Source organism: Cottoperca gobio, chromosome 19 (genome assembly GCF_900634415.1).
Source record: "Cottoperca gobio chromosome 19, fCotGob3.1, whole genome shotgun sequence".
Taxonomy (NCBI): Eukaryota; Metazoa; Chordata; class Actinopteri; order Perciformes; family Bovichtidae; genus Cottoperca; species Cottoperca gobio.
Genome location: NC_041373.1, coordinates 4,176,781 through 4,294,645, shown reverse-complemented (window position 1 = coordinate 4,294,645; position 117,865 = coordinate 4,176,781). Strand labels below are relative to the sequence as shown.

The window sequence follows — 117,865 nt, the reverse complement described above, 5'->3', positions numbered from 1 at the left end:
TGGCATCCTTCATGCGGTGGAGCCACTGGAGCGGGGCATGGTCTGACCAGAGAGTGAAAGAGCGCCCCAGGAGGTAATAACGCAGGGCGTCGACCGGCCACCGTATGGCGAGGCATTCTTTCTCCACTGTACTGTAGTTCACCTCCCGCTGAGCCAGCTTCCGGCTAATGTACAGTACGGGGCGGTCGACCCCCTCCACCTCCTGGGACAGAACGGCTCCCACCCCGCTGTTCGAGGCGTCGGTCTGCAAAACAAAAGGGAGAGCAAAGTTAGGAGAGTACAGTAACAGTAGTGGCTCCCCACAGAGGGCTTTCTTTACCCTCTCAAACGCCCGCTGGCACGGCTCCGTCCACTGGACCGGATCTGAAGCACCCTTTCGGGTCAGGTCGGTCAAGGAGCAGGTCAGCTCCGCGAACCCCGGAATGAACCGACGATAGTAGCCGGCCAGCCCCATAAACCTCCTGACCTCTTTTTTCGTCTTAGGCGCCGAGCAGGCGGAAATGGCGGCAGTCTTTTCCAGCTGAGGCCGCACCTGCCCGCCACCCAAGTGGTACCCCAGATACCGTACCTCCCTCCCGCGCTCCCGCGCTCCTCAGGGACTCGAGCACTGCCCCCAACTGCTGCATATGCTGCTCCCACGTCTCGCTGTGTATAATCACGTCATCTAAGTAGGCAGCAGCATACGCCGAGTGAGGACGCAGAACCCGGTCCATGAGCCGCTGAAAGGTGGCGGGGGCCCCAAACAACCCGAAAGGAAGAGTCACAAATTGGTATAAGCCATACAGAGTGGAGAAGGCCGTTTTTTCCCTGGACTCTGGAGACAGGGGAACCTGCCAGTAACCCTTGGTCAAATCCAGTGTCGTATAAAAGCGAGCCGTGCCCAACCGGTCCAGGAGTTCGTCGACCCGGGGCATTGGGTACGCGTCGAATTTGGACACCTCATTAACCCTGCGATAGTCCACACAGAACCGAATTGACCCGTCGGACTTGTGGACCAGCACAACGGGACAACACCAAGCACTGCTGGACTCTTCTCCAGCATGGCCTGAAGCTCCGCCTGAACAATTTTCCTCTTGTGTTCAGGCAGCCGATAGGGCCGTGACCGTACCGTCACGCCCGGGGGAGTCTCTATGTGGTGGTGTGCGAGGGTGGTGAGCCCGGGCAGGGGGGAGAACACATCGGCAAAAAGCCCTTGCAATGTGGCAACGTCCGCTCTCTGACCCGGTGAAAGCTGGCTGTCACAAAAAACCGGGGCTGATTTTACCGTTTTTAATACCTCCGGCCCCAGCTCATCTTTCTCCATCACCGTAGTAGCCAGAGAGACAGAGGCCACCTCTCTCCACTCTTTTAAGAGATTGAGGTGGTAAATTTGTGTCGCTCCCCCCCTGTCCGACCGCACCACCTCGTAATCGACGTCCCCCACCTGCCGGGTGACCACAAAGGGCCCTTGCCACTTGGCGAGTAATTTGGAGCTAGAGGTAGGGAGCAATACAAGTACTTTATCTCCCGGTGAAAATTGCTTGAGTCTCGACCCTCTGTTATACAGCCGCTGCTGACGTGCCTGGGCCTGGAGTAAATTCTCACGTGATAACTGTCCCAGTGAATGGAGTTTCGCTCTCAGGTCCAGGACGTACTGAACTTCATTCTTACTTGTGCTAGGACCCTCCTCCCAGTTTTCTTTAACCAGGTCCAAAACACCCCGTGGCTTCCTGCCAAACAACAGCTCAAAGGGAGAAAATCCCGTGGAGACCTGGGGAACCTCCCGCACTGCGAACAACAGAGGGTCTAACCACTTATCCCAATTGCGACTATCTTCGTGAACGAACTTACGAACCATATTCTTCAGCGTTTTGTTAAACCGCTCCACCAGCCCGTCTGTCTGCGGGTGGTACACACTAGTCCTAATGGAGCGGACGCCGAGTAGCCCGTACAGCTCGCGTAAAGTGCGTGACATAAAGGAAGTGCCCTGGTCAGTCAAGATGTCTTTCGGGATCCCAACTCAAACCTGGAACAGTGCCTGCGCCACACTATTTGCCGAGATGTTACGCAGCGGCACTGCATATCGCGTTGCGTAATCCATTAGGACTAACACAAAGCGATATCCCCGTGCGCTCCGGTCTAATGGCCCGATGAGGTCCATACCAATTCTGTCGAACGGCACCTCAATCAATGGCAGTGGGCGCAACGGCGCTCTTGAAGTGGCCGGCGGGTTAACCAGCTGACATTCACGGCAGGACTCACACCACCGCTTCACGTCCGCGTGAATGCCAGGCCAATAGAATCGGGCCATGATCCGGTTGAGTGACTTGTCGTACCCTAGATGACCGGACATGGGGTTATGATGAGCCGCCTGGAAAACAGTTTCCCGGCGGCTTTTCGGAACCAACAACTGGGTATTTAACTCTCTTGTCTGTGTGTCACGGCTCACACGGTACAGTCTGTCCCTAATCACCGAGAAGTGGGGGTGTGTCAGTGCGACGTTCGGGTGTAGTGGGGAACCATCCACACACACTACTTGCTCGAACGCGTGACGGAGGGTCTCATCTCGAGACTGCTCGAGGGGAAAGTCCTCCACCGGACGTAACGGTGGAAGCTCATCACAAGCCTCCTCCGGCCCTGCACTCCCCTCCCCGGCGTTTGCCACCTCCGTCTCCCCATTGAACACCGCACACAACTCACATTTCCCTACCGCTCGTGAACGCACGCCCCCAGTCTTCCCCGCTATCTTGTCAAACCCCGGCCAATTCGTTCCCAGTATCAGGGGGTGCGTGAGGCGAGTACTAACTCCAGCCTTAACTCTATGCTTTTTCCCCTTAAATGAAATTACCAGGGTCACCACCGGGTACTCGTGAATATCCCCATGCACACACCTCACCTTCACCCACGACGCCTCCAGCAACGCCCCGGGCCGAACCAAGCGCTGGTGGACCATGGTCTGCGTACATCCCGAGTCCCACACAGCCTGGTGAATACCCCCCTGTATACATACCGGTACACGGTACATCCCTTCCGGACCGGGGGAGGAGTCTGGCGTTGCCACAATCCGGACCAGCTGCGAGTTGAGGAGCTGCTGGGCGAAGGCGAAGGGTCGGCCAGCGTCCTCGAAGGGCAGGCTCCGGAGCCGGCGGCGATGTCCCTCTGGTGTGCTGCCCAACCGGTCCAGGATCGCCCTCCGGAGCTGGTTGTAGTCGTATCTGGAGGTCGCAGGCAGGGTATGGGCGGCCCGCTGGGCTTCCCCGAACAGCAGGGGGACCAGACGTATCCCCCAAGGTCGCATTGACTAACAGCAAAGAATAATGATAGCAGAAGCGGCACGAAATGATAAAAAACGCAAAAAAAGACGCAAAGATATGGGCAGAAATAAACAAACGTGATGGTACACTCCAAAGAACGGGCTATGACAGCCAGGAGAGACCGGAGGAAGAAATAACAAACAAGCAAAGACCAGAGAGCGGAGAGGCGACAAAACACAATACTGATGATGAAGAAGAACAGTCAATAACATTCTTATCCCAAAAAGAGGAAGAACAGGCACAAGCTAGACGAAACTCAAGGACTTCTGAGAGCAATTACAGTATCACATCCCAAGAAGAAATAAGAGACTTCAAGACATACTTTGTGGAGGGAAAACTGAAAATGAAAGAACAGCCAATTGGGATGAGAACCAGACATAAGATAAAAGAACAAAAAGCAGTACAACAGATACCACTGATGGCAACCGCAGGAGGGAACACAGTATACCACGCATGGAGTCATCGTGATTTGGAGAGTTTGGCGTCCAAACTGCCTCCCCTCACATCGGGAGGACAGAAATAGATTGATGAATTTGAAAAACACACAGCAGGAGACCGAGTGTGTGTGGGAGACTTGAGGACTCTCATCGGCAGACTGAAAGGAAAAAAGAGGATACTAGACATGGATATCACCGCTGGATGCATTGTGGAGGATGATGAGAAATCCTTCAATCAGTACATGAATAGTTACTGGAATGCCCTGAGAGAGGCTTTTCCCACCACCCGCAACATAAGAGCAGTGACAGGCCTAAAGAAAGGAAATGACGAAGAAATGCATGCTTTCCTGAAAAGAAGTGAAGCCGTCTGGATAGACAGCACTGGACATGACTCCTCTGCATCAGCTGCCATGTTGTGGAGAATTGCAGTGATAAAGGCTCTGTCTCCTCATGTTCAAAACTGTCTGAGGAGTGTGGTGGGACTAGACACAATGCCTGATGCACTTTGAAGAGAGCACCTTGTGCATCATGAAGAGCAGCACAAGCAAACAGAAGTGCAGAAGGAAGAAGAACACTTGACAATAACCAGAAGATTGGCAAATTCACTAATGGCTAAGAAAGACACAGAGGCTACAAGAAATAAGAGAGATAAGAAACAGATGTTAATGGGACAGTATGATGATGAAGAATCCCCAGAAGCAACAAGACAGACACAAAGACAGCAACAAATTCCTCAGAATGGACCTCCATGGCAAGTGTCAAACAGAGGAGCATGGAGAGGGGGAAATAACTGCTACAGAAATGATGAAAGAGCCCCACAACAGGGATGCTTTAATTGTGGAAGTACATCTCACTGGGTCAAATATTGCTACCAGTACGAGCAACAAGGAGAGGGAAACTCCAACCAAGGAAGAGGAGGATACTCTAACAATAGAAGAGGAGGATATTCCAACTATTGAAGAGGAAGAAGAGGACAGCAAGGTTTTGCAGGAAGAAGAGGACAGCAAGGTTTTGGAAGAGGAAGAGGAAGAAACCTTCCCAACACTCACCAAATGCCTCTCTCTGCATAGGAACCTTCCCAGAACTCAGAGGGCTCCTCCCAATGAGGGTGCCCAGAGGATCCAACTGCAGGTGAGGCTATTCCAGCTCAGAATGAACCAATACGTAAATGTACGATAGAAGGAGAAAAAATGGAATTGATGGTGGATACAGGAGCAACAGCGTCCTGTATAACTTCCTTGAAAGGAAAAGCACCACCTCTCTCCACAAAGACCCCTCGGACAGTTGGATACTTGGAAAGAACAGAAGAACAAAAGTATACCATGCCATTGGTCACTGAAGTTGGTAAACAATCCCTGCTACACACCTTCCTCTTCTCCCCTAAATGTCCTGTAAACCTGATGGGTAGAGACCTGCTGATCAAAACTGGAGCATGAATTCTATGTTCCAGTGATGGACTGACTATACAGTTTCCAGGACAAATACCCTTACATGGACAGTATCAAACAGATCAAAGAATCTTGGTCATGGCTGCCAGACCTACCCAAGATATTGAAGAAACCACTACAACAGTGTATTGGAGCCGCCTGTTGACTGAAGATCAAGACACTCCAGGAGTTCAAAAGACCTACATGGAATGGAAACCTTGGATCAACACATTAGCTCCATATGGACCTCCACTTGATCCACTTCACTGCACCTACCTACGTCAATCAGACGAGGAGTATCAACAAGCCTGGGAGGAAGAAAATAACAGGAAAACGGAGCAGATAGAAGTCAAAGACATCTACGTAGGACCTCAAGGTGTGGCTGCATTCTGTGCTCTCACCAAAGAACAACAGCAATGGTATGCATTATCAGCTGAAGCAGTGCCACATGTCATACTGGCATTGGCAGTAGGATCTGAAGCAAGATCCCTAGGTCCCATGATCAAGAGAGCTCTGTCAATCAACTGGCTCCCAACCAATATTGCCTGTGTATGGAGAGCAGAAGATGAGAAAATGTGGAAAATCACTCACCGCAGTATGGATTTTGGCATCTTGGAAGAACAAGAACTGGAAAGAGACCATGGAAGAGAACACACCAACCATCCTGACACAGAAGAAACACTCAAAGCAATCCCTTCATATCTGTGGAGAACTGGAGACTATGATGTAGGGTTTGTGCCTCATCATGAGGTCTCAGTCTTCCTGAAAACAGAACAAACATCATGTTGGTTATCGCAATATAACCTTAAGAGAGAGCAGGTTGAAGGAATAGGAGCAACAATCACTGGACTCCTAGAAGCTGGAGTAATCAGACACTCAGACTCCACCTGGAAGACACCCATTTTGCCAGTCCCAAAAGCTGGCAACAAAGGATGGAGAATGGTTCATGATCTAAGAAAAATTAACCCATACAGTATATCTCAAAAGTGAGTACACCCTTTAGATTTTTGCAAATATTCTGTTATATCCTTTCAGGGGATAACATTATCCTACTGAAACTTTGATATAACTTAAAGTAGTCAGTGTGCTGCTTGAATAACAGTATAGATTTATTGTCCTTTGAAAATTACTCAGTACACAGCTGTTAATGTCTAAACAGCTGGCAACAAAAGTGAGTACACCCCATAGTGAACATGTCTAAATTGTGCCCAAAGTGTCAATATTTTGTGTGACCACCATTGTTATCTAGCACTGCTTTAACCCTCCTGGGCATGGAATTCATCAGAGCTGCACAGGTTGCTTCTGGAATCTTCTTCCACTCCTCCACGACGACATCACGGAGCGCACGGATGTTGGACACCTTGCACTCCTCCACCTTCCTCTTGAGGATGCCCCACATGTGCTCAATTGGGTTTAGGTCTGGAGACATACTTGGCCAGTCCATCACCTTAACCTTCAGCTTCTTCAGCAAGGCCGTTGTCATCTTGGAGGTGTGTTTAGGGTCATTATCATGTTGGAAAACTGCCCTACGGCCCAGTTTCCGAAGAGAGGGGATCATGCTCTGCTGCAGGATGTCACAGTATATATTGGAATTCATGTGTCCCTCAATGAAATGCAGCTCCCCAGTGCCGGCAGCACTCATGCAGCCCCAGACCATGATGCTGCCACCACCATGCTTGACTGTAGGCAAAACACATTTGTCTTGGTACTCCTCACCAGGGTGCCGCCACACACGCCGGACACCATCTGACCCAAACAGGTTTATTTTGGTCTCATCAGACCACAGGACATGGTTCCAGTAACTCATGTTCTTGGATTCATTGTCTTCAGCAAACTGTTTGCGGGCTTTCTTATGCATCGGTTTCAGAAGGGGCTTCTGTCTGGGGCGACCGCCATACAAACCGATTTGATGCAGTGTGCGGCGTATGGTCTGGGCACTGACAGGCTGACATCTCACTTCTGCAACCTCTGCAGCAATGCTGGAAGCACTCGCACGTCTATTTTTGGAAACCAACCTCTGGATATGACGCTGAGCACGTGGACTCAACTTCTTTGGTCGACCCTGGCGAGGCCTGTTCCGAGTGGAACCTGTCCTGGAAAACCGCTGTATGATCTTAGCCACTGTGCTGCAACTCATTTTCATGGTGTTGGCAATCTTCTTATAGCCAAGGCCATCTTTGTGAAGCGCAATAATCCTTTTTTTCAGCCGCTCAGAGAGTTCCTTGCCATGAGGTGCCATGTTGTCCAGCATTCAGAGAGAATTGTGCCCAAAACACCAAATTTAACAGCCCTGCTTATCATTTACACCTGAATCCTTGTAACACTAACGAGTCACATGACACCAGGGCGGGAAAACAACATCATTGGGCACAATTAGGACATGTTCACTATGGGGTGTACTCACTTTTGTTGCCAGCTGTTTAGACATTAACAGCTGTGTACTGAGTAATTTTCAAAGGACAATAAATCTATACTGTTATTCAAGCAGCACACTGACTACTTTAAGTTATATCAAAGTTTCAGTAGGATAATGTTATCCCCTGAAAGGATATAACAGAATATTTGCAAAAATCTAAAGGGTGTACTCACTTTTGAGATATACTGTATATGGCGCTTCAAAACTTGAATCCTGAACACAAATACTTCACAGTCATAGACTTGGCTAACGCGTTCTTCTGTCTACCATTGGATCCGGAAGTACAAGACATATTCTCATTCACATATAAAGGACAGAAATACACCTACAACAGAATGCCACAAGGATACAAAGACAGCCCAGGACTGTTCTATCAAGCTCTGAAAAAGGACTTAAGCAGCTTACGACTACCACCAGGAGTAACTCTGATCCAGTACGTTGACGACTTGCTGCTCGCTGGTCCTTCTGCTGAGTCATGCCTGGAAGCCACAGCAAATCTCCTCACATTACTTGCAAGAGCAGGATACAAAGTTCAGAAAGAAAAAACTCAAGTAGCAAGAAGATCAGTCACTTTCTTGGGAAGACTCATTTCTGCAAACAGCCTGACTTTAAGAAATGCACAAAGGACCTCAATCCTATCACATGGAAAGCCTAAGGCAGTACAACACATGCTGGCATTCCTTGGACTGACAGGTTACAGTAGGACTCATTATTATGGAAATCTGACTCAACCACTAAGAGACATGCTTTCAGAAGCAGGAAACAGAAACCTCACTGCTAAACTCATCTGGACTACAGAAGGCGAGGAAGCTTTCACCAAGACTAAACAAGCCTTGGGACAAGCTGCACATCTATGCTCCCCAGACTACAATGCTGATTTTCATTTGTATGTTTCTGAAACAGGAGGGATGGTAAATGGAGTCCTGTTTCAGAAAAAAAGGAGAGAAAGACATGTACTAATATACCACAGCTCAAAATTGGACAATGTTTAACAAGGACAAACAGGTTGTGCAAGACACCTAGCTGCTCTAGCAAAGACAATTAAAAAGACTGCACATGTGGTGATGTGCCACCCTCTCAAAGTAAACACTACACATGGTGTAGTGGCTTTTCTAAACTTACAAGCTTTCACTTTTTCACCAGTTAGAGAAGTAAAGATAGAAGAAACACTAACTAAACCACACATCACATATGTGGCAGGGACAATCAACATGGCAACAGGACTGAATTCAGAAAGCCATGACCCACATGACTGTGCATTTGTCTCACAACAAGATCTTAAAATTAGATCAGATTTGGAAACAGAACCATTGAATAATCCAGATAATATTATATAGTGATGGCTGCTGCTACAAAGGAGATGAAGGAAATGTATCTTCCTATGCTGTGGTGCAACAAAGTGGAAAAAACACACTAACTTTGGAAGCACACATTATTCCACAGCCAGCCTCTGCACAGCTTGCATAAATAGTTGCGTTAACACAAGCATTGAAACATGGAGAAGGCCAGAGAGTAAATGTACACACAGACTCTGCTTATGCACTTGGCGCTGTCCACATTGACGGTCCCCAGTGGACAGTGGCGGGCCGTGCATTTCACACCTAGGCCTTCAGTGATGTCATACACAGTCCTATCTGAATTATTCCACCTCTTAATACCATCATTATGACGCTATGGCTCTAGAAACTATACATTTAGACAGAAACGCAGTATAACCGGGCGTTGCATCACCTTAACATAGTCAAGTACAACAGAGTTAAATTAATATTTCCATTCCCAGCAGTACAATTTGCAGTGCCTCTCAGAGGCTGTGAGCCAGGGGTACCGCTCGTAGGTAGTGATTTGAAAGTGACGGACAAACCCTTTTCTCGGCTGTGATAGGCTCGCTAGCGTCGGGGTTGGCCGTTCTCTTTTCACGATGTCTAGCTTTCCTTCCAAGTTTGTCTTGAAAATGGCGTTGTAATTATATCTGTGACCAAATCGATCTCTTCTCCTCCTTCAGCCATTGTGGGTTGAAAAAACAGCTTGTAGAAATATACACAAACTAGCTTGTTCAAGTTCAGTTTGCTAGCTCTGCATAGCTCTGCCTCTCAATAGTGCGTATCCAATCAAAAGACGTGCACGTGATGACGTTATCTATTGATACGCCTGCTAGTTGGCCCCGGTGTCGCCAACTAGAAATCTGATTGGTTAACGCCACAGTTTTGTTTCCATTCACTTTAAGCGACAGGCGCCCGCACTGTTGATTCTGATGGCCTAAGGGCAGATTTCTTGGACCCTGGCAACACATTATGGCTGAAATATGATTGGATAAAAGCTCTAAAATAAAGGCCAGCCCTCCAAATCTCGATCTGAGGCTGGAAGCAGTGCAACCAAGAGGAAAGCTATGAAATGAAGAGAATAGACTATGGGGAATAATTGAATACATATTTGTAGAAAAAATATATCAAAATTAAATTTATATTCTGATGATGTTTAGGCCACCAGAGAAGGCCTTGCTAGCCCTGACGGCCCACCACTGCCAGTGGATGAGAAGAGGTTTCCTGACTTCATCCAAAAATCCTGTCAAACATGCTGAAGCATTAAAAGCCCTACTGAAAGCGGCACTGCTGCCATCACACGTTGCTGTAATGAAATGCAAAGGCCATCAAAAAACTGATACAGCAGTGACAAAAGGAAATGATGCAGCAGACAAGGCAGCTAAGGTAGCAGGTGGCTACACACAGAAAATTATTTGTTTGAACAGTGAAAATCAAGAGCAACTCACATTGGAGAGCATCAAAGAAATGCAAGCACAAGCAGGAGTCTATGAGCATAATCAATGGGCTCATAAGGGAGCCACCAAGACTGAAGGAATCTGGAGAGCTCATGATGGCATGATGACTTGTGGCACCAGCTAAACTATGCCAGATTGTTGATAAAACAAGTCCATGGCCCCACACATGTTGGAAAATTAAGAACAACAAGAGACATAAAGGTAGAATGGTGGCACCCATTTATGAAGGAGATGGTTGAAAACTTTGTAACAGAATGTGATAATTGTTGTAAGTTTAACAATAAAAGAACATACAGGTGGCCAATGGGTCGTTTTCCAGTTCCAGACGCACCATTCAAAGAGATATGTATTGACTATACAGACATGGGAGCCGAGAATGTTGTAAGAGGGTACAGATATGTCTTGGTAATGGTCGATTGTTTCACTAAGTGGATTGAAGCCATTCCCTGCAAAAAAGAAGATGCCAATTCTGTAATCAAATGGTTAAAGAATGAACTCATACCAAGGTATGGAGTTCCACGTTGCATACGATCAGATAATTGGACACACTTCACTAGCCATAAGCTTGAAGAAGTAGAAAAACACTTTGGCATAACACACAAATTTGTGTCAGTATATCATCCGGCATCACAGGGTTTGGTAGAATGTGCACATCAAACACTCAAAAGAAAAATTGCTAAAGCATGTTATGGTAACAAGTTAAAGTGGGTAGATACCCTACCTTTGGCACTCATGTCAATGAGATCCTCACAAAGCAGTCAAACACATTTGTCTCCACATGAATTGTTAACCGGTAGACCAATGCCTGGCCCTCCAAGAGAAGGAGGGCATGGTCCTGTATTAGATCTATGGCATATTGAGGCAGATGAATATGTCAAGACTTTGGCTAAAATCATTCGAGTTTTGTCTACACAGGTGGAAGCAGCAGCAGAGATACCTGACGAACCACCAGAGACTCCTGTTGGACCAGGTGATTGGGAAAGGGTCAAGGTCCACAAAAGTGGTCTGAACCTAGGTGGACTGGACCGTGGGAGGTGACAGAACGCACTTCATACGCGCTCCGGGTAAAAGGTAAAACGGGAGCTAATTGGCACCACCTCACACATTGTGTACCCACACCGATGCCTTCTCGCTCATTAGCAGAAGTTAGACAAGATTTGAACCTGCTGGAACAAAATGGTAATGACTAATTAGACTTATCAGAGGATAAATTGTCCTTAGATTACACACATTTTACACCTGTCATAATTACTTGCATGTTCGTCTAAGTAAGCAGATAAAACCAGTTAGAACCAAAAGTAGACAAGAAAATGAAAAAGAATATTTCTCTGTGGGGAAACACTTCGGTTTTAAGCTGGGTTAGCACTGCTTGCTATTCTTGTAGTACTCCCCTTGACATGGTGGGAGTTTGGGCTGCATGAATTAAGCAATTTGATTTGATTCATCTTTTGGTTAAAGGTAATAGAGCCAGGAACAAACACTCCTGAGAAAAAATCCCATAAAGTGCATGCTGACTTAGCCAAAATAAGTATGCAAGCGACTTATCTGAATATCACCAGTCTTAAAGAAACAATGGCAGTGGAGACAGGATATCAAGAGAGAAATGTGTGGTTGGATTGGGTGAGATACTCGGTTGAACAAACTCATCAGTCAAACTGTGTTGCATGCGCCACTGCTAGACCTAAATGAGCAACTATGCCATTCCCATTAAATCTGAATAATGACCTAACAGGTCTCCAGTGTATGATCGCATTGTACACTAATCCCAAAGGCTGCACATCATTAGCTTTGTTGTATCCCGTGACCAGAAACAACGTTAATACACCTCCATTCAGGGCCTATGAGGGCGCTTATGAGTGTATCAGTAAAACCAGTGGTACAGGCACTGAGGTAGGACATTTGAAATGGTGTAACTCTACCATAGAGGTTACCTCAGGAGGGATGGTTTTTGTAACAAGTGTAGCACTCATGATATTTGCCAGAGCTGACGTATGGTGGTACTGTGGTACAGAAACCCTGTATCCATCCCTACCGTTAGACTGGGTAGGTACCTGTGCATTGGTACAGTTGGTAATGCCTTTCTACATAATGCCATTTACTCCTGAAGAACTCACCAGTCTGTCTAATGGGGAAAGTCCCCAGAGTCGAGTCAAACGTTCTATTCCCGGTGGAAGTTTCAGCTCCACAATTTACATAGACTCCATAGGAGTACCATGAGGTGTGCCCAATAAATTCAAAGCTAGAAATCAAATAGCAGCAGGTTTTGAATCCATTTTCGTTCGAGTCACTGTTAACAAACATGTAGATTGGATTAATTACATTTATTACAACCAGCAGAGATTTGTAAACTACACTAGAGATGTAGTCACTGGACTGCATGAGCAATTAGAGAAAACTAGCCTGATGACACAACAGAACATTAGACATGCTGTTAGCTGAAAAAGGGGGTGTCTGTAAATTGTTTGGATCCATGTATTGTACATGCCTGTCAACCCTCCCGCTTTTCCCGGGATTATCCTGTATTTTTACTTCTATCCTGCTGTCCTCCCGTTTAAATATTTCCCGTAATTATCCTGTATTTTTAACCTTTCAAAGAAAAAGGCCTAATTTAAAAACGTGTACAGTGGCCTCCGATAGAGCAGATGGCAGTATTGTGTTTAACATGAGCTGAAAAACGTTATCTGCCAGTAAACACACAGAAGAAGAAAACAGGAAGAATAACACAGAAGAAGAAGAAGACGAAAGCATATGATGGAGACGCAGTTGTACCTGCCAAACAAGTTAAAACTTTATGCAAGTACCTGGCCAAATGGGAGGAGACCTTCCATTATTTAATAAAAAGCAGAGTCGGGCAAACTCATGCTTTTTGTAAAGTGTGCCATTCAGATGTTAGCATCGCACACGGTGGAATAGGCGATGTTCGCCAGAATGAAAAATTGTCCAAGCACAAGCACAAGCACGCCCAAGAGGCACATAACATACACTGTCAATGACTTCATGTGTGACAAGAACTGTTTCGGAGGCAGACCAAGTGAGCAAAGCTGAGGGAAAGATGTCAATGCTTTGCGCCAAAAATAATGTAGCCTTCAGCTTCTGCGATGATTTCAGTCGCAGTGTCGCGGACATGTTTCCCGACTCTGACATCGCAAGGAAGCCCTCGTCCGGGAAAACAAAAGCCACACAACTCATCAATCATCAAATAAATTGATGATATAAATAAAATACATACATTTTATAAACATGTCTGTACAAGTAATACATACATTAAATAAACATGTATTTCCTGAATGTATATACCCGTCCCTTATGTGTTTACATTTACATTACATGGGTAGGGTGGCTGAACGCTGTTAAAATATGGGCGGAGTCCGCCAAAATCTTTTCCCTTATTTTGAAATTCCAATGTTAACAGGTATGCAGTTGTATATCACTTAAAAAGTCCGGTGCAATCGTTCGGATTGATTATGCATATTTTATTATTTATAATATGTGTACTTATTTTGCAACTTAATCTGCTTTTGTTTAGTAGTGTATAGCTAAACTTGTTCTAACATTTTGTTTTGTTTTAGGGAGAAGGAGACGGAGGCAGAAGAGAGGAGAGGATGGAGAGCAAGGAGAGGATGGACATACTCTTCTCTCTGCTGGAGAAACTTGTTGACAAATGAAATGTAAATTAATTGAAATAAATAATATATATAATTATGAATATATTGTGCATTTAATTTACATGAACTATAAATTAAAAGTAATGAAAACTTAATTGATTTCAAGGTTCAAGAAGGATTTATTTTGTACATATGATTTATTAATTTAGAAAAGGGATTATTTAATTTAGAAAACTACCTATCAATGAATGGAAATTAATGATTGAACAAAGAAAATGATTGAATGATTATTAGAAACAAAAGTATTATAAACAAAAGTATTATAAAACAATATAACATTTATAGTATATAAAGATAAAGTTTGCTGCTGGACTTGGATGGGCTGCCAGGAGAAACCACGGGCTTTATTGTGTCTCCAGAGTGTGTATGAGATGCCCCTCCACCGTCTAAAATACATTATCGCCGGTGATAAAGCATATCTTCAATAATGATTGAAAATAAAATAATTATCTCTGGTTCCGTTCTCTGGGAAAACGTTAAAGTAAGCCGTCAACTGTGCTTGATAACTTCAGAGTTGCTAGGCGACGGGAGCGGCAAAATGTAGGGGTGTGAACAGCTGGTGATGTACCAGGAAGTCCCCCGTAGACCGGACTGTCTCATTTCGTAGACGGCTCGGTTAAGCCTTCGCGGCCTACGAAGATCCTGGCCTCTAAAGACCTCGAAGGCTACGTCCTGCGAAGGCTGCAGGCCCTGAATTGAGACACAGCCAGAGATTGCTCGAACTATCACCTCTAGACTGGACGGTCTGGCGCTAGTCAGTTAGCATGCTAATTTCAGTAGATATCTCTGCAACACAATATATATATATATATATATATATATATATATATATATATATATATATATATATATATATATATATATATATATGTATATATAATAGGTGAGGGGCCAGACTAAGAATGGTTCAAAAACGACTTCATGAAAGAAAGGGAAAGGAAAGGAGAGACCCTGCCCGGAGGAAGCCCGGGGCCCCCGTCTGGAGCCAGGCCCAGAGGGAGGACCCGACAGCGAGCGCCTAGTGGCCGGGTTTGCCACGGAGCCCGCCCGAAGAAGCTACGTGGTGCCTACCATCCATCCATCCTGTGGGCCCACCACTCATGGGAAAAACCGTTGGGGTCGGGTGCGCTGTCACACGGGTGGCAGTGATGGTCAGGGACCTCGACGGACCAGACCCGGGCAGCAGAGGCTGGCTCTGGGGACGTGGAACGTCACCTCTCTGTGGGGGAAGGAGCCGGAACTAGTGCGGGAGGTGGATCACTACCAGTTGGATCTGGTCGGGCTTACCTCCACGCACAGTCTTGGCTCTGGAACCGTACTCGTGGATAGGGGTTGGACTCTATTCTTCTCCGGAGTTGCCCAAGGTGTGAGGCGTCGGGCCGGGGTGGGGATACTCACTAGCCCCCGGCTGAGCGCCGCTACGTTGGAGTTTATCCGGGTGGACGAGAGGGTCGCCTCCCTACGCCTTCGGGTTATGGGGGGGAAAACTCTGACTGTTGTTTGTGCCTATGCCCCAAACCGCAGTTCTGAGTATTCGGCCTTCTTGGAGACCCTGAATGGAGCCTTGCAGGGGGCTCCAGTAGGGGACTCCGTAGTCTTGCTGGGAGACTTCAACGCACACATGGGAAACGATGGAGACACCTGGAGAGGCGTGATTGGGAGGAAGGGCCTCCCTGATCTAAACCCGAACGGTCGTTTGTTGTTGGACTTCTGTGCTAGTCATGGAATGGCCATAACACACACCATGTTCGAACATAAGGATGCTCATAAGTGCACGTGGTACCAGAGCACCCTAGGCCAAAGGTCAATGATCGATTTCGTAATCGTATCATCTGATCTGAGGCCGCATGTTTTGGACACTCGGGTGAAGAGAGGGGCGGAGCTGTCGACTGATCACCATCTGGTGGTGAGTTGGATCAAGGGGTGGGGGAAGACTCTGGACAGACCTGGTAAACCCAAACGGGTAGTGCGGGTGAACTGGGAACGTCTGGAGGAAGCCCCTGTCCTGGGGATCTTTAACTCACACCTCCGGCGGAGCTTTTCAGCCATCCCTGTGGAGGTTGGGGGCATTGAACCTGAGTGGGCGATGTTCAAAACCTCTATTGCTGAAGCTGCGGTGATGAGCTGTGGTCTCAAGGTCTTAGGTGCCTCAAGGGGCGGTAACCCTCGAACACCATGGTGGACCCCGGTGGTCAGGGAAGCCGTCCGACTGAAGAAGGAGTCCTTCCGGGTTATGTTATCCGGGAGGACTCTGGAAACAGTTGCAGGGTATTGAAGGACTAGAAGGGCAGCAGCTTCTGCCGTGTCAGAGGCAAAGCAGCGGGTGTGGGAGAAGTTTGGAGAAGCTATGGAAAAGGACTTTCGGTCGGCACCAAGGTGCTTCTGGAAAACCATCCGGCACCTCAGAAGGGGGAAGCGAGGAACCATCCAAGCTGTGTACAGCAAGGGTGGGACCCTGCTGACTTCAACTGAGAAGGTTATCGGCCGCTGGAAGGAGCACTTTGAGGAACTCCTGAATCCGACTAACCTCTATGGTTGAGGCAGAGCTGGAAGCTGATGGGGGATCATTGTCAATTTCCCTGATGGAAGTCAATGAGGTAGTCAAACAACTCCACAGTGGCAAAGCCGCAGGGGTTGATGAGATCCATCCAGAAATGCTGAAGGCTTTGGGTGTTGAGGGGCTGTCTTGGTTGACACGCCTCGTCAACATTGCGTGGAAGTCTGGGACAGTGCCTAGGGGTTGGCGGACCGGGGTGGTGGTTCCCCTATTTAAAAAGGGGGACCAGAGAGTGTGTGCCAACTACAGGGGTATCACACTTCTCAGCCTCCCTGGTGAAGTCTACTCCAAGGTACTGGAAAGGAGGGTTCGGCCGGTAGTCGAACCTCTGATTGAAGAGGAACAATGCAGATTCCGTCCTTGTCGTGGAACAACAGACCAACTCTTTACTCTTGCAAGGATCCTGGAGGGGGCCTGGGAGTACGCCCATCCGGTCTACATGTGTTTTGTAGATCTGGAGAAGGCGTATGACCGGGTCCCCCGGGTGATACTGTGGGAGGTGCTGCGGGAGTATGGGGTGAGGGGGTCACTTTTGAGGGCCATCCAATCCCTGTACGCCCAAAGCGAGAGTTGTGTCCGGATACTCGGCAGTAAGTCAGACTCGTTTCCCGTGAATGTTGGCCTCCGCCAGGGCTGCGCTTTATCACCAATCCTGTTCGTGATTTTCATGGATAGGATATCGAGGCGTAGTCGTGGAGGAGAGGGGTTGCAGTTCGGTGACCTGAGGATCTCATCGCTGCTCTTTGCAGATGATGTGGTCCTTATGGCATCATCGGTCTGTGACCTTCAACAGTCACTGGATCGGTTCGCAGCCGAGTGTGCAGCGGTTGGGATGAGGATCAGCACCTCCAAATCTGAGGCCATGTCTCTCAGCAGGAAACCGGTGGATTGCCTACTCCGGGTAGGGAATGAGCCCTTACCCCAAGTGAAGGAGTTCAAGTACCTCGGGGTCTTGTTCGCGAGTGAGGGGACAATGGAGCGAGAGATTGGCCGGAGAATCGGAGCAGCGGGGGCGGTATTACAGTCACTTTACCGCACCGTTGTGACGAAAAGAGAGCTGAGCTCTCAATATACCGGTCGATCTTCGTTCCTACCCTCACCTATGGTCATGAAGGCTGGGTCATGACCGAAAGAACGAGATCACGGGTACAAGCGGCCGAAATGGGATTTCTCAGACGGGTGGCTGGCGTCTCCCTTAGAGATAGGGTGAGAAGCTCAGCCATCCGTGAGAGACTCGGAGTAGAGCCGCTGCTCCTTTACGTTGAAAGGAGCCAGTTGAGGTGGTTCGGGCATCTAGTAAGGATGCCACCTGGGCAACTCACTAGGGAGGTGTTCCAGGCACGTCCAGCTGGGAGGAGACCCCGGGGAAGACCCAGGACTCGGTGGAGAGATTATATCTCCTCACTGGCCTTGGAACGCCTCAGGATCCCCCAGTCGGAGCTGGAGGATGTGGCCCGGAGAAGGGAAGATTGGGGTTCCTTACTGGAGCTGCTGCCCCCGCGACCCGATCCCGGATTAGCGGTAGACGATGGATGGATGGATGGATGGACAATATATCGACGTCTTTGACATAACGTCAACAATGTTACCTCTTCATATTCTGTTGATAATGTTATTTAATTGTTTTAAATTTAAATTATAGCATTCTTTACACATGAACCTTTGAATCAGACGTTAAACTAATTTTAGTTCATGGGCCACATTCAGCCTAATTTGATCTCAGGTGGACTGGACTGGCAAATAACAACACCTTCTAATGTTTCTGTCGGGAAAATATTCTTAAATAAACCCACAAAGTCAGGATCAAAATCAAATAAGAGTTTAATTCAATATTCTTGCGAGACAGAACAGAGTTATCTTACAAAGATATTCAAACTCACACGCAGGTTGTAAGGCTGCTATGCTTGCTCAGAGGAGTGATATTTATACAGTTAAAAGCAAGGAACTAGTTTAGGTCAGTGCCTCTTGTTTATACAGATGGTTGTTTACAGGAGAGACAGATGGTTATCACACTAGAGCGAAGTGCAGTTCGCACCCGTGTCTGGTACTTGTCCTCTGCTGTGGTTGAACACTCAGTATCTTTCCATCATAACCCTCCTGTTTATACTAAGTATATCAATTAATGGTAAAGTTAAAAATACACCAATACATCACATCTAGTAAATGAAAATAATATAAAATAAAAGTTCTTTATCCAGCTTGCATTGCTCAGCTCCTTCATCACGATGTCACTTCTTTAGGATTTTCAATATCAGAATCATTATGCTTTTACAGTTCAGTGTCCTTGGTTTCCTCTCTAAATAGGCACCTGTGTCTGGTACTTGTTCTCTGATGTGGTTGAGCACTCAGTATTTTTCCATCAGTTTCCCTTTCTTTTAGTGTAAAGAATTACAAATGCATTCTGAAAACATTCACAATTAATGAACAATCCATTTACAAATGTTCCTGACTTGTGCAGCGTTCCTCCTGTTACTCTTTAATCTTTGGAACCTCTGTGCTGCAGTGATGCAGCTTTCGCCGTGTGCGTTTTCATGTGGCTTTTCAAGGTACTACCAGATCCGAAAGCTCATGTTTTGCATGTAAACAGCTTCTCACCTGTGTGGATTCTCATGTGGGCTGTCAAGTAACTATTATATTGGAATTTTTTTTCACATGTTTTACAAGAATATGGCTTTTCACCTGTGTGGGTTCTCATGTGGCATACTAAGGGACTATGTTGTCTGAAAGCTTTCCCACATGTTTTGCATGTAAACGGCTTCTCACCTGTGTGGATTGTCATGTGGTCTTTCAAGACACTACGCCTTCTAAAAGCTCTCCCACATGTTTTGCATATAAACGGCTTCTCATCTGTGTGGATTTTTATATGAGTCTTCCATGATGATTTCTGAGTGAATCCTTTCCCACATGTTTTGCAAGAATATGGCTTCTCCCCTGTGTGGGTTCTCATGTGGCTTACCAAGTGAGCATTGGTGCTGTAAACTTTCCCACATGTTTTGCATATAAACGGCTTCTCCCCTGTGTGGGTTCTTATGTGGACTGTCAAGTCACCATTATATCGGAAACATTTCCCACATGTTTTACAAGAATATGGCTTCTCACCTGTGTGGGTTCTCATGTGGCATACCAAGTAACTATATTTTCTGAAAGCTCTCCCACATGTTTTGCATGCAAACGGCTTCTCACCTGTGTGGATTGTCATGTGGGATGTCAACATACCACGCCTTTTAAAAGCTTTCCCACATGTTTTGCATGAAATTGGCTTCTCACCTGTGTGGATTACCAAGTGGTTTTTCAAGATACTATGAATCCTGAAAGCTTTCCCACATGTTTTGCATGCAAACGGCTTCTCCCCTGTGTGGATTCTCAGATGTATCTTCAGTAATGAATTATACTTAAAGTATTTTCCACACGTGTCACATTTTAAAGGCTGTTTACCTGTGTGAGTATCACAGTGCATCTCTGACAGGTTAGGGTTGTCGACATTGTTACTGTGACTTATGCTTTCAGGATGTAGATTCTGTAGATTTGGCTCTGCATTAGTTGAGCCTGAGTCTCCATGCTTGCCTCCTTTCTGATCTTGGCTCTCAGCTACATGAGAGTTTTGAGAGAGGAGCTGGTGGTCACTTTCCTCAGCAGTAGGAGTCAACATAAAGGTATCAGTCTCCTGCTTCAGTACAAGCTGCTCTCCCTCCTGACTGGTGCAGAGTTCCTCCTGCTCCTCTTTAATCTGTGGAGGCTTTGGGTCCTCTTGGTCCAGACTGGAGTTCCTCTCCTGAATACAGAGCTGCTGGTCAGAGAGAACCTCCTCCTCCTTACAGACATGTTGCTGTGGGAGCTCTGGAGGGACAGAGAACAAAAGGAATAGGATAATACTGCAGACATGCGAACAAATTAGTACCAGTAACGTGATATATTAAAACACATGAATATACATACAATTCCTCTGGTTTGTGTTATTACGTTTTACGCACCTATCCTGTGTAACTTTATTTCGGGCTTCCAAACGATATCCAGCAGCCTGCGCTGACGGTCGATCTCTGCCTCGTACTCGATGACAGCTTTCTGAAAAACTCTGAATATTTCTTCAGCAGCAGCAGTTAGTCGCTCGTTCACAAACTCTCTCAAACACTCAACTGAAGACATTGTTGCAAAACTATAAGTCAAATATTCATCCACTCAACGACTATAATATCTTCTCAGGCTAGTTTCATACATCCAGAGAGTTGAGCTAACGACAACAGTGCCTGTACTGTTTACTTCCGCTGCATGGCTTCTTCTTCTTCTTTGGTTTTTCGGCGGGTGGCAACCAGCGTTAAAATGAATTACCGCCACCTACTGTGTTGGAAGGTGGTCTAGAATCATCTATCCACTTTTTTTTTAAAAAAGGAAGAAGAATACACTTCACTGAAAATTAAATTCTATTAATCAGGTCCGTTTCTTTCAAATATTAGTCACCCTAACCCAATGTCCAATACATTTTTAAAACTCAGTTCTTTCCCTCCAAGCTGCCTGATTGATCTTTTTAGTGTTTCTCGTTCTCAACAGTATTTCTGGCAGTGAAAAATGACATGCTCCACTGATTTCTCAATTTGACAGTGGTCAGATTATTCCTTTGTCTTCAGATACTGAGTGCAATGTCCATGATTTATTTATGTTTCAGAGCATGTTTGGCTAATATGTCCACAATTACCTTAATGGAGAAGTATCTTTGTAGTTGGATGTCGATCTTCAGAATGTCTTTGAAGATTTGCCCAGTAATGCATCATTAACTGTTTGGGTCTAATAGGTAACGGCATTTCACCCATCTCAACCTGTAGAGGAGACACTGGAGTTGTTTAGAAAGCACCACAACAAAGCCTCAAACCTTGAGTTTGTACCACCTCCAACGTTTTTAATGAAGTTTTTGCAGTTAAACCATAAGAAACACACCCATAATCTAATCAGCGATAGATAAATATTTTTAATAACCAATCTGCTACATTATATTATTATTACATTACATTCCAGCTGCTACATTCCAGCTGCTACATTATATTATTATTACATTACATTCCAGGCAGACGCTCTTATCCAGAGTGACTTACAGTGAACTAACTAACAATCGGTTTGCCACTCCCTCACTGTGAATGGGACCCAGATTCCCCTCAAACAAAACCCCCCTGTTTGCTATCCTGGCTCCAAAATGGTGGAACGACCTCCCCATTGATGTCAGGTCAGCAGACAGTCTTCACACCTTCTGCAAACTGAAAACTCACTTGTTTCGACTGTGAAGAAAAAAAAAACTATTCTTTGTATGTTGCACTTATATTGGTTTGGCTTATTTGTAGCTAATAGTTTAATTCATATTCTATTGTTTCTGTATGTTGCACTTTTGTTTGGCTTATTTGAAGCTATTGTTCTGCACTTAAAGGATTGTACCTAATGTACTTGCAAGATTCTTGCTGTTCGGAGTTGTATCCTCATGATTGTTTGCACTTATTGTAAGTCACTTTGGACAAAAGCATTAGCTAAATGAACTGTAACGATAGTACAGGGACAGTCTCCCTGGAGCAACTCAGGGTTAAGTACCTTGCTCAGGGGTACAATGGTGCAGTCCTGGTAATGAGCTCACATTCATTCAATGTTCTTTTTGGAAGCCATACCACTAGACCACTAGGCCACCACAACATGGCTAGCACCTAATAGTTCCCAATCTGATCCTGTTAGACATCTCATTACATTCAATATCTTTTTACACTTGTTGGTGTTTATCTTATGAATATGATCACTCCATGTTAACTCTGCATCCAACCACATACCTACAAATCTGAAAACTTTCACTCGTTCTATCCATTAATCTTTATCTTTGCATCAACCCCTCCTTTTCTGCTGAACAATACTGGTTTAGTTTTTCCTATTGAAAACTTGAATCCCCACAAATATGACTTTTCTTCTGATAAATCCCAATCACATATCCCCACTAGATTCCCAGAAACTAGGGTTCAATCTAGCACTGAAGTGTTCCCTGTGTGTACATATACATATATATATATATATACATATATATATATATATATATATATATATATATACATATATATATATATATATGTATGTATGTATGTATGTATGTATATATATATATATATATATATATATATATATATATATATATATATATATATATATATATATATATACAGTATATCTCAAAAGTGAGTACACCCTTTAGATTTTTGCAAATATTCTGTTATATCCTTTCAGGGGATAACATTATCCTACTGAAACTTTGATATAACTTAAAGTAGTCAGTGTGCTGCTTGAATAACAGTATAGATTTATTGTCCTTTGAAAATTACTCAGTACACAGCTGTTAATGTCTAAACAGCTGGCAACAAAAGTGAGTACACCCCATAGTGAACATGTCCTAATTGTGCCCAATGATGTTGTTTTCCCGCCCTGGTGTCATGTGACTCGTTAGTGTTACAAGGATTCAGGTGTAAATGATAAGCAGGGCTGTTAAATTTGGTGTTTTGGGCACAATTCTCTCTGAATGCTGGACAACATGGCACCTCATGGCAAGGAACTCTCTGAGCGGCTGAAAAAAAGGATTATTGCGCTTCACAAAGATGGCCTTGGCTATAAGAAGATTGCCAACACCATGAAAATGAGTTGCAGCACAGTGGCTAAGATCATACAGCGGTTTTCCAGGACAGGTTCCACTCGGAACAGGCCTCGCCAGGGTCGACCAAAGAAGTTGAGTCCACGTGCTCAGCGTCATATCCAGAGGTTGGTTTCCAAAAATAGACGTGCGAGTGCTTCCAGCATTGCTGCAGAGGTTGCAGAAGTGAGATGTCAGCCTGTCAGTGCCCAGACCATACGCCGCACACTGCATCAAATCGGTTTGTATGGCCGTCGCCCCAGACAGAAGCCCCTTCTGAAACCGATGCATAAGAAAGCCCGCAAACAGTTTGCTGAAGACAATGAATCCAAGAACATGAGTTACTGGAACCATGTCCTGTGGTCTGATGAGACCAAAATAAACCTATTTGGGTCAGATGGTGTCCGGCGTGTGTGGCGGCACCCTGGTGAGGAGTACCAAGACAAATGTGTTTTGCCTACAGTCAAGCATGGTGGTGGCAGCATCATGGTCTGGGGCTGCATGAGTGCTGCCGGCACTGGGGAGCTGCATTTCATTGAGGTACACATGAATTCCAATATATACTGTGACATCCTGCAGCAGAGCATGATCCCCTCTCTTCGGAAACTGGGCCGTAGGGCAGTTTTCCAACATGATAATGACCCTAAACACACCTCCAAGATGACAACGGCCTTGCTGAAGAAGCTGAAGGTTAAGGTGATGGACTGGCCAAGTATGTCTCCAGACCTAAACCCAATTGAGCACATGTGGGGCATCCTCAAGAGGAAGGTGGAGGAGTGCAAGGTGTCCAACATCCGTGCGCTCCGTGATGTCGTCGTCGAAGAAGATTCCAGAAGCAACCTGTGCAGCTCTGGTGAATTCCATGCCCAGGAGGGTTAAAGCAGTGCTAGATAACAATGGTGGTCACACAAAATATTGACACTTTGGGCACAATTTAGACATGTTCACTATGGGGTGTACTCACTTTTGTTGCCAGCTGTTTAGACATTAACAGCTGTGTACTGAGTAATTTTCAAAGGACAATAAATCTATACTGTTATTCAAGCAGCACACTGACTACTTTAAGTTATATCAAAGTTTCAGTAGGATAATGTTATCCCCTGAAAGGATATAACAGAATATTTGCAAAAATCTAAAGGGTGTACTCACTTTTGAGATATACTGTATATATACATACATACATATATATATATATATATATATATATATATTATATATATATATATATATATATATATATATATATATATATATATATATATATATATATATATATATATATATATATATATATATATATATATATTTGTGTATATATATATATATATATATATATTGTGTGTATATATATATATTGTATTTTTTATTTAAAGGGAATTGTTGGAACAAGTCTCTGCTTGTATCATATTTATTGTTAAAATGCTATATCTACAAATAAACGTACATAAAGTCAATACAAATTTCTTCAAGAAGTAATTAATTAAAGGCAAATAGTATTTCGAATAAAACAAACAAACAATGTAATCCCACAGAATTAAAAAATTCTAATAATTTATAGTTGATATAGGATTACAAATTTATTACGACCCTATAAGAATATATTCTTATAGGATCGTAATACATTTAGGAACTATAGGTCTTTTGGGACTTAATCCGAGAGGACAGGGGTATTCAACTAAAATTCTAAGAGGTCCAGTTAGAGAAAATTTCCGTGAGCAAAGGTCCGGAGCATCATAATGTCTAACTTGCGTTATGAATTAATGTGATATATTTAAGCAATAGCTCACGACAGGCCTTGGTATATGCTCATTATATCACAGTTAAGGGGCGTGGTACAACCCCCTTAACTGTGATATAATGACCAAATATCACGGTCTGGAGTGAGCTATTGCTTTTATAAAACGGTTACCAAGTGTGGCAATATGAAAGAAAAACACACACTCCAATTTAAATAGTTTTTTATTATTAAATAATGATGTTCAAAATAAAATAGTTCCTCCGTTGCCTTCTGCACGAAACATAGTGCAGGTGGTTGCTATGCAACAACACTAACAGCTAGCGAACATATTAGACAGACAAAGTTGATGATTATTTGGTCTACCTGCTAAAGGGTAGGAAAAAGCTGAAGAACTCGGAGCTTAAATGTCGAATCAAAACAGCAATCCTCTAGTTCAATCGATATATTTATTTAACGTGATAAGTCAAACATAGAAAATATTCTCAGCTGAGGACACATTTTGCGTCGCCGTCTCCATAGACCGCATGGCTCAAAGAGCCCCATCGTTGCGGTCTCACGGCTCCGCTCCAGGTGTGTCCAAACATTTGAAAACATCGCATCTAATACATGGAGTAGGCGTTGACCTTCTCCTCATTGGTCCCAGTTTGGCGCCTACACGTTCCTCCGTCAGCAGTCAGGAAGTGATGGTTTGTTGACCTGTTACTCTTAAAGGGGAAGTGCCCCTATTATGTTTGTAATACATTCAGTGCAGAAAATACATAATCGTGCAGAAAATACATAATAAAGCAGAAACATATTCGTAGTGTAGAGATATATATATATATATATATATATATATATATATATATATATATATATATATATTGATTGAGGTAAACAAATACATATGATAGTATTTCCAATGTGGATTAATTTACCTGACACTGCTCTTCACGTAGCTCTGCATGTCGTCTTTTAGGGGCTTTCTTCTCTGGAGATAGCCACTCATCCAGAGTAAAGCTTTGTAAATTTGTTTCCCTTTAACACCGAATGTGTCGGCGATTGCAAGCAAAGTTTTGGATTACCGTAATTATGTCATAGTTTGCGCAATCGAAAAGACTTCAACGGTTTCTGAAAGCTGCGACTCTGCGCTTTACAGCATATATGATTCATTACGATAACTTCACTTACGGCCCTGCCGGAAGCCCGCGAAACAGAACTATACAGATATATATAATACTGTAGATATGCATAATGTTCTTCTTGGGCTGCATTTAAAAATAAAATTGAGAAAATAAATAAAATAGCTTAAAAAAAATTATGCATATTAAAATAAAGTGTTTAATCTTAGAAAAATAAAATAAAGTGTAGCAGCAGCTTAAGTTTCCCTTTTTCTTTAACTGTTTTACATCTTGATTTAACATAGTCTCATAGTGGCGTTTCACATCACCACTTCTAATGAGCACCACGGTCTCTGAGCATATGAGACACTGGTTTTGTGCTCCCAGTGGGAAGGATGAACGTGAATGAGTAGTTATGTTTCTCTCCCTGTCAGCCGCTCACTCGTGTCTTCGTAAGTGTTTCTCTCCCTTTCTCCGTCTTCTCTCCCTGTATCGCTAACTCGTCTTTCGTCTGTCACTCTGCTATCATCTGTCTGTATTATTCAGAGTCGCAATGTTTGCCGGTTGGAATGCACAGATCTGATTGGGTGCGTAGCATCACGTGGGATGGTTTAGCTCGCATGTTAGGTCTGTGAGTTTCCTGAACCACTAAACTAATGCCGTAAAAATAATAATTAAAATTAAAATAATTACGGGAAAATATTTAATCGCGACGACAGTCAGATAGAAGTAAAAATAATAATCCCGGGAAAAACGGGAGGGTTGACAGGTATGCCGGGTCCGGGTCGTATAGGTCGGCGTCTGGGTCCGGACTCGGACTCGGACCGCGGTCCGCCTGTTAATGACCCCTGCGATAGGACAACCTAATAAGATTTGTGTAGAGGTCATCATATATAAAGTTTTCATGATAAAGTCCAACTATATTGATTGGTCTATCGATAGAGTTATATTGGCATTTTGCCTTTGCTCAAGGATGGAAGCAGAGTGGCGCAGCGGAAGCGTGCTGGGCCCATAACCCAGAGGTCGATGGATCGAAACCATCCTCTGCTATTTTGTTCTTCATCTTCTCTATGTTTTCTGGCGGAATGTTAACAACCTTTGGGTGCATACCGCCACCTACTGTACAAGTAAATAACATCATATCATTTTACATTTCCAACATTGTGTCGCTTAAGGAAAGAGGATGGCTGTTAGAAAACTTTATTGCTGAGTTTGGCTAGGCAGGGTGTACAGGAATACCTTTTTAGTTTGTAAATATCTGTGTAGGCTACGTATGAATGAACAACAAAATACAGCTATCAATATTAATCTTGATTTGTGCTACAGTAGCCTATATGCGTGTGCAATTTGTTGGTAGGCCTACTTTACATTGCTATAGAATGTGCCACAAAAGCAAGCCAGCAAGCATATCACAGCATATTCTTTTCTCCAAAGATGATTTTACTAGAGATAACAAACTGTGCGGCACAGCCTGTATATTTTACAGGTGTTTTAAGATGTCCATTTGAAATACTGTAAACAAAACAGTATTCTTGTGTGCAGGTCTTTCCGTGCCCATGAACTAAACTATACAAATTGAGACATTCATTAGGGTACAGATTTTGTACTGCATTCTTTCATAATTTCACTCAAACACAGAAATACTACACATAAGACAGATGTGGCATCAGATTGCTGATTGAATAATTATACAAAGTAGTTTTACAGAGGTGTATAACAGATTCACAATTATTAAAAGTATTTTTTAGCAGCTGTAAATAGATGTTTCCCTTTTGTTGAACAGTTAGTCCAATCATTTTCGGGTTTCTATGAGATCTGTTAACTGTTTAGAAAAAGGGTGTGAAAAATGTGTGAAATCAAAGAAGAAGTGTTTTGCATGAGAAGACTTCTGCTGTGTTAAGTAGGTGATGATGAAGATCAAGTGGATCTCAGTTAGATTAAGCGTGTTTTAGCAATTGAGAAAAACTGTAGGAGTCAATATAGAAAGTAAAGAGTGCCTGCTAGCCCTCTTCCCAGTATCCCCATCAGATTCTACACCTGTCCTGCTGCTCATATACAATAATATATATATATATATAATAACACATACGTGGTGCAATGCAATATATGTTCCACCTTTTCTTTGACTCCTCTCCACACGTCACTTTTCTTTTCCCCAGCAGCCTGCAACCATAGTGCACCATTTAATCCTGTGACGGTTCCTTATATAACTCAGTTTTTTTTGACCGAATTTTGTGATCTGCCAAGCTGTGATCTGTCAGTTAGAGGGATCATTGTCATTTCTGCACTGTTTTAATGTTCCATACCCATAATTCAGTAGTTTTTGTTATTACAATGTTTTATTCTGTGACCTGAATAGGAACTTTGGCACTGTAAATGTTTTCATCATACTTAATCACATACTTAATTTTGACGGGTAGGTATAGCGATAAAAAAAGTGCTTTCCCTAAAGTATTTAGACATTGTGATAGCTATGTTTTCGGTGTAGCCCAATTTATTACCCATCAGATTCTGTGGAGGAAGAAAAATGACTTATGTATCAATAAATAAATAAATAAATGCAGGTGCAAATAAAAGGAAATAAAATAATAAATACATTGATAAACCTCAGAACCTACCTCGCTAACATAGAGACATGGAAATAATCTCTAGGTGAACAAAAATGTAGAAATAGATTTGACATTCATATATTTATTAATTGAATTGATTTAAGAATGTATTTATTTATTACATTATTTATTTTTTACATGTAGGTATGTATACATAAGTCCTCCATACAACAGGCTCAACTATATGAAAATAAATAAAAGTCTTGACCAAATATTGTGGGATGACCAATGATGATCAATATGCAGGGCACAGAATCAGCAGTCGTTTACTTTAATCTTAGACTGGTTTGTATATTTCTGGTATTTAGTAAGATAAATGTTGTTACTTCATTTCATTGTACAGAAAATTAAAGACAAAGTCATTGACACTGGACATATACATTATATGTAATTATTGACAAAACAAGCGCGGGAGGTAGAAACGTAACAGTCAATCAATTAGTCAAAATCCACTCGTCTGCTGTTCTTGGTAGCTGAATGGATCTTCTTCTGTTTGAGTCGCTCCTTGTTCCACTTCTCTAACCTGCACAACGTATATCACATCAAGGACACACATAAGATGCATTTATAAACGATGTAGATTTAGGAAAGTGTGCTCTAATACTGGGTGATACCTCTTTGCCCTGAGAGCTATGTCTTCTGCTGTTGGTTCACGTGGCTTCCTGCTGGCCTCAGCTATGATGGCAGAAATCTTCTGTATGCAATCAGAAAAGTTTCTCTGCTGACTCCTGCTCAGCTCTGAGGTCACCAGCAGCTCCCCGGCCTTATTGATGCGGTTTTTGTTCTGTGCCACGAAGCAGAAATTGTATACAGTTGGTTTAGTTACAGATTCATAATGACAGGGGTGAAAATCAGCAAATTCAGAGGTCATTCAAATACAAATTGTACTGCTTTTATGTTGCCTTTCTGTTTCTGTGAAATATAATATGCATAACTTTTATTTGGAAACTACAATAATACAACTGTTTGCAAAAGTGTTAATCTGTGATCAACAAATCCACAGCCTTTGAAAACAAACCTTTTCAAAGATTTTCTGTCGGACATCTTCTGGGATCCAGTCTGCAGTTTGCACGTGGAATCGGACCTCTGCTTTTGTGCTGACTGTGGATTGAGATGGCATTACACAAATGAGTATACAGTGAATGATAGAACAGATTCAAGGCCTTGTTCAAGCTGGCAGGAGTCAAATTAGCATACAGGTGCATCTCAATAAATAAATAAATAACTTGAAAAGTTAATTTATTTATTTAATTAATTAATACATTTAAAAAAAAAAGTGTGGTAGGAAAAGGTGCACAAGCAACAGGGATAACCGCAGCCTTGAGAGCATTGTCAATCAAAGGCCATTTAAACATATGGGGGAGCTTCACAAGGACTGAGGCTGGAGTCAGTGAAGAGCCAACACACACAGACGTATCCAGGACATGGGACGTGTCAAGCCATTCCTGAACCAGAGACAACCAGAAGCCTCTTAGCTAAGGAAAAAAGAACAGTGGTCCAAAGTCCTCTTTTCAGATGAAAGTAGATTTTGCATTTACTTTGGAAATCAAGGCCCCAGAGTCTTGAGGAAGAGTGGAGAGGCACACAATCCAAGTTGCTTGAAGTCCAGTGTGAAGTTTCCACAGTCAGTGATGATTTGGGGAGCCATGTCATCTGCTGGTGATGGTTCACTGTGTTATCTCAAGTCCAAAGTCAAAGCAGACGTCTACCAGGACATTTTAGGACACTTCATGCTTCCTTCTTCTGACAAGATGCTGATTTCATTTTCCAGCAGGACTCGGCACCTGCCCACACTGCCAAACATACTATTACCCGATTGAATGACCATGGAATTACTGTGCTTGATTGGCCAGCAAAGCCGCCTGACCTGAACCCTATAGAGAATCTGTGGGGTATTGTCAAGAGGAAGACGAGAGACACGAGACCCAACAATGCAGACGAGCTGAAGGCCGCTATCAAAGCAACCTGGGCTTCCATAACACCTCAGCAGTGCCACAGGCTGATCGCCTCCATGCCACGCCGCAGTGATGCAGTAATTCATGGAAAAGGAGGCCCAACCAAGTACCAAGTGCAGACACATGAACATACTTTTATTGGTCTTAAGTAATATTCAAATTTTCAGAGATACTGATTTTTAGGTTTTCATTAGCTGTAAGCCGTAATCATGAAGATTAAAACAAATAAAGGCTTGAAATATTTCACTTTGTGTGTAATGAATCCATATAATATGAGTTTCACTTTTTGAATTGAGTTAATGAAATAAATTAACTTTTCCACAATACTCTAATTTATTGAGATACACCTGTATTTTATGCTAAAAAATTAATTGAACTTTAAGAACCTTTATTGGCATGCTGACCACCAGGCCCGCTGCTTCTGCAGTAAGACACCGTCAGGCGGTCTGAAGACCAGAAGGAGAATAAATATGTTGTTGAAAAACACAAAAGGAGAAAGAATATCATTTATTATTCTGCTTAGTGAACATATATTTGTATATTTACCCACTGGAATGTGCACTTGGGCATCCTGAAATGTAAAAACAAAAGATGCTTTACTTTGCATCCAGGATATAAGTCCATTGTACTGTTGAAGACTTCGTCAGGCTATAATGCATTGTTGCTTATTTTCTCTTGAATGAGGTTAAAGGTAAAATGGATGTAAGTTATATGAAGGATTTTCTCTCAGAACAAATATTCTGTCTTCACTGGGGCTGGCACTATGCGCCCTGATAGGCTCGTTTTTATCCAGTAAGCTACGGTTTTAAGGGACTTTGTCGTGACATTCTCCATACTTAAACGAATTATGGCTGCATTTGTAAGTGTTATTTAACTAACCTGTGTGATGTCTGTTCCTCGGGTGCCGTAGGCAACACGCAGCTGGAAAGTGTTGTTAATGTCTCTTATTACAAAATCCCTTAGTTTTACATGTTGTGGAGTCCCGTTTACTCCTGCACTACGACAAAGAAGATAACAGCGTCGTGCTATGTGCGCCGCCATGTTGGACTGACGTCGTTACGGCCAGTGGCATTTCACGTAATGTAGCTATTATAGTATAAAGAGCTAACTACTGCCAAACGACACTTCGCGGTTGCGAAAAACACTGTAGTATATATTACTTTTGTTGCGTATGATAACTGAGGAAAATAAAGTTAGGTTCCACCGAGATTTGAACTCGGATCGCTGGATTCAGAGTCCAGAGTGCTAACCATTACACCATGGAACCACATGTCATCGTTGCCCAAACATAAAGAATATGAAGAGTAATAACCAATACTATTCTACTGTGAATACATTTGTTTCAGGAAGACTAAACAGCTAATGTAAATTAGTTATTAGAATAATAAGCTAATGTGCAAAGTCTATACCAGTGCAAGAATTATCACAAATATTGCGATATTTCCGGTTTTCTATTAATTGAGTTATTAGCCATTAGGAAAATTATTTTAAATACACCTGTCCTATCTCAAATAGCTGACAAATGTCAAAAGATTGACTAGGTTCTGACTGATTAGGGGCAATTAATAAAATTCCATTTAAAGTTGCTCTTGATCTGGATTTTTAAAGCTAAAGAGGAAAAAAATACCAGTAGTAGAATCTACTGCTCCACACTCCAGTTCAGTAGATGGCGGCAATGAACCAAATCGTTGGTTGCCAACAGCTAATAAATCTAAAAAAATAAAGAAGATACCGGAACTATTGTACGGTGGTCTCTGTTGCAATAGGGTGACACCTGCGGGCGGACACGGCTTGTTTTCGTTTTCAAAACAAACCAGCTTTCTAAATTTAGCTACGTTTTATGTTACCTAAATTTCTGAGATTAGTTATAAAGCAATGTCCTGATATTTTACTAGCTAAAAAATTGCATTGTTTGTCATACAGGATTAACGCAAGCTATACTTTTCTGGGAATAGCTTTAGAGTATTTTTAGCTAACGTTAGAAAGCTCCGCAATGGTAAAGATTCTGCAAGCTGTCGTTAACCACATTAGCACTGTTATCTAATGTCAAGGTATGTGTTGACAGGTCGAAAAACGCAACACAGTATATGACATCAAAATTATAGCCTGGACGTTAACTAAAATTACATTTGGTAACGTTAGCGGACAGACGCATCTGCTCGAATGCTCATCTTAACGTTAGCGTGTTGCTAGCTTACACCGTTGGACAGAAATCAAACATTTTGGCTAATTAAGCAACATAGGAAAGTGACGTTAGAATGTGACAACTATGGGCAAAACTCGTTGCTAACCAGCTTAGGTACTGCTTTGGCAGTGAAGTCATGCATGACTTGAAGTGCCTCTTATTCAAGAGAATCCTGTCCACTGTATGGTGGTAAAAAGGTTCATTACGATCAGTGAGATATTTGGGCTTGTGTACCTGCAAAATGCCTGGAATCGTGGTGTTTGGTCGGCGGTGGGGGATCGCAAGTGATGATCTGGTTTTCCCCGGCTCCTTTGAACTGTTCGTCCGTGTACTTTGGTATGTTGATTACATTCATGAATGTCTGCGATTCATTAATGACTTTCTCCTCCTGACGTCCAACTAGTTAGGCATAACAATAATAACAATTGTTGAACCTGCTCTTGTCATTCTCTGCTGCTAGGTGGATTGGGACCATGATCCTGTTCACTTATCACAAGGGTAACTTTGATTGTAATGGGAGAGGAGTTCTTCACAGCTATCTGGTTGGACTGTTGGTTGTGCTGGCGCTCATCATCCTGTCTCTATGTGCTACTGTCTACGTCAGTGCCCAAGGTAAATCAGTTGTAGTTTATCAGGTCTCCTACCTTTTTTAAAATTCAGTGAGCTTAAACTATAAAGATAAGCTGCAAGAACAACCTTTTGTAGTGGAGGAAATCACAGGAAAATAATGCTTTCACATAATTTAGCACTCTGCAGCAATAGTGTCAAAATATAGCTTATTCTGTAAGACAGTTGATGCGCTACACAACACAATGTTTAGGAACATTGTGCTTTTGCACACACAACAACATAGACATGTAAGTGCAATCCTTCATATTGAAAACTTAGAAGCTTGCAAAAGGCTTAACTGTCAGAAGTACAACTGTTGAAAGGAAGAAACATTGATGGGACAAATTCTAACCATTAGTTTACTATGTCACCCTTTGCAACATCATAATCTTACTCTGTATTGCAGATAATTAAACATCCACGTGTAACGGGTGCAAAGCACAGGTACACTTTCTTTTGTTGATTACACATATATCTATGGTTGTTTCTCAGGTACCATTACAAACCCTGGCCCGCGTCGCTCTATCCCTGCATTACTGTACCTTCGAGCTCTCCTCTACATCCCTGAGCTGGTGTGGGCCTGTCTGGGAGCTGTCTGGGTGTCTGATGACAGCCAAGGCTGCGATCCTGCCACAGTGGGTGTTGTCACCACAGCAGTGGTTGCCAGGTAGGTTGTTTAGGGTTATGAGTTCATAACATTAATTAATTTAAAATGTGCAGAAGAGGTGCTTTTGATTCAACATCTTTCAGGTACAAAGTCTTCAAAGTTTGGAAAATACTTCATTTTAACTGTTATGTTTTCAACTTTATATACTCCTTGAACATTCTTGATTTCCATCATAATCTGGTGTTTCAACGGCACAATAACTCATGTGAACCAAAAATATGAAATTATTTTCAACAGCTGGATCATCCTGCTGTTCACTGGGTTGGGCGTTGTATTTGTGTTTGACCCGCTGGGCAACCCCCGTCCTAAGCCTGCTGCCATGGAGCCACTGGGAGTAAGAGACCTGGAGAGCAACGAGGGCACCCAGTTCCTCTCCACAGCTCGCTCCTTGGCCATAAAAGTGTGGGAGAGCAGGCTGCGGCTCCTGTGCTGCTGTCTGCCGCAGGACGAAAGCCACCGGGCGGCGTTCTCCAGCATCGCACAGCTCGTCGGTGGATTCTTCTCTGTAAGAGACACCCTCTCTCTCTTGTCTGTGCTGTCCTTGGGCCGTATAAACAAACATATTGAGAATAATCTCAGAGTGCTCCTAATTTAGCCTAACATTTTTTAGCAAGGAGTTCTACCTTAAGAGTGATTTAGGAAAATTCTGAGCAAGGAAAGGACAGAAACCTTTAGGTAAGTGAGGAGGTGTGATGGACCCCGTTAATAGGTATAACACATTTGATTGGTTGATCATAATACATTTTTTTATTATTCATATTATTTTATGTAATGAACATATCTTTTGATAAATTGTAAGCCATATTTGAAAAGTAGCCTACAATTCTCTTTTTATTTTAAACACAGGCCCATTTGCACAGTAGCCTTTTCACATGCTGATAGTTGTAATATTTAATTGTTTACCTTTATTTATCATGCTGGTAATATTAGTACTTAATCTAGTAGATAATTACAGCTGGACAGTGTCTCAGCTTTCATCAGTTTCTGTGATTGCTGGCCAATCTATAGAAGTAGCAGCGTTGGTAGGCATGTAAATCTACCATAAACCATCAAACAAGTCATTTTCTCCTCTGCTTTAGAAACTCTTAAGCCTTTTAAAAGTCCTCCTCCCTACCCCTTACAGTTTTTCACCTTAGGAGCTATCTTAAGGTCTAAGAAGCTTTGTGTTTGAATCTTATCTTTACCAGGATCCAGTCTTAACTTTTACGGGAACATTCTTAGAAAACCTCATAATTCTAAGAATTTTCTTAGAATTTCATCACTAGGAGCAACTCTGTGTACTAGGAAGCTTTAAGAATGCGGCTCCTGGCAGATAGTGGTTGTGGGCAAACTGCATTAAGTCAAAGGACATAATAGAATACACCAAGAAAGACTACATCAATGTATTGTGAAATATTCAAGAACTGTCTAGTGGTGTGATATTAATGCAAAACCACTTTACGTTTGTGTGTGTTGCAGGACACAGACCTGGTCCCCAGCGACATAGCAGCTGGTTTGGCTCTGCTGCACCAGGAGCAGGACAAGATGGCGCAAAGTAGATACCCAGACGTCATGGTCGATCACAGCCCTTCGTCTCCCATCGTACGTCTGCCGGTCATATAATATTGATATTTGTCAGATATAGTCTCAGTCATCCAAGTCTGTCAAATGCAATGTGGATTTCTTTTTTTTTAATGTTGTTGCTTGTATATCTTTAACTATATGAAGGGAGAAGATTTGGAGACAGAGTTGGAGAAAGCAGCTCACTGTATGCAGTTTGCAGCAGCAGCCTACGGCTGGCCGATGTACATTTACTCCAACCCCCTTACTGGGCCCTGCAAACTCAGTGGAGACTGGTAAGATGTATCTCTATGATCTATTCACTTATCTGAGTCAATTGGACCTGTCAGACAACCAGCCAGGTCGGGTTAAAGGACCAGTGTGTAGGATTTATCAGCATCTAGCGGTAAGGTTGCAACCAACCCCCCTCCGCTCACCCCTCCCTTTCCAAGCAGGTCTGAGAATGACTGTGGCCTTCAGGTGATGTAAAACGTGAAAGGCCCTCTCCAGAGCCAGAGTTTGGTTTGTCCGTTCTGGGCTACTGTAGAAACATTTCGCTGCAACATGGCGGACTCTGTGGGAAGTGGATCTGCTCCCTATGTAGATATTAAGGGTTCATTCTAATACTGCACTCACATGGATTCAGGCAGACAGACACACAAAGCTGCAGTTGAGGTTTTATTGAATTTCTCCTGGAAAATGTAGTATTTCTTTTCTGCTTATAGTGTCAGAGTGTCAGTTCAGAGACTTCCAAAGCAAAATATTTTTTGTGAAAGCTAAATTTCATTCTAATCAAAATGTGATCACGTTTTTGTGTGTTTTCAGCTGCAGAAGTCGTGCGGCAGAGTATGACATCGTTGGAGGAGACCACCTCGGCTGTCATTTTTCCTCCATGCTGCACAGCACTGGTTTGCAGTACAGAGACTTCATCCATGTCAGCTTCCACAACCAGGTGGGGATTTCACAAGTTGCCCCCGGCGGGTATACTCCTCTGTGTTCATAGTTTCCCTCAGTTGTATTGTTTAGAGGTCATCAGCACCTGTCCAACAGTCTCATTGATTCGAAGGGGTCATCTGTATTCTCTTTGTTGCAGATCTATGAGATCCCCTTCTTCGTGGCTCTGGATCATAAGAGAGAAGCTGTTCTGGTGGCTGTCAGAGGAACACTGTCACAGAAAGTGAGTCTGGACATTACTGTTTCAATTGTTTGCTTATTTTTTACATTTTATTTCAATCCTTTTTATTGTTTCATTGATTGTATCATGTTAGATGGTGTTCTCGTTTGAACATTAGCAAAGAATATTACCTCATACATCAAATGTGACACTCGGAACGATAAACTAGCTTCTGTCCGTGTGTACATGAAAAAGGAATGGGATTCTTTTTTCTCAGTATTGTCATCAGTCTTTCTGTACAACTGCTGTGCATTTGTAATGCTTACTATTGTTCTCCCATTTCCTCTTGATGTTCAGAATCACTTCCCTATTTGTACAGATGGTAAGTGAAAGAGGAGTGTTAGAGGAGACTGATAAATATAGATGCCAGTTGGTCTAAAGCTGATGGCATGAAACCGTTCCTCTAAAGAACTTAAAATGGCGCTCGTATAGAAAAAAGACCCGAGTGGTAAGTAAGTGAAGTGTGTGTATCAACGCACAACTACACATATAAACAGTGAGAGGGTGATTTAGAATCTTTCTGCTAATATTTGTCCACAAGTCTGAAACCTTTGTCCCAACATTGATTCTAATCAAAGCTTTTCACCCAAAACATTCTACATGTAGCCCTTTACCTTCTGCCTTCGACATGGGGTCTGATACAAGGCCAATCAGTCTTCCATTTTCTTGTTAATTTCACTCCGTGTCTGTCCTGCAGGATATCCTGACAGACCTGTCTGCTGAATGTGAGAACCTGCCCATAGAGGGAGTGTTGGGAGCCTGCTACGCTCACAAGGTGAACGATCATTTAAACACAGCACTCTCCACTTGTTTTAGTTCAAAGCTTTTAATGTGAAACGCGTGTGTTTAAGGGACGATGAGACCAGTTATGGAGCCACTTTTCGTTCAGATAACTCTTTGATTTTAAGCCCTAAAGAAATGATCATTGATTTTAGAAGTAACTCTTCTCTGTCAAGTGTACAGAGGTACAAGTTCTTAGCATTGTTAGCAAACTGATGGAATGTTATGCAATGCTAGGTTTGCATAAGACAACATCTACTTTTTAAGGAAACTTAGAAGCTTTAATGTGGACAGAACTATGCTGACACTATTTCATAAAGCCTTCATTCAGAGTATGGATGTGGACTAAAAGAGGACTAATGTGGCTTTGTTTCTGCCCCCTGCAGGGCATATGTCAGGCGGCAGGTTATATCTACAAGAAGCTGGTCAATGATGGCATCCTAAACCAGGCTTTCTCCATAGCACCGGTAAGAAGTGTAACTGAGGATAGAAACTACATTTCAGCCACAGAGTGCAACATTGTATTTCTGTACAGTTACATCCCTGCTGGCAAATCCTATTTGGAGGGAATGATACTTTGTATAAGGGCCAGGTTTAGAGGGATGGTATAATTGTGAAAAACATCATCTCTGATAAAAACATCACTGATTTCTACACAGTTCTCCATGTATCCTTTCTATGTAGTGTATTCGTTGATCATATAGAGTCAAGAAATATCCTTTTGCGGATGTAATAGATCATGAATAGTCCTCCTAAGTATGTGATGTTTCCGTGTTCCTCTGGTTGTAGGAGTATAAACTGGTCATCACTGGTCACAGTTTGGGTGCTGGCACAGCGTCACTGTTGGCTATCCTCTTGCGCAATTCCTTCCCCACCCTGCAGTGCTACTCATTCTCTCCACCAGGGGGACTCCTGAGGTAAGGAAGACTACAGTAACCATGGCAGTAACTGTTTGGCAAGTGCAAACAGCTGACAGTGGAAGGACTGAGCTGGTCCCCTGGCTTTTAAGTGTTACTCAATTCCCAGTCGGTGTAGTGGTAGGAAATGTCTACAGGACAGGAGTTTAAGATGTCCTTTGATCCTTGACATGTATTATCAAGATGAATAACTGTTGCATTTATAAAAACATTGTATGTTTTAATTGTTAAATGGACAGTGAAGTTTCAGACCACTTTGTCTAACTTTGAGCCCTTATTATTACTAGTATGATTTTACAGGTCTGACTTAAAATATGGAATGTTCACATAAAGTATAATCTATGCCGTTAAGTATTGGACTGATCTAACTATGTTTCCTGTTCTGTGTTTCTCTATATGCAGCAAAGCCTTAGCTGAATACTCCAAGGACTTTGTGGTCACTGTTGTGCTGGGAAAGGATCTGGTTCCCAGGTAAGGTTACTTTTTATTTAATGTTTTTACAGTATATACTTCTTAGCCTTTAGAACATATTATCAAAGTTACAATTCACAATATATAAATATAGTATGTTGATACTGATTAGATCCTTGCAGCAGTTTGTTTTATTGTGACATTACTTACTGTGCATCGAAAGTGAATCTGAGTTTGTGTGTCAGCAGCACTGCAGACTCTTGTCTTCCAAAGGCCAATGTGAATGTGCTGGTGCTCAGACTATTCTAGACTACTGGGTGATGAGGACTCTATATTTGGCTCTGCCCTGTTATTACAGGCACAGAGAAGGAGAAAATGAGAGCAACTCGCACACTTCTTTTTCCCTATGCTTTTTTCTAAAACTCCTGTCAGTCTGTCTGTCCTGTCCTAACTATTGTTAGAAGGCCTAGAGGGACATTTTTCAAATTTGGCACAAACCTCCACCTGGATTTAAGGATAAACTCATTATATTTTGGTGGTCAGAGGTCAAAGTCACTGTGACCTCACAACGTTTTTAACCAAAACTCAAGAATTCATATGCTAATTATGACAATTTCACACAATTGTCTAATAGGAGAAAATGATGAAGTGATGACATTTTGGACAAACATGCAACTTGCGATTGTTGGCGGAGGTATACAGCAGGTCGTCCACCAATAGGAAGGTCGGTGGTTCAATCCCCTGCAGTCAACATGTCGAAATGTCTTTGGTCAAGATACTTGAGTGTGTGTGTGTGTGTGTGTGAATGTTTATTTCTCCTGATGGTGGCTTGTGTGGAAGCCGCTGCCTATGTAAGAATGTGTGTGAATGCTGACTTGCTTTGAGTGGTTGCAAAGACAAAGGAAAGCGCTATATAAATGCAGTACATTTACCATTTCCAACCGCAAGGCGATAGTTCTAGTTTTTCATTGTGTTTTTCCTTTGACTTATTCCCTCTTTCTTTTAATCCCTGTTCATTATGCACAGATTGAGCATTCCCAATATGGAGGATCTGAAGAGGAGGATTCTTAAAATAGTTTCAAACTGCAATAAACCCAAGGTAAGAACCATTCACAGCACTGACACTGCAGTCTCTAAAGTCACTGTCAGTCTTTTATATCATTGTCTGTCTTTGTTTCAGTACCGCATCCTGCTGCAGGGATGTTGGTACGAGGTGTTCGGAGGAGACCCGGATGACTTTCCTACTGAGATGGACAACAGGAGGGAGGAGGAGCTTAGCCAGCCACTGTTGGGGGAGGAGTCCCTGATGATTCGCCACTCATCATCCTATCAGAGCCTGGCGTCAGATGACTCACCTGCTCACACTGCTACACACTTACCTCTCTTCCTGCCCGGACGCATTCTGCACATCACAGAAGATGGGCCGTCACGGAGGTTTGTCTTCAAATATGTTCCCTTAATAACAGATTTACCCTAAATAGAGTTTTCTGATGACGTATTATTGTCCCGGACGTTAGCGTTGCACTGGTTCCTTTGATGGAAAGCCAATGGGACTTTTCCATTGGACTTTTATCACAAACCAACGTTCATGATATTTACACGTTTAGTTCAGCCAGATAATCTTCACAAATTAACTCCACTGTTATGATTTTTGAAGCGTAAATTATTTTTAGCCACATGGTGACAACTGCCTTTTTTAAGAAACATTAAAGCTTAACAAATTCACGAGTTGGGTATTTACTTTTTACAAAATGTTAAAATCTCAGAAGCTTGTTTTAACCACATTCCTTATTTCAGGCATCTAACCAAAAACCCATTGACTTTTAAAATGAAGTCCAAAAATGCCAACGCCCGACCAGGTTTGAGGACTCATTCCTGCAGCATCTACACGAGCTGATAAATTAGATAGCTAGTTGTAATTAGAAATATAATGTAGGGAGAGCTTCAATATTTCCCACCTGTGTTAATAAATTGTATAACTCAACACAAGCAGTAAATTATTCCATAATTTGCTTTCACTACTTGCACATTTTAACTTCTTTAATTTCTTTCTCTTCATCTGATTCCTCAGCTCATTTTAATGCTGACATGGCAACTGTCACTTCAAACCTTTCCAGGTCTCAGGTTCAGTCTTGAACAAAAAAAACCGAAACTTCTTCAACGTTCATCCATACTGTTCATTTACAATGTATTCCAATGGTTTCTGTGCTTAATATGGAGTTGACACTTCTTTCAGTTTATGCACTTGAACTGTCACTAATTTCTTCAGGACTTCCACTTTACCAGCTGAAGTCATCCTCTAGGACTGACACTTCTCCTTCAGTACTTGAACTTTCAACTGAATCTTCAGCTCATTTCATCACTTAAACTTCTTTCAGCACTTCCATTTGAACTTTTTTCAGTAACGTATTTTGACCGCCGCGAGCACTTTATATCAACTCAGTCCAACCTGAATACCAGATGTGTATCAGTGTTGGGTGGAAAGTGGCCTCAGAGTCTTTGAAATGATGAGTGTGAGTTAGATTTGCCACTAAATTTCTTGAGTCTCTCTTTTTCCTCAGATCCTGTTTTTCCCAGGTCCGGTACCGTGCAGACTGGTCCAATGAAATGGCATTCAGGAGTGTTTTGATCAGTCCCAGGATGCTTGCAGATCACATGCCCGACGCCGTGCTCCGAGCACTCAACAGTCTGACCAGTGACAGGCCCTTCTCCCTCTGCCCGTCATCTTTAAACAACAGCCAGCAAAACACAATCTGACATGTGTCTCCCAGACTTAAAGTAGAGTATTTTCTCCATAATATCAAACACTTCATGCTCTTTATTTGCATGCTGTTTGCAGGCCTAATCCTAAAGCCCCTTTTCTAAAGAAGACATTTGGAACCCGGATTGTAATGGTAATGGTTTCGTGAAACCAGAGATTTACCCGTTTGAGCTCCACGAATGAACATGTATAAATTGCACTTTTAATGATTTTAATTTAAATAATCAGTTTTATATCAACTCTCTGAGTTACTCTATTGTATGCCATGATTTTTGAATGTGCGTTGTGTACAACATTTGGCAGTGCTACAGTTTTATTGTAATGCCTGTTCTACATGTTACATTTGTGTGAGTGCTGTATGCCTTGTAGAGTCTTCCCCCTGGTCACTGTAAATGTCAGATGCTGTCTTCCTTATCTGTGGGGACGATCGAAGAGCAGTCTGATCCATGATGTGAGAATATAGGAGTAACTTTTACCTCCAAATGTGGATTGAAGCATTACGTCCTTATTGTATTGTAACTGTGGTCAGTCTTTCTTGTGTTTTAATGTCTTGAAACATCAGGGTTATCAGTGCCTATGCATTACAGAAAAACAAGTCAACATAATTGCTTTACAGAAAAACACAGTGATAAGTGCAATGTGTTTACAAAAGGTTCTGTTCTGCATTCTCTACAATACAGTGCATGGTGTTTGGCAAATAATGATAGATATAAGAGGTATGTATAAGATTGTACATTGTGTGGGAACCTGTTTACTTGCCATGGATATTACATCTTTTTTTTTTTTTTCAGGTAATATATACGATTAAAGTTTGAATCTACTGATGCTTGCATAACCATTTGACATTTACAATAGAGTACATTGGAATCCTTGATACAAATAAAAAACTCTTGTGAAGCACACTCTCATCTTAATTTTTCTTCTAAGTGGAATACAAGCAGTTTCTGAACTCAGCACCGGCAACCTGTTGAACTGAATGCAAGTCAGCCATATGAGTCAATGGGATGGTGTGTAAATAATTACGTAATGTCTCCGGTGAATAGATCACTAAGGATTAGCTTCAGTTTTGACTATCATGCATCAACCCTGTTTAGCATGTGACGTAAGCGCGACGTCCCGTCAACAGCACATGACATCTTCAAGTGATCCTCGTAAGCTCCTATTTCTAAACTCTGACATGGTAAACTCCAGTGCAGAGAGAATGTATGTCAAAGTTTGCTCGACAACATATTTGTTCTTTTGGCTTTGAACTTATGTAAGACATCAAATGGCAGGCAAACATTGTTTGTGCTTCAGCTTTATAATGAAAAAGGAAAAGCGTAATAATTAGGGAAATCAATTTAAATAAATTGAGTTGAGATGATAAGAAGTTGAACAAAATGATTAGAAACGCATATCACCCTTACGACTGTTAAAAGAAAGTAGTTATAAATAAACTGTGTTTGTTCTCCGCCCCCTTAACGTCACATAACTACTATAAATCGGCAACAGGTCACATGAAATTATTATTTTAGCTTTAACAATATGAATTTATGAGCTGATAGTGTTCATCATTGTCTTGCCACTCATTCGCTACGGTGTATCACTAGCCATTCACCATTTTTACGACTTTGTAGTGCTTTTATAGGTGCACCTTTGGCTTTGGCCTTTTGCATAATTACGAATCTGATATTCTGTATATCCGGTAAATCCTGAGAAACTACAAACCGACGTTGTTTGAGCAGTATTTATTACTTTGCTATGTCGTTTTACTGCGTCCATCTCAATCTTTCCGATTGCACTTGAATGCAGCAGTAGGCGCTCATCTGTTGGACAGGGAAACTAATCAGGAGCCAAGTAAAGACTTTTCAGTACTGCTAGCTTCAAGGCTAGCAAGCTCTTAAAGTCAGCCGTCCACACGACTAAGGAATACAGACTTTGTTTATAAAGTACAGTGTCTCTTCTGTACAGTACACATCACTTGAGCTATGTTTTAGTAACACCGTTTTGTTGCGCTGAAAGTAGCAAGGCGGACAGCCTCTGGCCAGCTGAAGCTTGCGGCTAGCTCATTAACGTTAGCTGGGAAAGAAGTGCAAGCGGAGGCAAGAAAATGGAGCTGGACGACGTAGTCCTGTATCAGGACGACTCGGGCAACTCTACCATGATGTCCGAGCGGGTCTCAGGTCTGGCCGGTTCAATATATCGTGAGTTTGAACGGCTAATCGAAAGATACGGTGAGGACGTAGTGAAGGAGCTGATGCCGCTGGTTGTTGCCGTCCTGGAGAACTTGGACTCCGTGTTCGCTGTCAACCAGGAGCACGAAGTGGAGCTGGAGCTGCTGAAGGAAGACAACGAGCAACTCGTCACCCAGTATGAGCGAGAGAAGGCGCTGAGGAAACACACAGAGGAGGTGGGTTTCACCACATCACTGCCAAACTAATTGAAAACCCGGATTATAGATTAGAGGCTTGTTTTATGTACTTTGATAAAAGAGTTTATCCCAGACCCAATTCCCAAATCTGGCAATTCACAGTTGATGTGCTTATCAACTACATATCATATTACATGTATCACGAATTAGCACTCCTTATTACACATATAAACTATTATTTAATTTGGCATACTTACAGACTCACAGAAACTACATTTTTTAAGGAGAATTACACTTTCTAAAGTGGTTGTTGATACTTTCCAGGTCCACGATCTGTCATTTTTGCGCAGCAATATAAAATCTTGTTTATTAAAAAATAAATACAAATCACAGCTTGACGGTGTGGATGCATTTCCTGAATGGCGAGTCTCTTGAGTTTCAGAAAGAGGTTAAAAAGACCGCCCTGTACCGGAGACAGATCTGACAATTTAAACGATTGCAAATATTTGAAGCACACACTGCACTTTGGCTGCACGATGATGCCACTATGGATACCATGTCACCCTTGGGACTCACAGTTGCAGTGAATGCGCACAAGATTGAAAACCTCTACATTAATTTTCAGTCAGATATATGCAAACCAATCAGTCATTTGTTTGTGCGGTTTTACTCTCACATACATATAAATGTGATCCTCGGTGGTCACACTCGGCTTCATGACTTAATGCAGTCTCACTGCCCTCTCATTTGATTCAACCTAATTACACATCTATTGCCATGCTCTTCATTACTTCACCACTACAGTGCAGTCTAATGTTGGACAGTGACACATTCACAGTTGTTAATGTGCTTCCCCAGCCCACTGTGTCTCATTTTAAACATTATTGGTTAGGTCGATGGTATTCCTAGTTTGGCTCTACTGCACTGCACTGTATGAAAGTGTTGGTAATGCTTATATAAACGGCTACTATTCCACAATGGTCATCAAGTGTTAAATCTTGAATGCACAGACATTAAGCCTGAGTTAAATCTATGGTAGCAACAGGCACGCTGATGACATGAAAGCGGTGACAGTCACAGTGCTGTGTGTTTTGCTTTCACAGCCTATTAGCACACACTCATAACTCTCAGCTTTGCTCCTGTACACACGTGTGTGCACTTTTCCCTCCCGCTGTCATTACCTGTTGTTAGGTATGAGTGGGTACCAAAGGGTAACTCCTGTCAATGTAACAATGTGTGATTTAGGTTGATACAGGTGAGGATGAGATTGGTTGCAAGACATATATGATACAAAGGCTGGTATGCCAGAGAACAGAACAGTCTCAAAACTAAAATGAAAAAAAATAGTGTTTAAAAATGTCCTCTAGACCTCTAGAACGATGCCTCGTAAGAACACAGTGACACACAGGGACCTGAATCATTCTGTCAATTGACCCCTTATTCTATACTGGAAACTGTATATATTAGGGATGCACGATATATATCGGGGGCTGATAAATTATTGTCCGAAAATGGGAAGTTTATATTATTATGCATTATTCCAATAATGACATTGTAGTCGATAACTTATTGGCCTATAATAAAAAGCCAAACAGCTTTCCTTGACTTAACTACGTTCTCTTTAGACATCCATGCCTAACAAGCGAGCCTCTACACACTCCGATACAGTAGGTGAAGGTATGCGCCTTTCAAGTTGGTTTGCAATTCGCTAATGAACAAAGAGAAGACGAAGACCACACTGACTAGATAGCCAAACATTACATTACATTACAGCTGTAGTCCATGTTAGCATCTGAAACAAGTCAATGAGAGAACTTTGAATTTGAATTTTACACTTATTATTATGTAATATGTAAACTCTTGAATAAATGGTTTAATAATAACACACTTTATTGGGAAATTAACTATTTTTAAATGTGTTCTTTTCAGCGTATGATTAATACTGTGGGCGGGACGGATTTATGTGACGATAATGCAAAAAATAATGACTTTGTTGTGTGAGTTGCGATTAGGAAACGGTACGATGTTGTGTACATGTGTGTGCACTTTTTGCCACTCCTCAGTATTTTCAGGGTTGTTGACATTCAACACTTAAATGTTGAATAACAAGTGCAACAGGTCACAAAGCAGTGTGTTAATAATGTATGTCCTGTCGTAACATGTTGCTGCAGCTTGGAGATAGACCAGTGCACATGGGATTTTGCATTGGTATGTTTTGGGCCTACATTTGTCTTGTTCCCTCTCGCTGCTGTGTGTTAAATACATCTTCCCCTTCAGAACCAGCTCTTCCCTCAGCCAGGCAACCTGTTACCTTTCATGTGGGTGTGATTATTAATACTCTTATGCTGGCACGTAGGTCACGTCCTTTGACTCTACATCCTCTCTATAGGAGAGGTCAGCTTCTGGACATGTCATTGTAGGAACTTGAATGAACAATCACAATTCAGAATGTGGCTTTTATGTTTTGGTACTGAAAATGTCAAAAGTCATAATCGCAATGAATTTGGTCAATATTGAGATCACAGTTATTTAACATGATTACTCATTGACTTTTGAAATCATGCATTTAGAAAGAACCTTTTGTAATTTTTTATTTATTTGATTGCATCAATCTGACGCACTCTGAAAGCAAAATGAAGAGTCTAGATCCATGAAGAACTTTGTGCTCTTCTAAACATTTGTATGCTCTAGTAAAAAATGAAGGCATGAACACATTGGTTGTATATGTATGAATAGTGATGACACAGTAAAACCAGTCACACCCACAGAACGTGGTAAAAAAGACTGGGTCGGGTGGGTTGCCAACACCGCCGCAGACCACTGACACAGTGAGGACAGTCGAGCTGGGGGCTCCGTCCCTCTGCGCAGGGAAAGGGAGTCCCTGGGCCAGAGGAAGCGCTGAGGTCCGACCTGCCAAACGGGGAGAATACTGAACTGATACGAAAAAAAATTGTTTTTACCCAATTTTACTGATTACGATTAGGAACATTTCTGATCAAAGAATAAATAGACAGGCTTCAAAATCTGACCACGCATTTGATGCTGAGGATAAGAGGAATGTTTGCGTTTATTTAGATATTTCTTTAAATTCATTGAAGTAAAACTTTATTGAAGCGAATATTAGAACTAAGTAACCAACAATTGCATAGCTTAAGTATGTATATGTAGGGGGATTAAATTATTAAATGAAAACATTATACATTATTGTACATTTTATATTTATTGCATATTTTAAACAGCATTGTGTTGGTACATTCAGCGATACATGTAGGCTACATTTTGATTTATGATAGAAGTTGGTGAAAATAACAATTGAATTGGATCAAGTAAAACTGAGACCACAAATTGTTGAGTACATAATTCCAAAGTAATGTAAATTGAGGGTCGGTATGATCAGCACTAATTCACAATTTTCACAATTTTGTGTCTGAGCCAAATACACCAGCATTTCTCTGAGCTCTCCACAAAATGCGCAGTTCTTATTCATGTCTTTTATTATAAGTTTCTTTAAATAAAGATTGGTTGAAAAGTCTTATATCTGTGAAAAAGTAATGAACTATTATTGGAATATAACCCTCGTAATGAATTTGTATGCAACCCACACAATCGTGAGACAGGACAGGTGACGTTGTATAAACAGCGACAAAGTCCATGTAGGAAGGAGGTCTCAGTGAGTCCAAAGACATAGGACTTACTCAGGAGGCCACTGTAATACATCTTGTATGCATCTTTGGTGCTAAACACTCCTTGCTGTGGTGTTTTTGTGCTGAACCCTTAAGAGATCATTGATTGATCAGTATAGCTGCATCTACAGCAGTAACTTTTTCCTTGCATGTGATGTTGAAGTTTGACTTTCTGTATTAATGAAGAGACAATGAGCAGTACCTAATTAATTGTGTCATTCATCCAAGGTAGCTTCTGTTGCTTGTGCATAACGCTGGGTTTATCTGCAAAAAGTCTCTTTAGCTTCAGCCAGAAAGTTGACATTGTGCACTGGAGGATATTTGTCGAGAGAAAACGTCCACATATTAGTGGTTTACTAAAAATAACATATAAAAGCCATATTAAAATAATTATATCACTGTTTCGAGAGAGTAGCTAAATGGCAATGTATGTATTTGTGTTGGATTTCATTGATAGTAAGAACTAGGAAGTAAGACAGGAGATGTTCTATTATTTCTGTACACCAGTAACAGTCCACCACAGTCCAGTTTAATAGCAATTGCCAGATGCAGAAATCCATGACGCCTGTGTGCTCACCTACACGTAGAGACACACAACCATCATTTCATTATCCCTCAGTAACTCAGGACTGTTTAAATGTAAAGTGTCCCCCAACACCAAAGTAACTACCTACTCAATGGAGGCACATGAGTAGGCACAGACTCCGTTACTAAGCTGCTCATTTGGGTGACAAGTCACTCTTGAAGCAAAGAGGCTCATTAATCCTGCCAAACAAACACATTGTACGAGCCAAGTCCTGCTTTCGCTGCTCCAAGCCCAGAGGAATACTTCCTACCTTACACTCAGCAGAGAAGAGGAAAAGGCAAGGCAGGAAATTCTTGGGGAAAAACAGCACTTCCCTCAGTTGTTTTGTCCACTCAGGGTTGTCTGCTGACCTGTATAAGACCACAGCCTACTCTCATATAATGCCAGATGATTGATCGTCATGAATCATTAACATGGAATCTTTTAATACACAGAGCAAGCAAGGACTGAAACATGACTGAAGTTTTTAGGCAATGCTAGCAGCGCCACTCTAGGGATGACAAAGTCTGATGGCCACTCACTCCATTGTTTTGGTCCTGACAGAAATATCTCAATAGCTATTGGATAGATTGCAATGCAATTTTGTATAGTTATTTATGGTCCCTAGAAGATGAATCCTGCTGACTTTGGTGATCCCCTTACTTCCTCTTGTCAGCTTTACTTAGTGCTAATAAGCTAATGTTACCTTGTTAACATGCTAAACTGAGATAGTAGCATAGTTAATTAAAATAGCAAAGTAAAACAGTTAAAGTTAATTGTGCAAAGTATCCTCATACAACGGTTCGTATGATATCTTGCAACAAGTATAGTTTTCCTACGAATGTAGGAACAGTGTAAGTCCTATGTCTTTGGACTCACCGAGACCTCCTTCCTACATGGACTTTGTCGCTCTTTATACCACCTCACCTGTCCTGGCCCACGATTACGTGGGTTGCATACAAAATCATTACGAGGGTTATATTCGAATTATAGTGCATTACTTTTTCACAGGCATAACTACGAACAGTGTAGGACAACAGCAACCTGCATTGTGAGCATGTTGGTATGTTAGCATTTAGCTCAAAGCAACGTTGTGCCGAAGTGCAGTCTCACAAAGCTGCCAGCACGACTTTATAATTAGTCTTTATTTAACTACTGCCACAGTCAGTAAGTGTATCAGCAACTGCGTGTCAGGAAAATATGCACAGCATATAGCCAAACACTTCTTCTAAGTCTCTTGATTGTCGCCGGCTTTCATTTGCAGGCCCAATATCTTTCTGACCAAAAATGGCTGCATGGTTTGTAACATCCATATTATTATATTATTACCTGTGTCATTATAATATAGTGGTCCTACCAGACACACTGCAGTAGTTCTTTGATCAGTTCATTGCATCTGATGGCCAACGCCATCACATACCCCTTTTCCCCCAAATGTCCCAGTAGCAACACACTAAAAAGGAGTTGATTTCACTCTGTTAATTGAGTGCCAATACAGTGGAGCCCTGTCTGTGTGGGTGTGCACGCATTTGTGCTGGAGCCACAAGTGTTTGTGAGTGTGTGTGTGTGTGTGTGTGTGTGTGTGTGTGTGTGTGTGTGTGTGTGTGTGTGCGTGTGTAAGTGTGTGTTGGCACACAGGGACAAAGGGAGCATTATACATGCAGCGTAGGGGGAAGAGTGCACGTTAAAACGCTGGAACACTCATTCTCTTGAGCGTTGTCATATGCACAAGCCTTCTTCCTTTGGTCATATGATGAGCAGCAGTGTGAGAGAGGAAGATGTTGGGAGTTGTTCTAAATTGTTGATGCAATAGCAGGGTATCGTCAACATGTATCATCCATACGGTATGAAAGTATGTGTAAATGAGGAGAATCCTGTATTTTCTTCAAATCCTTTCCCTTTCGGCAGTTTCGAAATGATCAGAAATGAAGGCCTGTAAATGTTTTGCTTGTCGTCTTGTTAGAGATGTGCAAACGCAGATTATGGGGTACACCCCACCACGAACCGTCTAGTCTAGCCCACTGCTATGTTAATGCTCTTAGTAGATTTACATGGGAATTGCTGGATTACTACCAATACTTCACTACTTAAGATGCTCCCTGGGCTTTCCAGACCCCACTGGGCCCTGTGTAAGTCTCTGACCCTCAAGCCCCAAATAACCGCCTCACCCCCTCTTGGATGAGGAAAAAAAGCGCACAAGTAACAAAAATTTCACAATTACATAAAATCTATTTAGCTTATTTTTGTATTTGTTAGACCTCACTTTCAAAGATGATCAATGGTAAAGTACTCTACATAGAAAGAGCTTTTAGAAGCCAAAGGCAAAGTAAAACCTCTCAGCCCATCAATGACTGAATTGTGTTTAAAAAAGAATAAAAAACAGGCTTGGTGTTTACAGAGGGTCATGAAGACTGGAGGTATTTAATCTTTGTTAAATACCTCCAGTCTTAATGTGCTGTGCGTATACAGAGGGTGTTTGTAGCAGGAGCTCAGGTGATCCTCATCTCCTTGCAGATGACATCCACTCCCTGCCTATGGCCCGACTACAGGGCCTTTATCCACAGTGAGCACCCGCATCACAAGACTGCGTGTTTACCGGCGTGTCTCACCAAACACCTGACGCCGCAATCAGCTGAGTCATCATTATTTGGGATCCAGGAACAAACCAACCAACTAAGATGCAAAGCACAATTATTATTTTTAGAATTCTAGGCTATAGATTGCTTCTGGAAAAAAGGCGGGAAATGAGTTACTTGCTGTTCCCTCCTCTCAAAGTCGACAGGGTTTTTTTAAATGTTGTTTTTATTTAGATGCCTGAATGTCTGTGGTTAACACAAGCTTAAGAGATTTTAACGTTTTGTTCTATGACATAAAATACGTCAGTAAATACCCCACTCGTTAATTTTGAAGCTTTTACGTGTCTTAAAAAATGATCTTGCTGAATACAATGTGCCAGCATCATAAATGTTTGTTTGCCTCATAGCTGATTTGTTGCTATAATTCAAAATCCATTTGAAAACACCCATTGGCTTTTTGTCAAGGCAACCAGATGGTAACTTCCGGGTTTGCGTTCAAAAATCATCCATGCAGCACTTTATATCTATTCACATTTACTCGTCAAAACAGCCTGCTGATAAATATCTTCTCATCTTAATCTTTTATTTTAATATTACATTGGGTCTATGTTGTGTTATGACATTTTTCCTCTCAGTAAGTTCTTCTGCAAGTGCAAATTCACACACTGCTTATTTTCTCATTTTTAGTGCTTCGTCAGTGTCTTCAGGTTATCCGCAATAACTTGGTTCTAGTTTTTCTTCAATTTATTTTGATATTTGTCCCTTCAGAGACCCACTGTTCTCATCCTCGGCTCATTAAAGTTTAATTTAATCTAATCTATTCACAAACAGTGTGTACATTTGGGAGCAATGTCTGACCCACCATTAAATGAAATATGTTTAGGTTTTAAGCTGGAGACATGTTGGGGAGCTGTGTCCCGTCTGTCTCTGACTACTGAAAACCATTTCCATTTCTGGGATCAGTAAAGTAACAGATTATGAATATTATTCTTATCATCATTATGATTTATTGTGCATGTTAGTCTTAGTGCACCCAATACGATGTGTGATAGTTAATCCAGTTTCTCCTGATATGAAAACCATTATAGTGTTCCCCTGAGAGAAGGACTGAGGTTAGTAACGGCTGCTGTGAAGAATGAGAAACAACCTTGGCATTGATATCGACTGTTACTAACTTGCCCAGGAAACTGTGTGTCTGGACACACACACACACACACACACACACACAAAGACTGTAGCTGTAGCCGTTAGTTTTTTTGTTTTGGTGAGGAAGCTGGCGCTGTGCACCTGTTGTGCAGAGAGATGACTTTCAGAAGACTGCAACTGTTGCTCTATTTTCCACTGGTATCAACACTGTTAGCATGAGCAGGTCTTTATCACACATAACATATCCATTTCAGCCCAGACTCTTTTTAATGCACACTCAAAGGGTTTGATGTAATCGATTGTGAGGTCATTCAGAGCTCAGATCATGTCAGACTGGCTAAGAGGAACTGACATTTCTTTCTCCTGTTGCTGCAAATCATCTCATCAGTCCCTAACTAGGAGTTCAGAGTACTCATGCAAATATCAGTACTATAGTAAACGCTCTGTTCATTCCCTCTATTCTCTGTCTTTATCTGCAGAGGTACATTGCCTTGGAAGACTCCCAGGATGGCGAGAAGAAGGATCTCCAGAGTCGACTGGTGATGTTGGAGTCACACACACGCCAGCTAGAGCTAAAAACTAAAAACTATGCAGATCAAAGTAAGTTCACAAACACAGGCTTTACTGTACCGGCTCTTTTATTGGAAAGTCTTACACATACACATACACCACGCACACGCACACGCACACACAAACATACCACACACACAAGCCAGATACCCTGTGAGCAGCATCGACAGTTTGCTGGTCTTGTGACTGTCTGTTAGCCTGATGTGCCAGAGGGCAGATGGACTCCTATGTCTCTACAGAATAAAGGCCATTAGTACCCTACGATGAGTGTTTGCCTTCCAACTGCCATGCTCGCTAAATGAGCCGTAATACAACAGTCCACACATATTCAGAAAGGTTCAGTTTAGAGTGCAGGAAGATTTTAAGGAGCTTCGGCTCTGACCTGCTTGTCATTTTCTTTTCAAATCACTTTTTTTGTTTGTATATAATACAAATTGCTAAATGCCTAAAACATTAATGCAAAAACTAAGTGATCACTGTCTTTTTCTGAGATAGAATACAGTGTAGTCTTCCTTAAGTCTCAACGGTGTTTTTAGTCTTACCACATCATCAAAATAAATCCCTCATGATGTGTGCATGACTGCTTGTTTGTTTCACCGCAGGACCGTAAAATAAGCCTCGTTCATGCGGAGGGAAAGTTGAGAGATCTCAGCAGATTAGTTTTTTATTTCTTTCGATGTAACACTTCCCCTTTTCTGTTTATGAGTTTCATTTGTCTGTAACATGTTTTTGAACTGAATTGGCAGCAGTGTGACTTAGATCACTAATCTGGGTTTGATCTCATCAGTGGAGCACGCACACACACACACACACGCACACACACTCACACACACAGTCTAACACTATAAACCCGAGGACACTGATGAATGTAAACACACTGCCAACTTCATTTTCTGTTTATTATTGCTATAATTACTTTTAAATGAATTTATTTTTCTTAATGTCATTTTGCCTTCACTGTGTAGCTTACGATGTAGAATGACACCGCTCCGGGATGGGCGCGTGTCACAAGTGACTGGAATTTGGGACCAGAGCGGAAACATTTTCTCAGGTTTCCTTCTTGGGTTTCCTGCTTGTCATATATCACAGTAAACTGAAGTCTTGTGGACTGTTGGTCCCTTGTTTACCTTCAAATGAATATCCCTTAAAGAATTTTTATTTATTGTAAGTATTTGACGTTTTTTTTACATGGACACTTATGACTATCAGTTCATTCAGCAGGACATAGTCAGGCTTTGCATGTGGGGATTTCCTTTTAGGATCACTTCCATTTCCTCTACACACCTCTGTATCTGACCTGGTTATTTCTGCTCCACTCGTTAACCACTAGTTCCTCTATCAGCCAGACCCTAAGCACAATGAATCGCAGTTTACATCATTCTATGCAGCTGCTGTTTGCTGAACTGTTGCCCTTCATTGATCACGTCGGTGTTTTTTTAAAGCCTGTACATGAGTCTTGTCAAACACCTGAGAAAAAGTCTATTCCTGACCTGTGCCTGCAAATCATGAAGCGTGAAAGGTCCTGGGAATTAGTTGTATTAGCTCACAGCAGACGCTCGGTGCATGGCTACTTTTACAGATTGGCAAGGGACTTTTAAGTGCCACTGTCCACCTTTTTGTTTGAGGGCATTTTGCTTGGCTGGCATCTGAAAATGCACAAAGACTGTCGGGCTGTTTTGACTACAAACTGATGTAACCTTAAAGCCACTAATGGATTACGACTGAGGCTGCTGGTTGCTCTGTGAATAGGTGTGTGGCTTGTTTAGAACTTTCCCCCCCTTTTGGTTAGATGATAAACATGAAATGTGGAGGTTACTTGGACTTGTATTATTACAAACCACATCCAATAAAATTAAACTTTTTAGACTCTACTCTAAAATACAAAGTTGTGCGATTTTATTTTTATATTGCACCGACTCAAGTCAGGCTGGTATTTATTTGCACCCGTTTACCTTAAAACCTGCGACACTTGAAGTTAAAGTTATTGTTCTCAGGAACCTTAACGTTTCCATTTTGAAAGAATTTTGGTTTTACTTATTTGAGTTTGGTTATTTCTGTCTTTTGTTTGATGCGAGGCAAATAAAATAAGAAAATATCAAATGTGAATAAAAAATAAATAAAAAGTGTGTGTGTGTATATATGTATATGTGTGTATGATGATTGTTTAATACGTTGTATAGCTGAGTCTAAGATGCAGAAAGGTGAAATAATCCTATCAAGGCTCTGCTTGGTGCAGTTTAGGAGGCCTTTGTTGATGCATGGTGGCCCTCCTCTGGCTCTGAGATGTTATTGCAGCAACTGCTCCACCACCACATACAGTTCCACAGAATTAAATGATACAAGATGTGAGGTATACTTGATTTGCTACTGGACACATTTGTCAGTGAAACAGTTTGATCCATGTTTGTCAAAGAATTTAAATTACATTATTAATTAAACTAGAACTTCTGCCGTTTTGAGACAAAGTTCCTTGTTTTCAGTAAATCTTGCTGCAATCCTATAGCGTGTTTTATGATATGTGCTTTGAGTCATTTTTTATTTTTCATCCAGTTAGCAGATTGGACGAGAGAGAAGCAGAGCTCAAGAAGGATTATAATACCCTTCATCAGAGACACACTGAGGTATGTTGCTCTGGGATAAAGATGTGTGTGTGTGGTTCATCACAAGGTTGTTCATCTGTGCATGTGCTTACACAGTAATGCCTACTTACAGTGACTGTTTTTGAGCTTTTCAAAAACATATAAAAAGGAAACGACGTATGTTTGACTTGACTGATGAGTCATTTGTTACCGCCTTACCCTAATCCACATCAATATCTGCAGAAATATGAGTGTTACTATGAGTTCATGATTATACGCAGTACTGATAGTGATGATAGTTTAAGACAATTTAAACGTGAATTCTGTTTCTGCTGAGCCATTGGTCTGCCTCGCTCTGTAATACATAATGCATCACTAACAGATGCTCCAAAACCTCGCAGGCTTCAGCAGCCAACTGCTTAACTGAATAATGCTGAATACAGAAGATGACCGTCTACATTATTTATTACGAGTCTGACTGTCACAGCTGTGTCTGGACACACTATTCTTCATATGTGAGGGACCATGACTGTGAAAGATGCAAGTAGTTGTAGTGACTATTTATAATCAAATGTACTGTAGTTTGGTAGCAACATAGTCACGTCTTTCCTCAATCCCTTCAGAAGTACAGGCTCTTTGGATTTTAATACATCAAACTTATAAACATCAACTAAATAAACGCAACACTATTTGTCCCATCCGGATTGCAAAATGATTGTACATCCACTAGAACATTTAATTTGAGTTATTTCCACAACTCTCTGTGTGCCGTATACCTTCCAGATGATCCACAGCTACATGGAGCACCTGGAGCGAACTAAACACCAACATGCAGTCACAGTAGCAGAGCCCTCAGACGCAGGCACAGGCACATCAGCCAGAACACGGTAAGACGGCCACTCCAGTCTCATTACATACTGTGTTTGTTCCTTTTTTAACGGTGTTCACCTGAAACCTACATCCTTTGTCAGTCCTACAAACTGGACCTAAAATGGAAAGGTGTCGGCCACATTGCAGAAGCTCTGGTCCTAAACCTTTGTTCTCTGGGGATCTTTTCCCAACTGCAGTTCAATCAATGTTACTGCTCATTTCTTTTACAGACACTAAGCACTTTTCTACACTTTCAATATTGATTGTTCGATCAATATATAAAACATTACGCAATATGTAATCAATATCGGACTCAAGTTTTTGTGCCAAAAATCAACCAGTGGACATTTTGAAGGTTCTTTAAGACTTTCTTGATTTTGCATTTGAGTGATATTTGGCTTTGTTTTAAGAGATTGACACGTACTGCAGGTAAACTTTATTTAATGAATGAAACGCCATTGATTTTAAAGTGTAAATATCTCCCCACCATTCCACTCACCCTGTTATTAGATTGTGTATCTCAGGGGTGTCCAAACTACGGCCCGCGCGGGCCACCTGCGGCCTGCGGCCTGTGGCCTGTGGCCCATTTTTAATTGGCCTGCAGCAAATTCTAAAAGTATAATGGAATAAGGCCCAGATAGAAACTTGTGCTTGAATGTTTTGCACTTCTTAGTTGTAACACAGAAACACAGTTTTGACTTGTCAGCTAACTTAAAACATCACGTGTCAGATGAAGCTTGTGCTTTAGATTTTTACTCGATTGCATGTGATGAGAGCACAGATGCGACAGACACCGCACAGCTGTTCATTTTACTGCAGGGAGTTGATGATCACTCTTGCGTTACGGAAGAGCTGCTTGGTCTTAAGAGTCTAAAGGGCACAACATAAGTCGAGCGCGAGGACGTAACCACAGAGAATTTCAAGCTTTCCTGTCTGATGTCGATGCTGAATATGGGGACGCACTCCACAGTTCTGATGTGCGCTGGCTGAGTCTCGGCTCCGTGCTGCAGCGGTTTTATTCCCTGAGATCAGAAACCGACCTGTTTTTGAAAGAGAAGGAGCGAGCTCTTCATGAGCTGAGAGACCCTCCATGTTTGGCAGACCTGTTTAGTTGATCTTACTGGTCATCTCAACACTGAACATGAAAGCATTCTGTGTAAAGCTCCGTCTCTTTGAGACACAACTACGCAACTTCAATGTTGTGCACTTCCCCACGCTGTCCGAAATCAAATGTGCTTTTCCAAAGTCCAACCTTTCTGATAACAAGGGGAAATATGTGTCTGTGATCACATCTCATCACAGAATTCAGTCAGCACTTCCAGGAGTTTTCTATCATTGAGAAAGAAATCGAGCTGATTAATGCAGAAGACGCTTAAGAGAGTCTGCAACTAGAACTTATATATAATAATTATATACGATAATTCCCTGAAGAATCAACATCAGCTTCTCCCTCCCCGATTTCTACCGGAGCTTGGAAAGGTTTCCTCTGATGAGACGCCACACACACAGAATGATGAGTCGGCTCATATATGTGAGCAAACATTTTCTCTGTTAACAAAAGCAGGTTGAGAACCAAAATGAGCGACAGCATCTCAAACACCAAACTTACTCCTGACCTGCAGCATCCTTCAGTCCAAAGTGCAGCATCCTTCAGTCCAAAGTGCAGCATCACTGCTCCCACTGAGTGCAACGCTGTTCCCATTATAGGAGAGTTAAAACATATATTACACAGTATGTATTGTACATTGTTCAATAAATTCAGTCAATTAAAGTTGATAACATTTTCTAACTAACGTTAGTTGATGTGTTAACAAGCCCAATAACTTATTTGTTTAACAAGCTTGAGATATCCCCCCCCCCCTTATACAGGCTGTGAAGAGGATCACCATCCTGACTAAGAAGCAATCTGAGGCTCCTGTATTGAGAATGAGCTGCACACCCTTATTGTAACAAATTAAATGAAACTTCATTAATTGAAAGCCCCCCCTTGAGCATAATTATCAAGTATAACCTACCTACTTTTAATAGATTTTTTTTAAGGCAATATACCTCACCTCGAGTGAGGGGCCCAGCCCTTCATATATTTTTCTGTATGTGGCCCTCAGTGAAAAAAGTTTGGACACCCCTTGTGTAGCTCAATAGAAATTGGATTTCAAGACTTGACTTGTTTTATGTATTTGTCTGCTCCCGATACAAGGATAAGGTAGGGCAACTCTTTACCACTGTTTTAACCACTGTACAATCTACTCACACACACGTATATCCTCCCTACAGGCAAGAGGAATCGGGCAAAGAATAAATGCAGGAAAATTAGAACTTGAACGCAACTGTGAAACAATGCAAAATGAAGATATTTGGTTTTTGTAGGTTACAATTAATGTGAGGAGAGGATTTTTGCAATGAAATTGTAATGAGAAGACATAGTATGGAAGACGGAATTCACTGGAGTTGAGTGGGACAGAGAGGATGCTGTGGACGTGTGAGTCAGAGCTGTAGGTTGACTTATCTCCAGTAATCTTCTTTAATGATGAGCTTTCTGGTTGATTGCTCACTTGCAGAGCAGATTGTACCTACTGCAGGGGCCAGGAGGTCAGCAGACCCACTTCCAGTTATTATCAACATTTGAATTGTAATTGTTTTTACAGTCAATGTGTGGTTTATGCACAGACAAGGGTTCAGCCCTGTGTCTCTGTTTAACGTTTTTCCGCCGTGATTTTTCAGTATTTTGATCAATTGATGTTACCGTCTACTTTTTAAAATCTGAGAAGCACCTCCACAGCAGGATGCTGCCCTCATTATGCTTCCTAGTGGGGGAGCTTTTGTTCTACTAAGGTGCAGACAAATAAAGCCTCAAAGTGCAATGTTAAATAGGCTCTATGGTCTTATCACACCATGAAACCTTCTTTTACTTAGTCTCAAATTATTCGACGTGCCTTATGGTAAACACTAGTTCAGATGTTGTGTGTTTGTTTTCATCAGTGGCTTTTTCTTAGCCACTCTGGTGGCAGGGCAACAGTTATTGTTTGCACATAGGTCTTCCATGTCAGTCATTGGATGGACCCTGTCTTGACAATGGTTTGATGGATTGCCACGAAATCTTACTAATAGTCACGTTCACCTCTGAATAAATTGTAATAACGTTGGTCATTGTTTCACTTTTCCTCTAGCACCATCATCAGGGCATCATTTTAATTGGTCTCATATTTGTTTTATGACCAAATAACGGCAAAACAAATGACATTTTCCCAGCACCCTTAGCTGCCGTTTGTGTTTAGTGCTAATCAGAAAATACTAGCATGCTAACATGCTAAACAAATATGGTGAATGTGGTACCTGCTAAATATCAGCATGTTAGCATTGGCATTTAGCTCAAGTACAGCCTCACACAGCTCTGAGACAACTCTTGTTGCCAGAAAAGTGAACAACCAACAGCTGTGATGATCTCCAGTCAACTTATTATACAACTGATGGAATCAACTGGTGTGTGCTTAATGTCCCTACTTAAGTTTGATTTGTAGAAACTTGCTTTCATTGTGACATTTCTTTCAGTTCATACTAATTACTAATTCACTGTGGATTACTGTTGTAAAACTATAAAATATGAAACAAGGTGTGAATAGTGGTAAATACACTGGCACTGTACTGTGTATTTTAGTGTACCATGGACTCTATCTGTGCATTCAGGCAGCCTCTGTATTTCTTAGCCCTTCACTGTCCCTCTGACTGCCTCCCTCCCTCCCTCTCTCTCTTACACACACATACTTTTTGATCAGTCTCCCTGTTTTGCAGCCAATAAGCTGCAGCCTGAGAAGAGGCATATGAAATGAGCTGCCTCAGCACCCAAAAGAGAGGGGGAGATGGGGAGGGAGGGGTGATGGGTGCCATCAGAGTGAGAGAGGGAGAGCGTCAGAGTGTTCTAGACTGCACAGCGGCAGCTGCGTCGCATCTCGGCAGAGGCTGAGAAGAGTGAAGGTGGAAAGAAAACAGTATCACCTGCTAGAGGAAGAAGCTGGAGGAGAGGAGCTGCTGCCAGCCTTTCCCTGCTCTCTGTGGATTATCTACTGCTTTGCTCTGTGTGCTGCTGCTCTGCTTTAGTCAACCACTGCTGCTGAAGCCAAAAGGATTACTGTTGTTTGGACTGCTGCCTCACAATTGAGCTGCAGTATACAGAGCCCACTGCTCTACTGCTGACTCTCAGCTAGAAGGATTGTTGACCTCCACTGTAGATATACTGACAGTGGTTAATGTCCAATCAGAGGTCTGCCAAGGTGAATTTGGTGCTTCAGTGACCCCCACCTCATTTTCTATCATCGTCTGTGCCCCCCAACCTCCTGGTCCCTGTTGAGGCACTGGGCCATGATCTGGGGGGGCCATGAGCCCCGGGTGTATGCTGCTGTTTGTTTTTGGCTTTGTAGGGGGAGCAGTGGTCATCAACTCTGCTGTACTGGTCTCTCTGTCAGTGCTGCTGCTGGTTCACTACTCTGTCTCTACCGGCGGCTTACCTGCCCTGCCTTCCTTACCCTCCTTACCCAGAGCCAGCAGGTATAACGTCTGTGTGTATGTTATCTTAATATGCTAAATGAATGTATCTTCCCTGCTGTAATCTGTGTCTCTGTAGCAAATGCCACTTTGTAGCCATGCAGTCGCAATGTTGCTGCCATGTGGGTGTGTTATTGTCAGACAGTATGAAACTGCACTCTAAAAGTAGGTGAAGAGATAGATGGGGGAAAATGGCAGTCATATCTTAAAGACTACCCTATCACCCTAGATATTTCCATTTCACCAGAGTTTATAGCTGTTCATTTAATATAATTTAATTAACATATTTTACAAGATGAAACGGTAGTGGAGGACTGATGCATGAGCATGTGATTTTTTTTTTTTGCCTCACCCCTCAGTTCAAATGACAAAAGGCAGCATTGGTCACCATCAGTGGCCTGCATGTGACCTCTTCTCTCAATATGGTGGTGTGTCTATTGTTTTTGGGCTGCTGCTTTTCATCGCTGCCTGCCGGCTGCTCTTTTCAGTGGCAGCCATTGTTCTGCTCGACTGTACAATATTATTTTCATACCAAGTCACTGGAGTGTTCCTAATGCGTTATTGAATATTATTGTGCTTAGAGTTGTTGTGAAATGGGAGTTTGAAAATGATCACCTCCCATGCAACAGTGAGCTGGTTAGTGAGTTTTAACAGATATTTGTTCTGTGATACGTCTCTCAGCATGGTAGAATACATCTCCAGTCATAGAGACAAATGGATTTGTGTTATTGCCTGATCTAATAGGTGGGAGATAATGGAGTTTATGAGGCAACCAGCTCTATTTCTATTCTCGCTACTTCAGTGCCAAACTGTCCCAAGGGAGTCTTTGCTACAACACCTCTCTGTGAAGTCTCCACTCGTCACACAATTAGTTTTGTATAAGTGATTACATTAGTTAGACATGCTTCTACTGTACAATTGTAAACTACCTGCTCATTTAATTTAGCAAAAGCAAATTTAAAAGTATAATCTGTCATGTGACTGACTTCAGGCTTACTGAAGTATAGTATCCTACAGTAGCTGTTGCTCCAACTTTATTTATTATCACACACTAAAAACCTTTTCTACCAAGTGTCACTTTCTCTGTAGGAACCTCATCACAACTTGGAGAGAGAGGGTGGAAACATTCAAACTAATGAGAGCATGTCCATCCTGGTTTATATAGTATAACATATATTCCATACTGTGCACTTTTTATTGCACAGTATAAATCACATGTTCTTGCACCATGCTGCTGTCGGGACTGCTTCCCTTGGTCTCCTTTACTCCCGGAGTTTTCAGGCGCCCTAGCAGTGCAGCTGTAGGGATGGTGAACCCTCATAGCCATCATCACAGTTAAAACATTAGCATTTAGCGTCCAGCCTCCATAGAGCTGTTAGAATGGCTTAGTCTTGTATTCTCTTTATTCTTAGTATGTAAGAATGACGTCACCAACAGGCCATCTCTCAGACACTTGTGTATTCTTTTCTTTCAGAATTGCACTTTTTTAATCATCCCTTCTTCCTTTTGTCTATGTATCCAGAAAGGAGCGTCCCATCTCCATGGGCATTTTCCAACTTCCTGGGACTGATGGTATGACCCCTGACCTCCAGCGGGGACCTGTGGAAACCCCTTCTGAGCCATGGAGATTCAACAACCTTAGCCATCCGCGGTCCAATACCAGCCTCAAGGTATGACGCAGAGCTACACACACTCACAATCGATCCTGCTTTGACATTTTCATGAATTACAAAGAAAGACTGCTTTAAATCATTAGTTATAAAGTGTAAAGTTACTTTCTGAAGTTGGCTCGTAGAACTTCCCACGGAACAAACTAGTGACATCATCCCCAGTTCACTTAAAAAAGGTTGTGGAAACAAAAATGCAAACAGTCAATGCCAGTAGACACCAAAGAAAGAGTACATTTCTATTGAAAGAGAAAGGATTGTTCAGTGTGTCCAGAATTTTTAGCAGCCGCTTGTGTGTGTGTGTGTGTGTGTGTGTGTGTGTGTGTGTGTGTGTGTGTGTGTAACGGGGTGGCTTGGAGCCCAGCAAGCGGAGGAAGTGGTACCATTCGGGGGCCTGCCTTTAACCTCAAGGGAGGGTGGAAAGGACAGAGTGTCTTCACATTGTTGCTGTTGGAAACCATGCTGCAAGCAAGGCTCCATCATGAATATTAATGACTGCCTAATAAGTATTCATTTGCTGTTATTACACTAGCACAGAGCCGATTGAAATGATAAGACTCGCGTTCAGGACTTGTGTTTGATAACTGGCAGCCAATGTGGTTGATAATTCTTAAACTCACCCTGAGTCCTAGAGTACAATATAAGTGTCACAGTACATCTTTCTCACACGCACTGTCTTACCAGGCTCCCCCAGTAAAGATATACAGCAGTGCCTTTGTGTTTTGTCCTCCGACTTGACATTTTCCAAAGATTTACAGTTGATGATCCCTTCCCTCTCACCATGTGAAGTGGCATGTTTGTGTGTGAATGTTTTTCAGAGGGTTGGTGAAAAGCCATTATCCGCAGAGTAGCAATGGAGTAAAACTTTCCCCCTATTGGCTGCTCAGTGCAACTGTAGTAACAATAGAGTGATGGCAGCATGCAGACAGGAAATGAAATACTGCCATCAGTGTTCAGAGACATGAACCCGACAAAAAAAAAAAAAGGAATACATCTGAAAAAAAACAGTATGGAGAAAGCTTTATTCTCTAATATCATCTCATTCAATGTCGGTCTGTGTTATTAAAGTCTTGTAACCCCCCTTGTCTGTTCAAGGTGACCGAGGGATCTGATGAAGGCTTTGTTGTTGTCCTGATTGATTCTTTTCCATCATGCTCTCTTCTATTTATAGCATTCAAGCCACTGGCATTAACAGATCAAAACAATACAGCATTAGAAATTCAGCGTGCCACAAAGGGCTGCTGAGAGCTGGTGAAACCTTAGAGTGATTGATTGGTACTGTATATCCACTTCATTTTCATTCATACAGGCTTTGCCAACCAGGTCACCTTGTGTAGACATACATATGGCTCAATGCACAGTTCACTCGTGGAGTTCAGCTCAGCCTTTTCCCACAGCTTTGCTTTATTTTCTTTAACGCATTCAGATTAGATTCTTTTGAAGTCTTGCAACATCCTTATATATCTGTATATTACATATTGGCTTGGTTTGCTTTAAATAGTTTTGAGAAATTAATGTTAGGAAATATAAATGACCACGGCCTTTAATATCCCTCAGTTTGAGGAACGATTCTCCCCAATCAGAGTGGAAGGTGAAGGTTCGCAGGAGAGTTTGCCCAATCAGGAGGCTGATAAGGACCAGGTAGACCTGTCTGTCACTCATGGAGAACCTCTAACCACCAAATATATCGAGTTTAGTAGTTGTGTTCCAGACTTTGCTGTAGTGTGATTAAATGTGTATGTGATAACATAAAGAATATTGCATTCCATTTCTGTGAGCGAGTGAATTATTGTGACAGTTGATGCAACTGAGCCATGGCATATTTGAGATCAGTGGCTAATCGCTTTTTATAACGGTCAGTTTTGATTGTGGTTGTACATTGGCTGGTTGCATGTTGTGGTTTGGTGAGTGTTTGTTTTGGCTTTAGCTGCATGACAAGGTGCACACTGGTTGACACAGTTGGTGGTAACATCTATTACGCTTGGCTTAATTGTATTTAAACAGAAGGAATGCAGATGTATGCGCAAATGTAGTTTTCAGAAGATTCTTCAAAGTTTAAGGAATCTTAACTCCTAGTCCACTTACTGACCTTTTCCGTAGCTTACAATTGAATTGTCTCTGTTGTCTCCATCTGACATAAGTATGGAACCTGGTTGAAAGCTCTGGAAAAAGCTAGTAAGTGGACCTTGAATTAAGAATGTTTTGTCAATCTACAGTTTACAAAATGTCAACTTTGAGTGTTTATCTCTTTGAATCTAAGATTTTTACATTTTTGCCACTTTTGTTTTACTGGGTTTGGATATGTGCTGCACATTAGCTGCATGTACAGCTAGAAGAGGTTCATAATGTGTTGTATCTTTTTGTTTTCATTTGTATCCCCTTTCTCTCTCCTTCTCCACTCCTCCTTCTCTTCCTCTATCTTAAGGATGAATTGGCCGGTTCAAACCGCAAAGGCTCCAAGCCCAGTACTCCTACCAGCCAGGGAAGTGTTTCCAAAAGTGGAACACCTGTGTCTTTACAAGACGGAAAGGCCACACCCAACACCCCCTTGTCCTCGCAGGGTGGTGCCTCTAAATCAAACACCCCCACATCTTCATACAGTGCTAACTCTCAGTCCACCACACCACTATCTCCTCATGATGGAGTGTCCACTGGAATGAGCACTGTTTCCTCTGTCACACCCCCGTCCACTGCTGCTTCTGATGTTGCCATGGAGTCTGTGGAACAGGAATTTTCAGAAGGGCTCAACCAGAACCTGGACTGGAGCAGAGGAAAACCAGAGAGCAGGAAGAACATCGCAGCCGTGCAAGAAGGTCAGCAGGGTCAGGCTGGACATGATGCCTCTACACCTCTCAAGGCTGATGGTCAGTACTGCAGTTAAAATACCACGTCTATCATGTTGAGACAGGACTAGTAGCACTTTAACATCAACTACCCGCTGTGTTAGTGTACTGGCTCACTCATCCCTCGGTTTTGTATTTGTGCTGGTTGTATTAGATGGAGCAGAAAACCTGGAGAAGTCTGAGGTGCAGGCCATCATAGAGTCCACTCCAGAGCTGGACATGGACCTCGAAGGCTGCAGAGGAACCAGGTACAGGGCGGATGATTGGATGTTTTTTTTTTATCATCGATACCCTAGAAGGAGGAAAATGTTAACCCTTGTTCCTCACTAGAGAAATGTTGATGTATTAATGCCTATGACATACATTTTGTTTTTATGTGAGTATTTTTTTATTTTAATTTGGAAGTTCAACTAATGGAATTATATAAACTAGCTGGCATTTAAAAAGTTAAAACTCTGAAAAGGAATATTTGGTAGTTATGATCAGATCTGAAGTTGGTTAAAAGATTGAACTCTGTTTAAAGTGAAAAATAATATTAATTTGTCTCTAAGGAAATCAGAGCAAATTTCCTAAAGGGATGCACAAGGGTTAAATGATAAGGCTGGCATAAGTCTCATGAGACAACCAAAACCAACACTGCGTTTCAAACTGAGACCCCCCCCCCACCCCTGTTATTCCCATATTTAAATGATATCATGTCTCCTCTTCTCTATCACTGGCTCATTTATGTGTTTTTATTAGTTTTTGAACAGCAGTGGAGCTTTATGTCACAGAGGAATAAGTTACAGTATATCAGGTAGTGCTTGTTCGTAGAATCAATTCATTCGTTGGTTTTTGCTCTTTTCATGGGATTTGTTGACAAAAACATAGATTCAGTAATAACTATTAGAATAATATCAATAACTATCCAAAGTGTTAAAAAAGAGTGTTCAAAGTAAAAGCTGTGTTCACATCAGTGTTTATTTCATTCACAAAAACTAGATCTTAATATGTTCGTCAAAGACGGCACCGACATCATTAATCACTAACTGTGACGATCAACATGCAATATTGTCGACAAGACTAAACTGTAGTTTAAATAATAAAAACGTGACCAAAATCTCTCTTTTGTCAACTAAAACTTAACTTAAAAACAAAAACAGGATGAGGTTGACTAAATATAATAAAAACTCTCAAGGACGTTTGAAACTGGACTTACACCAAAAAAAGAGCTGACTAATGAATGTATTATGATGCCGTTATTTTGCAAAATAATCATATTGCAATATCATGCCTCTTTCATCATAATAATCATCATTTCTCCCTTCCTTGTTTTGCATTTCCTCCTCCTACCTCATCCTTCCACCCAGCACACCAACTAAAGGTGGCATCGAGAATCTAGCGTTTGACCGCAACACTGAATCTCTGTTCGAGGAGCTGTCGTCTGCAGGAAACGACCTGATAGGAGACATGGACGAAGGAGCCGACCTGCTGGGTAAGAAGCCTCCTGACTTCAAGTTATAATTGCATCATTACCTTCACCTTTACAAACTGTTTTCTTCCCCTATTGTATCCTCTAAATTGTCTTTCCTTTGGCTGTCGGGCTTTATCGTCCTTACAGAAGAGTTTTCTGGTGTGTATCAATGAATTCCTCCGAAGATCTCTTTACCAGCTCCTTATTCTCATCCTTTGTGTCCTTGAGTCTGTGTTGAGTTTTAGTTTCCTCCGTGACTTTCTTATAGCTGTGCAGAATAGTGAATAGTGCTACTGTGTTGTGAAGGAGCGTACGAATAGATTTAGTTCAAATGAGAACTTACTGAGTCTCATAAATCTCTTCCTGATTTGCATCATCATCATGTCTCAGACTTCAGCTTTCTAGGTAAGACTGAGAACAAATATGTTGCAATGGGTTAGTGTGTAGGATAGACACAAGAAACATTTCTTTTTTTGTTTTTATTGCACACGATTAGACGAAACATTCTGTATTCACATATTGGGTGATCATTTTCAGGTATGGGTCGGGAAGTCGAACATCTTATCCATGAGAACGCCCAGCTGCTGGAGACCAAGTTAGTACTCTTTGTGTTTCCTTATTTTAAAACCATCTCTCTCTGCCACACGTCTCTATGTAAGCAGACAGAAATGACAAAACGCTTTTAACACCGAAGTTACTATATCACCATTTTGCTACATTAGTGGGTCATGTTAGGGTGCATCTCAAATACCAGCATTATCTTCCCTATATATTCTGTATATGCTTGTCTGTGTCATTTCTTGTTCATGTACTTTGTGTTTGGTAGATAGGAGATTCCAGACGGTTCCTCTGACATTTCATTTTGCAGTTTCTACCGATGCACCTGCAGTTTTGATACAAATGAGTCTTTGTGTTTAATGGCTGTTAATGCTGTTTATTGCCATTCTACCAAATGTGACCCACGTCTGTAGCAGTGTTTAACTTATGAAGTTTCCAAGACGTGCCGCTATTCTTTGCTCTAGGCCTCGTTGAACTTTATTCCAAATATTGATATTGATAATGAGCTGAAATGAGCTCGTTCATGAACACATGCAAACAAAGATAACCCTCCTGTTGCGCTGTTGAGAAACAAGCCAGTGCTGCCATCTTGTGTTTAATGTGGATATCACATTAGAATGTATGTTCATATGCATGTTTGCTTTCAGAAATGCTTTGAACGTGGTGAAAAATGACCTGATAGCACAAATGGATGAACTGACTTGTGAGAAGGAAGTTCTGCGAGATGAGCTGGAAGCTGTCACTCAGGCCAAGACCAAACTGGAGGACAGGAACAAAGAATTAGAAGACGAACTCAAGAAGTGAGTTAGATTGGACGTGGGCTTTAAAGCACAATATGCTATGCCAACTGCCCACCAGTTTACTACGATACAACGGTATAAACATGGCTGTGAAGGACTTAGAATCTGTGTACTCGCTTGCAGGATTCGAGCAGACATTGAGGACTCCAAACAGAAGGTCAAGAATGACAACGAGGATGATGTGAGTCCTTGATGTGTGTCGTGATACACCTGTATGCTTTAGAGCAGCAGATGTTCTTGAGGAATTCTACCTAAAGTTGAACCTGTTTCTAATCTCTAAATATGACCATTTCAGTGCCAATAAATCCCAAGCTTTTACTGTTCCCTTTAAAAAGCTGCATAGCCATCATATTAATCATCTGCTTTTATGTGATCATATTCTGCTCTCATGCTGGTCTGCAGAGCGATGTGCCTACAGCCCAGAGGAAGCGCTTCACCAGGGTGGAGATGGCCAGAGTCCTGATGGAGAGGAACCAGTACAAGGAGAGGCTAATGGAGCTGCAGGAGGCTGTCAGATGGACAGAGATGATCCGGTAAGACGAGATGAAGTATTCCTTTCTTTCTGATCAATTGCGATTTAAATGGCAGTTATTTTCTATAAGTCAAACTGCAGGGCTGCATTAGTGGTCTATATTAAAGAAGATATGATTGCACGATGCATAATCACAAATGTACCTGTTGTGTCTACATCTGTGCTGTAGGTCAATTTAGTTGGAGAGAAAAGTAAATATACCTCGTTACATTTAGCTCACATGTATTAAAATATTACATTCGTGGTAGACTGCACATTACTCAATGGTGTTCATATAATCATGACATTCCAAAGTGGACTTGTGTAACCGCTGCATACTGAAGATGGCCAGTTTTATTAGTAATGACAAAGTGTAACTGACTGACGGCGTCTGTTTGAGTGAAGTTAACATTAAGTTCAGAGTTTGAGTAATAAGCCTAAACACTTGTCTACGTTTCATTGGTAGATTCTGATAACTCTATTCATCCACAGTAGATGGTTTATGGTTGAAAGACTCACCACTGACTCTTTTCAGAACAGCAAAAAGACACTGCCCACAACTCATTATTTTTTCAGCCATAAAAATGTAACAATGTGGTGTTTCTTCTTCAACGACCGAGTGCAAGTAGTACAGATGCTAGCATTCATAGAGCAGCATACTAGACTAGATTCATTTTTTGTTGTGTAGCCAGAAAAAAGAACTCTTTAAAACTATGATTTTGATATGAAAACAATTAATCATTAATCCATTTTATATCAAGTTCTTGATCTGAGTTTCATCCCGATTGTACATAATATACTATTTTTTGAGATTACTTTCTATAAACTGCTATTATTTGATCATGAAGTTCTGTTGCAAATGAATACAATTCCTCGGTTTCCTTGCTTTGAACACACACACACACACACACACACACACACACACACACACACACACACACACACACCATCTACAAAGGGAAAATACAAAAAGATACTAAACAAAAAAACTGTTTTATTCAAAGTGAATTGTCTCTCACAGGGCTTCAAAGGAGAACCCAGCTCTTCCAGAGAAGAAGAAATCCAGCCTCTGGCAGTTGTAAGATCCTCTGTTCTTTTCTCTTCAGCTCTCAAATACCAACCACAGTGTGATTTCTATTGTTAGTTATGCGTTTCATTTTGATTTTCTTTTATATTTCATGTTGTGTGGATGTTTTCTCCAGGATGTAGGTAAATCTTTGACATGTTAACGGTGTCTATTGACTGGCTTCTGATGTTTTCATCTCGCCAACAAACTCTTAACAGAGGAGAGCCAGCCAGGAAACAGTGATATCAGATCTGAGCTGCTTTACTCTTATAATTGTCTTTAACTCTTTATCAAGATTAAGAAAGTTGTAAACATCAAGCATGACCGAAGCTTTTCAGTGAACTGAGGTTGGGAGAATGCACTTGTTTGCTCATAGAAGAACTAAATCTGAATGACAGAATATCTGTGATCTGATCCCGGCTCTCCTTTGTTGAGTTTCATAAGGAATGAGTTTGGTTTGGTTTGAAGGGGGACATTATTTGGGGCAGGTTTTAGGCTACAGGATTAGGACAGTTGTGTGTGTGTGTGTGTGTGTGTGTGTGTATAAGAGAAGCAAAGTCTGATAAATCCACCATCTCCCCTGCCCTGTTTCTGTTTGTCCCTTTATATTCTGCCTGATGTTGTTATGTCTGTGTGCAGGAGGTGTGTTGGGGGGGTTTCTAAGGAGTTGGGAGGGAATGCAGGAATATGGGTGGAGTGTTTTGGTCAAAACAAAGCAAATCTGCTCATAAAGATAGACTCCTCGCTAAGTTATAGGCCTATAGTATCTGCTATATAAGTATTAATTTGAAACAGTTGCAGTATATAATCAGAGGTGATGGGATAAATACTGTGTGCATCACTGTTGAGTTCGGGGTGTTTTTGTCCAGTGTTGCTCCGTGTTGTTGACTAACGTCAATGTTGGTGCACAATATTAACTCAAGCTGGGAGGAAGGCTGCTCTGGTGCTTTGCTGTTTAGAAGACAGGTTAATGGGGGGGCGTGCATATCAATGTCTTGATTGCTCCCTGTATGAAAGCTGGCATGGTGTGTTAGCATGGGAAAAGGAACCCTTAAATGTTGAACCTTACTTCTGCTGGAGCTGCCGCTTGTGTCCACCCCTCTATACGTTTTGTCTGTGTGCTTTTCTTCTCGTTCCTTCCCACTTCCCCACCCTTACACTTCCAGTTTCAGCCGTTTGTTCAGCTCGTCGGGCGGAGCCCCCAAGAAGCCGGCAATTGAAGCCCCAGTGAACGTCAAGTACAATGCACCCACCTCTCAGATTCAGCCGTCGGTCAAGAAGAGGAGCAGCACCCTGCAGCAGCTGCCCAGTGACAAGAGCAAAGCCTTTGATTTCCTCAATGAGGAGTAAGTCAGTCAGGGGGAGTTAAATGAAAACATGATGTGATACTGTACCGTGTATGATGAGGCATTATTGACTCAAGATATTGAAGATTAAAGATTAAAACACGTAGAAGAATAAAAAATCTCGGGCATAACCCCTGTTAAAAGGAATGTCAAGCTTTTAATTACAATTTGACATTTTCTATTTCAAATGTATGTATACGATATATGAGGTTTAGTTCAAGTCCTGACTAATAATGCTCATAATCAGTTATTTCTTTGCGGTCTCTTTTCGACACTGGACAACATAAATATACATTAGAAGGATGAAGTGTCTTTGAGTACCTTTTTTAAAAGCGCTCTATAAATAAAATGTATTAAGTGCAGCATGACTTTCTGTCAGTCACTAAAGTGTGATTTCCCAGCGTGGGTCCATGTTGCACTGATGAGGATGTCATCAGATGTTTGTCAGTGGGCTGTTGTTCTGTCCTGCAGAGTGGCAGCTGATAACGTGGTGTCCAGGCGGGAGCAGAAGAGGGCTCAGTACCAGCAGGTCAAAGCCCACGTCCAGAAGGAGGACGGCAGAGTGCAGGCTTACGGCTGGAGTCTGCCGAAGAAATACAAAGTAAGGAGATGAGCGTCATGACTACAGAATGTCTGTTCCTCTTTAGACGATGGTAGACCTGCTGTGATGTAAACTATAACAGAAACAAACTGTAAATAATGCAATGTTTGTCATTTCTCAGGCCAATGGTGGTCAGACGGAGAGTAAGGGGAAGAACCTGCCTGTTCCTGTCTTCCTCAGACCCCTGGATGAGAAAGATGCTTCTATGAAGGTATTCCCTTCAGTCTGTTCTGTGTATACAACTGCATTCACAATATCTTGTTTCATCTGCAACATTAAAGGGACAGTTCACCCCTATATCAAAAATACATAATTTCCCTCTTACCTCTAGTGTGTTAGTGCCTGTCTTCTCTCCAATATAATGGAAGATGGCACTCGGCTTGTGGTGCTCAAAGCAGCAAAACAATATAGATGCTTGCTTCCTTCTGCGTTGGGAAACGGTAGAAAGAAAGTTCCTACATGAAACTGCTCACAACAAGTTCTGTTGATTTTATCTTGAGTAACTGAGTCATGAGTTCTAGAAAGAGACTTTGCTGTTGAGCTTTTCAAATGTGTTTCTTTTGGCACTTTGAGCATCACCAGCGAAGTGCCATCTAGTTCCCTTATATTGGAGAGAAGGCCGGCATCTGTGCGGTCCACATCTACAACACTCTGCAACTCACACCAAAACCATCTAGATTAATAAATATCTCTAACAGGTGAGAGGAAAATTATGTTTTTGGTTTTGGGGTGTACTGTCACTTTTTTTTTTTTTTTTATAAAAAAACCAAACTCAAAACCAATATGGAAAACTGATGTTGGTATGTTTTGTCTGAAACTGCTGATAACTCGGTATTAGCCAGATACTGCAGAAAGCCATTCCTGTAATAGCATGGCATGTGATAATTAGTTAATTGTCTTTGTCTAAAGCTGTACATTTGTCTCAAACTAAATATGTGAAAACTATCAAAAGATATGCAAAGCAGGGATGTGACAGGGATGCATTCATACAGCTCGTGCATGTCTCATTGTATTTGAATGCTGTAACTGTGTCTGCTCCAGCTGTGGTGTGCTGCTGGTGTGAACCTCTCTGGAGGTAAAACCAGAGACGGAGGTTCCATCGTAGGAGCCAGTGTGTTTTACAGTGACGTGCCTGGACCGGAGAGCCCTAAAAGGAAAATAGGATCTCAGAGCAGCTTGGATAAACTGGATCAAGAACTCAAGGTACACACATGCAGGCGTTTATCATCCCACGAGGACACATGGGGATAAAGACAATCGTATAAAGAATTACTAAATGATTCAAATCACACTTTTTTTGTTTGTTGCAGGAGCAGCAGAAGGAGTTTCGGCAGAACGATGAGATGTCGTCGCTGGTCTGGATCTGTACCAGCACAGAGTCCACCACCAAAGTTGTTGTCATTGACGGCAACCAGGCTGGAAACATCCTGGAGAGCTTCTTTGTTTGTAACTCCCACGTCCTCTGCATTGCCAGTGTTCCAGGTCAGTGGATGACCGTTGTCCACATAGTGCAGTTTCTCAAACCTTTTCAGACCAAGGAACCAAGGCACTTAACCACCTGACTCCCCAAATATCCAAAAACAATAGGCCTGCTTACCACTCCAACAATATATTACACACTGACAGCCTAATAATGAGCTTTATGTGACCTTCTCTATATCGCTCGTTCACACATTAAATCAGCAATACAAATACAACTACGGATTCTACAAGCATTTCGTTCATATGCGATTTAACTCCAGATAAGAAGACCATCTGTCTCTCCTGCAAACCACCATGTTGTGTAAACAAAAGAGGAACTGACCTGAACTACCTCCTGACTTTTGAATTTAGTATAAATACTGCAGCAGAGGATTCACTCCTGAGCAGCACACGGCAGTCTTACAAGCTTACGTGTGAGAGTTTGTACATCTGTTTTATGTATAACTCTGCTCCTTCTTGCAAAAATATTGATTAAAACTCTTATTTGATTTTGATCCTGACTTCGTGGGTATATTTTGCCAACAATGGTAAATGCTAATAGATTGTACACATCAAATGAAACGTAGACTACATTTATTACCGAGTGTCAGAGTGAACTTCTCTCAAAAACACTTAAAGGTTTCCCAAAATAATCTTTGTGTTTGCTCTCAAAATGTCGCTTGAGCTCGGCGGGTTTCATAGCCTCGCTCACCAACGACGCGTAGCGTGGATTGGGATCCTCTTCATCTCCGGTCCAAAAAATTCCAAATCTTATGTAGTCGCTGTGATATTTTCTTTTCACTTTAGCGCTGGACTTTCCACGTTCATGCCGAGTTTCACAGCTTTCAGCCGGGTGGTGGTTACACGGCGAACCGCTCTCCTGGGACTCAGTAACGCACACACAATGACTTGTTGCTGCGGCTCAAGCACTTGAAGCTGCTGAATCACCTGCATCAGGACAATGCACCTTGCCTGTCGCGTCAGATTGTTTGTTTATTTAATTTTCTTTTAACCGACCCTGTCTTTAGCCATCGATCCATCTTGTCAGTTGACCTCTCAAATTGACCGCGCAGATCATTTATGACGTAAGAACGTAAAACAAACTTACGTAGCTACGCAGCTCATAGGTTCGTTTTACGATCTAAGATCTACACATAGCTGCGTAACTAGTCTACATCTATGCTACACTATATACTAATCATTTTTAAAGAGTTTGAGAAACACTTTGAACTTATAATAAATTAATTTCAAACGTGACATTTTACCAATATACCAGTGGTCCGTGAGTATATTGGTAAAATGTCACCACTGTTGGTGAATGGACCACTCTTTGAGAAAGACTGACATAGAGGAAGAAAGAATTTTATTACTGACATCTGTGTGCAACTGACTCATTTTGCAACCAGCAGCCCACAGAGGAGCTGCAGCAATTACGAGGAGCGTCATGTTTTCTTATCCATGATTATATATTTATGTTTTTATTTAGGTGCAAGAGAGACAGACTACCCAGCTGGTGAGGAAGTAGCTCCAAACCCCGAGACAGGACCAGCGGTGGACAGCAGCTCACAATCCACAAATGGCAGCACAGCAGGTGGCGATGGCGTGCTCGGAGGCATCACTGTTGTTGGCTGTGAAGCTGAGGGAGCAACAGCTGTTCCTCAGACAGCAGTCGGCCCAGGAGAGGACGGAGAAAGTGGTCAGACAGGTTTACTATCAGATCTCTTTTCCACCTCACATCAGCATGCTTTCTTTGTGAAAGTGAACCGAAAAACACACAATCTCATAATGATAATTATTTATGGAGTAAACAATAAATGTATATTATTTTTATATATAATATATTTTTTGTTTACCTTTTTGATGGGGTTTTGCAGGATTACACAACATTTGTATCAAATACAAAGACATGTATCTTTTAAATTAATTAAAAACTAAATAAATAAAATAAAAACTAACATTGCCACACCTTACCCATCCAGAAAGCTGCACATCTGTGCCAAAACTGTAACTTTAACAAGCTCATAGTCTTGAATGAAGGTCTCCCCTCCCACAGAACGTGTGTGTGCACGTCTGGAGCTCTCTTACATATCAGCAGAGATGGATTGATTGGGATTGATGATTGATAAATCCAGGCCCAGATTATGTTTAGGTAAAACAGAAATGCATTTAACCAAATTTCAAAGGGATGAGGAAAAGTAAGAAGTATATACTGTATGTTCCACCCCTCTGGCACCTACAGTAATAAAGTGACACCATAAATATAACGTACCCATATGAGTCTGCCTAATTTACTAAGAGATGATCCTGTCTACAGAATCCAGAGCGGCAGATGAAGCCACAGAAGCGACCGAGGCCAGTGCAGGGCCTGCTGACCAAAGAGACAGTCTGAGGGGAGTCTACACAGAACACGTCTTCACTGATCCACTGGGAGCTCAGCAGCCAGCAGAGGCTCCTGCCAACTACTCTCAGAGGTAACATCAGGAGGCCCAATACACAACACGACGTTGTTAGATTCACTCTGTCAAATTAAACTGTTCATTTTATCAGTATCACCATAAAGAAACCCACTGAGCAACAACATCACATCCCTGTAAAATAATTTACTGCGCTGTAAAATGAGCTGTAACATTGTGTTTCTCACTGGTTCTATGCCTGATCAACACGCATCCAGTGCTGCCACTGTCCAATGTTGATCAAACTGACTTCCTTTTGGTTTCCTTGGTTAGTGACTGTGTATTGTGGCGTCAGATTGTGAATTACTCACAGCTCGAAGTCTTGCCGCTACACATTTGGCACATACAATTTGGTACAATTACCCAAACGCAGCCTCAATAATAATCCGTGCCGTCTCTGATGAGCAGGGAGAGTGATCTGTTGAAAGACGGTGTGAGTTCAAATCCCAACGCAGAGGAGCAGGACCTGATGAGAGAAGAGGCTCAGAAAATGAGCAGTGTACTTTCCACTATGTGGCTGGGGGCACAGAACGGATGGTGAGTGTTGCAGTTCAGTTGCCCAGCACACTTGTGTATCTGGCCAGAAGTGAAGAACTCTGATGATTCAGAAAACTTTTCTGATTCTAGTGTGTACGTCCACTCCTCTGTGGCTCAGTGGAAGAAGTGTCTCCATTCTATAAAGCTGAAGGACTCAGTGCTCGGCATAGTGTGAGTACATTGTAAAAACAAACCTCCATCACTTATTTCACATATGAGCCATTATTTTATCGTCAACCTCTATTTCACTCTCATGCTGCTATTTTTTTCGAAGGTGTAACAGCTGCTCTTTCTTCCCCACAGACATGTGAAAGGGCGTGTACTGGTGGGTCTCTCTGATGGCACTTTAGCCATTTTCCACAGAGGAGTAGGTAAGGGACAACAAGTTACTTTCAAATAAAGGAGTAATATAAACCCGATGTGGGAGCTATCTGTAAATATAACCATGCATCTCGACTTCCTTTGTTTGTGGCAGATGGACAGTGGGATCTGACCAACTACCATCTGTTAGACTTGGGGAGACCACACCACTCCATCCGCTGCATGACTGTAGTGCATGACAAGGTGTGGTGTGGCTACAGGAACAAGATCTACGTGGTGCAGCCCAAAGCCATGAAGATAGAGGTACGATGAGACTGAACCCTGCACTCTTTTAGTTTGATATTATTATTATTATTATTATTATTATTATTATTATTATTATTATTATTATTATTATTATTATTATTATTATTATTATTATTATTATTATTTTATTTATTTTTTTATTGTCTTACACTCTTCCATACCTGCATATTTTGTGTCCTTTTGCAGAAGTCATTTGACGCCCACCCTCGTAAAGAGAGCCAGGTACGTCAGCTGGCCTGGCATGGTGATGGTATCTGGGTGTCCATCAGACTGGACTCCACGCTCAGGCTGTTCCACGCTCACACCTTTCAGCACCTTCAGGATGTCGACATCGAGCCCTACGTCAGCAAGATGCTGGGTCAGTGCCCTCTGTCTCACATCAAGAATTCCTCCAGGAAACACAAAAAGACACTTTTGACAGACTTTTGTGCCTCAACTCAGATGTTGTGTTCTTTATTTTCTTAGGTACGGGGAAGCTAGGCTTCTCATTTGTGAGGATCACAGCTCTCATGGTGTCAAGTAATCGTCTGTGGATCGGCACTGGGAATGGAGTCATCATCTCCATCCCTCTGACGGAGAGTGAGTGTAGCAACTATTCACAGTGCACAGGAACTCTTGTTGCTGGATATACAGGATGTTTGCAGTTGCTCATTGCCACTATGACTCCACATTTAATACACTAAGTGTCTGAAAATACTTAAGTTGTGATTTAAGTTTTCTGATATTCAGGGCCATTGTAATAATTATGTAACAATAATAATAATGTATGCAGCCAGAATAACACTTATGTCTTAAAGGCACAAACTGAACATTTGAATTAGCTTTTTTAATGTCCGTCTCTCTCACTTCCATCGTTTCATTAGCAGCCAACAAGGTAACCAAGGCAGCAAATAACCATCCAGGAAGTGTAGTTCGTGTCTACGGTGACGACAGCAGTGACAGAGTGACAGCCGGGACGTTTGTTCCTTACTGCTCCATGGCTCACGCTCAGCTCTGTTTCCATGGTCACAGAGATGCTGTCAAGTTCTTCACCGCTGTCCCAGGTAAACTGTCCGGCTGTTTAACTTCTCCATTTCTATATATTCCATTGTTGTTCACTAACTCTGCAATCAAAATATGTATCAAATATTTTTCTCCTACCAAATCTATCCTCTTTATTAAATATTATTTTTCCATTTAAAAAAAAAACAAAAAAAAACAAGACAAAGTTGTGAAAAGCCTTCTATATGTGTACGAAATGTAAGAAACTCGTGGTTCCCTCGAGTCCTTAAAAACCTTGAAAGTTTTTGAATTTGAGGGGAAAATATCAAGGACTGGAAAGTCTTTGAAAAAAGATTATGAGACATTAATGGTCATTGAAAGTGTTTGAATTTTATATCTTTTGTGCAAGAATAGAATCTTTTTTATATTTGTTTTAACTTGATGCTAGTAATAGTAATAGGCTACGTTCCGCTGTCTCCCGCAGTTGCGTCATTGTTTCACTCGCCTCGAGAAAGTGCAACAGTAATTAACCTCGATTCGTGTCTCAAACTATGCTGTGTTGAATTTGAGAGAATTGAGCCTGGAAAGTGCTTGAATTTGATGTTTAAGAAGGTATGGGAACCCTGGAAACTGCTTGCTAGCCCTACTTGGCTTCTCATATTATTGAATGCAGATTTAAAACTGGTCAGAGAGCTGCGATCTCTTTTACCCACAGTATTCAGATAAGAAGGTATGTACCAGACAAACACAATCTGGGCTTGTGTTAATTACAGTTGGCTCTGTGATTTCAGGTCATGCATTTCCATCTGCTTCCTGTGGAGTCGAGGCAGCAGGTGATAAGACGACAGATGCCGCAGCACAGGAAGGAACAAAGTCCATGTTGGTGATGAGTGGAGGAGAAGGCTACATTGACTTTAGGATGGGTGAGTTTGCTACACGTAATGGATAAAACTATTGTAATCACTCCAGGGGAGCTAGAGACAAATGTGATGTCTCTCTGTTTGTCTTTAGGTGATGAGGATGGTGAGGCGGAGGAGGGCGAGGAGCCCCCCATGAAACTGCAGCCCTTCCTGGCTAAAGCCGAGCGCAGCCACCTCATCGTCTGGCAGGTCCTTGCCAGCGACGACTGAACTCTGACCTCGGACCACTGAGGCCTGATTTGCCTTTTCTCTCAAACCCGCTGCCCTGGAGGAGGAGCTCAGGTGGACGATTCTCCTCCACTGGCACGAGTTTAATCAGCACTTTTTTCTTCCTGAACAATAAGAGTGAAACAAGCAGAAGCTGCTCTGAGAGCGTTCTCAGTGGTAAACAGATTCACAGTAACTGCATGTAATTGTTTTATTTGTTGTTTTCTCTTATTTGTTCCTTTTTTTTTAAAGAAAAAACAAACAAACATTTTTATGAATTTGAATTTGAATCTATGATAATGCCTCTATCTCTTCAATATTATTTGAGGTAAAGCTGTTTTTGGATACAGAATTTTTTTTATTTGCTCAGCAAATACAATAGATTCCCCCCCCCCTGACATTTCCAGGTTCCCTTCACTCAGTTCAGTAGTTGTGTGCTCCTGCTGGACTCTGCTTGATGCTAAACCAGTTGGTCAAACAGAAACAAATCACCTGCGAGCTCCCCGGTGCCCTTCATGAGTGGAGACTGTTGGATTCTTGCTGAATCCCAAATCCTGTTTCACGTTGTTTCTTTGTTTTTCATCCTTTGAGAACTTGGCTTTTGATTGTATGCAAGACAAATTGGATTGATTGCCAGTTGTTTCTCGGTCAGGATTTGTTCAGCTTCAAGTATCCGTTAGAGCAGAAGATGGCCCTGTATTTATCTTAATACTCCAGATGTAATCGTGGTAGCCGCAGTTTAATCCACCATTACATTCCAGTCACAGAGCAAAACCTCCAATATTCTGAAAAGTAGAAATGTTTTGATAAAACCCAGAAGGTTGTATTAACACTTAGCACTGTTCTGAAGATATTCCCAGAATCCGTAAAGACTCTTCTAGCCATCTGAATGAAAACATGTTCCATCAGCTGCATGATTAAAATAATGTTCAACTCATTTCCGATTGTTAAAATGCAGAACAGCGGTAAGTGTTGTTAAAATTCCTCCTTGGTATGTTGCCATGCTAGCCACATATCCCAACAACTATTGGATGGATTGCCCTGAAATGTGGTGCAGAATGCTTTGCCCCCCTCGGGCTGAGTTGTAATATCTTTGGTGATCCTCTGACTTTTCCTCTAGTTCCATCATAAGCTCAAGATTGTATCCAGTTCTTTGATTTATGACCAAATACCTGCAAAACTATCGACCTCAGCTGAACTTTGTGTTTAGTGCTATTTACTGTAGTAAATGCTAACATGCTAAAGTAAGATGGTAAACGTAGCCATTGTCAGTGACATTAGCAGCTCAGAGTACAGCCTCACAGAGCTGCATGTCTGCAGACAGTCTTTGTCAGAGATCGCCGGCTAATAATTTTTTCAGTCGATCTGATTCTTAACTCTGTGACTTGAGTGTAATGATGATACATTAGAGGCACAAACTGGAGCCTAAGCCACTCAGTGTTGGACTCAATTCACAAAACCCTTCATTATGAAATGGAAAGCAGTGGCTGTTGCTACATCTACCACCACACACTGTAAATCTGCCCTTCCTTTAAGGTTTGGTTGCAATGCTGAAAGGTTTGTACACCAGATGTGTATTTAATGCCATGTTACTCGAGGATGCCGTCAGTCCTCTGCTCTCTGTCTACCCACCAGCTCCAGCTAGTAGACACTATAAAATATGCCTTAGGTTTGGAGGGTTGAAAAGACTAAGTTACTAAGCTTTTCAAGTGTGACAAAGTATTTATTTTTTCTTGAAAGAATGTTGCGCTTGCTACCAAAGGATAAATCATTAGAAATGGATAGTTTGCCTCATGCTGAAACAACAATCGTGTCTCGTCTAACATTGAGCAGCGAGTTGGAGTCTGCCTCCAAGTAGATAGCGTGCACGTTTTTGTAACAAATCCTGGTGTATACATGAGATATATTTTTAGACTTTCATATTTGGAAATTGACATATTTTCAGGGTGTGAGAGATGAGAATGAGCTGGACCTGTTACTTTGAGAGGATAAAACAAGCAGCCACACTAAGGATTACATAACCCCGCCTTCTAATCCTTATCTCCACATTTACAGGTCAGAATTCTAACGTTGACATTTTTGGTTTGCGGCGCTGCTCTGCCTCCTTTGTGCAAGTAGAGGTTGTTTATCTGAAGTTGTCGGTGATATCCCCTCCACATGGCAAACCGATGTTTTAAGTCTTTTTATGATTTATTTGTTTTGTTTTAAATGTTTGTCTTTTAGACTGTACTCTCTCTTCAGTACAGTGCACAAGGTGTTCATTTGGTTGTGATATGAGACTGTATTTCTGGCCTGTGTGTGTGTGTGTGTGTCTTCGTGTGTGTCTTCTCTCCAAGAGGGGAGTGAAATGTTATTGCAGTTTAGCCTTTTCAGTATTTATTTACAATGATTGAGCCTTTGCAATTCCGAATGTATCTTTGTACATTGAACATGAAAATATGTGTGTGTGTGTGTGTCTATATATATCTATATATATATATATATATATATATATATATATATATATATATATATATATATATATATATATATATATATATATATATATATATATATATATATATATATATATACAGGAAAATGGCTTGGATGTTGCTTTGAATATGTTTAGTTCGGGGTAACCTTACTCAGCTATGCACTATGTCTGTGAGGTGGGTTTGCTTCAGGCCTGTTTTGTATGTTTCAGTAGAACGCCTGCAGCCTGTCCACAGACCCTGACCCAATCAGCTTTCAACTGATGCAGGAAAAAAACAAGTCAAACTAAAGTCCATGAGCAAGCAACTTCATCCCACCTCAGCATGATGGATCAGCTGCATGTGTCATTAACTTGGCCGGGACTTTCTCTCTTCCAAGTTAGCAGTACACACAATCTTCTACTTCCACAGCATCTCTAGCCTTACTTATTTTTAACAAACAATTAAAGCAAGTTTTGTGGGGAGGTTTTGTCTGCTTGTAATGTTTATTTGTCTTCATCACAAATGATTCACTTCTATTCTAAGATTTAGAGCTAAACTTTGACTTTGCAGCGCCACAGAAAAAATAATATATAAAATAATAATGTAAAAATATATTTCGAAGTGGTAAGAAGACTTTCTTTCATATATTGATCATCAGCCAGAGCATAGGCCAACCCAAAACACAATATTTTTTTATTTTATTTTTTGCTCTAAAGTCTGTTTAACACCACCTGGGTTGCAACTGAAAAATACAAAAATATTGTCATACACGCCATAAAGTATACCTATAACACATTTATTTAACGGAATACACGCATGTAATTCAGATACACGCCCTATATGGGCCAGTGATATAATAAAACTGTTCATTTGCATTTGTCAGTTTAAACTGTTGCCTTTAGCCTGGATTATGATTTCTATAACTTCTTCGTATTAATTTATGATCCGCGCACAGAGCTGTGATTGGTCAGTAGGCGGTGCTTTACACAAGTTGATCTCTCATCTGGAACAAAACCTGTTTGTGTGCAGCATTAGTTACCATGGTACCCTGTAGGAAGTGAACCACTGTCGTAGGACTGAAAACCCAGCAGGGTGAACCCTGAAGTTACCTGTTCACCCCAAATCCTGCTTCGTACTGCAGGCCTCAGGCTCATTGTCCGGTCCATAAATGGGTTAAAAAAAAATATATATATATATATATATATATTTTAACCCATTTATGGACCGGACAATGAGCCTGAAGTAATACTTTGGCCCATGTCTCAGCCTCATAAAAAGCAGTATTTAAATATTAATATTTTTACCATGTGTGTCTCTAAATTAAAGAAACAACCACCCAGTAATCTGTGAAATAAAATGCAAGAGGGTCTCACAGCCAATCAGAAGGCTGTTAAACAATATATTTTACCATATGAAAGCTGTTATGTAAGAGATTTTAGCTAATTGCTAATTATTATAAAGGGCCTGTCTGGGGTCTTATTTGATATTACAAAGATGTTTAATGGGATGTTTTATACATTACATTCATCTTCAGCACATACCAAACGAAGACTATTGTAAGCAGGTATAGTCTGTATCACAGCCACAATACCACAGATGTTCTAATTTATCTCTAATCTTGAGTTGGCACACACTTCTTCACCAACACTAGGTGGCGTGCTTGAACTACACTGTAATACTGTTTTCCCAGTGACTTTATTGGAAGGACAGAGGCACCCCTCCCCTGCCTGTGATTGGTCCATCACTGTTCTATTCAAGGCCTTGGTTCCGTTGAATGAGGCTGAACTGGTGCTTAGCAGGCTGAGAGACTGACAGAGAGGCTTTAATCTCTTCCCAGGCTCTGAGCAGAACAGCTGACTGTCATGGATCACTCAGTCATGATAGTGGAGCAACAGGTTAAGTAATAGATTCACAAAACAGTACAGTGTGACTGTAAGAGCATGTCACCGATGAACATGGCTTGTTTACTTCTTGTTTTACTGTCTTGATAAAAACTTGTTTTAAATTTTAACATGTAGCATAGCATTAGCACAAGTATAGAAAGGTTATAACGTCACCAAACTCACTCGGTAATATCAAGTGAGTTAGCATGCTAATTTCAGTAGCATACAACACATAGTCGTCTTTACACTCCTTTCATTCTTTTGATGAATGTTAGTTCATATTTTGCCATATCTTAAACATGCAACTTTAAGATAATTTTTTCAATTCTGCTATAGATCGTGTGCATGTGACGTCACGCTTACGTCCCAACCCGTAAATCAGCCATGTTGGATGTATACACAACCAAGACTGCGCCCGTTCGCGTGTGAGTTGCTGCAACGCTTCGTAATTTTCTTTGTATTTAAACGTCTAAGATTGAAAAAAAATGACAATCGTGTGCGCAGTGTATAATAGTGGTAATAACGCTACTCGTGACCCAGAGAAACGGTTCTTTAGGTTTCCTAAACTCATCAAAAACAACGATCCACAAAAGAGGGATGAATTGCTGTCTACCGAACGCCGTCAGCTGGTTTAGCAACATAACTCGTGAGGATTTAACAGAAGAAAAAGCACAATTCACCCGTGTGTGTGGCGTCCACTTTATATCTGGTAAGAGCTCATGCTAAAGCTATGATTACGTTTACGTTAAACATTTGTGCTTATGATATACCCGAACACTGTAAGACCTTACTTCTCCATATCGCTGACTGGTAAATAAGGCACTTTCTTTACATGTGATGGCAGCCATTTGCTCTTTTCTTCTGTGCATGTTTGTGTTTGGCTTATTCTTGAGACTACTTCACTTGCGAAAAGCAAAGCACCAATGTGAGAACATGCTTCGCTTAATCTAGCCATACAATCACAGTGTGCGAGGATAACATCGCCGCTCTTCTCACTCACAAACCACGGCTTGAGCGGTGTATCACGAGCTCTTTGAGAGTGATTTACACGGGCATGGACGAGCACCGTGTCATCTTTGACTGGTTTGGTAAGAAGACTACCAACCCAGCCAGAAACAAAGACATTATAAGCATCTAAGCTCTTGTATGCCTTCATTTGTGCGTTGGTTGCCCACAACGTTTGTAGCACAAGGTAGTTCACAATATCCGGATATTCAATCGGCGGTAATGAATCTAAATCCTCAATATAATCCGACGGTTTTAGCGTGTACGAGTCACGGCCGCAAATTTGGACTTTTTCCTCTGAATCTTGCCTTTGCAGAGGACTCCAGAGAGTTACAATACTTTGAAGAAGTCGGAATTGTATTGCTGTTGTTGTTCGCTTTAGACGCCATTGTTGATTTGTATATCATCCAACATGGCGACGCACGCATACGTCACACAGTTTTGTCACGTGTTTGCACACTATCTATTTCCAAACTCAGAATCCATACTTTCTTTTGGAACTCACTCAGCTGCCCATATTATACAATTCAAGTCTGTAACTACTGGTGACAACACCAAGGCCATGCTTTCTGAATTCTCTTTTCATATAACTAATAACTTGCGTGCATGTATTAGAGGTCGGAAACACAAAATCTCTTTTGATGGTTTGTATAACCTAACAGTACCATATTACAGTCTGCTCTGCAGTTATGTAAGACAGCCAGATGGTAGCTCCAGGGTTGTACGTGGGGGTTATCCAGGTCCCACTACAACCATAACCTTGTGCTCCTGTTGTGGTAACTGCTGCCCAGGATGTTTCAGGTTAACTGACCTACTACTGCTACTGCAAATGTCTGTTTAGTGTAAATTGCTCTGAGGTAAAATCCTGCAAAGAACATGCTGTAAATTGAGGCTTAATGCGTGTGTTTGTGTGTGTGTGTGTGTGTGGTCTTTTATAATTCGCAAAAGGTCACACGGATGTAATGAGGCGATGCTGACTTTGCTGAATGCCATATTTTCACCAGGAAAAGGCAAACGCATAAAGTAGAAATCTCTGCTTGCAGAAATTTACAGATTTGCTGTGGTGCATCTATTCAGTGTGAATTGTGAGTAACTCACAGAACACACACACACACTCCAAAAGAGGAACAACAACACACCTTTTTGAGTGTGTGTTTACGCAGCCTGTCGTCTGTGCTGCGTGTCACAGCCCTCGTCTGCTCTGTCATCTCAGTTGGCTCGACACAGTCTTCCCTGGTGCAGGATAAACACACAGCTGGAGTCCCCTCCGACTCACACACCATCTATTTCTGTGCCCTCATCTTTTCTCATCACTCTTTTCACACTGTCATCCCTTTTGCTTTTTTCCTTATATGATGTGAGAACTCCCTTTCTTTGACAATCATCTCTGACACTAAAGGCTTTTTCTCTCTTTTTGCTTTTGTGACTCTTAGATCACTTAGAACTGAGCTGACAGTGTATGTGAAGATGTTAAGAAACCTCCAGCATCAGCAAACTTCTTTCTTTTTGCCTTCATTAACCTTTAATGTCAAACAAATTCTTAAAAATGATGTCTGAGTGCACATTCCCTCCACTTCCAGTCACCCTGACACTTTGATCTGCTTTGTCAGGGCGACACAAACACACACTGAGCGCTGCAAAGGGGTACTGATTATACAAAATAATTTGTATAATAATTTGTCCAGCTAAGAGCCTGAGGCAAAGACAAAGGAGAGATTCTCCCCACCACTTTGTTTTCAAATCTATTGTTCCATCCTTTCCTGTCGTGGCGTTTTGCAGCATTGCACACGTTAACTGTTACATTTCTTATGTGTTAATAATGTATGTTAGAACATCTTATATGGTAGCAGGTCGTGGTCATTTTATGTATTAATTTGACCATAATTAATGTTTAAATTGTCAAATATTGACAAATATGACTTATTTGATCAGTTTTTAAACAAAAAGTAATCTATTATTGTCACTTTAAAAAATGTGTGTTCTTTTCTTACTGATGACAAAATTATTTACTTCAAAACGTTTTTTAAATGTAGCCGTCACATGCAAATGTGTTAAAGGAAGAGTTCCATACTCAGGGAAATGCGTTTATTTGCTTTCTTGTCGAGAATTTGATGATCGATACCACTCCTATCTGTTAAATATGGAGCTATAGCCAGAAGATAGTTAGCTTAGCTCAGCACAAAGACTGGAAGTATGGACACATCTTGCCTGGCTCTGTCCAAGGAAAACAAAAATGGCGAACAGCTCCTCTAAAGTGGCTCACAACACCTTTAGGTCAGCCAGTTCAGCCGTTTCACTATTTCCAGTCTTTGTGCTGAACTTAGCTAACCGGCTGCTTTCTGTAGCTTCATATTTATCGTACAAATTTGAGAGTGGAATCAATCGTCTTATCCTAATCTCAGCAAGAAACCAAAAGAGCAAAAAACTATTGCTTTAAAAGCACAAAAATGTAACATACAGTGCTGTAAAACTCTAAAGCAGGGAAGGAGCAAAAGTCTTCTATCATTGTCCTTTAGTATATTGAAATGAATGAATAACTTGTATTGGCAAATGTATATTGTATTCTATCTCCCAAGGTCCTGCTGAGCATATAAGTCTGGAGCTGTAAATGTTAATAAGTTGTCAATAAATGGATTTTGGTCTGGATAGCCTGCAGCTCTTTCCCACAAGGTAACTACTGGAACTGTCCATCAGATGAGTCTTCCTGATGAATAGAGCTGAATAAAAAGACAAAGAAAGATACTGCTGGACGAAGCAAAAGGGATTCTTACACAAACTGGTAAACCAAAAGTTACTCTTCTAGATGGATAACAGATCTATTAAGTGTTCAAATATTTTATTAATTACATCTTACGTGCATGTTTTTATGTATTTTAAGTAGGTCATGTTTAACACATTTACTGTACAGTTAGGCCTGTCATTGTATATTAATATCCATATGTCATATTGTCACACAGCCACATGTGGCTCGTCAGCTAACTACTTTTTCTTTAAAGTAACAGTATTTTCATCATGTAATAATAAAAGATGAGTTCTGTGAGTACAAGGTAGGAGTATCCTTTAAAAATGAAGGGTATGAGCTTCAAAGGATGGTTAAAACAAAAAGAAGGAAAATGGTGACTACAAATTGCTGAAATTGTACAAATCTTAATATATGGCAGAAAAAAACCGAAAATGGAGGTCAAATTAAGAACTGTTGGAGAGGAATGAAGAAATATGTTATTAATTCCATTAGAAGAGATGAGAAAGACCATTGAATCAGAGCTAATGTCACTTGATCATTTTTTATCTATTTTACAAATGAGGAATGTATCCCACAATGCTCAGTAATTACAGACTCTGCACAAGTCCTGACTGATTGCTGCAGGTTGAACGTGGGGCTATGATGACATTTTAAAACGTTGACATCAAAGTTCAGGAGATGTTAATCAAGCACGTGTGTACACACCCACGCAACCCTGATGGGAGGCCAGACGCATGAAGTCAAAACAGCCCTGTTGTGGTGTTAGATTATCAAAGTGAAATCCTCCTTTGCTTTTGTTTCCACGTCTCCCACATGCTCTCTGACAACTACTAGCTACGAATGATGAATCACCACTTGCTTATATTTCCCATCTCAGCCATTGAACCCTGAAGCTCCTTCAGTGTCGACAGGCCTCTCCATGACCTCCTTCCCTCACAAAGATTTATTTTTTAAATGATTCCCTTTTTTATGCTATCCTATGATATTCTTTTATTTGTATTTTTGCTTAATTTATGATTTGTTTTCACTGCGATGTAGTAAAAAAAAAAGAGAAATCAACCTGAAAAAGTTGCAATTATACTTCCAGATGAAAACTGGCTCTAACAGGATTTAGAATGTTATTAGGATCACCATTAGCTGATGCAGAACAACAGCTACAACAACAGTAAGTTATTCAATGTCTAAATATGGCTAAATGAGTCCTCTTGTTTCTTTTTGGTTTTATTAGCCACGTAATGCATAACAGTAGGACATGGTAAATTGCACTGAACAATAGGTTTATTGTCTTTGTATTTGATGTTGGTTGGTTTTGCCAAATACTGATATACAGTATCTAGGATGGGAAAATCTCTCAACAGTACAAAAGATGAAACCTATCTGATGAAAAGACTACATACATGATGTGATGCTCTCCATTATGAGAAACAAGAGAACCAGCACAAGCTGAGCAATGTACTGCTGCGGACAGGGGCAGCAGCAAAACAGATTTAGCCACCTTAATCTGCTCTCTCTTTAAAGCCACCAGACTCCATTGACAAAAACAGTAATTTTAGCTTGCAGGACACTGGGAGTTGCTGGTCTACCGCACCATCGGTTAGTTTTTTTGTGTTATTTTTGAGACTTTGGTGTTTTAAAGGGTTTGAAGCTTCTCTGTTTGTATTCCTGTCTGACCACCATCTACTTCAAGTAATACACTGACTGTGGATAAGTACCTCATGTGTATGCTGTCGAGTTGCAAGGTATTTTGCTAGAAAACAAAGAGAGACATGAAAATGCTCAGGGTATTCATATACTGAATTACTGTCACAATTCTATCTAGAGGAGACGGAGAGGTTTACAATACTCATCCTCACTTCAGATGCTGGGTAAGATGAGCAATAGGCAAACACTGGTGGTCCTATGAGTGTTGTTGCTAAGTGGCCTACTAAGCCCCCCCTGCTGCCTGCACAGAGGAGGTGAGGATGTCTTTTGGATCCACTGACTGGTGCCATGAACACTGTCAGGATGAATGATTCTCTGCCCTCGTCTGTCAGCACGTCTGCCCATCTCTCTTACTCTCCGTAATGCTCAGGCCTCTTCTTTCTTTCTACCTTCGAAAAGTGAAGATTAACATTAAACATTACACTAAACATTGTGAGGCGGAAAGAGGGTTTCAGATTGGTTTACGTCAGGTGAAAGGAGCTGATGCGATCAACAGACGGGAACAAAGGTGAGAAAGGGAAAGAGGTGTATTTTGAGAAGCAGAGCCAGAGGGTGAGATGAGTCACTCTGCCTTACCAAACAAACTGGGCTCAATGGGGTCTCACACATCCTGCAGACACACACACACCGTCCTTGCTCTACACTCTAAACATTACATCTGCCCAAGTCCCTTTGATAAGCAAAATCGTTATGTAACGCACACACACACACACACACACACACAGAGGGCAAGCACAATCATCCCTCTATTTTTCTCTATAAATCTGTTACAGATAGAAACATCACATGTCTTACTCACGAGGAAGCCGTCGAGGTACGGCGATAGATGTACTGAACACTGCCAGTCCTCAGGCTGACAGGAGTGCAGTCACTAATGTATCCACTCATTTGGACCCTGGATGCCGTCACCATGGTGAGCTGTTCTCTGACCCGTCCTACGGCACCGCACGCTGTCACAGATACACACAGCGGAGGCAGCAGACTGGTCAGAGGCAGCCCAGCGACCCGCAACAGATGCCCTTCATAACGCTTGGCTACAAAGCAGTTATGGTTTGGGGTGAAAAAGTCAAATCTGCACTTCTCTACTGCTCTGTTTGGTATTCAGTGCCTTCAAGGCCTCTCTGAGGAAGGTGTGGGAGTTTTATGATCTTTGCATTCACACTGAGGTGTAGCTACGGCCTGCAGGGAGCACTACTGTGTTGGAAGTTGGAATAGAAGAGAAGAAAACAAGCTCTCCCTTTACCTCAGCCCTGCAGTGTGTGTGTGTGTGTGTGTGTGTGTGTGTGTGTGTGTGTGTGTGTGTGTGTGTGTGTGTGTGTGTGTGTGTGTTTTTGTACCTAGCCTTCCTGTCTGGCCCTTTGCCCTCCATCCTCCAGCCCACTGCTTCCACTTCCTGTGTCCTTGCTGAGTCTCCCTTAGTGGGTCAGAGAACATTGTGGTAAATATTTGATCAATCAGTCAGAGGATCTGTAGATTACTGTAAGTTTCAGGACTTTACCAATTGCTGAACTCCTCCCCCGAACTCCAAACAGAGCAGACCTGTCAAGTTTGTATTTCTCTATGTGGAAGCAGTGAGTATGGGGCTGTAGTAAAACAGATGGTCAGTGATTTAAAAGTTTGAGGGTGGTGTCTATTTAATACACTCTTTGAAAATACTAACAAGTGTGTAAGCCAGGCAGTCAAACAGGGTTATGTTCAAACAAAATAACAGTCTGATATTTCATTTTTCTTATCATATTTATAATAATGTAAACTCTAAAAAGAGATATCTACATATGAATGCAGAATCTGTAGGCAACAGGACAAGATTTTGGTATTAGAAGCCTTCTGGTTTCGACTTGTAGTCCATTGTAGTCCATTTGTAGTCCGTTTACAGTAGATTTAAAATGTTGACTGAGTGTAAACTGGCTACTTGTGAAACAATCCGCTTGTAGAAGTCGTCTCAACTCTAACTCAATTCTTGCTTCTTAAGTTGCTAATCGGACTGTAAACAATGAGCAGGGCATGGTAGAGGAAGTCTTGTCCCGGATATCTGCTGGATACACAGGAACCCCAGAAATATTGGCTGTTGACTCCAGAGGCTAATCGTCCTCAGACTGATGGCCGAGATTAATAATACTAATACTAACTAGCTCTAAACGGCAATGCAAGAATAATGTTGTATTTTATTTCCATGTTTTCTACAGGAATCATCAACTGCTGAGGATGCTGACTTTTTGCCTCGCACATGTAGCTTTACACTCAATCTTGAGCGTAATACCAATACCTCTTTTACAGGGTTCCTGTTTAAAATGATTCAGCTGAAAACGTTAAAGGGATATCAACACATGGAGTTAACATTAGCTCAATGAGCTCAATGTCTGAAATCAATGATCCATTGTTTTAAAAATGATAAATCTGTTATCCGGAAATTTGGTCCAAGACTTCATCTTCTGTGCGCTGCTCATTGTTTACAGTCCGATAAGCAACTTGAGAGGCAAGAATGTAATGGAGTTGAGAGACAACGTCTACCACCGGATCCCTAGTAGCCAGTTTACAAGGTCACTTAAAGCTAATAAAAAGCTAAATCATCGTCAGACGATAGCCGATGGGTTCCAAGATGCATTTCGGCCAATGTGTTCCGCATCTTTTGCTCTCCACAAGGACTGTTGACCTGCATACAACCAAAGCCCGCTCAAACGTGATTGTTTCCTATACCATACTACTCGGATTACAATTAGAAACTCACATTTTTTCTTGTTGCGTAAAGATTCTGCATTCTGCAGATCATTTCAAGATGAAAACAATATCCCTGTTGCATCTGACCTCCCTCTGTATCTTTTTTTTAATCACACCCAAGTACATACATTGAAATGGCTTAAATGTACTTGTATACCTGCATGTGACACAGATATTTGAAGGGTTGTATGAGTGTAGATACTCCAATGTCGAACTGTGTTCAAAATCTGATATGGCCGTCTTGCGGGAGCTGAGCCCATATCTGAATCTGTAAGTAATTAAGTTAAGGATGACAAGGATACGAGATTATCCATGTGGCGTTCAGACAGATTCAGATCGTTCAGTTGTATGTTTGCCTGCTGAGTCACAGTGATGCCTCACTTAACTGATTGGGCAATGGGCCAATCACCTTATATTTAGCAATACTAGGGCTCCAGTTCACAAAGAGCTCCTGACTGTAAGCCTCTTATGAATGTGTGCTGCTCCGTCTCATGATCACTATACTGCCGAGCATGTTAGGGGAGTGATTTAAAGTTTTTCTCAAACAGGTGCATTAAGTATGATCTGTAACTCTCTACAGAGCACATGGAAACATACAGTTGCATGAGCACAGCAACCCCTACATTGTTTTACGTACTTATTGCTATTTAGGGAATCAGGAGGCTATCCCAGCATGCACTGTGCAGCTCAAGGATCTAGGTTAGTAATCTTTGTGGGTTCTTGAAACTTTAAAAGAAGGAAAATAATGTTCATTCCTCTTTACCAACATGCATGAACTAAGTGAATTCCACATTACTTTTTATTTTACAAATCATTTTTATTTTTTAAAAGGTGCTGCTCGTAGTGACAAACCCACACAGAACCGAACTCTGCCGTTTCCCTAAGGTTTTAGCCTAATTTAGCTCTTTGTTTTGGTTTTTCCAGCAAACAAATTCTGCCCTCATCAACCGTTCTCAACACCATTTTCATGATTCAATGAGAAATGAGAAAGCTCTAATAAACACACTCAGCGCTGCCCCGAAGTGGCCAAAATAAATAAATGAATGCACCTTTAACACTTTCATGTATTAAACCTAATTGTGGTATTTCCACATGGACTATACGCCCATGCTTTATTCTCATGGAAATTGCACCAATTACGAGGTTAATGAGACTATAAGAATGTAACTGTGGTATCGACCTACTGTATGTGTTGGATCAGTAGCTGTGAGGTGATTACTGAAAATGGAACAGCTATGCTTTACTCTGTTAGAGGAGAAAGTACTCATAGTAGTTATGTATTATTTCTAATAAATAACCTCCTTGGAAGTTTTGGCTTTTTGAATCCATCACTTATAGAGCGTCTACATCCCAGAACAAATGCTTTGCACAACTATGAAGCAAATAAACACACTGAAATCATAATTTTTGAGTTGGAAAAATGTGTTATTGACCCATGAATTGGTCCAAATCTCATCCTTTATGTTAACTGCTCCGAGGAAGGGTTGTTGGTTAGGATGAGCTCTGCTGAAAGCTAACGTCTGAGCCAAAGTGTGATGTTTGAATCCCATTCAGGGCCTGACTCTGGAGCTAAAGTAATGGGAGCTGCTGGCCTCAGGTTCACCATGACCCAGTTCTGTCTGTATGTTGGACAGTGTAGGAGGAGAGGAGGAGGAGGAGGAGGAGAGGAGAGGAGATGGACGGGTGACGTCAGAGACTCGGTCAGGAGTAAGGAAGTTTGAGTGGACTATAGAGTTCAGCAGAGTTCAAATTCACATCAGCTTAAGTCTCCTTTCCCATACCGTCCTGTAATGTCAAGAGTTTTACTAACAACAAAATATAAATGACTTATTACTTATTTTAAAATAAATCAGTTCAGTTAGTGGTTTTGCAGCAGTTACTGTATTACCTTTCCTTAAACTTGCAACTGCTGCTGTCTTGCTTTCATAATGAGGATACCAGTTTCCTCTGCTGAAAATGATCAGGGAGCCAGTGTCAGCGTCCGATGCACTTATTTCATTAAAACTGAGGAGAATCTTTCCCCCTGGAGGTTTTTAAGTGCTAAGACATTACACATCAAAACCAGCTTAGTGCAAGAGGACAAAAAGAGGACAAATATGGACAAAACCGGGCAGGGCATGGGTTTAATGCTTCATTCTTATATTTAGAGGGCAGTATTTAATGTTATTGCCACGTGCTGAGAGCAGCTATAGGAATGGATAAGAAAGGCTTTACGTGACAAAAAGGTGTGTTTTTATAACTCAGTAAGAAATAAAACTACAATTTCACACGGTTCTATTCTTCAGTTTATGTAAAAATAAAGAATCATTCATTCCACATTTAAGTTATTGTGTAACTTCTTGGTCACAATCAGCTTCTATTTCTATTTCGGAGGTGATAAGATTAAGATCTTATCACCAGCAAATTTAATGAAATGATCAAAACATATATTTATTTTCTTTTGAGAATATGACAATGTCTTAACATACTCAAAAGAAAATAAATATATGTTTTGATCATTTCATTAAATTTGCTAATATTAAAGTCTTCCAAAATTGCCTAATTAACCAGACTATGCTGTACACTTGACCCTATAAAAATAAGCATTTAAATAAAAAATGACTTTAATATGAACGCAGTTTCATTCTGCAGCCTTGTATAATCCGTTCTGAATGAATACACACAAACAAACAGAAACTTCAGTTTCTCACTTTGCACTGTTGTGACCAGGTGTGACTCATACATGTGCCCATTAGGCAGCTGATCAGTGTTGTATGGAGTCTCTCCCATGTTAACAATATGCAGTCTGCAGACCAGCGGTCTGGATCTCTGCTTCATTTGCATGATAAGAGAGAAGTGCATGATGGCTGAGATTGATGCTGTGACGACGCAGAGGAGACATATGGCTTTTTCAGAGAATCGTCAGGGTGTCAGGATAGGTGGAAGCTCTCACTGTGTGTGTGTGTGTGTGTGTGTGTGTGTGTGTGTGTGTGTGTGTGTGTGTGTGTGTGTGTGTGTGTGTGTGCAAACAAGAGAGAAATGTTTTTGTCTTTTTATGCAGCCAAGCTTCCTGACGCACATTAAAAATGTTTGTGTGCCCCCCCCCCCTACACACACACACACACACACACACACACACACACACACACACACACACTCCTTAATGATCTGTATTGGCAAACAGCCGCCCAGGAATTTATAAAGGACGCTTCACTCTGAAAACATTCTGAAACAATGGAAGAGAAAGGCTGTAGAAAATGAAATTTCTGTGCACAAAAACACAGTCAGGGTGATTTGTGTGGGAGGGAAAGTTGCCCACACTTCATTTGTGAAAGATTTTTTAACTGACTGATGCGCTGTTGTTTGCTGCATTTGGACACAAAACAATGACTTTCCTATACATCTAAAATAACACTTCCATTGCTTGCCTCATCCGCCTCAACAAAACCCTTACCATTAAAGTTCCTTTTTTTTCCGCCACACAAACACATGCGTGCTGCTGTTGTTTTTCAAAGTGCTCTGAGGGCAATAACAATGCGGGGCCTGTGTTTGCGAGCAGGAACACGTGCCGCCCTCAGACTCAGAGAGCAGCTGGCAGCACCATCAAACATTCATGAGAGAGATGGAAAGACTGTGAAGGACAGTGTGGACCCAGGGATACAGAAAGAGAGGCAGAGACGGAGAGTGTGAGCTCACAAAGGTTAATGGGACTTATCTGCATTAACTCTGAGCTGCTGTTGTTTTAACGGGCCGTTGTTTGTGTGTGCGAGGGGGGTCGAGATGAGCTGCAATCGAGTTTTTGTCACCAGTGATGCTTCTGTTCCGTCCAGTCTGCAGCAGCTGCTCAGTTCAATATATTTGAGAGATGCACCTTTACAGTACTGCACAGCAGCTGGCAGCAGGTTTCTCATACTTTCACCAGTCTATTTAGAGCTGCACAAATGTCTGTTGATGGGATAATCATACTCCATAATCCAAGTAAGAGCACCTGTAATTCGGCTCATTATGTTTGTTGAGTCAGAAAAATGCATGTAATTGAGTGGTAGCAGTTTCCACTGAGACTAAGTGTTGGAAAAACATATTACAATGTTGCTGCTTCTGTCATATTTGCTTCCAATTTGAGGTCTGAGGAATTGCAGCAGACCGACTTTACATCAGCCGAATAAGCTAACAGAGAATTCCTCTGAAGGAATGTGAAGGGAAATAAAACCTTCTCCCTCTGTGTGATTGTCTCTTCGATTGCCAGGGTCTCATAAATTATTTTGATAGTTTGAAGGACAGACATCACAGGCAGAGATGAATCTGCGCTGGTGAAGAAACTGGCAATGTCTTTCTTTCTTTTTGAGAGCAGAAACAAGAAAATATGGTTTTTATTTCTATTGGTGGGCGTTATAGTGTTGCAATGATGTGAGTTCTGTGACAAACACACCTCACGCTGTCAGAATAATCTTGAAAGTTCCCTTTCTGTGCCTGCCTGTTCAAGCTGTGTTACTATTTTGCAAATATACCTTTATCTTTAGTCTTTCTTTAAGACACTCGTTACTAGCAGTATCATAGTAACAATAACTTAAGAAAATCCAAGTTAAAGGGCCAGTGTGTAGAATTTAGGCGGATCTATTAGCAGAAATGGAATATAATGTTAAAATATTCAAGCTTGGAATGAGCGCTTCATATTTACATAGGGAGCGGGTTTTTACAGTAGCTCAGGACGTACCAACAGCTCTAAAAAAGGGCCTTTCACGTTTTTACTTCACCTGAAGGCCTTGTAATACTGTGATAACGCCAGCAGCAGACGGAATTTCGTTTCTCCTAAAATAGCGTTATGGCAAGGATGACCTCTGAGCGAGGCAAAGGTCCTGAAAGATGCCATTGTATTACCGCACTCTTGTAAAGGTAGGGGTAAGCAGAGGGGTATTTAGTTGATTGCAATCTGCAACCGCTATGCTAAATACCACCAAATCCTGCACACCCTGCCCTTTAATGCTAACATGTTATCTCTAATGTTAGTCTTATTATTAAATAGTTGCTAAAACGTTACTTTCTTTTGAGCTTCTAGAATTACACAATTCAAGTCAACAATGTATAAAATTTAACCTTAATGTAACCTTGTCCAACAAAGAAACATCAACTCGACTAACGCTAACCAGTTTAGCCTTGTTTATATTTAGCTAATGTAATATTTTTTTCATTCCTAGCTAAAACGCTATGGGATCACTATTTTGCAAGCTTTTGGGATTGACTATTGGACATTATCTGACAAAACATTACATTAGTGCTACCAACACCAACAAATTTTCCATCAATCTCCAGAAACTTTTCACTCAATTTTAAGGGAAGGATGAATTATCCATAATTATTAAACTAAACTAAATGTATAAATATATATATATATATATATATATATATATATATATATATATATATATATATATATTTATATTTATATACAGATCGCTGTCAGGATAAAAAAAAAAAAAAATTATAACAAAAACATTTCTAAATATATTACCCACCATAGCTTTAAGTGTACAGTTTATTAATTGTTATGTACTGTTATTGTTTTGCATTGAATATAACATAAAATATCCATAAAGTTTGTCACTTGGTCAGGGTCGTCAGTTTACTTAATGATAGAAAAAGGGTCCCTTAAGTAAAAAGGTTTAGAACAACTGAATTATGTCATTGTACAGTCTGTTGTTTCCATATAGCAGACCGCTACTGCACTATTTCTATTATTCATACTTGATTTAGACTCTAGCTAAGTATGTGTGCTTTCTTTGCATTTCCATCAGCAAACTTCAGCAGTTTTACTGTCAAATATTTTCTGCTAGCTTTTCCTTTTTAGAGTTTGGATCCCATATTGTAAATGTTCAGTGATGTTGTCCTGAGATGAAACCCTTCAGAGCAAAGTTACAGCCACCTTGCAGTATTTCACACATACTCAGTACAGTATGTCTCTCTCACCTGCCGACTCTCCTCACATAAATTGGTTTCTTTTGTCTTATTCTTGCCAGTGACACAAGGGTTAAAGGTCACACGTTGACTATAAAGCCACACTTTGATCAAACGTGCATTGAAATAAAACCCTTGCCCTTGGATCCACAGAAGGGGGATTGAGGTCAGCTTGTGTGTGTGTTTACGTGTGTGTGCTTGTCCACAGCAGAGAGAAGAACATCTTAGAAAGTTAGAGCGATTAGCCGTGTTAGTGTCTGTGCTAATACTGGCCCATATCTGCCATTGATCCTCATCAGCCCATATGTTCCCTGAAAGGGAAGCGCCAAAGCACACTTACACTAACCAGGTTAAAGCTGTGTGTATTTACAGTAATGCACTGCTATTTACAGTGTGGATGCTACTTTATCTGACCAGCCATGTATGGCACAGTACAGTAATAGGCCTGCCACTAATACTGGTCCTTGTATGGTTAAGCGTACAGCAGCATATGTACTGTACTTCTCTCTGTGCAGATGGCTCTAACAGAGGGGTTCCGAGGTGATCATGATGATGACAAATGTTCTTACAAATCAGCTGTGACTGGGAACAGGGTGTAGCGCGGCTTGTGTTATTACAAAAATAAAGTGTGTTTGTGTGTGTGTGTGTGTGTGTGTGTGTGTGTGTGTGTGTGTGTGTGTGTGTGTGTGTGTGTGTATGAGCTGTGGTTTGCATGTTAGTCCAGATGGTCAAGGAAGGCCTAGTTGAGCCCTATCTGTTCTGACGGCCTGTGAAGCTGAGAGCTTCTCTCTCTGCCTCCATCTGCTCGAGCTCAGTGGAGACTCCAGCACGCTGCAGTTATTAGCCGGCTGGGTCTCAGGGACGACAGTAATTAAGAGATGAGATGGACTCGCGCTGTCCTCCAGGAGTCGGCAGACTGCATCCTGACTACAACCCCCCGCCCCTCGGGCCTCGGGGACCCGCCTTGCCTCTAACAACCATTCTGTTTATATAGCAGGTCAGAGAAAACCGGGCAAAACTGACAGACTGCATTACACTACAGTACCCTTACGCTCCTTCAGTGTCAGCCACAGCTCATGCAGTACTTACCAGACCAAACTAATAACTTATACGCGTGTGTAAATGATGCCAGCCATACCATAGTGAAACTTTAACTGCATCAGATCTTTCATACGCAATCAAAACTACAATAAAGAATATGTTCAGATCTTAATACAATACTCAAATGCACATGCATTAAAAGTGCTCAACAGTCGTCATTTATAAATTCCCACTTTATTTAAAGGCAGTAAAGTGACTCCTTCATAGCACTTTCACGTTTTTAGGGCAGTGCACTGAAATCTTCCCCTTCGGTAATATAAAAACATTTAGGGGACAAAAACATAAGAAAAACACATTTTTTTATTGGAGAGGATCTTTAAGTCTAGTTGAAGCTAACATCAGGACATGAGACTTCCAGGACTGACAGTGTTGTTGTACAGCTTTAAGGGTTGCAACCAAGGCCAGAATAAACTGCTATGCCCTGGAGGGAAAATGAGCAGTGGGCAACTACTGACTCCTGTTTTTCACACTCTGAATATTAAACACAACCTGGACCTGAAGCTTGGTAATCATTTTTGGCGTATAGATTCATAGTTTAGTCCTTAAAATGTCAATAAATTGGGTAAAAAATATTATACAAAACTGAGAAAAAGCATCAAATCATCAGAATTTAGAAGCTGGATCCAGTGAATGTTTGGATTGTTTACTTCATGTTGTTGTTTACTTTCCTGTCAATCCATAAACCATCAATCATGATTTCTTTCTGTTCCCACTTCATGTTAAGCTGTTATCCTTCCGCTGTTGTTGTTTATCCAATCATCTGACAGTAGTAAATGTCAGCCAATAATACCCACCTGAAAGTCACATGACACCTTGTATCCATTTGCTGTTGTATGAACCAAGCAGCAAAAGCTGTTCTAACTTGATGCAGATAAGTTGTATTGATAAATATAACCTATGTAGGGCAACTTAATATAAGTGCAACATTAAATAAGATTTATCATCAACATTACAAGGGACCAGTATAGGGAAGGTAAAAGTCATGGCTTTGATGCTCTTAAAATTTCCCCAATGAGAACAATCATACAGAACAAAGTGTTAGAAAGATGAAGCAGATTTAAATTTGAGACTAGAGAAGAGTCATTTCTCTGTGAGAAGAGGGCGACGTGAGCTATTTCTTGAGCAGGTTTTCAGCTGATGACAGAATGAATGTAGCACCCAAAGGTGAACGCAGTAAATCACAGAGATGGCGGTGTGGAAAGTGCAGCGCATATTTTACTTTATCATCTGACACAGAATTTGAAGCTAAATCCCACCTGCTGCTACATTATTCTCCCCCTGCTCTGTGACGAGTGGCTCTTTATCCACAAAGCTGCATCCATGTTAGTCAGCTGAACATACAAGCTGACTCAATGTCCCTCGTAGCCCAACACAGACTGACAGAAAATCCCATCAAGTCATGTTTCACCTTGGTCAAAGACACCCAGTGGAGAAAGAGGAGCTGCTGCAGAATACAAAAGCAGATATCAAGCTTTGTAAAGAGCTGCAGGACAAAAGCAAGCAATCTCATATCAGCTCAGACAGTGGCTACTCTCTGCTCAGTTTACTAACATGGTGGGATCACTGAAGCCCATGATTACAAAACCAAAGATAAGATTTGGAAGCGTGACTTTCTGCATATCTGTGTCACCCCTTTTTTGATTTGTCCCCTCCCTGGTTCAGCTCATGGGAGGATCAGATCTGTGTTTATGATGCACAGCTGCTGTGTGTGGGAGGCTGTCTTTTAGTGAGGGCTTCTCTCATATCCTTGACCTTTCAGCCGCAGCCCCACTTGACTTCCCTTCTTATTTCCTTTCCTAATTTGAGCCACCTCATGAGGAAACCCTGTCCACACTCCAGTGATGGTTGCTCTTTGGTGTGACGACACATGATCCGATCCGTATGTGTGTGCACAAGCTCGCTAATGGACCTGTGTAAGAGGCTCAGAGTGTCACTAGGCTGCCGTGCTAAGTAGCATGTAGCCCCCCCCCCCCCCCAACCAACTCACAAACACACTTTCAGAGAGAGAAAAACAAGAGAATGGGAATGTAATGGAGGAACAGGCGTCTGGAGTAGTGGCTGCTGATGGTCAAGGAAGTAAGCTCTATATTTGACACTTATTTCAAATGTTATCAGGCCATTAAAGTGTTGTTATCAGTTGTGTTCACTACCACTTCCAATGCTTCAGACAGGGCACACTGCACCACCAGTAGGCCAGAAGGTGCATATCCAACAGTATTAAAAGGTTGCAGTTTTCACTAGGTTTCTCCTTCAGATATGTTACATTTTGGCAGCAAAACTCTAGTGGTTAGGTTTAGAAAAAAGATCATGGTTTTCATTAACATGACGTAAATTACGTACTTTAAGTAACTTTGCTTACGTAGGCTACATCATTAACATAATTGAACGTTGAGGTTTGCTTTCTCATTGGAAAGAACTCTAGTCTCCTGGGGGAAAGTCCTGTGTTCGTTTGACCCATCCATCCTAAGCAGACTTTAGTATTCTTTATACTACTTCACCGGGCTTCCTCCTTTGCTCCCATCATAATTACTACGGCCACAAGACGTAACCGTCTTCTTGTATTCGTATCAGTGAGAAACCATGTGAATAGACGATGATGGCATTCTGAAACTACTCACTTCTTACCAACTTTGATTAGACCTCTGCTCATTTTGAAGGTGTGCGGCGCTATGCTGGGAATTACGTGAGGTCACTGGACTCGATGTACCAATGAGAGTGATTGAGGTCTGATTAAGGTGAAATTTGGAGAGTTAAGGTGATGTCAATCAAACTTAGTCTGCACACACCTACACTGTCACAATGTAAGGACATTTAAAAAAGCTTACAAAATACAAACAAAACAAGGCAACACGTATAAACTGAAAAAACATCAACCAGGTAAGACACAAGACCACGAAAGCCACACGAGCCAACATGGGGGTAACATGAAAGATTTCTAGAAGTGTCATCTTTCTCAATATTAGTACCTTACTACAGTAAGTTAATAAAATATGATTATGTCACTACACTGCACTGTAGTTTATGCAGTTAAGAATTGGCTGTGACCAGCTAAAACAATAAAAAAGATGCCTGGGTGTAAGATTGGTTAGATTGTTGTGAAATAAGCAAGGCTGTCTAGTTTTCTCTTGATGTTTGGGATATGACTGTGATGAACATCCACTTTTCAGACTTATTTCTTATTAGCTCTAGCTGACAAATAGATGAATATCTGACTAAGAACAAGATGAAGAGTCTACAGCCTACAGATGTGAGGCTGCATTTTTTCACAACAGCTAACATCAGCATGCTAACATGCTCATAATGACAATGTTAATATGGTGTTGTTTTTGAGGAATAGGTTTACCATGCACAGCATCTTTTTATTTTTTTTAAGTTATATTTTTGGGCTTTTGAAAGGGGGAGAGAAGGGGAATGACATACAAACACCACAGGTTGGACTTGAACCAGTGGCCGCTGTGGGCAAGGACTAAGCCTTTGTATATGGGACACCTGTGCTACAGGTTGAGCTACCAGGATGCCCATGCACAGCATCTTAGCTTAGCTTGTTTGCATGCAAAGATTTTCTAATCAGCCCGAACACAAGGTGCCGCTGAAGCTGAAGGTTTGACCTGATGATGATGGTAAAGAAAAGTCATAGGTTCATCCAATGTATTGTAAGTCAACCTAAACCGAATTTCAAGGGAATCTATCCAATAGTTGTCAAAACATTAAAAAAAAACCATAACCATCCATCTCTTGTTGGTGTTAGATTAAAAGTCAAAGGATCATCAAAGTCAGTGGGATTCATCCTCTGGGTAACATGAATGTACAAAACTTCATTAAAAGAAATCCAATAATTATTGGGACAACTGAGGGACAGACCAACAAATAGGCCAGAGTTTAATATCAATTCATTTGCTAAACTGAATGCAGCTGGTTCTTGTCAGAATTATACTTTTTATATATCATCACTTTCTCTAATTGATATTTTTGCAGATTGATAGAAAGCCAGCCCAGCCACTTGTTGGTTCTCACCACTTGTCAATGAACCTGCCAGTCCCAGTGCTCAGAGACTTCTACTGATTAAAAGATTTACACGTAACAAGTCCTAAACCTGTTCAATATCTCTGCAGTGTTCTAATGCAGAAGGCAGCCATATGATTATATCTTTCCGAGGCTTATTGGCTGTGATTCTTTGAACATTCACAAGCTAGAAGTCCTGAGTCTATTTGAGGCTTATGTGTAGGTTGGAATGGCGATCGGTCATTATATATTAACCTCTCTCAGCGCTTCAGGTCCTGCATACTCTGCACATGTAGGAGTGTGAGAGAGAGAGAGAGAGAGAGAGAGAGAGAGAGGGGGGGGGGGGGGAAAGAAAGTGAGAGATAGTGATTGTGGGATGCTATGTACTTCTATTTATCACTTACATAACTTGTGACTTAATATGTCTCTCTGTCGGTCTCTGCTTGGCCATCAGTGTTTATCCACCAGAGCATTAAATACAGATTCCAGCAGGATTACCTTAACACCCAGATCACCCGCCACACACAAACACACACACACACCCTCCTCATCCTCCCATCCCACATTATCCCCCCCACATTAATCCCAAATCCCTCCGAGGTCAATCAAAAAGTTCCAGGTCACAAAGTTATGATGCCGCGGCGAGTATGGCATCCTACTCTTCCCACTGGCTGAGGATTACACTGGCTGACAGGGAAGAGACTTGTCTCTGGTGGGGACAGTTGCTAAGGGTCATATATGGTTGACTGAATTATCCTTTTACACACACGCACACACACACACACACACACACACACACACACACACACACACACACACACACGCTACCTCACATTCCATCTCAATTATCCCTCTACTTCTTTCTTTGTCTTTGTTTTCTTTAAAGGACTAGTGCACTGACTGTTTGGAACTGCTCATCACTTATTGACTCCAGGGAAGTGAAGAAGAGTTTGGTTGTAACGTTAGTATCTCCAGCATCCAGCACCAAAAGTGAATGACAGTCAATCAGCCTTGGCCTGTGAAGAGCAGCTCCGCCCACACTGCTGTTTCTTCAAAGTTTATTAATATTAAACGTGTCGCATGTCTATATTGCACCAACTCCCACTCTGCACGTCCTTGGGTCCCTAGCAATACACCCAAGTGTGAAGTAGATCGGAGCAACGGTTGGGGGGATATGCGAAGGAAACTTACATACAGACAGAACGAGATTCTTTGTCTTATAGTTTGATGATTACAATTTATTACAACTTTGGTTTTATTTTTGCAGTATGTAGACAATCATTTTAGCTGTGATAACTTTGTATGAACTAAATTGCTGATATCACTAAAATTGCTGGTCCACAGCAAATTAAACATGTCATCAAACCTCAACGACAAAACAGGTCGTTTCAAGCTTTGTCTGACCGTACACCTTTTTAGACCAAGGTTTGGTTACTTTAGTTCAACTCAAACATTTGTTAAAGGTCAGATAAAAGGTGTGGTTATAGTTTAACATAACTAATGTTCATCATTGGTGGGAGATGGAATGCCAACAGTGGTCTCAAGTCAGCTACTTTATGCCAAACCAAATACCCAAAGGAGATCTTGGCATTATAACATCACATTACTTCTACCTTTACAACATTCATTATTTACATTGTCAAAAGTGTTTGCTTGCCAGAAAACTAAGAATGCTGGTCTTTAAACCTGCAGTAATTGATTTTTGGCCGCTGGAAACACAACATGATATCAACTAAAAAAGTGCATATGATTAATGTTAGCAAACAGTTGAACATCCAGCAGAGACAGAGATACAGACAGACATGAGCATTTTAAGTTTAGTTTCTGGTCAGCTGTCAAATTTAAATTGAATATTCACTCTCCTTTTATCAAAAGTTGGGTCTCCACTCCACTCCACACAATATCTGGTTGTTTGTCCACAAGCTAACTAACCAAGCAACAGGCTAACTTTGTCTGTTTGTTTTGTCAGTTTCATGAAAGAACATTTTTCTACCAAACTACACCTGCCAGCTGTATCATCGCGCAGAAGAAAGCATGCATCTAATAATGTACGAGTAGATGGCAGGTGTAGTTTGGTAGAAAGAAAACAGTTCCTACTCGAAACTGCTCACAACAAGTTCTGTTGATTATCTTGAGTAACCGAGTCATGATTTCTGGAAAGAGACTTTGATGTTGAGTTTTTTAAATGTATTTTTTGGCACTTTGAGCATCACCAGCTGTGTGCAATCTAGTTCCCTTATATTGGAGAAAAGATAGACATCTGTACGGTCCACATCTACAACATTCAGCAACTCACACCAAAATGATCTAGATCAGGTGTCTTCCACGTATTTTAGGCCAAGGACCCCAAACTGATGGAGAGATGGAGCAGGGACGCCCTACTATATATATTGTATACAATTGTGTTTTATATTAAACTGGGCCTAGTGCCATGTATAAACATAGCTACCCTGTTATTGTGCATTCATTATCAAGCTATTCAATTAACACTGAATGTGTGCTGACTGAACGATAACGTCTTCTGTTCGCTACAATATGTTGGATTCATGTTAATGTGTATTTAAAGACGTTTAAATTTGTGGAGAAGAAATTGGTTGAAAAAAAAGAAAAATCGTCTAATCCAGGGGTTCCCAAACTTTCTGTGGCCAAGGCACACCAAAGACCAAGCCAAAATCTCAAGGCACACCTGAGTTCATATCCGGGCAGAATCCCCTCTATAACACATCGTATCACTGTTATCATTCTGTGAACATTTATTTAGTCTAGTCCTTGTAAGAAGCTATTCTCCTTCACACTAGCAGAGAGCCTTTATGTGTCACACTCTAATATTTCCCACCATGCGCAAATGGCTCACTCAAACATCTACCACCTCAGCCGACATCAGAACACCACACTAACACTTCTGCCTTTGCTTCTCAGTGACAGCAATCACTAGTTGCAACGTTAAAAATGGGGTCAGGTAAACATAAACACTGATTGTTTTAAGTGTTTGACCAAAGACCATTGTTGTTGTTTTTTCTAGTGAGGACAGGCTCAACTCTCACAGGGAAAAAACAAGCAGTCAGATGATATGGCTGGTTTTAAACAAGCAGAGTTTAGACATATTATTTAATTCACTTTATTTGGAAATAAAGTGTGCATCTCTAATGCTGGTAACAATCCCAAACTGTGTTCATGCACAGCAAGTATGGGAAGGTTTGATAAAAAAACGGACACAATGGACAGTTTTTTTCTTTCAAATAAGGCTGGCTAACCTGCTCATGTTTCTTCTTTGTAGTAATGTTGCCGCATTCTCAGATCCCAGCAAATATATTGTGACTTATTACAGTATGATGGCCAAAGCTAAAGAATAAGAAAAAACAGGTTGCATAAAATTGGAATCATCCTTAAACATTGTCTCTCTGTCAGGCTGCACACAAACTGGATTAGGCCCGGCCTGTTATTGTAGCGCCTCCACAACCAATTGCCGCGCTAAGTTGCTGATGGTAAGATTTAGACCGTAATTCTGATTACTCATGTGTCTCATTCAGATGATTTATGTTCTCATTTACCATTCCATCCCACCAGCCCCCAACCCTTTTTTCTTCGCTCACTCAACACTGCTGGGCTAAGGCACTAAATCCTCAGCATTGTTGGGAATAAGAGCAAAAACACAGTCAAATCCCGTCCTTGCACAGCCACAGAGGAGCGTCAGAAGAGCACAAACACCTGTGATGCACACTCCTCATTAAGGCTCGCCCTCTTCCAGTCTGACAGGAATAGCTTTTTCCCTTCGCCCTGGTCCCTTTCATTTTTTCATCTCACAACAAAGGAGAGAAGGTGGAGCTTGAGTGGGGCTCCTGAGTTTATGGACAGAAGGAAAAAGGCATGTTGAGAGCACGATTGGGGCTCTACTTCACCTCTTTTGATGACCATTCATGAGCTGATGTGGTCTTTTATGGATATATTGCCAAACTGATGGGCCGTACGATGTTTACACAAACAGAATGGGAGTATGTGTGTTAGAGCGAGGGGAATTCTGATTGTTGGATACTTGTTTGTGTGGGAGTGAATATGCTGTGAATTGGTTGAGAGAGATACACCATGCTTTTCCATAATGTACTTGCTCCAGCCGTGGAGGTTCAACTGGTATATTTAGCATTTTAAAGAGCTGACAAGCAAACCAGAAAGGGTCACATATCTGTGTTCCCCATGAATGTGCACATATAGAGAGAACCCACTGAGCTGCTCAGCGTTTTGGGTTTCTAACATCACGTAATGTATGGCTTGGTAAAGACCAGCGTTTGAGACGTGCACGTGCAGGTCAGATGTCAGGAGAACATCTGGGACTAAAAATGACTGTGACCCACTTTTACAGATCTTTCTTAAATGGACTGTTTCAGCAAGGTGAGGGATTACTGGGGCATGCCTTCCAAACTGGACTCCAGTTTGCTCAGTAGTGCATTTATTTAGTAACAGTAAAAATAATTTGTTACCACTTGCACTTTCGTTTTCCACATATGTTCAGTCAGCTGCTGCCAGTCAGTCCTGCTGTTATGTAACACGTGCTAAGCTGGTCACTTGTCATGTTGACTGCATTGCATGATGCTTTACTTTCCAAATCCAGAAAGTCAGGTTCTTTTCGGTAAGAGATGAGGAATTTGTGGCTGATTTGAATGGTTACTGGATAAAAACATTTGTCTAAACTGAGTTGTTTGTTAGTATGATGTTGTACTTAAATTAAAAAAGTAGTAATGTGTGGCAGTAATGATATGAAAAAACCACACAACGCTCCTCATTAAGACTTTATTCACGGGTCAATAGGCTTGTTTGTAGATCAAGATTATTTACATATAGCAGGAAAACACTTGAAGCTTGCTTCATTAATTTTTTACAGTTGGAAAGACACCTGTCACAAAAAACTCTAAGGCATAAGATAAGCAGCCTTTGTTTTACGTCTGTTGCTGACATGCAGTTTAAATTAGGCGACGTCTCTTTGAAGTCACCCTCCACATTTCCATCAGGAGGGACATTTCTTCAAATGCGTTCTGCTCATCCAATTACAGCGTGGCCTTCACAGACATGCTGGGGAAAAGGGAATATTGCCATTTCATTATTTACTCGTCTTTACAGGGCCTTGTCACATTTGTGATTCACCTTGTTGCTGCATTCTTTTTTTTCGGAGACCACTTCCACAGAAGGCTGTCAGCCTGCATCTCGCTGTCTGTGAGCCTCTGGGACGAGGCAGAGCTTCACACACAGCTACAGGGAGCCCAGTGTTGTTTTGCTTATCAAACCATAAGCCAGCAGATATTTACGTCTAGTTTTTTAGGTGGCACTGGGAGACTGACCTAATTGAATTAGTGACACTGAATGTGAAGCCGCAGAGGGTTTGAAAGGACTTCTGATTGTTGTGCTTGAAATGCGCCTGCTGAATGCTGCCTCTTCTAATATTGTGTAATATTCCTCTAACATCCAACAACAAAGCTCGGACATCTTTGGTGAACAGCTCGGTCAGATGATAAATGATATGAGCACAAAGCAGTTCTACAATATAAGTTCAGAAAAATAAACAAAACTCACCTCAAGTTGTATCTTTACAGTTGAATTCCTGCTTCTCTCTCTCTCTCTCTCTCTCTCTCTCTCTCTCTCTCTCTCTCTCTCTCTCTCTCATCGCCTCGCTGCCATTGTTTGCATTTTTAGTACCGATGGATGAAACTTGAAAATTGAAAATGATTGATGGAAACTGGGTCACCAGACCTTAAACATCTTTCAGACACGCACCAGTCTGTCCAAACTTCTCTGCCACAGCACAAAAACTTCAGAGGATATTTCTACTAAAAGTATTGACTGCTGAATGTGTTAACTGTGGAGATTTAATAGAATTTTACATGATGGATAATGTTTTTTATTACGATGGGTCTTCAGTCTTGTTCCGGGAAGATTAGACGAATTTGCAGGTCGTTTTCTAGTTTCTGCCACTTTGGATTTAGTCCAATAAACAAACTTAGGTAACGTTACACAGACTACAGCCTGGTTAACATCAGTGCTCAGTAAACACAGATGATCAGCTCCACGTGGAGATTATCAGACAGCAGAGTTTTCCGACCGAATCTCAGCGTTTCAGTAGTTTGGTTAAAACTTGCGTATTCTTGCCCTGCTGACTGACTGACAGGCATTACAGGGGTAAAACAACACAGTAAATATGTCAACACCAGAAGAGGGATATATAAAGCTATAGCATACAATACACAGTATAATGAATACATTAGAATACTCTTAAACTTGGAATACACCAACCTCGCTGTTTATACTACGTCACCTTTGCTCCTCGTCATACGGTTGCTAGAGGTCGGTGTCGTCTTCTTGTATTCCTTCTTTCGGAGAGCCACCGTGTGAGTAGATGATAAACCTACTGGTTGGTGTGGCAGGCTCTTTCTACCCCACATCTCACACCTATGCACTCAGTTTGAGTCACACAATGACATACACTAGGTAGCTGTCTCAAGAGAGCTCGAGAGAGAAGCTCAAGCCCTGCCTCAAGCAGAAAAACCAAAATACTAAACCAACTCATAACTTGTGGTCAAGTGACACAGGTAATAAACTTTAAGCTTAAGAGACTTTAATCTTGAAAGAGCTGGAAACAACCATCATTGTAGCTAGTGTTATAACCTGAAGGGCTAATGAGCCACATGGTTGGCTGCTCATGGTGTGTGATTGCAGGAGCTTTTTTTATAGGAACAGTGGTATATTGCATTAACATGAAACGTGTTGAAATGAGCATGACTGGGCGCATTATTATTTGGAAATGCATGTTTTAAAGTAATTTCCTGTCCCCTGCTTCACATTTGATCTATTTCAGCTCCAGCAGACCTTATTCTGCTGATAAAAGCTTCATTTTCTTGTGACTAAGTGTTATATATAATAATAGATCAAACATAAGGAGTGGAAGATTGAAAATCTATTTTACTGTGTTTTCCAAAAATACCAAAAAAAACTTTTATATGATACTTAAGGTTATTTACATGTGGTGAATATTACATTTTGAGTAGGAGACTGGAGTGTGAAGCTGAGGTTTGGGGCTAAAACGCAGCAGAACATTTAAACTGGGACATGAGTGCGATGTGGGGAAGGAATTCTTTTTTGAGGAACATGCTCTAGGGAAATGACAAAGAGGAGTGTCACTGTGACTTACTAGAGAAAGTGAAAGAGGCAGCAGAGGATTTCAGAATTTGGGCACCATTGCAGTAATGAAAAAACATGCGAGTGGAGAAAAAATAAGAACACAGCTTTGTGATTTGTGATCTGATTCTATGTGCTTAACCATGAAGATGGCCCACAGGCCTGCATGGACCTTCACAATGCTGAACCTCAACTCTGCTAATCACAGTACAAAATGTCCTTTCTGTCTCATTCCCCCTCAACATATTTATCATTTAGGTTTGAGGTTTTGCTAAAGGAAAGGAATTATTTTTATAAGTCAAGCTTCCTCTGCCCACCTAATATGTGAGCGACAGAAGGGGTATAAGCCTTAGAGCTTTCAGATGGTTTATTTTAGCCATGGTGCAATCATGTGCCAGGAGACTGGGACTGAGAAAACACAGCAACTCTAAAACGCAAATGGATCCTCAAACAATCCGAGAGGACACTGAACATTGCTATTACAGTTTGCACACAGGTAGCATATGGTCATAGTGTGCTATGACATAATGTCATGAAGCCAGAGCTAATTGCTGTGAAGAGAGATTTGAGTCTGGTCCTTCTGAGTCAATGTGCCAAATAAAGTCAGGTCTTTAGCAGGGCTCTGCTATCTGGCTGTGTCTCCACAACAGCTGGCTGACTCATTCACATCTCTGAGTGCGACTGGAGGCCGATGCCACGATCTCCATTAGATCTGTGGATGTGCAGATTATAGATATTGCTCATCGGGCCAACCGGTGCTTAATCCACTTCCTGTCAGTGTGTACCCTGAGCCAGATGAGCCAGATGTGGTTTGTGTGCATACATAGTGTTGTGAGTGTTTAGCACTCAAATCTTCGAGTTTTGGCATGCAACATCAAATTACGCAACTTTTTACTTTTGAGAACAGCCCTTCACGTTGTCCATACCGATGCATGTTATCCATCAAATCAAGCATTTCCTGTGGGCACAATTTCAAGGATGTCAACAAATACCTCAGCACTTGCTACTTTTTCATCCTCCGGGGAATGGAAATCAGCTGTCATAGTCAGGCCTCTCAGGGCTGTCTCTGCTAGTATTGATCAGGGTCTGCTCTGTTGGCCTATTGGGCTGCATACGGCACACATGATAATGCAGAGTCTCACTGCCCTCCGCTCATAACCTCTATAACTCCTGGAGACTGGAGAGATTAAGTTCCAACTCTCAAATGATTAATCAATTTCAATTACCCCCCATGTGATCAATCATATTCTCATTAATGTCTGAAGCGTTGCCTGCAGCTGGACAGGACCGATTACCACACAGGCTTCCAACTTGAACAGCTTTATTGCTCACCTTATAAAATATCTTTTACAGTCTTGTAAGATTCTCAAGCGGCTACTTCGGGGGGATACTGCCCTATGTTTGCATGTCAGCGGTCAGTTTGTGGTGTCTTGTGCTACAACCTAAGAAATCTCTGGCAAGAATACTCTTCTACTGATCACCAGGGTTCTCCATCTCCATCCGGCCTGTTGAAAGACGGCAGAGAAACGCCTCAGTCATGCTCTGAAGTTGAGAAATATGTTGGTCCTTCAATGCTGCAGATGGGTTTACATTGCAGTTAGTTGAAAGCCCGGTGCATCTCATACAGACACGAAGTGAAAGGCAGTGAAAAACCCCTGGGAGTGAGACAGGGCTGAACATGGAGGAGAGCTGGAGGTCGAAATAGAGCTGTTGTGAAGGATCATGTGTGTCAGGGGTCAAAGGTCAACTGATCTTGCTTGTAAAATAACAGGGATCTCAGGAAGAGTTATCACAATGCCAGTAATAATGTGTGTAGGTAATGTGTCATATTTAAGGGATTATTCCAAATGATTATGCATTACTTATTTTTGTTGTTTTACAGTTTGGGTCTTATTTTGGGAATAGTACAAGGAAGTTGGTCTGTAAACTGTGACAGATGCTAATATTTTTATTGTTAAGTCTTCTTTTACTTTTCCAAATAAGTCTGTTTAATCACAGGGTTTGTTTACAATCTGTCTGGTGTTTCTTTCCCCATCAAACTTCTAAGCGATGTCACTACGCTCCCAGATATCATATATAACTTCTGAGGTTTGTGAGGTTTCTTTTGGAGAGTCTTTCTTTGTCCGCTGCAAGGGTCTCGGGACGGAGGGTGTCATATGCTGCACAGATTGTAAAGCTCCTTAAAGCAAATTTGTCATTTTTAATATTGGGATATATACTGTAGATAGCATTTTATTGAGTACAAAGTATGATAGAAAATATGTTTACCAAAATTAGACTTAACTTGTAATAACCTAAATACATACTTAAAGAATGAAGACACTGTTTGACCATTGAACAAGCACTGCATTTGAAGCATATTGATGCCTTTAGATACCTGCATTCACTTAAGGTTATTTCCAAAGAAAAAAAGGATCAGGTCTGAATGTTTTGTGTTATGTTGTATATTAATGGAGTGTAAAATGTCACCAGTATGCGCTGTACACATACAGATGTCATACTAATTTACCACAAAAGGAGGACCCCCTTCCTCCTTAAGACTGTCTTACAGTGCAATCAATATTGTTTCTGATATGCATCTCATGTGCACCATCCGAGAGGAGAGTAATCTCTGTGGTGTCCTGCTAATCAATGGGCAGATGGCTCCTCCAAATTTTCTGCCTCATATTTGATTAGTATTCCAAATGTTGTCTGATTGCAAAGTGGGCTGCTCCACCACATCGGTTTATGTGTTATTGCTCAGAGCGGCTGCCTGCAGACGAGAGTTCCTTTGCCTCTGATTAAACCCTTGAAGCAAGGGCTTCATCCTGCCAAGAACCCATGTGTGTGTGTGCGTGTGCGTGTGCGTGTGCGTGTGCGTGTGTGTGTGTGTGTGTGTGTGCAGGGCGAGAGAGAGCATGTCTGTTTGTGAAGCAGGGGAGATGGGGTGGGGGAGGCAGCGGCGTAGCTCTGGCTCCATGTGTATGCTGCCCCACGTTATCTACTAGGGGAGGGAGGAGGAAAGGGGGAGGAGGAAAATGGGAGGGAGGGGTGTGGGTGGAGGTGTGGGGGTGCACGAAAGAACATTGGCAGTTTGGCAGCCTGTCCTGCTGTCTGATGTGAGAGAAAGAGCGAGATGAAGGAAGCTTTTGAAACGGAGAGTGCAGGTGACCCGTGGCGCTGCCAGGCTGCTCGCCGCTGACAGCTAACTAGATAACTGCGGCTAACCAGCGAAGAGGGATTAGACAACTGTCAACTGTCTTCAGTCACTACAATCGCAGGGTTTGTTCATCCCAGACAACCAAATACAAGCAAATGTGTGTGAGCAAAAGACTGTAAACACATAGGAGGGACACTGAGGATACAGAGCAGCATCACGATACCCCTGATACAATAGAGGAGAATTAATATGCCAGATGCCAAATCTAAATGTAGTTTGGGGGAACTTGTCTTTAAACACAGCCAGGAAAAACAAAGGCACTCAAAGTCAGTGTCTGCCTGACCTTGAGCACCCCTCATACACACACACACACACACACACACACACACACACACACACACACACACACACACACACACACACACACAGGTCATTAAGATCTGCTTCTGTATTGTGCTGGGACTGCAGTGAAGGCTATTACACTCCCTGCTTCTGTCTCTCAATAATGCATGATTAATTAGCCAACTCTGAAATAGAGTGAAACTGAGCACAGGGTGGAAACTAAAGAGGAACTCAGTAGGTAGCCACAGCCTCATACAGAGACCTGCATACACACACATACAGACACACACACGCTCTCACATACACGAGAGTGTGGTGTATGCTCAGCTATGCTATGCGGACACTGTGTCTTATTTTCTTGATCATTGAGTTTTTGTCATATGTGAAACTTGTGGACTACATTGAGGACTTGAAATAAACAAGCACTTTGTGCATTACACACACGCCGCCCTGATAAATCATCAATACACACAAATAGAGACAGCTAAAATGTATATTTAATAATTATTTAATGATGTCCATCATCATAATGAAGGTCAATAACTACTACTATGAGCAACGAAAGCAGCACGACGGCACACAATAGTAGAAATTCCTTTTTTTAGAGGAATAAAACAAGGGAGATAGAAGGGGAAATAAAAACAAATTGCTCATTGCTGTTGATGCTTTACAGCAGTGTTACTCATTGCGAGCCTCCTGCGTCTCGCCAAGTTTTAATTGGTGGCTCGCGTGGCAGTGGGCTAAATAAAGGGGTGATAGACGGAATCGGAGTTTCGGGCTTCCGGTAGAATCGCAATGCATGCTGGGGTGGCAAGACTAGAAAAGTGAGCACCAACTCCACAAGGGCCGCCATATTGGATTTCTTCTCTACGTGTTTACATTTTATTTAGCTTATTCTTCAAGCGTGTTTACATTGTATTTGGCTAGTTTTTAGTGTGTAATCATCGCTCTTCTAGTTGTGGGATTTGGACACCGACATTGTGTGGTGAAAGGATGTTCGAGCAGTGGGAGAAAGCTAAATAAATGGGCAGAATCTCATTGTGAGCTTCACGATTGCAAAAATTGCGACTGCAAGCCCCCGAACTATTACCATTTCCAACCGCACTAAAGAACAATGATAGAAGGCTAGCATGGAACAAAGCTGTAAAGAGACAGGATTACAATGGGAAGTCTTGGAAGACCAAGAAATCTTCGCGAATTTGCAGTGAGCATTTCATGCAAGGAAAACCAACAAATGAATTCCCTGATCCTGAACTCGACCTGGGGTATGTAGTCTATCTACTTGATTTATATATTGACAAATGTACTTTCTATATATTGAGTTGTATAACAAACACAAGTTAGGTATATATTTATAATAGCTTACCCTGCAACACAACTGCAATAAGCACTTATGATATCGCCAGTTTTCTTGACTGCGCAGATCCATGCCGAATGTGGCGTATGGGAAATCTTCATTGAATGAGTACATTTTGCTTTCAAAAAGCAATACTCTGCGAGAGGATTGAAAGATATTTGTTTCAACCAGCCAGAGTCAAACAGTCTAAATGCTTTGCCTTCTTTGTATTCGTTCAAAGTTCGTTTATGAACCTCGACATTGTTCCCTGGGTGGTCAGACATTAAAAATAATGTTATATCGCTGAGGTATATAGGGGGCCAAGAAGTCATGCTGTTGTTTTCATTGACCCAGCCATCCTGCAATGTCAAGAGATCAGGCACTGAAACGCCACTCGGCATAACCAAAAGCTTAAGTCTTTTCTTTTTCTGTGATTGAAATTCACAGAAATGTTGGTTGCTCCTCAATGCCCATCTCTGATGCAGCAAACAGCCTGGCAATAAGCTCGAGTTTTGTTCCTAAAACCTTTAAATTCCGCTTGCGGCAAAATACTTTCAAAGCTTCGACTTTCCACATCTGAACCTCATCATAAGAAAGGAGTTCAGAACTCATTGTAAAGTAGTAGGTTTGTTTACAACACGCTTGAAGAATAAGCTTGCAGTCGCAATTTTTGCAATCGTGAAGCTCACAATGAGATTCTGCCCATTTATTTAGCTTTCTCCCACTGTTTGAACATCCTTTCGCCACACAATGTCGGTGTCCAAATCCCATAACTAGAAGAGCGATGATTACACACTAAAAACTAGCCAATACAATGTAAAAACGCTTGAAGAATAAGCTAAATAAAATGTAAACACATAGAGAATAAATCCATTATGGCGGCCCTTGTGGAGTTGGTGCTCACTTTTCTAGTCTTGCCACCTCAGCATGCATTGCGATTCCACCGGAAGCCCGAAACTCTGATTCCTCCATAGATATGATTATGGAGTCAATACAGATATTTCATAAAAACACTAAAAACAAGCAGGGTTATTACATATAACCCATTAAAACACTGAGTCTGCTCTATTAGCCTACAAATAATACAAATAATTGATAAAAGATGCAAATATAGACTAGAAACAAGATATTTAAACTTGCTCGGACAGACACTGACTCACTGCGGAGTTGCCAGTTTTGGCGGTCTATCAGCGCTACAATGGTGAATGTGCTCTTGGACGGGTAGATACGTGGTGGGCTAGTATAGAACTAAATAAACTTAAGGTCATTAAAAATATGTTAACATCAGCATGCTTATGAATATGGACATTTGCTAAAAAACAATTTATATCGCTAAATTTGAACATTTAAATTGGAGGATACTACGACCAACCTGGCACTTCATACTCGCCTTAGCTTGGCTCCGGTCGACTCGTTTCACCATTTCATGCTAGTTCGCGTGTGTTTCTACAGACGTAAAATTGATCGATTTCTTATAAAAATAGTTGCACACCAGGTGGACAGAAACAAAGCGTGACAAACGAGGAAAAATAAGATTTGTTTTTGGAGCATCCAACAACCGCAAATCGAGAGGAAGATGCTGGAGATGTGGTTTGTGGACAGACAGCAGCTGCTCCCGCTAAAAAAGAAAAAGAAAGGCACGAGCCATACAAGACGAGCAAAGGAAATTTCATTTTCAGGACCCTTTGTGCTTAATATGCAAACAAACCCGCTCTGGTTTCAAGCGAAGACATTTGGAGCTGCATTTCCAAACGACGCATCCAAAATTCAACGAAACTTACGCACCTGGAAGAGAAATGAGTAAATAAAATAGAGCAGCTTTCTTCTCTTTCTGGCCAACAAAGCATCGCATCGATTTTGGCTCGGGCAAAAAAAACTTCTCAGACTCAAATTGTGCGTTTGACAACATCATCCCAGTATTAAGCTAATCCTGTTTTTATTGAATGTATTGGTTGGCTGCATTGTATGTTCTGGGTGGGGTGACTAAGCAGACATTAATAAGCAGACATGCTTTTTATGACTGGATGTTGCTTTTCATACTTTGCGGTAAAAGTGGCTCTCCTATTGACTTTGTCCTATCAATGTGGATCTCATGTAAAACATAGTGAAGACCACTGCTTTACAGGGTCATTGAAGCAGTGAAAAAAGTTGAGGTCAGGTCAATTTTGATTTGTGTTGGCTTTCAGTTTGTAGCTTCATGTCACTTCCATTGAAAATGACCTGAAGCCTGTTGCGAGTCACCATAAGCGACCAGACACGCCAGTTTAAATAAAGCTGAGGAAACTGAGGAAGAGGGAGCTTGCTTGTTGCTTATGAAAGGAAAAGAGTTAAGTTAAGTGTTAAGTGTCAGTCGACCTCGGTCTCATCTATTTCATCCATCACTTCCTCTTTTCCTGCTCTCGTGTCCGTGCCAAATCTTAATCAAAGTGCTCAGACTTCACTTCCATGTGTGATGTGCCCAAAGATGTCCAAGTTTGGTCAACAAATGGCAACTATTTCCATACTCAGAACTTTCCCCTCAACATTTAGCAAAACAACAACAACCCAGGTCTGCCCCAGGAAACAGACAGTTAATATGTTATGGGAATGAGAGAGAGAGAGAGAGAGAGAGAGAGAGAGAGAGAGAGAGAGAGAGAGAGAGAGCTCCATGAATAGGGAGCATTCAGCCTCATTCCCCACAGAGACCTGGGCTGGAGTTTCACCCCGGTCTGGCCCGGTGAAATACAAACCTCTCTCATCACATACTCTGATTCCCACTAGAAACACATTATTGATTCCTCTCAGTGACCCTTCCATATTTTATTATTGCTAAAGTGAAAATGGATAACTGGAAAGTTCATATCAGCACGTTGCTGAACAATACTGCTTTGTGTCAACTCCACTCCACTGAAGAGGACAACTCCTCCTCAAATCACTCACAGCACCAGTGGCTGCACACAATTATGATCCTGTGCTCAGTCTGCCCTATGCCAATGATGAATACATGGATACACAAACACAAGATGGGATTGTGAATTAGGATTCGATAACAGCTGCTGTTGAAAGTGGAGCTCTGCTTGCATAAGCTGCCCACTGTCCTGCTGAGAAAGTGTGCGGCTTTACTGATAGGCAACGGCTGTTGTGTTCATCGGGCTAGTTTCCCCTGAATGAATGTTGAAAATATATGCAAGCGTTGGCTCTAGTAGCACAAAACAAGATGTAACATCTCTACTAAAGCTTGGTCTCTCAGCTCGTGGGTTATATTTGCCTCTGGGTTTGCATGTCAGGAAAATTTACAGGCAGATGCTGCTCCAGAATTCACAACTCAAGCTCTAACTTCAAAGCAGGGGAAAGAAGCTCTGAGCGTATTATTACAAATAATAATCAAATCTTGTGTTGGAGTTGAGGGTGTGGATGATGTGACAATCCGTCTCGCTTCCTCTTCTCTCTCTCCCCTCATCTCTCATGCTCTTCCTCCGGAGTTTGACGCGATGACTCACTGTTGTTGGATGTAGTTTTTTAAGCAGCTTGAGTGACATCCATGCATCATTTTCTTTTTTGTACTTTGCATTAACGACAGCAATCTGTCTTGTTCAGGAGCACAGATGCAGGTTTGGATTTGGAGGCTCGCTGCAGATTGCTCAGTGTGATTAGTTCTCTCTGGAGCCACATTCACGTATTTCCATCATTATTTCTACAATAAACAGAACAGGTTGATTGAGAGTCAGAATTATCTCCGGGGAAAGATGAGAGTGCCAACATCTGAGCTTCTACCCTGCAAAACTCCCTTTAGACACAATCAA

General features: G+C 41.6%; 4 protein-coding genes and 2 non-coding genes across 7 annotated transcripts; 3 read left to right on the top strand and 3 right to left on the bottom strand.

The window, feature by feature from the left end:
- Positions 1 to 18,374: 18,374 nt before the first annotated feature.
- On the bottom strand, positions 18,375 to 20,881 carry LOC115024388 (zinc finger protein OZF-like). The gene is made up of 2 exons (XM_029455895.1): positions 20,543 to 20,881; positions 18,375 to 20,408 (listed from the first exon to the last, which is right to left on the bottom strand). Exons 1-2 carry the CDS (start codon positions 20,712 to 20,714, stop codon positions 19,138 to 19,140), a joined length of 1,443 nt encoding a protein of 480 aa, XP_029311755.1. The 5' UTR covers positions 20,715 to 20,881; the 3' UTR covers positions 18,375 to 19,137.
- A 6,146-nt stretch (positions 20,882 to 27,027) lies between these two features.
- On the top strand, positions 27,028 to 27,099 carry trnam-cau (transfer RNA methionine (anticodon CAU)). Its single transcript has one exon. It is a non-coding gene; the product is annotated as a tRNA-Met (tRNA).
- Positions 27,100 to 28,627: 1,528 nt separating this feature from the next.
- Positions 28,628 to 31,817, bottom strand: mrpl58 (mitochondrial ribosomal protein L58). Its single transcript, XM_029455914.1, has 6 exons — positions 31,493 to 31,817; positions 31,160 to 31,184; positions 31,000 to 31,059; positions 29,677 to 29,759; positions 29,273 to 29,442; positions 28,628 to 29,181 (listed from the first exon to the last, which is right to left on the bottom strand). The coding sequence occupies exons 1-6, from the start codon at positions 31,652 to 31,654 to the stop codon at positions 29,097 to 29,099; spliced, it is 585 nt and encodes a 194-aa protein (XP_029311774.1). The 5' UTR covers positions 31,655 to 31,817; the 3' UTR covers positions 28,628 to 29,096.
- On the bottom strand, positions 31,809 to 31,880 carry trnaq-cug (transfer RNA glutamine (anticodon CUG)). Its single transcript has one exon. It is a non-coding gene; the product is annotated as a tRNA-Gln (tRNA).
- A 463-nt stretch (positions 31,881 to 32,343) lies between these two features.
- daglb (diacylglycerol lipase, beta) lies at positions 32,344 to 42,558 on the top strand. The gene is made up of 15 exons (XM_029455891.1): positions 32,344 to 33,134; positions 33,259 to 33,410; positions 33,900 to 34,074; positions 34,312 to 34,579; positions 35,533 to 35,655; positions 35,782 to 35,909; positions 36,439 to 36,565; positions 36,707 to 36,790; positions 37,485 to 37,562; positions 37,954 to 38,034; positions 38,357 to 38,484; positions 38,887 to 38,955; positions 39,922 to 39,994; positions 40,076 to 40,329; positions 41,457 to 42,558. Exons 1-15 carry the CDS (start codon positions 33,040 to 33,042, stop codon positions 41,650 to 41,652), a joined length of 2,031 nt encoding a protein of 676 aa, XP_029311751.1. The 5' UTR covers positions 32,344 to 33,039; the 3' UTR covers positions 41,653 to 42,558.
- A 635-nt stretch (positions 42,559 to 43,193) lies between these two features.
- spag9b (sperm associated antigen 9b) lies at positions 43,194 to 79,502 on the top strand. Of its 2 annotated transcripts, XM_029455868.1 has the most exons (30): positions 43,194 to 44,045; positions 52,456 to 52,576; positions 55,097 to 55,167; positions 55,909 to 56,012; positions 62,057 to 62,204; positions 63,759 to 63,842; positions 64,627 to 65,065; positions 65,199 to 65,292; positions 66,394 to 66,518; positions 67,035 to 67,092; positions 67,703 to 67,855; positions 67,979 to 68,036; positions 68,258 to 68,388; positions 69,388 to 69,444; positions 70,599 to 70,778; positions 71,250 to 71,379; positions 71,501 to 71,590; positions 72,421 to 72,582; positions 72,690 to 72,861; positions 74,327 to 74,536; positions 75,155 to 75,311; positions 75,702 to 75,830; positions 75,921 to 76,001; positions 76,134 to 76,201; positions 76,306 to 76,454; positions 76,644 to 76,815; positions 76,923 to 77,036; positions 77,321 to 77,500; positions 78,230 to 78,361; positions 78,450 to 79,502. In XM_029455868.1, the coding sequence occupies exons 1-30, from the start codon at positions 43,746 to 43,748 to the stop codon at positions 78,566 to 78,568; spliced, it is 4,188 nt and encodes a 1,395-aa protein (XP_029311728.1). In that variant the 5' UTR covers positions 43,194 to 43,745; the 3' UTR covers positions 78,569 to 79,502. The 2 variants fall into 2 exon arrangements, with proteins under 2 accessions (XP_029311728.1, XP_029311729.1); XM_029455869.1 differs by lacking the exon at positions 63,759 to 63,842 and having other exon boundaries at positions 43,195 to 44,045; positions 69,388 to 69,445; positions 70,597 to 70,778; positions 74,327 to 74,545.
- The last annotated feature ends 38,363 nt before the right edge of the window (positions 79,503 to 117,865 follow it).

Excerpts from the sequence above, each read along its gene's own strand:
- daglb (XM_029455891.1), top strand. The coding sequence starts at position 33,040 with ATGCCTGGAATCGTGGTGTTTGGTCGGCGGTGGGGGATCGCAAGTGAT. Across the intron at positions 37,563-37,953 it reads GAGCCTGCTACGCTCACAAG|GGCATATGTCAGGCGGCAGG; the intron begins GTGAACGATCAT and ends TGCCCCCTGCAG. Across the intron at positions 38,035-38,356 it reads AGGCTTTCTCCATAGCACCG|GAGTATAAACTGGTCATCAC; the intron begins GTAAGAAGTGTA and ends CTCTGGTTGTAG.
- spag9b (XM_029455868.1), top strand. The coding sequence starts at position 43,746 with ATGGAGCTGGACGACGTAGTCCTGTATCAGGACGACTCGGGCAACTCT. Across the intron at positions 62,205-63,758 it reads GGTCCAATACCAGCCTCAAG|TTTGAGGAACGATTCTCCCC; the intron begins GTATGACGCAGA and ends AATATCCCTCAG. Across the intron at positions 72,862-74,326 it reads CTGCATTGCCAGTGTTCCAG|GTGCAAGAGAGACAGACTAC; the intron begins GTCAGTGGATGA and ends GTTTTTATTTAG.
- LOC115024388 (XM_029455895.1), bottom strand. The coding sequence starts at position 20,714 with ATGTCTTCAGTTGAGTGTTTGAGAGAGTTTGTGAACGAGCGACTAACT. Across the intron at positions 20,409-20,542 it reads AATAAAGTTACACAGGATAG|AGCTCCCACAGCAACATGTC; the intron begins GTGCGTAAAACG and ends CTGTCCCTCCAG.
- mrpl58 (XM_029455914.1), bottom strand. The coding sequence starts at position 31,654 with ATGGCGGCGCACATAGCACGACGCTGTTATCTTCTTTGTCGTAGTGCA. Across the intron at positions 31,060-31,159 it reads CCAAGTGCACATTCCAGTGG|ACCGCCTGACGGTGTCTTAC; the intron begins GTAAATATACAA and ends TCTGGTCTTCAG. Across the intron at positions 29,443-29,676 it reads GACAGAAAATCTTTGAAAAG|AACAAAAACCGCATCAATAA; the intron begins GTTTGTTTTCAA and ends TTCGTGGCACAG.